Genomic DNA, 140881 nt, shown 5'->3' on the forward strand with positions numbered 1-140881 from the left:
AACCACTGTGTCTCTGCAAAGAAGCCTTTATCGGACAAACAACGACAAACAGACAGGGTCTCGTATACTAGAATGAAAATAAATTCCACTAATGGTTGGACAGTGAGGGGCTCAGCAACAGCACTGTTGTCCAACACACACTCAGACACATTGAAAGACAAACACATCCACACACGTACAGACACACTAACAACAGAGAGCATCGTTCAAGTAGTTGGGCTTTATCCTGACTCACAGTTATACACTGATGAGAAGAAAACAGTACTTTTGTCTTTTTGTGTTTTCTCATTGATACAATTCTAACACCAACCATAATTAACAGATCTCTGATCACAATGTTATGTTGTGAACCTAAGAGAAGACCTAAGTGAAAAAGTATCCACATTTTTTTTCCACTTTTTATAAATTAACTTTTCAAACTAGACCTCTCTCCTATGTGTTTTTTTCATAGTGGTTGCCATAACAATGGTTGACATGACAACGGCATAATATTAGTGCAGTTGAATTAAAAAAAAAGAAAGAAAAGAAAGGTCTACACAGTGGTGAAGATGGTGGCGAGATGGAGGGGGGAAAGAGAGGCGTCTGGCCGCCTTTGATTGGTGAACAGCTCTGACTTGCAGCTCCGACGCCACCAATCACTGCCTCTGAGACCTGGCGCCTCGTCGCCTCCTGCCGCGGACTGACCTCTCAGGCTTCAGCAGTGCTGTCTGGACCAAGACACACAGAGAGAAATTACAGTCACATTAGCTTCATCTCCGTCTTGTCCCCCGAGAGGTGGAATTACTTTATCACCGCAGTCAGAACTGCACAATCATTCCCAGCATGAAACAATAAGCTTTATCTTTGGCAATCCCTCCACATCTACTAATTGTTTTCCACCATTCACAGGGTCCTGAGAGTTCAGTGTAAGAGAGAGATAACTGCCCCCCAAACCTACACAGATGCAGTGTCTTTCTTTGCTGTTTTTTTTGCAAACACCCTGCTTTTTTTTTTTTTTTAACTGAATTAAATTTATTTCATTTTCTTGGATAGGGACGATGCAGTGTGACATAGTTTCAATACAGAGCATGACACCGATGTGCTGCCCAGACACTTAAGGGCTATTGCTAATTTTCAACACTTGTCCCTAGCTGGGCTTTTACATGTACTGTCTAATTTAAGGTCCAGTGTGCCAAGCGTGTAGGAAAACTACAACAGCCGATGCAAAAGGCCCTATTTAGAGCCAGTGTATGGTTTGTCAGTTCAAGGCTACTGTGGAACAACATGGCAGACTCCATGAAAGAGAACTCGCTACATATGTAGATATAAATGGCTCATTCTAAGTTTAACAAAAACAATTCTTAGTTTAAGGTGATTACAAACTAAAGCAGGACATTTCTCAGCCCAAGGACCTCCAAGCTCAAAGAGAGACTGAGCAGGGACCCCTTTCTACATATATTGTATAAAACTTGAGCTGCACTTGAGATGACTCTCTGAATATTCGTAGGTCCTCTCTCGTTTGTGCTTGCTGGTAGCTGCTAAGTCAGCAGCAGCTGTATCATGGCTAGGTGTATTAGCATCACCCTCTGCACTTTCATCAGTGGTTTCTGAGATGGATGGTATGTCTAAGTCTCTGTCTCGACTCACAGTGTGGCCAGGTGGGTCAATGACTCACACTGTGACCTTAATGACTCTGAAACTATGAGCTCACGTGACCCCTACGACTCTGCAAGGGTTCCCACCCACACAGGGTTTATAGCCTACAACTTCATACCAGTCATTTAGAACTACAGAAGCTTCTTGGATGAGAGGCGAGACGTCTTCAAGAAATGCAAGCAAGTCCAATTGCCTACGATTTTAGCACTTATGAGTCTAAGTCTCTTGCTCAAAAAGTTAAAAAGATCCATTTTGGCTCATATGAATGTCCTTACATTTGGAATAGTAATACAGCTAATTGGTAAATACATTTTAATAGTGCAAATGTTAGCTTACTAGTTCACCTAGTAAGCATATTTATGAACAACTGGGGGGAAAAGAGGCTATGCTTTAAAGTAAGACAGGTGGCTTAGAATTTGTTAATAGCCTGACCCAAGACTGTTCAATAATACCAGTGCGAGGTACTAAACATGTTTAAAATAGTTGATCTGTCACTCAGTAATGATGAGCTGGGTCTTACCGTAGCCTTGGTTTCCTCTAGTGCTGTAGCATCCACGTCTCTGAAGTCTTCCAACACATTCTGTAGCCTGATACACAAAGTAAGAAACACATTAATACTCACTAGATCTGAAAGGACTGTGGTTTAGGAACATCAGAAAAAGCATGTCTTGAGACTAGTGCTGATAGAGTACTCAGTTTATTTTCAAACAGCGTTACATACATTACATTTATTTTCCACTTGTACTATCGGAAGACTGCATAAAGCATTCCACCTGCCCAAACAGAAAGCTTACTTGCCAGGGCAACAGCAAGCCCTGCAAAGCGCTGCACACACACTGCGCCGCTGTCGCACATCAGTGCAACTCATAGGACTTAATAGGAAATACGGCTCTTCTCAAAACATTGTCATTCTTAAAGTACAGGTACTAATGTTTTTAATGGCAGGGCATTAAAATATGTCTTTAGTATCTGTGTATCCTGCAACACTACTGGAAAACGAGACCACTTTGATTTTCACTGGAAACTGATTTATCCAGGCGATTCCCTGTCTAGCACATGTCTGAGAAATCCACCATTAACAGGACAACTTACGTTTGTTTCCTTTTCCTTCCTCTTCTGGCTCCACCCGCTGCTCCCGCTTGATCCTTGGGATGTAAAATGAGAAATGAAATCATCTATGAGTATCAGTGGCATAGAAATGAAGCTATATAACTCAATCACAATGTTACTTTCCTCTTTTTTACAGTCTTTGGTCCATACGAAAAAAACTGAATTCTGGTGTCTCAGCAGGATGATTACACAACCCCACTTTATGATATCACATAAGCCTATAAGTTTAAAGCAAACATGAGACCCAGGCACTCACCCTTCCCTGTTCCGTGTGCAGCAATGTCCCAGCTGTCTCCTCACTGGGCCTCCCACTGCATCCATCCCTGGGACTGAGGTACCCTGTGTGGGAAAGATGCCCCTGCCTATCCACCCCTGCCTCCACATAGGGGCACACAGCCGTAGCCGGCCCAGTACAGTCTGTCTTAGCCTCCTCCAGGTATATGGGTGGCAGAGGAGGCTCTGGGTGGGTATGTCCCTCTACCATAACCGGTTTCCTTTGTAAGGGTGATGTAGACCCATCTTCGGTGGGTTTGGGTGTCCCCTGGGCTGGGGAATGGGCTGCTGCTTCCAGGCTGAGTCGGGATAAGTCTGGGTTGCGGAGGGAACACGCCCGACGTGGGCTGAGGGAAACTGGGGCACTTGCCTGGGGAAGAGTTGGGACAGGGGTGGATGGGGTATGGTGCTCCACAGGGAAAGAAACCGGCGGTAAGGCACAGAAGGGTGAAGTGGGATCAGATGGCCCCAAGTGGGCCCTATCTTCCTGTTCTTTAGCACTGACTTGAAGGAAGGAGGTATAAATCGTATCCATGAAAGAGGTGTAAGGATCGATAACAGACCTGCCCTCAGATACTCGCTGTGGGGGTGGGGTGTGTTCTTGGGCAGGGGGTGGAGCAGGAACAGGACTGGGAACCACTTCGGGAGCCATCTGACTGGCTGGAATGTCTTCCTGTGGGGCAGGACTTTGTGTTTCCTGCAATGACATTGGCTTCTCTCCTTCTGAGGGTGGTGCGAGGTTTAGCTAGAGGAGAAAAATTTAAAAAAAAAAACAGTTAATCCAATCAGTAACAGTCAAAGATCCCAAAAATGTTAGGGAACAAATAGTGACTATGTTTACATACACAAATATTACAGTTTTGTCCTTACTGTGAAGAAGACAATATTTCTACTAAGAAGTTTGCATTGTTAATGAGAAATGAATATTCCACAATATTCCTGCTTACGTGCAGCCTTGCTCTGATTAACGTGCCATAACATGTTGTTTATCATGTCAAAGTATGGAGAAGTTAAACAGCTGGAACCACTTGTGCCATTTTGCTTCTTTGTATCAAAACAGGATTTTTATAATGTGTTCGACCGTGTGAACGCAGCCTCTATCCTTCATTACTTCAACCAACTTCTTGAAAATGTCAGTATTGGAATATTTGCTCATATCCAAAAACCTGAATAGACAAGAAGCTGTGCTTTGCTGAAAAAAAACCCACAACTGAGACGCATATTCTGAGTGCGCTGTACACAAGTATAAAGAACGCTATTAAAACGTGAATAACATAATATCAGTAAATGCTTTTTTAAAACCTACATGTTGATTAAATACATGTCTGACACATTTAACTAACAGCTGAAGACTGCTCAATTGATCCATGTACTGAAGGTCCTGGTTAAAAATTATCGAGTTCATATGTTGGTATCATTTCACACAACAGTAATAAAAGTTTAACTGGGAGAATGTAACCAACTGTGACACTCTGTTAGAGCTGTTTGACCTATAAAACCACTCAATTCACTCGCGGTTACTGAGTGGACTTTGTTCCCTCACAAAAGATCATAGGCTGAGTTTAGACACCAGCTTGTAGAGAGCAGAAGTGTGATTTACACTTGTCTTCAAGTTTCTTACAGAATTAACATTCATAACTGACAGCTGATACGACCTGCTACTGGTGATGTTTGTAAGCTTAACCAGTGAAAGCACAGGTCAGTTCAGCCTAAATATGAGAAGCTGCTACCTGGATGTTTTGTCCACTGCTCTACACGCCAGTTACCTACCTGTATATTATTGAGCAAGTTGATAGCTCCATCAGGACCCTGCAGCAGAGGCATGCCCAAAGCAGAGGTCTGGACTGGGGGTAGGAGGATGGAACCTGCTCCAATCCCCAACATGTTATGGAGGCCTGCGATGCCAGAAAGATCTCCTACAAAGACAAATTCAGAGAGGAATTGATGAAATGGCTTACTGCTGTAGAATGCCTGCAATGTTTTAAGTTTTAAGACTAAAAGCAGTTAGTAAGCTTTGCTGGTTTATTTCATTTATTTATAATCTTTAGACAGAAGTGTTACACTGGGTGGACACCAACTCACCTAATACAGCAGAGTTAAGCAAAGTGGGCAGTAACTGTTGGAGGATGGGGTTGTCCTTGCCTTGGAGAGAAAGGGGGATGAGGGTGTCAACACCAGCATCAGTAGGTACCTGGAGAGGAAAGTACAGTAGAGGAAAGAGGAGTTTAGTTATTGTGTCAAGTAAACAAATTATAAAATAGAAAATCAAAGGGAAAAAAGGTAGCGATGGGGTCGCAGAAATACAGAGACAAGACCAAATTCTTCACATTTTCAAAATTAAAAATGTTTCCAAAAACATATACATCCATCCCTGACATACATTAAGATAGACATGTTGTAACCAACCCAAACAAACCATGTAGTTTAAGTAAAGCTTCGTTTGAAAATAATTTAGGGAAGAACATATTTTAGCGGTAAAGGAAAACAGTTGATGAGTTTGTGTGGAAAGTAAAAAACTAACGCGGGGGAAACAATGGAGCAGTTAAGGAAATGAGCTCACATATTTTTATAGGAAAACCAGAAGGAGCTCAGAGGAAACAGCTACAGGAGATAGGGGAGCCTACCTGAGGTTGGTTATGTTGGGTTTGCTGTGCAGGAGCTAATTGGGTGTGGGGAGGCGGGTGGAGCTCGGCAGAGCTCAGGGCAGCAGTGAGCAAGGCAGGGCTGAGGGGCAGGAAGGCTGCATGGGGAGGAGGAAGAGCGGCAGGAAAGAGCAGAGACTGCAGGGCTTGGAGAGAGCCCTCAGCTCCTGGAGGAACGGGGAGAAGGCTCTGGGCGACCTCCAGGAGCCCCGGGCCTGATAGAGTTGATGGATCCAGAAGGCCAGAGGTCTTATCCAAGGTGAGGCCCTCTAATGTGGTGGGGATCTGCTGTGGCTGCTGGAGAGGGACTTCCAAGCTGACCTGGCTCAACTGACCCAGCCCAGACAGAGGTAACAAAGGTGTCTGCTGTTGCCCGAGCAACAAGGAGGCCATAAGCAGAGCCTGGAGGCTAGGTTTTTCTGTTAGCCCTAAATCAGCTTCCTGTCCTGGGGTAGTGGTTGAGGCAGGGGGTGGAAGGGGGTTCAGCAGGCCCAAAAGGTTCAGAGGCAGCTCCCCTTGGGCACCACTCAACAAGGGCAACAAGGGAAACAAAGGATTGTTTATCTGTTGTTGTTTCTGTTGCTGATCCTGGTTTTGCTGCTGTGTCTCTTGTTGTTGTATCAGTAACTGCTGCTGCTGCTCCGATTGCTGCTGCTCTGCAACAGTCTGTGGTGGTTGTGGTGTAGCATTGGCGGGGGCAATCTGTGCATGTTGCCCTCCCAACCACAGCCCTCCTAAGGGCAATGACGCCAGGACTGTAGGGTCCAGGAGGGATGGTAGACCTCCTGTGGATGACAGCAGCTGAAGCAGCTGCTCTTGGTTCATGAAGGGGAAGGCCTCTGCCAGAGGTAAGGGAGAGGTTGAGTCGCCCAAAGCCGAAGGGGTGTGAGGACTGTGATTATCCCCGAGACGAGAGGAGATAGCCGGCCCAGGGCTGGTGGCTGCTGGAGGTTTAGTCACTATGGAGTCTTTTGGGTCCACACCTCTAGGCTCCTCTGGCCCTGTGGGGAAGACATGAATCATTCTCATCTGTTCAGGATGACTTATCAATCACTAAACACATTTTACAAAAGGGGGCTTGAGCTGAACAGCATGCAGTGTTTTACACAGGATTTAACTGTGGTGGTTGAATCTGGTACATCAATGAACATGTACACTCATATTCATCTAGGGCAAATCCTATAAAGGGTGCAGAAAACAACTGTGACCCTTCCCCTGGACCATCCTAACAGATGCAATCATTCATAAAGCCTGATTTAAAGGGAGAGCTCATGGCCACATGCAAAGTTCATATCATTGAGCAAAATTTGTGAGAGCATCTTTTTGATGTCTATATTGGTACATTTTAAATATACTGCAAAGCTCCACAAACCTCCTTACTTCAATACATTTTGGAAAGTTAAGGTTATATGTTCAAGATTAAAAACACACTTCAGACTGAAAAAGATCTTCACCTTCAGTGGGATTTTCTTGGGAAGACATTACGACATCAGTGGCATGGTCGGAGGTGCTGCCCTCCCCCTGGGGTGCGGTGGAAGATGCTGCGAGAAGGGCCAGGACATGGTTGCTAAGATCAAGAGGCTTCGGGGAGCCGGATATCGCCATAGAAACACTACCTTGAGAATGACTCAGGTCCACTGATGCAGATATGCTGTTACTACCAATGTCTGTTGCCACAGGGCTCTGTGGTGAGTCTTCCTGCAATGGTGCCTGGGAAACAGAGTCTATTGTAGGAATGTGATTCTCAGTTGGTTGATGCTTGTCTGAGGGAGTTGGGAACGTAAGCTGAGACGGGCTGCTGCTGTTGTGTAAAGCTAAATTTGAGTTGGGCAGCACTGTATTAGAGGGAGAGTGTCTCTGAGAATGCAAAGGACTTGATTTAGTAGACCTAGGATGCGTTGGAGACTGCACTGATCTGAACTGAGGGGATGTGGGGGGAGGAGAAAGCGGCTGTAGCACAGACGGTAGAGGATTAGTGTTACTGGTTCGGCATGGTGACCGAGTCTGTGGGTGCCTGACATTAGAATGAGGGGCAGGAGAAGAGGGTGAGCGTCTGGGGCTCTGTTTATTAGTGTGTCCACCTCCTTCAACAGACACAGATCCTGGCTGGTTAGATGCTGATGCTGAGGCTGTGGCCTGCGCATTCTGCACACTGAGCAGGTGTAACAGAGCAGACAGAGGCTGGGTTGGAGGATCTAAGCCAAGAGGTGTAGATGTCAGGCCTGTAGTGAAATCCAGAGTCTCGGTTTGTCTAGGAGGCCTGGTGAGTTGCGCCATCTGTCGGGGAGCAGGGAGCCTTGGCGTCTGCCCGGGGAGGAGATGATGGTGGTTTTCTAACATGACAGCATTCTGGTTCTGCACAGCTGAGGTAGAGGAGGAGTGCGAGGATGAGGGGAAGGAAGAGGAGGAGGAGGATAGGTTGATAACTGTAGCAGAACCAGTGTCTCCTGGTGGGGTCTTCTGCGGCCCATTAGCCAGCTGCTGGGTGTCTCTTAGCATGCTGAGCACTGTCGGAGATCGGCGTTGCCTCTTCCTGTGTGACGCATTGCGCTCTGCTGTGGAGGGCAGGTGGGGCAAAGAGGAAGCCAGGGACTGGGCCAGAGAGTGGGATGGAGGAAAAAGGACGGAGGAGGCTGCTGCAAGGGAGGGATGGGGAGGCCTAGTAGAAGCATTGGAGGAGGGAGGGTGGCTGTTATGTAAAGTGCTGTTTGTTACCTTTGATGACTGTTGGTGTTGTGCCTCTTTCAAGACCTCCAGAGAAGAGGGCAAGTTCACCGGGTTGCTAGCCCCCTTTGAGCTCTGGCCCTGGTTAGCCAGCTGAGCCTTGGCAGCCGCAGAGAGCAGGCTACTTGCAGGGAAAGAAGCTGGGTGTGGCAACTTGCCCTGATGACTGTGGTGGTGGTTCAGAAATGGCCCCAGAGGTAAACTAGAAGTCCCTGCGGAGTTCAACCCAAAACCTGGTGGTCCTGCGCTAGGAATCGGACTCATGGTGCTCTTTGAGGGCTTCGCGGAGAGGGCATTAGGGTTGCTACTGCTTTGGTTGGTCAGTAAGGAGGGGTTAGTAGGTATTAGGAGGTGGTGGTTATTAGTGCTGCTGTTGCCTGAGTTCTTAAACTGCTCCAAGATGTCTTCCAGCTTGTACTTGGGGAAGTGTGGGCTGGGGTTTGGGGAGCCACCAGGGAGAGGGGAGTGCGGAGAGGAAGAGGTGGATTTCCTCCTCTGAGGCAAGTTACTTCCCATCAGTCCTCCTCCTCCTGCTGCTGTTGAGCCTCCTCCCTGATCAGAGAGAGGGGAAGGAGAGGCTGAAGGGTGGCGGGACCGCTGGTGAGGAGACATACAGTTCATGTTATGGACAGAGGGAGAGCGGGAGGGAGACGGCGAGAGGGGGGAGCCTCCCACAATGACACCATGAGGATGATGAGCGTGAGTCTGTGCTCCTCTTCCTCCTCCACCCATGGTCATAGGGGAAGAGGGAGGAGGTGAAGAAAGGGGCCCTAGCCGAGGAGAACCCGGAGTCTCTGGGGTTTTGGGTGTTCTTCGACCTTGAGGTGTGGGGGTGTGGGGTGACCTCTGGGCAGTGCTGTAAGCTGGGAATGAGGAAGTGGAGGAAGAGCTGGAGGAGGCAGGAAGGGGAGGAGGATGGTGAAGCCTTCTCAAAGCATCTAGGGGATGGTGAGAGTTTGTGCCTGTGTGGAGTACAGGGGAGGAACCATTGTAAGGGTAAATAAAGTGGTGGGAGGACTTGGGGCTGGCACAGGGATTCATGTGCAGGTTGCTGTGGGCTCGAGCTGGGACCGGATGGAGTTTGGGATGGTAAATGCCATGGTCCTCCTCTTCCCGTTCCACAATTACTCGCTTTGGATCACGGCTGTCCACTCCACTGCTCATCTCTGAAAGTGGAGACACACACACACACACACACACACACACACACACACACACACACACACACACACAAAGCATGGAATAAAATGCTGCTAGTTCAATATGACAGCACTGAAATGTGGGTAATGGTGAAGGTACTTTCTCTGCTTTCATAAAAGGGTTTGCATACAGTCTACAAAATTAAAAAGCTGAGAATTAAAATTCTGCCCCAAGTGCTCAGTAGGAGCATTTTGATGTTTGATTTTAATGCCTGAGGTAATCTTGAGGCCACGCTCGGTCTTCTACCTTGGAAACACCACCAAACATGATGAGAAGAAGCTGCCACCTTCTATTAGCTATTACATTTCGAAAATCCAATGTGTCCTTGGATGTAGTGTTGTCAAAAATATCAATTTATCAATACATATTGATTCTGAATATCTGAAACGGTTTAAGTACTCATTTTCTGCAGTATCAATACACTGGTACCAGCTGTGCTTTCTCGTTCTCTCTTTTCGTTAATGTTTATTACCGTCAGTCTGCTGTTCTCTGCTACTAACTCAGAACAAAAGTCAGCATTGTCAGGTCATAGCAGTGTTTTATTTATCTAATTTTAAATGGTATGCCCTCAATGTCAATTTTCTTCCTGTGGCAACAAAAAACAATATTTTTTCAAGGTATTGTATCGAAGTTAGAAATTCCAGTATAGTGACAACACTGCTTGGAAGCAGAGTGTGTGTCAAAGAATGCAACACAAAAATATGACCCCTTCTACGGGAGCCCATGTATTTTGGATAATATATCATTGTGTGCCTTGTATGTTCATATAATCTTGTAAATGATTGTTTGACTCTTCTGTAATTGGGCATTTAACGCATGCCTGTGTGATGCAGAAATCTTGTACTACAGTGAGATTTAACCCATTCCAAGAACTCATGTCCAAAGGGATGATGCATTTGGTTTCACAACTCTGTATGTGCACTATCATGGATCCGAGGAAGAGAGCAGAGGGTAAAAGTACAAAACAACCAAATAATTAAAAGGGAGCTGACAATAGTTTTGTCAAAATATAAACAGACTTGCAAAGAATAAAAGAGATGAAGACTAATCCACATGATCATAATGATGGGATGATTTTTTCCACCAACCACACCTTATGATTTTTGCTCAGTGTCTTCTGTTTCCCATGTGGAAGTACATTACTGGTATTAAAATAACAGTGGTTTCAATTCCTTGTGGCTGACAGCTGCAGCACTGACTAGCGTTCGTTTTTCTTTCTTTCAATCCCACACCCACCTGCTCCCACAGGATTTCCGATCATCACTGACTGCTCTGACAGATACCCCAACCCTCTCCCGCCTCTCCTGTGGTGATTCTGATCACACACACACCATCAAAAGCGTTTTCTATTGAAAATCTGTCTATCCCTTCCCACAGGGAAACAAGACAATTTTAGCTTGTTCAGTTCGTACTGCTTCAAGATAAATCCATAAAAGTGTGACTAAACATGGATCATGTCACAGTTTCTCTGATAACTAATGTTGATTCACATATAAACAGGCACAAACCAGATGGTAAAGTATAAGCCTTCAGAGAGAATAAGAGAAAGGAAATGGGGGACAAGAGAGCGAGGGAGAAACTAAATGGAAACATCTGATTCTGTGTTTTGGAGGCGTGTCGTTTACTGGAGGAAAGTGTATTTACATGCGTGGTGAGGCTCAATAAAAATGGCCTCTCATACTTTCACTAATTAAATTTTATATCCAGTTCACACCACCACGGGGATGATACTGGCAAAGCACTCCCACACACGTTAGGGTAACATTAGGGTACATCTGCATTTGATCCTGTGGGACCTGTGAGATCATAGTCCCTTTACATGAGGTTAATACAGCATACAAAGGACACTCAACCCCAATATAAAAAGCTCTGGGGGAAATGTAGAGACACCTTACAGACAGACTACATCCACATCAAATTAAAATTAACATTTCAAAAAGCTATTTCAATAGATTTGTTTATGATTTGTTCACCATGTTTGATAATATATGTACAGCAGTAGTGTGTCTCACTGTTTCAAAATTTACCTGGATGATGAAGGTTGGCAAAGGGCAGCTGTGAGGCCTGCATACTCCGACACAGGGCAGCCATCGCTACCACTTTCCTGCGGTGGTTACAGAGTTTGGTCATGTCCTGCTCTGCTTTGCCTAATGGCTGGCTGTGCTGCTCCACCTTCACTCCCACAGTGAAGTTGAAAACCTGCAGAACACCATTAAGGACAGTTAAGGGCACCAGTGGGGGTATTTTACACTCATAATATGCAAAGTCACACAAGGATCATTGCTTATCGCAGGCTATGTGCACTCACATTTTAATAAGGAAAAGGTTAGCCATGATTACACACAGTTGGACGAACTTCAATTAAAAAGTGAGTCAAAGATATTTAATTCATGGGGGATGTCACATGCCTGCATGTCCTTCAAAACAAAACCCTTCCAGTGCAGGAAGGAAGTACTATGCCACTTAAAGTTCACAATGTTTGATTTGCTTTCTACATAATAGTAATATAAACATATATTGTTTAAAAGCAGCATGTATTGATATAAAATAACTAGTGAAACTAACCCACTGAGAAGGTCAGGTGAGTTTAAAGAGGTTAAAGGTCAGCACCATGCTGTTAAAATATGTGTATAAGTGCACATTCAAGTGTCACAGAGCTACTACATCTGAAAACTGAAGACCAGATAATATGGGGATATAATGTCAGGGCTTGACGCTAACTTTTTTCCCAAGGAGCACATGTGCTCCTAAGTTGAAAAAGTAAGGAGCGCACAAAGAACATTAGGGGCACAATGTAAATTGATCAAATAATGTGTTTCCGTAATAAACATGATGCAAATAGACATTCACAAGCAAAATTATTTAATGAATTTGTATACAAAATGTACAGAAAGGTAAAATCCATCAAGTTTTGAAAAAGTATTGCAATTTAATTTTGTCTTTAATGTTATTATCTTATATATATTATCTTTGCAATATGATTATCTTATATAATGTTATTACTATCCTAAAACATTCTCCAGGTCCTCTGAAACTCTGCAGGACTTATTTCCACCCTGCCCAGCAGCGGTACCATGGCGAACGGTCCCTAACTGCGGGGAGAATGGAGCAGGCTTCCTCGGAGGTCCGCCGCTTTTCCCGGTCCCTCTTCTCCGCCACACTTTGACTTATTCCCACCCAGACGACAGCCTGGCCGTGGAGAACGGTCCCTAACTGCAGGGAGAACGGAGCAGGCTTCCCCGGAGGTCCGCCGCTTAACCCGGTCCGTCTCCTCCACACTTTGACTTATTTCCACGCTGCCGATAGTGGGACTTATATTCATTGTGCCGACAGTGGCTTGGAAAACCGCCCATAACTGTGTCACACGGGGAAGAGAGAAGAGGGAAGGCTGCTGGAGTTCCTCCAACATTTGCGGTTAGATTATCATATTTTTTTTATTGACAAAAATATAGGCTGCTTCGGCTGATTTTTTTATGCGCACATGTGCCCCTAAATATTTTTTACAGTTTGCACACACCTATTTTTAGTCACAAATGCGAGTGAAACGCTCGCACTGTCGAGCACTGAATGTATACTGTATTTTGTCTGTATTGCCTACTCTTACTACACATACACATACACAGACAGACACTACACAAACAAATAGACCGGCTTTACCTTATGGATTATGAGTGGACACTCAAGACCACATTTGCAGGTGCCATCAGTCAACAGATAGGTCTTGACCTCGTCCAGAGAGGACAAGGCAGTGCCACTGGGACTACAGACAGAAGACAGACCCAAACTGTTACATCAGTAAACCCAAAGCAAACTAAAAAAATATGAAGAAAACATATGTTTAAAGTACGGCAGAGAGAAGAGACCTCAAGATCTCCATATTCATAATTTCATTGAGATTTGAGAATGTGAAGCACTTAAAGCCATCTGCTGTATTAGAGAAACTCTGAAATCATATTTTAGCCCAGGTAATTTAAACAATTTAAAAATTAAAAATGTAGATGAAAAAATAATCTAAAAAAGAAGTGTAAAAATCCCCTGAAATAAACAAGTAAACACTGAACGGATTCAGTACAGCCCACAGGATATTTGTGGTGATGAAAAAACAGCCTTATTATATCACCCTTCCTGTCTCCTTATCATCTGCCTTCATGTCTTGCAGTTACTTGCCTTGCTAGTCAACAGTGATTTAACTTATCGTAAATCCAGGTTATAGCCCACATAGGAATAAGGGGTTGTTTCATTATAGTATCAAGCTCATTATTGTTTATACGTTATTCAGCTTCTGTCTATTCTATTGTCTTGAAAATGACTCTTGCAGGGAACATTCCTCTGATACACAGGGATCCTAAGCAATTTCAGATTTTACACACTTTAATTTTGAGCAAGATCCAAACCACTGTTCAATGAAAAACGTGTATTCAAATCAAATAAAATGAACTCTTCTCACATGAGCTGGCCAAGGTTAATAAGGCAAATGAAAATCTTATCTGGGAAAAAAAACAAAAAAACAACACTGCATCTTTATGCAAATGTCAAAAACAAAACCACAGAAGCCGCAAGTCTCCTTTGCAGATAGTATCCCTCCAATAATGTTGGCAAATGCACTCTTATTTCTCCAGAGTAAATGACACACAAACATACAAACTCATGCATGTGCATAATTACATCCATACAAATTAAAATCCTCTGTCCAAATATTATAAACACCAGCAACACATCTGCATATGCTTCTGTTCAACTGAACCAACCCACCTGACATAGATCACCTGCCCGCCCTCCACTCTCCTCTGCCAGCCGATGGGGATGTGTATTGCAGTGTTGCGGACCCCATCCTTGTCCCCACTGACAGTCTCACTGCCTCCCATCATTTTGTAGCTGCGGCCTGCCAGCACCTTGGAAAAGCAGCAAAATGATTCTAAATCTTCTCTGTAATCTCATAAAATGAATTTAAAGATCCAAAGGGTTGTCTTTAATACATATTCTATTAGCCAGAATATCATTGTTCTGTATTTGAAAAGTCAGTGTCATCAACTAAAATGATTCATGTGTTCATTTTTCATGTCACAGGCTTAAGAAGTCTTACAACATGGGTAATATTCAAAACTAGGGACGGGCATTTTAAGTACTTTCCATATACAAGTACTTGCATTGAATTAGCAGAGCACTTGCAAAGAAAACATTTATCTAATGTAACACCCAGGTGAAAATGTGGGTTGGGGGTGAGGATAAGCCTTCTTTCTTCACACCACCAACTGTACAGATTAGCTATGATACACACGTTTAACATTACAAAGCTTGCACTGCATATTCATTTGGTCTATTTTGTCTGCATACTTCCAAACACTCCTATGCCTAGTCACCATTCTGCCTGTAAAGTTCGATCTACAAATGTCTGGCTGACAACACTGGCTGTTGTCTGCAGCTGCACAGATCTATTATTTTTTGCTAAATGGATCTGTGCAGATATCAATAGACAGCAGTTACGTCACTGTATATAGCTATGATATAAAACAGGGTCAATTTACATTCATAGGTATTATATATGTTTTCTTTTAGAAAGCAAAAAATAAAATAAAGCCATTACTCTCTATGTTGAACAAACACTAACATCCAAATTGAGTACTCGAGTACTCACACCCATCCCGATTCAAAACTGAATTTTACATTTATAATTTTTAATTTCATAGCCATCAGTCAATCTTAAAATGACACTTTACCAGAGCTTTAAAATGGTCAAAACTCATACATACTTTTATAGCCCAATATCAAAAAAGGCTCCCAACCCAGTTGAACTTCTTTTAAAACTGTATGTAGCTTGTTGTGTCTCACTGTCAGTCACTAAATAAGTTAACACATGCATACATAAAATGGATGAACAAACAACTCTGCAGTGAAGTCTAAGATATCAGTGTTCTAACCTGCATGCTAAATGTGTGAACCACATCATCTGATTACACAACTGCAAATTAGAAAATGTAACTCTGACAGGATGATGACATCAGCCTAGGTTTAACAAAACCATGAAGAGTGCATGCCAAAAAGGCTGCTAATTAAATATACTGCACTTTTTTAATGACAGTTACTGAGACTTGACTTTCCAGATGTCTTCTACGTCCCCAGAAAGGTCTGGCAAATTGCCCAACATTTGCTTTCCTTATGTCTGTGCTCCACAACTCAAGCCTCTGTAGAATTTTGTCTCTAACAATTAATACCCAAAATATAATGTAAATGCATCACCACTGGGTGTGGCCACGAGAAAAGACAATATGTTTATTGTCATTGCAAAGTAATGAGACAACAGAATAACTGAAGCACAGTCAGCTTACCTTGTCATCTTTGAGAAGCCAGGATCTGTTTTGGCTAGGGTATCCACTGTCCACTGTACATGCTGGTGGGTTAGAAGCACACAGACTGCCAGTAAAACCTGACCTGATGCCCCAAAACCTGGACTTTGCTCAGCTATGAGACAGATCCACAGTTTAGAGGATGACAGATTTATTTGTTCAGATCACATCAGAGTAGGGTCTTGGATGAAGATGGAGAGCCTGCAAAGAAAGGTGGAGGTGGATTATGTAATCTGACATGGAGAACCAGGCTAAATAGCTCATGTGCTAAATAATTTCCTGCAGCTGATATGACCCAAGCCTACTTCAAAAAACGATTACATCCGATGCATTGCTCTCTCAAAAAGAATACAACTAAAGAGCAAGCTGCGGCTACTTTGAAGTGGGAGGGTGTGTTTGGATAGGCCCGTGGTTTGCTGGATGTTTAGCTACAACATAAGCAGCTGACTTTCCAGCACGCAATACAGAAGCTAACAAGCTAGCAACATGAAGAGAACTTAAAATGAAATCGTCAGTGCATTCGTAGTTGAGCTTATGTCGACATCTTTGCAGCCTGCAGCCAGGGAACAATATCTCACTAACTACACGACTGATGCACGGCAGGCTAGCAGCTAAGCTAACAGCTAAGCTAGCTAGCTACCCTATTTTGTACTGTGTTGTCGTGACAGCTGTCAGGCGTACAAAACACTCCGATGCAAAACTCTTGCGTGTTAGCTACGGTTACAAGAAACGAGCCAGACACAATACTGCTTCCCAAAGACACTCTGTGAATTTAATCACCATATCGCACTTACTTATTGACGTCCGTTAGCTAACGTTAATGTTAGCAGGACCTATCAACCTTTCCCTGCGTCAGGCTCTCTGTGTTGGCGAAGTTTTGGAGTCTTCGCTTTTCTGGCTCGCGGGAGAATCAAGAGTTAGCTGGCTAGCTAACGGACTAGCCAGAGAATGTTTTGGAAACGGCCGATACTTTAGTAAATAACCGTAAAATAAACAATTCTATCATCCAGATCGCGTGTTCGCGCGATCAATCAGCTCTCAGCGTTTATGCAACGTCTGCCAGTCCGATTTAAAAACAAAGGGCAATAACGCTTCATTTTACTGCGCCTGGGATCTCGGGGCTAACGCTACCAGCTAGGCTAGCAGAGCTAACTGACTGAAATTTACTTGATTCTGGAGTGTCCCAACAAGACTGAAGGATGTCCCGCTCCCGGTGCACAGTTATCCAGCCGTCGCTTTGGTCTCTGCTCTGCTAAACCGTCTAGATTTCAGATGTATTCCGACAACCATAACGAGCCATGTAATCCAAAATTCACAGTTTCCCACTGTTTTTTTTTTCTTACAGATTCCGAGCAAAAAAAAAAATAATGGAGTTTTCTGTCGGGCATGCGCACTCAGCGCTCAGGGACTATTGTACCCGACATGCAACGGGACCTTTGTAGTGTTCCAGACAGACATCAGTGCGGGGCTCCTTGATAGAGGACATGATAATGACAGAATAATAACAGGCCTGGGATTCATGTCTGCAGTTCACAATAATGGACTCATGAGCACCTGCCTACACTGAATTAAAGCCCAGATAACACAGCGTCTATCCAGATACACTAATGATAAGTAAGACATACCAAATTACATAAGTATTTTATCTCAAGTGTGCAGTTTATAAATGCGTTTTACATTTTATTTTCATTCCCTGATTTCCCTCATATAATTCTCACATGCATTCTTCCATCCACCTCAATGTGGCATTAAAGGTTATAAAGAAATGTCTGTCAAGGTAGTAAAGTAATAGCCTTGTGTGTGTGTGTGTGTGTGTGTGTGTGTGTGTGTGTGTGTGTGTGTGGTGTTGTCTGTGATTACCATATTTCAGAGAGCATACCATACAGATTTTTGGTACAGACTGAATAAGACAGCCTATTAAAGCAGGTAAAAGCCCTGGGGCCACCACATGACAATAGTATGTGGTGTTTAGATTAATTACATTTTTTAATACTGTATGCACCATTACAGTACAACAAAAAAACTGAAATGATAAGAGCCTTAGGGTGACACCTGAACCCTTTTTCTTGTCGAGGGGCCCTCAAGATTATAAATTTAAAAAGTAGCCATTAATTCAGTTTATACTGGGTTTACATGTTGCAAATTCCTAAATATGGTCTATTTATTCCTTATTAATTTACTAACATGTAATTGCTAACAAATAAACACAAAATACAGCAGAAAGTGTGAAAAAGGGTTGGTCAGGCACACAGCACATGTGTACCCAGAGGCCCCTAGCACCACCACCAGGACAAACCTTCAACTTTCAGGTGAACTATTAGTTGTATGCACCAAACATCTCAGGGGGACTTTCATGCTTCGAACATAAGAAAAAATAAGTTTTTATTTCTAAGACCCTATATGTCCCACCTCCTGAAATCTCCAAAGACCACCATCAGAGTCACTGTGACTTAATCAACGTTTCTGTCATCTATCTTTAACAATTGCTGTGAAAACTGATGTGAATTATTATCAGACAAAATGTTTAATAAAAAGGTAATACCTGGGTTTGTGCATTGTTCTTGGACTCCAAGGGATAAAAGGACAAGGACAGTGAGCGTTATGAAGACAGAGAGAGAGAAGGTATCTGATTTCCCTTCGTCATCAGTGCTCACTCTGAGGTCCCCAGCTGTCGCAAACAGTCTGCTTGACACATGAGTGCCCAGCTTAGCACACACACAAACACACATACAAATACACACACAAAATCATATGTACGCAAATACAGACATATGCATAACACCCAAGCCTGAAATCACCTCGGAAATTACCTACAGAGGAAATAAAGACAGGGCCCAGACTGTGTGAGTGTTGACACAGAATCCTGAGGGCCTGAAGTGAGGAGGCAGGTTGGTCAACTGGTTTGTTAGACTCAGATCCACTAGCCGTGCAGCGCTCCAGTCATCATCAGCAGGTGAAGGACTCATTCACAGAGAGATTTACCCACACGCTGGATGTTGTCATTTCTTCTCTGAGCTGCGTGAATTTTACCAAGAGGTATGTTCCAGTTTGAAGTTTGAGTTATTCCATTAGAAAATGTGTTTGCATGACGAAAGCATGAAAGTTAATTTATTTAGTTACATTTCAGTACGGCCGCTACATATAGCTTACTAAATATACTCAATACTAGCTGTGTAACTGCCATAGTAAGTGTTATTACCAGTTCACAAAGCCTGATTTTTATTGCTGTCACACTTTCGAGAATTTTGCTCTCATTTTCCTGACTGGCAGAGGCACCCAAATTTAGCAGTGATGAGATTGAATTTCACAACCCTAGAATAGTTTGGGTCAAGCAGACAAGTGCACTCATACAGTATGTGTCTACAAGTGCAGAGCTACGTGTAACTTTTTGTTAATACAGACACAAAAACAGATCCTGTATATCAGTTTGTGTCACTGTTTCAAACAGCAGTGTTTGTACTAGTTTCTACATGACAAACAGCACATATAAGTCTACTGTGTCTATTGTTTTATATCATTATCATCTTGTATAAGATAGAAGATGATGAAATACGGAGCCAAAATGTATTTAATACATTTGGACTGGGTGCCACATGAAGGCCAACATTCACACATGACAAATAGCTGCTAAATACAATCTTATTTCATTCAACTGTGTCTCTATGAATATTTAGAAATATGCACATATGGCTTGTGGTACTTGTTAACTTTACCAACCATGCTATATAACAGTTGAAATAGTTAAACACAGACTTTTTGTGCAGTGTATTTGAGTTCTAAGAGATACAAGACAGACGTTTAGTACTTTAATAAAGTGCTTACTCTCCATGTTTTTCCACACAGGCAAATAAAGTATCCATGCATTTTCAAAAATACATAAGATAAAGTCCTTTGCCTGATAGCAGTCATCTGCATTACTTGCAGTTACAATTATTTGCTTCTGAAAAAACTGTAATAAATATATATATTTATCTCTGTAGGTGGGGCAGCACTGACATTATCCACCAAACACCATGGACCAGTGAGTATATTTCCTGAAAACAGTTCAATTACCTCTGCAATACGAACATACTGGTTGCCCTACTTTGCCTGCCTGGCTGCACCTCTTCACCATCTCCACAAGCCTCCATTTAAATTATAGTGAGCTACAAATGTAACAACAGCCCAAACTGGAAACCACAAAAACCTCCTAACCAATGTGCTTTCCATCCATGTCTTTCTAGAGTTTATTCGAGTATGATAATGATTAAGTAGCTCCATGTTCATTTGAGAAAATGTGTCACAGGAGTCTCCCCGAATAAATAATCAACACTCAACTATTTTGAGGTGGAATGGCAATTTGATATCGGCACAAAGCATTTCGGTTACGTCAGGTCACTCCATGAGGTTGTCCTGTGGCAACACTGTTACTCTGACTTTGGCAATTTCTACCTTCACATACTAGTTAATGCTAAGTGAAAGTACTGATACATAGCAGCATGGTTTGATCACACTCATGGCTTTGTGTTTTTCTTTGTGTGTGTGTCAGGGAGGATGACAAAAACTCTGTGGATATCCATGACAACCCTCCAGCTCCTGACAACGTAGTGAGGGAGGACGGAGACACTGTGAGTGACAGGACCATGTCAACCCCCCACTGTTAGTAGTGCCATTCCCGGGGTGGTTTAAAATAGCCACCAGCTGGGACAAGAACGCAGTGTCAACTGGAAAAATAAGAGCCTTGACTTAAGTGTTTCTGTCTTTTATCCGCTATGGGATAGAGTGACACTGCTGGCTGATCTGTGAGGGATGACCACTGACTGTAGGGTTGGAAAACACTAAAAAGTATTAGACGGAGCTTAGAATACTTCACTGCAGCTATGGTTAAAGGTCCAGTCAGTGTGTAGGATTTAGGAGGATATATTGGCAGAAATGGCATATCATGTAATAAGCATGTTTTCTTTCATGTATAATCACCTATAAATAAGAACCGTGTTTTCATTACCTTAGAATGAGCCATTTATATCTACATAGGGAGCGGGTCCACCATGTTGCACCACAATGCTTCTACAGTAGCCCAGAATGAATAAACCAAACACTGGCTCTAGACAGGGCCATTCACTCACTGTTTGATGGCACTAAATCTCCCTAAATCTTACATACTGCTCCTTTAAATTCAAGGTGAGCACACATTACCAGGTGCTGGGCTAGTGACCTGTCTCCAACCAGCAGCCGAACAGCTTCAGAGAAATACTACTGGTTTAAATCTCCAGGTCCCAGGATGAAACCTCTGCAGATAATTTGGCTGCCAGTAAAAACCACCTGAACTATGAACACTGAAGGAGTTATAACCGGGAGAAGCTGCAATCTGCAATCCTCACTGCTAGATGCCACTAAATCCCCTAAATCTTCCACACTGCTCCTTTAAATTCAAAGTGCATTTAACACTTCAGTGGCAGTCCTCACTCAGTATGACTTCCACTATGTTGTTCTTCTACCAAAAGAAAATGTGCACAGAAATTCTGCTGAATCTGGATTGGTTATTTGTTTTGTTACTTTTCAAACCAACAATTTTTAAACTACAAAACTCTACAAAATGCAAGATATGAATCATGATTTTACACAACTGGGACACCAAATGATGAAAAATGGGCAACACTAAAGAGCAAGACAACTTCTTTTCTCCCTGCAGGCAATGCTTCCCTTAAAACACCAACACATTGCCTTAATATTGTTTTTTAAAGCATTGAGATGCGCCCTTTGTGTGCCCAGGTCTATTTCATATATGAGGAGGAGGTGGAGGTAGAGGAGAAGGAGCCAGAACCTCCTCCTCCTGTTGTCCGGGTCAACGACAAACCCCACAAGTTCAAGGACCACTACTGCAAAAAACCCAAGTTCTGTGACGTCTGCGCTCGCATGATAGTCTGTACGTATTAGGAATTAAATCAACAAAACATCTAAACAAACTTTCTCATACATGTGATGCTTTCCATAGAGTGCTTAATCCCTTGACTGACCCAATTGCTGTTCCCATTTTTCAGTGAACAACAAGTTTGCTCTGAGGTGTAAAAACTGCAAGACCAACATCCACCATTCATGTCAGTCCTACGTCGAGTTCCAGAGGTGCTTCGGCAAAATTGTGAGTCCTATCCCCTCTTTATAAAACACAATCAAATATACACATATTCTCTTAACTGTACTCATGGTGAAATAGATATTCAAAGCTAAAATAGCTGGAAATAGTGAAACATGATGTGCTTTGTCTCCTGTAGCCACCTGGCTTCAGACGGGCCTATAGCTCCCCGCTGTACAGCAGTGACCAACCAGATCCAAGTGAGTCAGCTGACTGACAACATGTCTCATGTATATCTAGGATTTTTAATATTTTTATCTATCAATTTATTGTCTGTGAACAAGTACAGCCTATTTGTGATAGTGTTTAATCTAATTAGCTTCACTATAATTTAATTATCTGGCTACTGCTCTGTCCATAACCAGACAACCCAAACCGGAATGACCCCGTCTTTGACACCCTGCGGGTTGGTGTCATCATGGCAAATAAGGAGCGCAAAAAGAATGAGAATGACAAGAAAAATGTAAGTGTACAATATACTTTTAATAAAACAGCAACATTCTCAGATAGAACTGCTACATGTCTTCCAGTCAGTCATTGAATTTGCTGAACACCAAGAGACACTAAGGTAGCAGAAGACTTTGAAGAGGGTGCTCCTGAGGGCGGAGGAGATGTGGCGAGCTTACCTGCAGGCAAACGTCATAGGGATGCGTCAACAGTGTTTGTGTTATTACTCCAACTGCCAAAGGGGGGAGACAAAAGTTCCAAACTCCAGCTTTAAAGCAAATATATTTTAAAGGATATGAAATGTGACATTTGTGTACAGTTCTGATTAGCAGTGTTTTCCCCACTAGATGATGGCGATGATGGAGGAAGAAGAAGAGGAAAACCAACAGCCAAAAGAGAATGAGGAGGGAGGAGAAGGTAGACAAAGAAACTATGTGTTATATACTATGCTAGTTGTGGCAATAAAAATAACAATTTGTGTGTATTTCTATATCAAACATTGATTAGAAAAAAAATTATAACACTTTAGAAAATGCAGGGGGAAAAAAACATTCAACAAAGATGCTACATACCCAAAATAATGAAGACAATGTAAAATGATCCACTCCATTTAACTCTTAAATCACTGGGTTTAAAGCCTTCATCAAAAACAATGGATTTGTTGATGACTGTGATGTCCAATATTCACACAGGGAAGCCTGAGGATAAGAAAGAGAAAGGAGGAGACAAAGCAGATGACAAGGTAAGAAAAATGCATACATAAAACAAAACAGTTAAGTCTTACTCTCAAGCAGCTACTAAAATTACTGTCCTGTTCCATCAGCTGTAAAACTGTATTTACACATTTTTGTTATAACTTGGTGAATCTGCACTGTCAACAGGCAAAGGGTACATTCTCCCAGGGTCACTATTACCTGGCTCTCTACCGCTTCAAGGCCATAGAGAAAGACGATCTTGACTTCCAGTACGTTTGAAAGACACAAATTATTCCCAACAAGCAGAAATTACATACAGTAAAAAACATATTCTTCTATTCATTCAAATGAATTTAACTTAATTTTTTATTGGACTACGTGTTTTAGATATTGAAATGTAATGAGTAAACAAAGAGGCAGTGATGAAAGACATTTGTTGTGTGTTTGTGTATTAGCCCTGGTGATCGGATCACAGTACTGGATGACTCCAATGAAGAGTGGTGGAGAGTGAGTTTAACCAAATCTTTTCTTGAATTTGTTTCAGATTTCATCAGATACTTTCAATGTGCCACATTAGTTTGGGGTAAACCAGATGGTAAACAGGGTTTCTCTGGTGAATAAACTCAAAGTCTGTTTAATGTCTGTTTTCAGGGAAAGATGGGGGAGAAGTCAGGCTACTTCCCAACAAACTACCTCATAAAAGTGCGTGCATCAGAAAGAGTTTTCAAGGTGACACGCTCCTTTGTTGGAAACAGAGAAATGGGACAAATCACACTGAAGAAAGATCAGGTGAGTGACCTAATGCAGCCTTTAAAGGCAACACACATGTAACATCATTACATCAGCCAGCTGCCCAAATATTGCTAATATTATTGTTTTACTAACAAAATAAGTATCAGCACGTGCAGTGGTGCTTGGTGTACACGTCAGTCTGCTGAGGCCTTAGTGGCAATGTATCGAGTTGATATTGATGCTGAGATGTTCAGTTGTGCCGTTGTCGCTCTGTGTTTCAGATTGTGGTGAAGAAAGGAGAAGAGAAAGGCGGCTATTTGAAGGTCAGCACTGGACGCAAGCTGGGCTACTTCCCTGCTGATCTGTTGGAGGAGATCACTGTGACATAAAAACCACGACATGCAACCAAAGAGCCTGCAACACACTTTAAACATCAGCACAAATTGGAGATGTCATTGTAATAGAAAATGTGCTCTCTTTGTGTCTGACACAGCAGAAAGGTATTCGCTGTGATGTATTTGTGCCTTTGACATGAAGTGAAGCATGAGGAAGGAGATATTAATGATTTGATATTTTAAAAAAAAATGTTTTATTGATGCATACATTAATAAGTTGGTGAGAGACAACCAGCTTTATGTATTGTTTTTTTTTTTGTGAAAATTGTTAAACAAATAGTCAGATGCTTTACCTGCTGATTACATTAAGTGTTGAGGAGAGGAAGAGACAACCTAGAGAGCCTTGCAAAGGGCAATAAATCCATTTATATATTTTTAATTTACATTAAGATTGACATTTAACACATGCATCAGTATATTTATGAATCAATTTGACAATGAGAATCTGGGGTTATGGTACATAATGAATGTTTCTCTTGGTACATTACATTAGTTGTTAAAATCAACTGCTTGTTTAAGTATCATATATGTTTTAAAAATATACACATTTTAGTTATTTTCTAATAAAATATCTATCGACAGGTTTGTTACCATTTGCGAGGCTTGCTAGGTCCTTTATATTCATGTAAACAGAGGCTTCGAAGCCATTTCAGCATGTACATAGCTGTATATTAACAAAGACAGCAAAAACTGTAAGGACAATTTCCTAGATTGGGCTTGTACATAATTTCACACGGACCTGACAAACTATAAAAAAGCTGTATGAAAGAAACTGGGGGGGGGGGGGGGGGGGGGGGGGGGGGGACAGCAACACTGCTCAGAGTGGTCTCAAACATTTGCACTAATTGCTGCTGATAAAATTAGCTGAATGTTTGAAGTAAATGTTTCAAATATTAAACCTGAAGTGCACTTAAAGACTCCCTGTGATGCTTTCATTCTTTGTTTTCCAAAAATGTCAACGCTGTATTGAAAACAAAAGCAGAGACAGAGAGAGGTGCAGAGGGGCATGTCTTTAAGAGTTTAGTGCATTAAGCAGTCACGCAGTATGTGCAGTATTGTAGCACTTGGTACTGTTGCTGCTTATAAATTATCCATTATTCACTATGGAGTTTTAGCTCACTTCATATCCTGTGTTTTTGTTAGACTGGCACCTAAAATACAGTCAAATCGAGGTTGAAACTGGAGTGCCGTTATCAATTTTGGTCAGAAAAAAATGCTGTGACCCAGCAGCAAATTTCATTATAAAGAAGACACACAGATATACACAATCTTCTTTTTGTTTTTTATTTTTTATTACATCATATTTACCAATACAAATCTAAATATAAGATGCCACATGGTAGGGTGAGTGTAAAATACCACAGTGACAATAAAGTACTACCAACACTACACATCTAGCTTGACACATACATTTCTGACCCAGTTGTGTCAGTTTGTATCTTTTTGCCACCTTAAGTCAAGGTTTGAGCAACGACATGTCAAACAGAGAAGCATCTTTAAAAGAAAGAGCTACAAGAGAGCACACAACAAGAGTGTTACTGAAATTTCACTAAATTATACTTGGTGAAAACCAGCTGTGGAACACTGACAGGGAGAAGTCTGTAATCTGGACCAACAGCGTCTTCCCCTGTGCTTAAGAGCCTCTCAGAGGAGGCACTTGTCGGTGGGCAGGCCAAATATTTGATTGCCACTCGAGCCAGTGCAGGATATTGTGCCATTTTTGCTGACCAGTATGAGGTCACTGGGTCAGAGGCCAGTGACTGTGTGCTGCTCTCTGCTAGGTAAGTCTCCACTAAACCTGATGATGTCACTGTCTTTGATGCTGCATTATTAGCTGTAAGACTGTGCATCGCACCCCAAAACAGGCTTGTTGGCTTGCTCCTGGTGTCCTCTGATTCTTGCATCACAACTGATGAAGAGCCATTTCCACCTGCTGAAGGTGTGCTGTCCTGCTCCAACAACTCCTCAACCTCCACCGCCACAGCAGCTTTCAGCCTTCCGAAATCCAGCTTGCTAAGAAGTGCCATGGGCATTATCTTAAATCTGGGGTCCAGCAGCGTGGCTTTAAAGTAAGTGTTGGTGGGCGTTTCAAAGACATGTTGGAAATGTTCCTCGAGGTGGCTCTGCAGTAAGCCAACTAGCTGGCGCGTCTCTAACAGATCACTCACATCTTTATTTGCTATAAGTTTGTTCAGTGCAGCTCTGAGGGCCTGGATGCATGGAATCACAGAGGAAATAGAAGAATCATCTTGGCACACTGTGCAGGTTGCCTCCTCAAATGGCTCCAATACTTTGACAATGGCCTCCATTAAAGTCCACTGATGCTCTGACAGCGACCCACCGAGGTCCACCTCTGTGGACATGGCAACCAGTGCCTTCTTCTGCTCCAGCAGGCGTTGCAGCATGAACAACACAGTGTTCCACCTGGTCGGCACATCATGAACTAAGGCAGCCTCAGTAAGGCCAAGTTTATCCTGTATCTCATGCAGTTTAGCTACAGCTGTATTTGACATGTGGACAGTGTTGGTGATTTGTCTCGCAGTGTTGATGACACTAACCACACCGTGGCACTCTTCAATAGCTCCTGTTACAATCAAATGCAGGGAGTGAGCCATGCACCTAATGTGCTCAAAGCCACTGTCGGACATGGCTTTCACCATATTGCAGGTGTTGTTAGTTACAAAGAACTCAACAGTAAATCTGTGTGGAATCAGAGTCTGCCACTCTTCAACAAGGTCCTCGAGGTGTTGCAAGATTTCTGCTGGAGTGTAGTCCGTATCGATGACTTTCATACTGAGCAGTGCGTTGACACGTTTATGCATCACAACCCCACCACCTGATACATTCTGTGTAAACCAATGTCCTGTGAGTGACAGGTAGGAACTAACAGAGAACTTTCTGGTCCAAATATCAGCTGTGCAGTGCACAACGTTGCCCTCAATGTTCTTAAGGCTCTCCTTCACTTTAGATTTGACTCTTTGGTGAAGCTGTGGTACAACTGTGTTGCTGAAGTGGATGGCCGCTGGGAGTGTGTAATGAGGGGCCACCACATTCATGAGTTTAGAGAAGCCTTTGTTCTCCACAAATGAGTACGGCAAAAGATCTGTGCAGATCATTTCACCCACACTTTCAGTGATTGCCTGGGTCAGTGGCTGATTTGGTAGCTCGAGGGCTTCAGATTGGAAATCCGGGAAGACAAGTGGGGCAAAGGGCAGTATGTCAGGTGGGGTAGGGGCTGACTGGGATCTCCTGCTGCTCTGAGTGCTACGAATGCCTGCCACATTTCGATGTTTGTAGTGCATGTGGTTGTGCATGGTGCTGGTGGTGAGATGTCCTAGATCCTTGCCTCTGCTCACGACTCTCTTGCATATGTTGCACATCACCTTGGTCACATCGTCTTCACAAGTGGTGAAATATTTCCAGATTGCACTCTTATTTCTTCTTTTCTTTTTTGTTGGTGTGTCACCTACATCTTGTTGCTGATCACTAGCAGCAGCAGCAGCAGCAGCAGCATTTTCATAGTCTGTCAAGTCTTCAATCTTAACAATATCCACAGCATCCATGACTGACTGCTGACTACAATATTAATAATCACTCTACAAGATAATAAGACTTGATACGCGGACCTCTCTCAGCCGGTCGACATACATTAGATCTTCCTGTGATGCACTTGTCTCATTCACTTAATGAAAAAACACGTCCGTTAGTTGTTTTCACTCAGCATATGAGCCCTGCTCCTCCTCCTCCTCCTCCTCCTCCTCCTCTTTCAGCAGCCGGTGCACCGGGCGGACAGCAGCGGCGCCATTTTGAATGTACAGAATAAATCCTCGGATGACCCAAAATAAACTCTCTTGTAGCCTGACAGTGTCAGATATTCAGCAGTCTCGTGTTTTACTGGAGTTCGACATTTTGTTTTGCTTTCCTCTGTTTTCCCTCTTCTTCGTTTCTGTATTCTTCTTCTTCTTCGTTCATTTTCCTGTAGGTTTTTTGTGCCGCTGGTGCGTTGCTGCCCCCCACAGGCGACATGGAGAAATGACAAAGATGTGTTTCAGTATATGGAGTAAGTCTGTGGAATGGTTTAGGAATAGAAATTAAAGTGTGTAATACACACAATAGATTCAAAAGGTTATTTAAAATGCAACAAATACAACATATAATACAAAAATCCATAATAAAACAACTCATTCTCATTGATGGATATAAGTGTTTCTAATTTTAGATCTTTTGAAGATTGTTCATGTCCAAGGTGCAGAGTAGAAAAATGCAGTTTTTCCCGGAGTGCATTAAAAAGCAACCAGAGCCAACACACAGAAGGGAGCAGAGGTAGGCCGGAAGTTTGCTCAATATTTCTTAATAGATGAAAATATACCAGTGCTGTTGTCTGTGAGTGGTCTATGACGTCCAACCCTCCAAATCATAAAGAATGCAGTGATGAGTGAGTGACTTTGTGTTTGTAATAAAACATAGAGATGTGTGGTAAACTGAATCAAGGCTATGTAAAAAGAAGAAGGTTGCATGTATATACAATATGTCACCGTAATCAAAATATACTTAAAGTATTAAAAGTAAAAACTCTCATTATGTATAATGGCCCATTTCAGAATTATATACAGGCTATTATATTACTGAATATAATCACTGATGCAACTATGTGTTCATCATTTTAATGTTGCAGCTCTAAAGGTGGAGTTAATTTAAATTGTCCTGTACACTGCTGGTTGGTTTAATATATAAGAATATATGATAACCTATTTGCTATTTTAGATTACTGATACAAGATATAAATTAACTAAGTAACTAGGAACTAAAGCTTTAAACATGTATTGGATTAAAAAGTGCAATATTTACCTCTGAAGTGTAGCTGAGTGTAAGTAGAACGTAGCATAAGATGGAAATACTCAAGTAAGGACAAGTACCTCCAAAAAGTACCCAAGTACAATAGTTTAGTAAATGTAGGTAGTTACAGTATGTTCAGCCACTGCGTAAAAGCCATGAGTACTGGCTTGCAAACTACCCCAGTTTGAGTATTTTCTTTTCAGTTTAGTTTGGTTTATTTCAGTCATTTCTCAACAGGACCAAAAAGGTGTAGATTAAAGCCTCAGCTTATGACACCTACCCATTTATAATTATTTTTGTCAGAATTATTCAGAGCAACAAAAGAAAGTAACAGAAACTCAGTATATAAAGGCCTATTGTCATGGGTGCAGATCTAATGACAAGTTTGGGGGGGACACAATCAGTTGTGATTTTTTTTTAATTGCACGCGTGCAAATCATGCCCACAGAGCGCTTGAGATTGCCAGCATATTTCACGATTTCATAGAGGCTCATCACCATCACCAAGTCATTCAAAAAGCACTACAAAGAGAATCATATGCTTACCTTTACCTTTACTGTTTATTTCTCTTAAACAGCCAGTAGTACATGGAACCAGCCATCACCCTCCTTTTCACTGCTTCGCTGTTAGTTAATGCTACTTCTAGTTTCAGGGTCTCAGGCATGTTATGTCCACTCATGTTCTCATCTCTCGCCTCTCACTGATTCCCATTTCTCCTCATCATCTTCCCTTTCTCCCAGTATATAGGACTACTGTATACATTTGTTCAATTTGAATTATTTAAGCTATTTAGAATTAGGGGGGGGGGGGGGGGACGGACAATTTGTGTTTTTCAGAATTTGGGGGGGGACGACGACGACGACGACGACGACGACGACGACATGTCCCCCCCCCATCCCCCCCGGGATCTGCACCCATGCCTATTGTCTACCCCAAAAAATCCCAAACACATTTCATGTACACTCTGGTGTTCAAACTTCAGTGTTCTATTGTTAATCATCTTGTGTTTAAATGTGTTGTGATTGGCTGCTACCTTGCGCAGGTCTCTCTTGTAGAAGATTTTCAATCTCAATGGGACTTCCTGGTTAAATAAAGGTTAAATAAAAATAAATGTACAAAAAAAGATACTTTTGTACTTTTATTTAAGATGTTGAATGCAGGACTTTTACTTGTAACAGTGTATTTGTGTCTTGTAGTAATGGTACTTTAACTCAAGTCAAAGATCTGAACATTTCCTCCACCACTTCTTGTACATATATCTGTCCAGAATTCAGAACTAAAGTGTGAATTCATTTTTTAAATAGGATCTTAGTGGCAGACTGTACTGTGATTCATCATTGCAGTTTGGATTCATCTTGGAGTGGGCGCCCTCTACTGACCACAGGGACACTAAACACCTGATTCAGTTATTTGTTTCCTGTTAATTAGATGTGAATCTTTATTCTTTAATATTACTCGGAGATTTTGTGACCAAAAGCAGGACAAGAAAGGGATAAACGATGTAACTTTCAATCAACACCATGGGTTATCTATTCTGATTATTTATTATTTTCAACAGAGTGAAGGAAGCCCCGCATCAGCAAGGCATCAAAAAATTAATTAAAAACTCTTAGTGTTCCTCTCCACGGAAATCTTTAGTAAAAGGCGAAAGATTTATACGATCTGAAGAGAAACAAGAGTGTACTGATGATAATGTGAAACTCTGGACGACCCCATTCTCCGCCATGTCATCCTCACTCAGGTTTCACTGTACAGACGAGACATTATACACATTATTTATAGTCAATCATTTCATCCAGAAACATAAACAGTGTATGATGAAGACCTCCAATAATCACACATGCTGATGGGAAACAAATAAAAAAGTTTAGCCTGCAACGACCGCACGCGCGCAATGCATTGTGGGAATACGGCGGCCCTGACTACGTCTCTTTCTTAAAAAGTTAAACTTGTAGAATAAAAACTCTTCCTTCGCCTTTCGCAAGAACACGAAACATGAAACGTGTCACATGTGGGTCTGTGTCACTATAAACTGGAACAGTTTTACTCTCTGCTTACAAGCATTCACTCGCAAACCAATCAGAGATTACATATGTGTCAAGAGAGTAGCCTGTGGTGTCACAGGGTCGCCGATATTTGGCTGTCAGGCCTGATCGATTCATAGATAGGTGCACACATTACGACATGTTTTAACCACAATTTCTATGCGAACTCTTTTTGGACTTTGGACAAAATTAATATTGGTAAGCAGACAAACGAAGACATAATGGGCAGTTAGACCATCTAGACACAGCTTCTGCATGTACTTATGTGATATGGTCAAGCAATTACTCAGTGATGTTATGGCTGGGTTTGCTTTATGATGCCATGGAGCCAACTCACATACACATACACATATAACATATAAAATAACACACCAATTAAACTAATACCCTGGAGCAGAAACTATCCATATTCCCTGAGGAACCCACTGCCATGGGTATTATGAATTTAACAATTATATCCAAACTATTTTCTTTTGGCAAAATCAGAAAGTTCTCCCTTTGGCACTGCACCTATAAAATTAATTGAAATGTCATTGTATTCAGCTTTACAATAATCTTTAAGTTAGTGCGACATATATGAGATCTAAAATGAAAACAAGCCATAAGATGCATCAGAAGGTTTTTTTCAGTATCATTCTCACTCAGATTTTACTGTAAAAAAACAACCAAACAAACAAACAAAAAAAAACAACATTAATTAAAATACACGCTGTCTACAACAACAACCCCACTTAACTGCACCAAAAACCTGTCAATGATAGATAAATGTGAACAGGTTCTATGCATTGTGGGAATATGACACATTTTCAGCCTTGTATTTTTTATCCTCTATTTTTAATGCTAAAAAAAGCATTAACTTAATATTTATTTATTGTATCCACCAGTGTATTTGAGTTTTAGAAGTTGGGAAATGACCAAAATAAACCAAACAAAATTGAAAGAAAATACTCAAACCTAGTACTCATGACTTTACTAAAGTACTTAAGTACTATTTTAAGGTACTTGTGCTTAACTTGAGTATTTCCATCTTATGCTACGGTCTACTTACACTCAGCTACACTTCAGAGGTAAATATTGCACTTTTTAATCCAATACGTGTTTAAAGCTTTAGTTCCTAGTTACTGGGTTTTATATTTGCACCAATAATCTAAATTTGCAAATAGGTCATCACATATTCTTTTTACCAGCTGCAACAGTAAAGTGATGGATAGCTGTATCAATAATTACATTAAACAAAATAACATCAACCAGTCTGCATAAACAAAAATCACTGGCACTTCCAAACGGTGTTACAATAAGATAAAGAACCTTTGAGTTTCAAACGGTGTTACAATAACATAAAAAACCTTTGAGTTTCAATTTTCAACAAAGTGAGAGAAGCCCCGCGTTAGCAGGGCATCAAAAAATTAATTAAAACTCTTACTGTTCCTCTCCACGGAAATCTTTAGTAAAAGGCGAAAGATTTATACGATCTGAAGAGAAACAAGAGTGTACTGATGATAATGTGAAACTCTGGACGACCCCATTCTCCGCCATGTCATCCTCACTCAGGTTTCACTGTACAGACGAGACATTATACACATTATTTATAATCAGTCATTTCATCCAGACACATAAACCGTGTATGATGAAGACCTCCAATAATCACACATGCTGATAGGAAACACATAAAACAGTTTAGCTTGCAACGACCGCACGCGCGCAATGCATTGTGGGAATATGGCGGCCCTGACCACGCCCCCTCCTTTTTTTTAAAAAAGTTAAACTTGTAGAACAAAAACTCCTCCTCCTCCTTTCGCAAAAACATATCATGAAACGTGTCACATGTGGGTCTGTGTCACTATAAACTGGAACAGTTTTACTCTGCTTACAAGCATTCACTCGCAAACCAATCAGAGATTACATATGTGTCAAGAGAGTAGCCTGTGGTGTCACCCCCTAGCTGTCAGTTACGTGCACACATTATGACATGTTTTGACAACAATTTAACAGCGAACTCTTTTTGGACTTTGGACAGAATTAACATTGGTAACCAAAGAATCACAGACACAGAATAGGCAGCTAGTCCATCTAGACACAGCTTCTACATGTACTTATGTGATATGGTCAAGAGATTAATCAATCATGTTATGGCTGGGTTTGCTTTGTGATGCCATGGAGCCAACTCACATACACATGGTAAAAATGGAGCCAGGAGCAATGTAATGACAGGAGAGATGAAAAAACCTGCATTAAAAATAATAATACTAAAAACAAAGGCTAATCATTACCCTAAAACTTTTGACCCCACTGATCAGATGTAAAAAGATGCTGCAAACACTTGGCCAGGGGTTCCCATGTGATCATGTCCTCACTATCACTGCCAAAACTCAACACTGTGGATGTTCAAATTTAATAACACACCAATCAAACTAATACCCTGGAGCAGAGAGTACACATTTATTCCCTGAAGAACTAAAGAGACTTTTTATTCCTGAATGACATCAACTTCACACTCACTTTTCCAAGTAAACTTGGTCTACTGGTTCTGCAATTAATAACGTTACAGAGAGCTCATACACAACATACATTCAGAACAGCTCAGCCTGACTTCCAAGATGCTTTAACATTCATGATGTAGCTTCTACATTAAGAACTCTGCAATGTGTAATGCAGATTTACCAACTATATTCAAAAGTCCAGCCTTTGGCACTGCACCTATGAAATTAATTGAAGAGTCGTCTTATTCAACTTTACACTAATCTGTAAGAAAGTGTGACACATATATGAGATCTAAAATGAAAACGAGCCATAAGATGCATCAAGTTTTTGTAAGTATCATTCTCACTCAGGTTTAACTGTTAAAAATACCATTAATTAAAATACACGCTGTGTATAACAACGACCCCACTTAACTGCACCAAAAACCTGTGGATGATGGGTAAATGTGAACAGGTCCTTTATTTTTAATGCTAAAAAAAGCATTAACTTAATGTTTATTTATTGTATCTACCAGCATATTTGACTTTTAGAAGTTGGGAAATGACCGAAATAAACCAAACTAAATTGAAAGAAAATACTCAAACTGGTAAGTTTGCGAGCCAGTACTCATGACTTTTACACATACAAGTGCTGTACTTAAGTACTATTTTAAGGTACTCCTACTTAACTTGAGTATTTCCATTTTATGCTACGTTCTACTTACACTCAGCTACACTTCAGAGGTAAATATTGCACTTTTTACTCCAATACATGTTTAAAGGTTTAGTTCCTAGTTACTGGGTTTTATATTTTGCACCAACAATCTAAATTTGCAAATAGTTAATCACATACTTTTACTTAAAATGTTGAATGCAAGACCTTTGCTTGTAACAGTGCATTTCTGTTTAGTAGTAATGGTAATTTCACTCAAGTCGAAGATCTGAATACTTCCCCCACCACTTCTTGTACAAAGATCTGTCCAGAATTCAGAACTAAAGTGTCCAAACAAATGTTTTAAATAAGATCTCAGTGGCAGACTGTATGGTGGTCACTCATTGCAGTTTGGATTTATCTTGATGTGGGCGCCCCCTACTGACCACAGGGACACTAAACACTTGACTCAGGCATTTGTTTCCTGTAAATATGGTGTGAATCTTGTTCGTTCTGAAATCCTTCAGACTAAGTTTTGTGAAGAAAGAGTCGAACAGCAACAACACAGTTAGCTACAACAATAGATTATGGGTTCATAATCGATTACTGCAGTGGAATAATTAATTCAAAGCACCATTATTTACTTTTCTACAGAATAAGGGAAGCCCCGCGTTAGCAGGGCATCAAAAAATTAATTAAAACTCTTAGTGTTCCTCTCCACGGAAATCTTTAGTAAAAGGCGAAAGATTTATACGATCTGAAGAGAAACAAGAGTGTACTGATGATAATGTGAAACTCTGGACGACCCCATTCTCCGCCATGTCATCCTCACTCAGGTTTCACTGTACAGACGAGATATTATACACATTATTTATAATCAGTCATTTCATCCAGACACATAAACCGTGTATGATGAAGACCTCCAATAATCGCACATGCTGATAGAAAACACATAAAACAGTTTAGCTTGCAAAGACTGCACGCGCGCTGTGCATTGTGGGAATATGGGAAGCCTGACCACGCCCATTCTTTTAAAAAATTAAATATTCAGGAAAAAAACTCTTCCTTCTCCTTTCACAAGAACAGGAAACATGAAACGTGTCACATGTGGGTCTGTGTCACTATAAACTGGAACAGTTTTACTCTCTGCTTACAAGCATTCACTCGCAAACCAATCAGAGATTACATATGTGTCAAGAGAGTAGCCTGTGGTGTCACCCCCTAGCTGTCAGTTACGTGCACACATTATGACATGTTTTGACAAATTAACACCTACACAATGATTTCTAGGCGAAATCCTTTTGGACTTTGGACAAATTAACATTGGCAACCAAAGAAATAAAGACACAATGGGCAGTTAGACCATCTAGACACAGCTTCTCAATTTACTTATGTGATATGGTCAAGAGATTAATAAGTGATGTTATGGCTGGGTTTGCTTTATGATGCCACTGAGCCAACTCACATAAACATGGTAAACATGGAGCCAATGTAATGAAATAAGAGCTGACAACACTGCATTTCAAATATAAAAAACAAAAAAAAAACAGACTAACCATGCCCTAAAGCTTTTGACTGTATAACTGACATGATTGCGTAAACAATGACAGACTATTAAGTTTTGATTTTTAACAACGTAAGGAAGCCCCACGTTAGCAGGGCATCAAAAAATTAGTTGAAACTCTTAATGTTCCTCTCCACGGAAATCTTTAGTAAAAGGCGAAAGATTTATACGATCTGAAGAGAAACAAGAGTGTACTGATGATAATATGAAACTCTGGACGACTCCATTCTCCGCCATGTCATCCTCACTCAGGTTTCACTGTACAGACGAGACATTATACACATTATTTATAATCAGCCATGTAAGTCAGAAAGTTCTGCCTTAGGAGCTGCAGTTATAAAATTAATCGAAAAGTCGTCCTATTCCACTTTACAATAATCTTTCAGAAACAGTGAGACATATATGAGATGTATGAAAACGAGTCATGAAATGCATTAGGAAGTTCACCATCTAACAGAGGAGTAAAAAATGCAGTTAACTAAAATACACGCTGTCTACAACAACGACCCCACTAAATTGCACCAAAATCCTGCGGATGATAGATAAATAATGTGAACTGTAAACGCCACACACGCGCTATGCATTGTGGGACTATGACGACCCTGGCAGCGCCTCTGTTTTTTAAAGTCGCTTCTAGGATTAAAACTCTTCTTTTTACTTTCGCCAGAAGATTGTGTAACTCTTAAATTAAGAGAGGACGTGAAATGTTGTACATATAAAGTCGTTAAGTTTACTGTTATTGAGTTTGCAACGGTCTACTCGTGCGCATGCGCATACAAAACAGAGATTGGATTTCATTCAAGAGAGTAATCCTCAGTGTCAGGGGGTCCGTGTTGTGAGAATATCTAACTGTCCGGTAATTTATTTCTAGCAAGGTCGGTCTAGATGCTAATATGGCACTTAATGTAGCAGTTAACCATTTTCAACAATATGCTTACTGAATTATGTTCCGTTTTTAGACAACATAATTTGTGGAAAAGGGGGAAAAGAGAAAGAAAGTAAAGAAGCGAAGACATGAGGAGTTTTAAATGGTTATCTGATAGGGTAGCTAACGTTACCATCCAAAGACAGCCTCTGCAAAGTTTACTTATATGGTCCTAAACTGTTTTTTGGTTGGGTATGCCATATGAAGTCAACTCACATAAACATGGGCCTAAAAATGCGAAATAGCATACCTATAAATTCATTAAGTATGGGCTAACTATTTGTCTTCTATCAGATATTACAAGACGTTGCAAACACTTTCCCAGTTGTTCCCCCATGAAGGCTACAATGTCCTCATTATCACTGACAACACTGAACGCTGCAGCACTTCTAATTAACACCACTTGGAGTAGAGAGGGATATTTATCCCCTGGAGAACAGAGGCCTTATCACCTGTGCGACATTAACTTCACACTCACCACAATAGGCCTGACTGTACAAAGGTCGTTAACAAAGCCAACTAAAACAACATTTATTTAGGCTACTTCATGAATGCAGCCCACTGCTCCAGTGCCGTCCACAGTTTAAGGGTGTCACTGAACACAAAACTTCGTGATGTAACCTGCAAGTATGGCTTCCATTAGGTGGTGCTGCATCCCCGTCGAGACAACATCCGACTCTGGTCCTGTTTGTTTGGCTTGTCAGCTATAAATCCTACTCATTAGCCATAGTCTACAGGTATGACCGCAGGCCCATGTTGGAATCATACACTGTATTTAAACATGGACAACATCTCTCCACTTACCCACATTGTACAAATATGAAGTCAAAGTATCCCAAATATCCTATTTTGCGCTGGTGATGTAATTTACAACCGGAGTCTGCACCGTAAACTCGACTTCTCCGCGAACTCGAGTCCGGCCCATACATCCGTCCGACCAATCGCGAGCAGCGTCATTGACTGCAAGCACACCATAGCTAGCCCAACTAACACCAACCTTATCACAAAAACAAACACTTTAACATTCATAAGGATATTAACAACCACCTAACATGACAAAAAAAAAGATAGGTGATATCAGCTAAATTGGGCCACTTTTTGGTTAATCACTTGGGAAACTAAGACAAAACAATGTATGACATTTGATTGTGTTCCTATTATTAACAATGACTGTTTTTAATATTTTTGTTTTGAATTTATATAATAAAATATAATTGTTAAGACCCTACAGCTGTTGAAACATCAGCTGTCCCCCATTTTTGAGATGTGCAGTGTTCAGGTAAAATGGGCCACCTGATCAGCTAAAATGGGCCACTCAAACTGCAAAGTGAAACAGTCATTTTTCATAATACAATCAAATCATCTTTAATATCAACACACATAGCACAATAGAACATTACATTGAAATACATTAAACATCCTTTCTTTTTCCTCTCTCTTCCTTTCTCCTCCTCTCGTTTCCTGTCTTCCTTTCTCCTCATCTCCTTTCCTCTCTCTTCCTTTCTCCTCATCTCCTTTCCTCTCTCTTCCTTTCTCCTCATCTCTCTTCCTTCTTGTTTGCCATACTGTAATTATAGTTTCATGTTACTTTACTTAACCATCTTCCACTATCACTTCTAGGCTACAGTACATGCCTCTTTCACCTTTCCCTTTCTTGTGTGTGTGTGTGTGTGTCTGTGTGTGACTGAGCGCTAGCTAGTGAGAGCTAGCTCACGATGCGCCCTGGACCAGAGCTAACACACACATACATAATTACAAAGGAAAATGTGAAGAGGCCTGTAATATACAATAATATAATAATATAGTATTTATATATTAATACTTTTTAATAAGAAAAAACATCAAAATATTTGCTAAAACTCAACTCAGAACGTGGCTCATTTTAGCTGAAATGTGTGGCCCAATTTACCTGAACACATTAAGGTAAATTGGGCCACTAACAAAAAATGCTTTTTCAGAAAAAATAATTTTATTTAGCACAACATTAGCATTATATCTGATGGAGGCCATCAGGGCATGTATTATACATCATTATTTATATATGTACAGTTGTTTTTTATTGAATTATCAACCTTATCATTGACAGTTAAGATTTGGTATGTCAGGGCACTCACCATGCAGTTCTCTGGAGCAGTCTTGCTTTGCCCCACCCACCATAGCAACCATAGACCAATCAAATCAATTGTTACATGTCAAGTACTGTTGCGGCAACAGTTTGAAATCATTTGCATTCATTGGCTGTTAACTTTTAAAGAGCTGAGACGCTCAAACCTTAAATTTTTTTTTAAATTTTTTTAATTTTATATACTTTATTAATCCCCAAGGGGAAATTCAACTTTTCACTCTGTTGTCAATTACACACAGGTCCGAACACACACATGCACAAACTGGACCTATACATGCACTAAGTGGAGAGATGTCAGAGTGGGCTGCCCATGACAGGCGCTCTGAGCGGTTGGGGGGTTCGGTGCCTTGCTCAGGGGCACCTCGGCAGTGCCCAGGAGGTGAACTGGCACCTCTCCAGCTACCAGTCCACGCTCCATATTTAAATGGCCCATTTTACCTGATGGCCCAATTTAGCTGATGTCACCCTACTTGATGTTTAAGCCTGCTCTGAGTTTTTAGATTGGCCTGCGTCCCTTGGAGTGTATACTAAAGTGGGATGTAGACTATAGCCTACTTGTGTGTTGAATCTACGTTGTACTTACACCGTGGGCTCTGGCTTGATGTAGAGCCCACGGTGTACCCTATGCCCTAACTTGACGTGCACCTCCTCAGACATGTAACTGCACAATGCGGTGACGTGTTTTGTTTGTGAATCCTGTGAGTTACATTGAAGCCGATTTGTGTACTTGTGTTTGAAATTGTCGCTATTAAGTTTTGGAGGTGTAACTGCAGAGTGACACAGACACACTGCAGCACAAATATTAATGCTCATAATGGTGTAGGCTACGTGCTTAGGCTACAGCGTATACTCTGAGTCTGCACAGAGCTGACGCACAAATATAAATCTGCCTTAACATAGAGGGGCCAGGGATTGATGACCTGTACTGCAACCAGCCGCCAGGGGGCAATAGAGATATTTGGCTTCACTTTTAGTGGAGCGTCATGTTGTCTATCTTAATCATGCAGTCTATTTGAAGTCTATATGAATCAATGAATTTCGCAAAGTGACAAATCAGTAACTTTGAAAACACTAATAGAGAATATGGAAGATACATCAAGAAGCAGATTCCCTCTGCCCTCCCTCCACTTCAGAGAGTGTTCCAAGAATGAGTCTTAAAACTAAGGAAACTCTAATAATTTTTTCCTTAGTTAAAACCTGGAAATGAGGTAGCATTTTAATACTCCTGGTTTCCTCAGCTCAAAGTCAGTGGGTGTTTTTGAACGGGTGCTTGGTTAGAAGCCAAAAATGAGGTCTGGTTAACACAAACTTAAGAAATTTTCATGTTTTGTCCCACAAGATAAAATACTCCAGGAAATAGGACACCATTCGTGAATTTTGAAACTTTACTGTGTCTTGAAAAAGATGGTTGCTGAGTGGCTAAATGAGACTACAGAATGTCATCACGCCAAACATGGCTTCAGCCTCGTTGGTGGTGTCATGGGACCGCAGTGTAGTTCCCTTAGCTTCGTGTTAGCTTTTTACTTCTGGCGATTGCACTTAGGCTTCAAAAATCATAAAACTGGTGTTCATTTGTGAAGGATATCTCGTTGAACAAAACATGTCAGTAGGCTATCAGTAGCGTTTGTTTGCCAGAGTTTATTCTGCAATAAGTCAATGGAAAAATCCCACTGGCACCAGAGCAACTAACTTCCGCATCAGCCTGCAGAAAAATGTCATCCCTGGAGTGCTTCATTAACACAATCAAAGATGGTTTGTTGTCACACGTCTGTTTCCATTTACAATTGTCGTTCTGATTGTATGGTATTTATTAATACATTTTACCAGAACTGTCTTCATAGCAGTGCTACAATGCAAGCTACTCACAAACATTAATCTTTACACGAGTATGGTAATAAGCTACAAGCCAGCTTACAATGTTAAGGTAGCCTACTTTAATACGGGAGAGCACGAAATGTAATGTGTTTCTGTATGTACACAGGCTCTGTGTATTAAAGACAACTTGTCTGGTTGGTTAGTATTTGCAGTGATTTGTTGGCTTGAAATTCCACTGATAGGCTGAGGCAGTGGCAGAATCTCACCAGACTTGTCAGTGATTTTTACAGTTCCCGGAGAGAGCCCTTGTCATTTTGTCAGCCTCCCCGTGGCTACAGTGTGCGGGGACAGCGGGGAGGGCTGTCAAACTGTGCCCGCCTGAGAGCGCCTTTCCCCGGGTTGATGAGTCTTAATAAGGGCCGGCCAGGTGGTGAAATTGAGCAGTGTGTGTGTGTGTGTGTGTGTGTGTGTGTGTGTGTGTGTGTGTTTAAATATTTAGTGCGACATTGTTTCTATTACAATCATTACCAATTAGCCCTGTACAAATGCGGATTATTCTCCCTTGATTAATTCTCACTGCGCGCAATTTTCATCCTGAGGCAATTGCTTTGTTTTATTTTTTGCTCATGTTAAATGAAGTAGTGTGTGTGTGTGTGTGTGTGTGTGTGTGTGTGTGTGTGTGTGTGTGTAGGGGTAGAGAGAGGAAGGAAAGATGGAGGGAGGGAGTGAGCTGGGAGAGCTGGTGGGGGGGGGAGAGGAGGCGCACTGAGCCCAATATTCACTCCAGATCTTGGGGATTTTCGAGTCTCTCACTGCGGAGTGTCTTCTCTACTTTTGAAGTGAGTGTAAGCTTTAACTCAGTAAATCACCACTTATACAGCCGGGCACATTGCCTCCGAGACGCTCTGGCTCTCTGCATGGAGACACATTACTGCTGTTGCTGCAAAATGAGGGTGCTGTGTTTGAACTTTGCCATCACCTGTCTGTGGCTTCTCCCTTCAGCGGTGAGTGTGATCAGCGATCAGCCGCCTTTCCTTTGCTCTGCTCCCGATGTTGTGTTGCTCATTATTAACGCAAGGTGTTGTTGTAGTGGCACTTCTTTGTACTTCTAATTTGTGGTCCATTTCAAATTCCCTCATGTATTGTTCAGCCACTCTTCATCATATTGCAGCATTGCTGCACAGTCAAGCAGTGGTGTTTTTGGTGTTTCTTGATTTGAGAAAGGGAATCCATTAGGCCTAATAATCAATCAGCATCAGTGATTTCTGAAAGATTTTACACAGCTAAAAATAAAATCAGTTTTATGGCAGTTTGACAAACACTGTAGTGATTTTAAGGAGCAGAAGAACTCCAGTTAACTGACATGTGCTCAGCTGTGACTCTGGTGAGTTTCTTTTGTCTTTCTGACACTGGTTTGAGACTTGACTTTCTTCTGATTTGAGGTTCAGCTTGGACTTTCAAGTCTTAAAAATGTTCCTATGAAAAATTTGAGGCATGTTGTTTTATTCAAGAAATAAAATCTGCACTGATCTTTTCTTCTGATATGATTTATTTTGAATTGAAGATCTCGGGATGTGACACTGTCTCAGGACTTGATCAAAGTTGACTCCTGCGTTAGATGGTGAAGTTCAGCCAGAATGGGTCTGTTCCATCCTCGAAATTTTAATTAGTTCTGGTTTCGTGGTCTGTGATTCTCTTTCAGGCATATTTGTAATTTAATCATCTCTCCTGCCTTTAATTGAACTGAGCAGCCAACTGCAACATCTATATCTGTGGTACTGCAGTTGACAGGTTAAAAACCTCAAAGCAACCTAATTTTGTGCTTTATTAGTCGAACTAAATGATTGTGCAGGCTTTGTCAGTTTAAAAACGTTTATCCCCCTTGGGTTTCAGAAACATTGTCACTTTATTTTTTTGTTAAGTTGTGAAAAACCAAACTCTCACATTAAGGATCTTTTTCGCCAATGGCAAAACAGTTCTCACTGTCCTTAAAATGCAATTAGGCTCCTGCTCTTCGGTTTCTCAGTTTTTGTGCCTCTGTAGGTGCCTTTGCACAGGTGTTGTGCGTGCAGCCACTCCAGCATGCAGTCACTGTGCTGGCATCTTGACACAGAGCCAATGACACGGCTGTCACACAGTGGGCTCCAATTAGGGTAGGTGAGAACAGCACATAGCTGGAGATTTAGGCTTGTAACAATAGGCACAGCTGGAACTCACTTGGTTACAGGAAAAGACAGAGATTGGCACACAGGGCCGGGGTGCTCGGGGTGATGTGAATTCCACTTGTTGGTGAGAAATAATGATATCCTTGGAGCTGTTTATTCAGAAATCTGGGGGAGAATGACACTAAATCTCCAAGTGCCTTCGACACATTATGATGAAAATGGAAATCAGGTCTTAAACGAGGTGCACAGACCTTTTTGCCCAACTCATGTCTCAGTTCTCTAGAGTAGGGCTGGGCTATTTATCAGTATTATATAGATATTGGCTTAGATTTTGGATCTTACAATATCATAACTATTGTCTTTTCCTGGTTTTAAAGGCTGCATTACAGCAAAGTGACGTCATTTTCTGAACTTAACAGACTGTTCCAGCTGTTCTATCATTTGCCTTCACCCATGTAGTCATTAAATCCAAATTATTGATGACTATTTGTGGAAAATCTTATTGTGCAAATCGGTATTGTAGTGTTTGAGATCAGTCTTTGTTTCAAGACCATGTTTTAAAGTTTACTGTCTCGTCTCGTACTTGACCACATTTTTACTTGGTCTTATCTGTCTTAGGCAAAGAGGACTCAGGATTTTGTTTCACGTTTGGTCAAGACCACAACTTCAGAGATATCACTAAATTGCCTGTGCAAAAAAGGAGTGTTGACTAAAGACAAAAAGGATGATTTCATCTCTTTGTATTTGTTTGCCCAGAGAAAACAAAGGAAAATTCCCACATATAAAAGTCATCTCTTTCAACTGTTTCATTCAGTCATTTCTCATGGTGCACTTATATATATATACACACACACACACACACACACACATATTTACAGTATCAGGCAATAAAAGACATGACTGAAGAGCAATCGTCAGTTGTTTTCTGTGGGGTGTTTTTATGGGAATGTGGATCCTTCATATCAGTTTGAGGAGTGCCTATGGTTTGCATGTTCCTACTGAAAGTCTGTTATAAAGTGTGGGACTTGCACTGGTCTGGTCTTGTCTCGGTTTCGATACACTCTGGTCTTGGTCCTGACTTGGTCCCAGTTTAGGTGGTCTTCACATCACACCACCCTACAACATTGCTGCATAATGGATATCGTGGTATTTGGTCAAAAATATAGTGACATTTGATTTTCTCCATATCGTCCATCCCTACTCTAATGAGGCACAAAAAACTTTGAATTGTCTCTCACACTGCATCCACACATCCACTTAAAAATGGAAGTGTATAATGAGAAAAAATAAAGTCTTGACACTTGGATTCACCAGACTTGTCATTAGTTTTCACACTGAACGCAGTGATTTTTGTTAACATTGCTATGTTATGATTGTGTCTGCACGCTTGATATGTTTAAACATATCAGAGCTCTGCATGTCAGCTGTGCAATGAATCTCAGTGAAATCAGTTACATTAACAGCCTGGTTAATGACTGAATTTATTGGGATTTGAGTGTTTTAATCAACACAAGCGCAGCTGGCTGCCTGGCTGATAATAAGCTGCTTCATCAATCTGAATATGCACTTAATTTTCAAAGTCTCACTTCTTTTATGTTTTTTTTATGCAGTGCTATTGTTTAACTGAGAGGGAAAGTCAGGTGGAGTTAATCGTGTTTCTGTATTTTACTGACGTACTCCGCTCTGTGTAAGCCATGAAAACAAAAATATGTTTTTGTCATTGTGATTTAAGTAATATCACTATGAAAAAACCAAACAAATACTGCTTCATATCAAAATGTTTAGCTCTTTTAGCAATGAGCACTGTACTGTCTCATCTTGGGAAAGTGATCTTCCACATATTTTTGAGAAACCTTTATAAAGTGTTTCTACAAAAATACGAGGGAAAGGAAGAGGAAGAGGGAGAATGTGTGTGTGGATGGAGAATTGCAATGACAGATACAGTAAGTGAATAAAACATGAACTGCACTTCATATGAAATAATAACCTGACAAGGTGAATCCAGGTGAAAACTTAATCCCCTATTAATTTCAAGTAATCCAAATCAATGTAAGAATGGAAACTTGGGTATTTAAGGGGATTCTAAGCTCAGAGGAAGTATGGAAAAGATGCTGCTAACCCTTTGCAGATTTTTAGCCTTTTAATACATAATGTACATTTACATGTACTGTTGAATATATATATATTATTTTATTGATTCCCTGTAGTTTCTTCAGCAGTGACCTGTCTGTTGTCCCTCTCTCTTCCAAGCATATTGATTAATAAGCCCACAGACACGGTCCGTCATCAAGGTCGCATTGAAAAGAGGATTGGGAGTTTTAACAAGGGAGTGAGAGAGAGCGTGAGGGAGGACAGCCAAATTAAAATGTGTTAATGCCAACATGAATGTGTGCATGATCCTCGTCACTGTAGTCCTTGCCCGAAGAAGCTGACCTATTGATCACAGTCAATTTCAAGTTGTTCTCATTCAGAGGACATCAGAGCATAATTATTTTAATCGATTATCTGCTACCTTGTGATGTAGCTACAGTGAAACTGTCCTTCACTTGCGGTCATCCTGGTGGTCCAGAGCCCTCTTTCCTCTCTCTCATCTGGCACAAAACAAATTCCTGTGATACTGTATTTACTGTATTGAGAGTTGGCAGTCGTTTCTTCTTCCACAGAGCGTATATTTATTATGAATGAGCTCTTCAAACCATCTATCAGTAATAAAGTACCTCTGAAGACTGTGAAAATATATAAAGACAGCTATGGTGTTGCTCTCACAGTTAACCATATGGGCCAATTTCCCTCGGGATAAATAAAGTTCTATCATTACCCATCAGCACAGAAGCTGTATGAACTATCTGAGTGTGTCAAACTGACACAGACCTCATACTCTGTTTAAACCTTTAAAACTGTGAACTATTTCACTATATTATGTCAGTGACCTGCTTTTGTTGCACACTATTAAAAAGAAATGGAAGAAAGGCAAGATCATAAAAGATAAGATGAAGTGGACATTACTTTTTACCAAAACCTGAGGTACACTTTTTCTTTAATTCTGTGCTTTAAAGGTCCAGTGTGTAGGATTTTTATCAGCATAAATGGTACATAATATTCATTACTATATTTTCATTGGTTTATAATCTGCTGAAAATGAGATTTGTTGTGATTTTGTCACTTTAGAGTGAGCTTTTTATATCTACTCACTGAGTGGGCCCTCTTCTATGGAATCAGCCATGTTGTTTCTACAGTAGCCCAGAATGGACAAATCAAACACTTGCTCTAGATAGGGCCATTCACATATTTGTGTCGGACACTGTAGATCTCCCCACATGCTTGGCACACAGGAGAAGTTTCCATTCTGCAACCTCACTGCTCGAGGCCACTAAACCCAACACACTGGACCTCTAAAATGTTGGTTCACTCAAATATCAACAATGATTATCACTAAAATCTAGTAGAGCCTGGTCATGCAAAGACATGCAGTTTTATTTGCCCAGGTCTTGAGATATCTGTCCCTGAAATATCAGCATCCACCCCAAAACAATAGTAAAATTTTGTTCATGAAATTTTTTGGGTTTGTGTTTTAGCAGCACAGAAAATCAGCAGCAACATGTCTCATCAGAAACAGTGTCCCTGTTACTCTGGATCGTCCACAGAACACACTGTCCTTGTTTATTTTATAACAGGGACTGTTTCCTTGGCAGAGGGTGGTTCCACAAACTAGCTCCACAAACAAAATTCCTTTCACCTCCATTGCGTTGAGGGAGCAGCAGAAACTGATATCTATAAGATAAAACTGATCTCTATAAGATATAAGATAAAAACAAACTATCTGCAGAGCTATGGAAGGTAGCTGAGAAAATATGCTTTTGGGGGGGGTGAATTTCACCCTCTGATTAGGAAAAAAGGAGCACTCTGAATATTAAGGTTTCCTTAATTTACATTTTGCTCTCCACAGGTCCAAGAAACAGCCAAGCCCTTGGACTTTCAGAGCCAACAATGGAGAGAGGATGAAGGAGGGACAGGAGACACTGTCGGAGCTTTGAAAGTTAAACATATCTTCAAAGACTTACAGATCATCTCCACAAAACAGAAAACACCTGCTTATGGTTCTCTCGGCCCATATGGGTGGCCTCAGAACTTCTCCCAAGCTCTTGACCAGTATCTGTACCGCCCTCCTCCTAAATCCAAACCTCCTGCAAAAACATCCACAAAGGCGAAGAAGATCCTGGGCTGGGGAGATTTTTACTTCAATGTGAAAACATTAAAGTTCAGCCTCCTGGTGACAGGAAAAATCGTGGACCACATTAATGGCACGTTCAGTGTTTACTTCCGCCACAACTCGTCTCGTCTGGGGAACATATCCGTCAGCATCGTCCCACCCTCCAAAGCAGTAGGATGGGAGGTTTTGGATCCAGCAGCTCAGAGCGATCAAACCAAAAACTCAGTCCTGGTTCCAGATCTGACATCCCAGTTCCAGAGTCCACCTCAGTCCACCAGCTCCACTCCTCCAGACCAGCAGAAGCACCAGCAAGACATGATGATGGTGACCGAACTCAACTGCCGGATTGAATACCAGAGAACCAACCGCTCCAAGAAGACCAAGCCCTGCATGTACGACCCGGGGCAGACCTGCTACTCAGAAAACACCCAGTCCCAGGCAGCCTGGATCTGCGCCAAACCCTTTAAGGTTATATGCATCTTCATCGCCTTCACTGGCACCGATTACAGGCTGGTGCAGAAAGTCTGTCCGGACCACAACTTTCAGACAGAGCAGAACCAGCAGCACTTCGGATGACAGATTCTGGGATTTCATGCGTCTGTCAAAGTCATGTATTCATTTTGCATCGAGACTGACTGTTTTTTTATACGCTGTTGCAAACAACATGTCAATGAGTGCACTTGTGTTAATGTGTTCATGAGATTAATGAGGTTTATAATGTGAGCTTTGTGTTGTCTGAACTCATCTGCTGAAAGCTCTGCATTGTCTTAAAAAATTGCTTAATTAACCATATCAATTTTTGTAGTGTTTTCTGGTTTTCTTAATATGCGTTGATAGAAGGAAAGACTTGAAATCCATAATTTGATATTTACATTTTAAAAAAAAAATATGATTTGTTAGCTCACAAGTTATACAAAATCTGTAGAGACTGAATCACCACCATCACTTTTTGAAACTCAAACTTCAAGTGTTTTGCTTTTCCTATAAAATGAATTCTTTGCCTGTTCAATGTACAGTGACTGATTAGATGTTTCTTCTTCAAAGAACTGATACAGCGTGAGATGAAACAGATGATTTATTGTTGCCGTCACTTTTATCAGTGACACAAAGTACGCATGTCCCTGGCTTTCCTCCAGTACTGATTTTACTTTCACCCTTTGCACCTTGAAAAGTTTTCTGCTTTCCCAGCCCTCAGCTGTCACAGACATGCTTTCTCTGTCATTACGGCAAACATTACGGGTGAGTACATTTGCTTAATAATGTATTTATTTTAGAGCTTTTTGTAAATGTAGCACAGATACACTTGTCTGCATTAAAAGATCTCTCACCCCATCTCCTAAGACCACTTGTAACTAAATCACTTATTACTGCAAACTAGGTCAGCCTGTCACCCGATGTCACCTCAACCATGATAGAAATGTGTGGTCAGAGGATGCACATTGTGTACGACTTAATGTTTTCCAAATTTTCAGTCCAGTTGCATAAGTGTCACAGTGTTTGTGTGATAACTGTGATTATCTCAGGTCGTCAAAATTGAAAAGGGCGCTACTGTTCGTCCCAGAATAGTTGTATTTGAAGGGAAATTGCCTTTACAGTGCGTGCTTTATGCAAGACTTAATTTAGCAAAGGCTTAGAAAACATAACGAACACAAAAGATGAAAGGAGACTTGCTTCAACATATGTTTATGCTTGAGCGGTAATCTCTACATTAGGCCAAAGTAACACATGGTTACGCAACTATCATGCAGCTACAAGCTCCCTTCAACAAACAAGACCCTGATAAATAAGTCACTGCGCGTGTGGCCAGCCCACGTTACTGTTTTCATGTCCAAGGTTTTCTGTAACCGCTCCACTGAATAGCACGTTTGTTTTTTCACTGCCTTTCATTTAATGGATTGTTTAGAACATCAAAAGACACATTATTCTAACTCCCTTGTTTCCAAACCCCCGGTGCAAAGTATTATAATTTTAAGTGATGAAAGTGTTTTTGCACAGGCTCACTCTTCCTGAGGTTTTCAAAAGACACCAAAGGAACAATCTTGGAAAACAACAACAAAAAAGAACCCCTCAGAAACTTTTACTTTGCAACAGACAGTCTATAGCACAATGGAGAGTTGCATCAAATCCTGTGACGTGGTGTTTTTCTCCTCTTAAAGGTTTTATTTACTACACTGGGTTGTTAAATGGAACAGCAAGAAATACAGCACCAACCCTCCAGGGTCCTTCCCAAACACAGACAACTATTACAGCTATTATTAAAGAAGTGGACATGTAGTTGCTGACTGAAATGATAATGTTGTTTCTTCATCCACCACACCATGCAGCCCCTCTTCCTCAGGGTCTCAGGATGTGTGGGCCAAGAGGGGCAGGTCACAGCGGAGTCGAGCAGGCGAGGCCTCAGCAGCGCCAGCGGGTGGACGGGGCAGGAGAGCCTGGCGCAGGATGACCCAGAGATGTGGAGCCTCCTGCAGCAGGAGAAGGATAGGCAGTGTCGGGGACTGGAGCTCATTGCATCAGAGGTAAAGAGAGAGAGACAGGAGCAGTGGAGTGGAGATGTTTTGTATTTTAATATCTGCATGATTCACATTCACCCATAATAAAACTAATTATTTATTATTAACTATTGATAAGGTTAAGGCCACCTTAATTCATTTTACAATAATTAGTCTTGCCAATGAAGCTTATTCAAACTGAAACTGAAAATTGACAGAACGGTGGAAAGTAATGGGAGCATTTAGTCTAAAGTCTCCTCCACAGCCTTGAATACTAGACACACAGTCACAAGGACAACAGGAACCGCAGATTAATTTAAAAAGCACAATGCAACAAGATTTGTCACCCCTCTCTTTCCTTTGCTCACACTATTCTCTATGAACCTGTAGCTACGGTATTCTTACTATGGCAGCTTAACCTTGTATAACCCTCTCAGAAATTGCACGTAAACTGTGATGACCCATGAGTCCACCAATGAGAAGGATCAAAAGTGACTGTTTAAATGTTTGTTCAGTGTCTTGCGACACACCTCAGTCTGTGTGTGAAACTGGCGGAGGAAAGACAGGTGTGTTTGGAGTCATAAACCCGTAGAGGGATTGCTGTACAGCATTTCCAAAAGCCAAAATCAATTTTCTTTGTCTTAACTGCTTGTTCCATTCAGATGAGTTAGTAAATGAGGTTGTGCTAGAATATAATTTTAAACCAGACAGCAACTGATTGTCACTCTGCAAACGTACATTAAAGCAGTGGTTCTCTTTGTCTGTCAAGCCTCTCTTCAGAAGCTGAAAAAAGTTAATGCACCCTCAACCCACATTTTTTAATTATTAAAGATCCATGTAGTACTGTAGTATTTGAGATCAGTCTAAGTCTCATGACCACATATTGAAAGTTTCTGTCTCATCTCCCACTAGACTGCTTTTTTACCTTGTCTTGTCTCGGTCTCAGACAATGGGGATTGTGTTTCAATACCGGTCAAGAGCACAGTTGTGGGGATATCACGTAATTTCTATAGCTCATCTAAATAAATCTAAATAAATAAAGTTGATCTCAGCTCTGCTTGTTTGCTCATAGAAAACAAAGGAAAATTCCCACACCTAAAATTCACTTTCCCTTTGACTTGACTTTTTTATATTTATTTATTATATTTTTTAAGACATTTCTCATGATACACTTATACCTTCACACAAAAATTATCAACAGTATAATAAAAAAAAGAGGTGAATGAAGAAGAATCTTCATTTGTTTTCTGTGGGTATTTTTATGGGAATGTGGATCAATTTGAGGAGTGACAATGGTTTGCATGTTCCACATTTTATTCTAAGCGTGTTATGAATCTCGCCCTGCCTTGATCTTGGTTTTGACTCTGACTCAGGTTTAGATGGTCTTGACTACAGCAATAGATCCATGCTGAATTTTAGAACAATAAAGGTTAGCTTAATTGTATAAGCAAACTCTTGTTTGGTTATTTTTCCTATTGCTCTGATCATATTCATTCAAATTTGTTTCGTTTCATATTTTTCCCCAGGTCATCCACATCCCACCTGCAGTGGCTCTATGCTGCTCCACAGTTTGACAACCACTCATTAAACATTTAAATTTAACTTAATTGTCAACCATGGTGAATGTAAAATTCATGGAAGTACTTCTCAGCCACACAAACTAACATAGATATTTCACAGTTAACATAGTTACATGCGATTATCATCGCAGAACAGTATGTGCAAATTAAAAGGTAAACAGTGAGCCTACAAAGTGCACTTCATTATCTACATGGGGTTTGGTGCGAAGGATGTTTGGCTCAAAAACATGCTTTGTCTCTTCTGCAGGACAGCAGCTGTTCAAACTGTGAATAAAGGCGATGAGGAGATGTTGCTAATTATCCTTTGTGATTTCCTGTAGACAGAGGCGCTAATGACTGCAGCGAGTTAGACAGAAAGCAAGACGAGCAGCTTAAACTGCAGAGGAGTCTCCTTTGGCAGTGTAACCGCGAGTCACCAGGGATGTAGTTTCTAGAATTTAACTGTTTTCTTCAGAGTTTTCTTTCGCATTTTTCACCTCACAAGTCAGTGATTCCATCTAAGTGGAAGCTGTGGGAAAAGAAGGGAGCTTTCATTCTTCTATTCTCCAGCAATTATGAATCCACAGCACTATCAGTCACAATGACATCTGAAAGATTTTCATCTTCTTGTGCTGTCAGTCAGTCGCCGCTGCAGGCTGACTCCCAGTGGAGAGCTACCGTTTTTTTTTTTCTTCAAGAACACAGCCAAGTGATCCCATTAGGTTCCCTCACTGATTTCTCCCATTGATCTCCAGATTTTAAGCAGTGACAGAGGAGGAGGGGTGATCCTGCGTGTGCCTGTATGTGTATGTATGTGTTGGTGTGTGTGTGTGTCAAGATAGTCTTCTGAAATGTCATAGAGAGAGTTTTGTGTCACATAAGGGACCAGTTTTAAATCCCACAGGAATGATTGAGGGATCCCTGAACAGTGACAGGTTTAGTATAATAACAAGGCAGAGGGGGCGGCTGAGGAGGCCAGAGAGAGAGAGAGAGAGGGAGAGAGAGAAGATGAGCAGAAGTGAGACAGGGAGAAAAATTCATTTACATTCATTTCCTTTTCTGCAGCTCCATCTATCCTCTGACTCTCAAGTGTCTTTGGTAGATTTGACACTGTGCTGAACCCCACAGAGATTCAGTATTAGTTAGATTCCTCAATATCCATCTTTTAATTTGACTATAGCACCTCTAATACTCAATATTTTTAGATAAGTTAATTGAATTCAGTTCTGCAGCTTCTAGAAAAGGCTGTGATTAACTTTTTGTAAGATTTATGCAACAAATTAAACAGATTTAAATAGCCTTGAATATGCTTTTCTGACTCTGGGACCTGTCTTATTGTTTCTATAATTGGTATTTGCTAGACAAATGCTTGCAGTTGAACTACATGGCAGATTGGATTCATGTTTGGACTGTGGTTGTACTGTGTAGCTGGGCACTGCTGAAAAGGAGCAGGGGTGTTCAGTCACCCCTTTCCAGCTGAATAAAGGTTATATTTGGATGGTGACAGTGTTCTGAATATATAAACATGTTATAAAAAAAAGTACAGTATGTGGCTGTGGATCTTGACACTGTGCTTGTTTGTCCTGTCAGAACTTCTGCAGCCGTGCAGCACTTGAGGCCCAGGGCTCCTGTCTGAACAACAAATACTCTGAGGGTTACCCAGGACAAAGGTAACTATAGGGACAGCGTATTTTACAAAATATATTGTTACAGTCATTACAAAACTCTGAAATGTTTTCAGAAGGCCAGCTGTATTAATTTGTGAAATTTATTTTAATGACGATTCTTCTAGAATGTGTCTGATGCATTCCAACATAATACAATATAGGATATCACAACGTAATATACGAAATGACCTGATACAATATGAAATGAAACACTACAACATACAATATGTAATGATGCAATACAACCCAATACAATACAATATGTAGAAGAAAATCTGGAAGGCATAAAAAATCAAAGTCCAGGCGCTCAGGTTGGTTTGGAAAAATTAAAAAGCCTTTATTTAATGGGCAAGAGTCATTAAAAACACCAGCGTGTGTCGGCTTGTGCCTTCCTCAGTAACCGTACAATAAACACTGATACAATACATAATGATACAATACGAAACAATACGATATGTAACAATACAAAACCTAACAATACAATATGTAGCAAATATGATGAGATGCAATACATACACAACAAAACAATGTATAGCTGTTTATTAGTTACAAACAGATTATGATTTGTTGGCTCTGCAAATACAAATTCTACCACAACCGATGGGACTGAACTGTTGCCTAGAAACACATAAACTTTCCTGCACATTAGCATTAGCTAGCTACATTGTATAAGCTAGGTCTATCCGCATAAGTGTAGATTTTAGAGGGAATGCAGGGGACACATCCCACTCAATATTTTGAACATGTGCAGTTGTCCTCCCCAGCAAAAACATGAAAGCTGCAGAGGATTTTTATTTTGACAAAATTAAAGACATTCTCCATAAAATCACACAGAAGAGGCACAAATTGGTGCATAAAAATTCATCAGAAATGGAAAATGAAAAATAAAGAAGTAAGTACTCACGAATCTTCTCAGTGGTTATGCCATATGATGCAATGGGATATCATGAGATGCCATATGATGTGATGCAATGCAATATAATGGGATGGGATGGGATGGGATGTGTTATAATGCAACATGATATAAAACAATATGATACAAAATAATACAATACAATAAAATGTGACATTTTCAAATATTAATCAATGCATTTTGTCTTTCTCAGGTACTATGGAGGTGCAGAGATTGTAGACCAAATTGAGCTCCTGTGTCAGAAACGAGCACTCGATGCCTTCGGTTTGGACCCAAATCTGTGGGGCATAAACGTCCAGCCGTACTCTGGGTCCCCCGCTAACTTTGCAGCCTACACTTCTGTGCTGAAGCCTCATGACCGCATCATGGGCCTGGATCTGCCTGATGGAGGACAGTGAGTGGACATGTACTTAATGTACAGAGCTTTGGGTTCTCAGTGACAGAAACAACGCTCTGAATTAAACCATACAGTAACACTAATGATGTAATAACTCAAATTCTTATGATTTTTACAAAATGTTACATAAAATAGAATAAGTAATCACTGTCATAATGTGATGCTGTGCCATCACTGTCATTCAGTGTATTTAGGCAGACATGTTACTGACATTATCTGACAGTTATTATGTTATAAGTTGCTACAGTTTTGTTAAATGTGCCATGAAATGTTGTGAGATTTTGCCTGAGTGGTTTTGACATTTTTCTCCATGACACTGGATGTTTTTATGGGAATTAACTTCAAGGGGAATTAATGGAAATGACAAAATGTTAGTCACACAGTCTGGAGTTGTCACATTATACCACCCTCTTTGAAATGAATATATTTTTTAACTACAGCCACCGTAGTGTGGAAAATGTAAACAATAACTGACACTCAAATACACATCTGAGTCATATTAATGCCGCAGGCGATCGTTAGCCCAAAGATGAATGCAGACCTGCAACTTTTATACACCAGACACTATATAAAACTTAAATAATGGCTGGCTGGGAGTTGGTAGGTGTAGAGTAACTTTGAAGGACTGGATTTTGATATAAATGGATACAAACATTTCATATACATTGAGATGAATGATAAATAATACTGTTCATATGGAAGAGAAATAAAGATCTAGAGAGGTCAGAATAAGTTCATGATGCTGCTGAAGAACTCACTGAACTTCTGGGATGCATGCTTTTTTTTAACTCCGCTATATTTTAGTCTCACCCACGGCTACATGACAGACACCAAGAGAATCTCAGCCACCTCCATCTACTTTGAATCGATGCCTTACAAGCTGGATGTGAGTACTTTAGCTTTACTTTTTGTAAATAAAATATATATTTTCAACCAAAATTGTGAAGAAAACAGTTAACAAATTGCAAGGTACTCACTTTTTACTATAGTGTGTAACACTTTCCTCTCTCCTCCTGTATCAACTCAGCCCAAAACAGGTCTGATAGATTATGACCAGCTGGAGAAGACAGCCCGACTCTTCAGACCCAGACTAATCATAGCAGGAACCAGTGCCTACGCTCGCCTCATTGACTACCCTCGTATGAAGAAGGTATCTCATATCTCAAAATTATGTCTGCTTGGGGTGCCCTAGTAGATCACTTGGGAGACAGTGCACTCCACTATGTTGTATCCTAAAATAGTAGTGGTAAAAACATTTTCACAGCCGTCTCTCAAAAAGCTGTATTAATCCCTAAAGCAAGAAAATAGCCAAATATAAGGGCAATAAAATAGAAAACACAAATAAGAGAAAACAGGTTAAAGGAATGATGATGATGATGATGATGATGATGATAGTGATGATGATAATTAAACTTGTCTGACTGTGTGTGTCTTAGCTGTGTGTGGAGCTTAATGCCTACCTGCTGGCAGACATGGCTCATATCAGCGGCTTGGTGGCAGCAGGAGCTGTTCCCTCTCCTTTCCAGCACGCTGACCTGGTCACCTCCACTACCCATAAGTCTCTGCGTGGAGCAAGGTGAGGGACTGGACATTGTGTGTGAGTGATAGGTGCTAATGGTGGTCAGATCAAGGTGTTAAAGGTCAAGAGTGTCAGATTTAGGAGCATCTACTATACAGTATTCATGTTTTCAGTTTACAGTCACCTGAAGACTAAGAATCATTGTGTTTTCGTTACCTTACAATGAGCCGTTTATGTCTACAAATGGAGCAGGTCCTCTTCCAAGGTGTCCACCATGTTGTTCTACAGTAGCCCAGAATAGACAAACCAAACACCGGCTCAGGACAGAGCCATCCGCATTTTCGCATTGGCCACCTTGTCCTACACGCTTGGCATATGGGAGAAATTTCAGCTCTGTAACCTCACCACTAGATGTCACTAAATCCTACACACTGGACCTTTAAAATAACTGTGAAAATACTATTTCTTGCCTTCTTCAATGTCACAATGAGACCTGAAATCATGTGGTTGTGTGTGTGGTTAACATGCACATAATGAGTAGGATCATATTGTTTATTGTCAAGGGGAGATTCTTACAGCAACATTTCAGTGTGAGTTCAGTTTCCTCTCTCCACTCTGCAGGGCTGGACTGATCTTCTTCCGGAAAGGTGTGCGGTCTGTGGATAAGAAAGGACGGGAGGTGAACTATGACCTCCAGGACAGGGTGAACTTTGCCGTGTTCCCATCACTTCAGGGTGGACCTCACAACCACGCCATTGCAGGGGTGGCCGTCGCCCTCAGACAGGTCCAGATATCAGCATTAATCATTAGTATTCAACAATAGTCTACAAAAGCAAATGAGAGAGAAAATCCTTTGGGAGAGCACTCTGCAGAATGTTTTCAACACCAGCTTAATTTCAGCAGCTCATGTATAAACCATACAAGTCATCTGGAGTGTCCTGATATGGTCTTTCTTGTTACACAGCATCATTTCTGTCTCTGCAGGCTTCCACCCCCATGTTCAAACAGTACATCGCCCAAGTTCTGCTGAATGCCAAGTCCATGGCTAATGCTCTACTGAAGAAAGGCTACACCCTGGTGTCAGGTACTGAGAGAATAAAGATGCAGTTGGTATTGTAAAAAAAAGACACATATACATGGAAAGTTTGTTTACATTTTAAGGGGTTTTTCCCCCCCACTGAATATGGAATTAGATTTAGTATTCAAAGTAATATTGCATTTCCACCACCTGATGCAATTGCTTTTGGATTGCTTCTTTATTTGCTCCAGCCTAATTTGCATTCTGTTTCCATGACTTTGGAAAAGTTCACGTAACTTTGGCTTGACAGTTGAATAGAGGGAAAAAGCCAATATTAAGAGGAAAGTGATGATAACTTTATCATTGTCTGTATAAAGGTTTGAGAAGAGAGTGAAGGCAATTTATCATCCGTCAAACACTTTTTCCCCTGAGCTGAGTCAAATTTAAATTCAATTCAATCCCCCCCTGTCCCCTCTCCTCCTCCTCCTCCTCTTTCTGCTCCTCATCTCAGGTGGAACAGACAACCACTTGGTCTTGGTTGACCTTCGACCTCGCGAGATGGACGGGGCTCGAGCTGAGAGGGTCCTGGAGCTGGTGTCCATCACCGCCAACAAGAACACCTGCCCTGGAGACAAGAGCGCTCTCACTCCAGGAGGACTCAGGCTCGGTACTCAAATGAGCAGATTTAAAGTGTGTACAGGGTGTGTTAGCTGCAGGAGTGGAGGTTGTTTGGGCATGAATCTGTCAACCAGTCAGATGTCCTACCTATATGATACTGGATCCTTTCTTCTCCCTCTGTGTGTCTGTCTCTGTGATGTGTTTGCTTTTGTCTGTCTGCATACTTGTCTGTATGTCCATCGGCCTGTCAGTCAGCCTGTCAGTATGTGTCCCTCATCCCTAATATTTTATAATAATATTGTTTCTTACAGGAACTCCGGCTCTGACCTCCAGACAGTTCAAAGAAGCAGACTTTGAAAAGGTCGTGGACTTTATTGATGAGGGGATTCAGATTGCACTGGATGTGAAGAAGAAGACCGGTGAGAGGGGAGCAAGGGTTTGGGGTTTCAGCGTTAGACACACCGTGGTGACATGTTTGTTTAGAAGGCTTTCAGAGGTGTTCAAAAATGACACAATGATGTGCTCCAAGGGGTTGCAAATCTGTCATTTTTAAAGGTTTTCAGTGAGTGTTGTACAAATTCATATTCATACAAATATCACTCAGTTGCCAGTTTATTAGGTACACCTAGCTAAATCTAATGTCCTGCAGTAAAACCTTCTTTTTAGAGGGGGTTTGATTCAACTGCATGCTAATTTTGGAGGATGGAGTTGTGATGCTGTTGTATTGTATTGCATTACACCACCTGGTGAAGAAAATAGAAAATACAATGTTCAATGAAACCCTTACATTTTTTGTACAGTCTCTAATTAACAGGTTTTCAAGTACATTCAAAGAACAGATTCCCAAAACAATCAGCAGCACTAAAAGATGTTTTCTGGCAGGTTTAATACCTTGAGCTTGTTGTTTTTATTCTTCCGTCTCCCATCAGGAAATCTGGCAAGCTTCAAGTCCTTCCTGCTGGAGGACCCAGAGACAGTGTCGCGCATCGCAGAGCTCCGCCAGCGGGTGGAGCTATTCGCCAGACCCTTCCCCATGCCTGGATTCACCGACCACTGATTAACACCAAACACAGAAAGGCAGTTTCCCAACACATCACGGACATTAACTTTACTTTACTTTACTCCTCTGATGGAAAATGAGCAATGTTTCAGAACAGGTTCATGTGAGTTGAAACTTGTGCCAACATGCAGCCTTGCAGTCATCTCCACACACAGTCACATACATTTCCATAACAGCTAATGACTTCATATCTGCCAAATAATATGAAAAATACAGTATGATGTCTTAAAGCCTAATCAATAAAAAGTAATTGAATACAAATTGCCAGATAATGCAGATATACTTCAAGTGTTTACCAATGTATTTGTCAGCAACTATAACTCCTCTTGTGAGGCATCCATTAGTGGAGGCTGCTGTTAAAACAGATGATGAATGATGAGGTAGTAACACACAGATGTAATCATTTTAAATGTGTCTGCATGAGAAGCTATAATTGTTGACCAATACTGTACATTAATTAATACTTAAGAATGTCTGTTTACAGTATAGTCAACAGATTCTCATACAATGGTTCATATGATACCCTAAGAAAATGTACATGTAGTCTTCCAAAATACATGGGTTACAAACAGGGGCACAGCACCAAATTCTGGGCCCTCTGCAAAAGCAGTCTCTGTGGGCCCCTGCCCTTCCTCTCTTGATCCAATTTGATTTTTTTTTCTCACAAGTGCTTTCTCTATCTTTCCTCTCTTCCTTTCTTTTGGTTTTTGAAACCCCGGTTTCCCTTTCTTGGGAAAAGGCATTACAGTGTACATTGGTGCTTCAGCAGCATATGCTGTCTCACATAGCTCAGCTTTAGCTGCATTTAGAGACAAATCTTGCAGGGGTGGACTAGTTTGCACCTTTAAGGTGAGAGGGGCCACTATGTTTTTGTACAAAGTTCAGTCTCCCAACTGATTTATTCAGCCAATTTTAATGTAGTTATGGGACTAATTACTTAGAAATTAAAAATTTAAATAACAGAAACCTTTTAATTCCAGGCTTTTTGAGGGCCCCTCTCGCACTGGGACCCTGGGTACTCAGTCCCACTATTCCCCCACTATGACGCCCCTGGTTATGGACAAATTACTGGCTCACCATAATGTAAGATGTATGAATTTTGGTGCATTACTTTTTGTTGGGAGAGCTACAAACAGTGCATGAGAACAGCCTGCTATATTGCATTATAAACCATGAATTAAAGGTTTATATACAGCCTATAAATGCTAAATGTGGGTGACTTAAAGTGCTTTTCAGAAATGTATCACATCAGAAAGTTACATTGTATTAGCAACCCAAGTTATCACAATGTGACAACTTATTATGTGCAAAACATTTATGGGCCGTCATGTTTGAACCAACTAGATACGGAAAAATGATTTGAATGACTTTTTAATTCATTCAAAAAATAGAAATTTTAAGTCTCCTTTAAAAACAATTCAAGGCACAATGTGGGGTTTGTGCAAAAATGAAAATGCCTTTGCACAAACCCCACAGTGTGCTTTGGATTGTTTTTGAAGGGCACTTGGATTTTATATTTTTTGATGAAGAGCATACTTTACTCATACAATGAGCCCTTCACAAGATTAAATAAACACAGTGCACTTGAAGTATCCAAAGAGCACCTGTATGTGACTAATATTAAGACCCAGCAGCGCTTCTACTTCATTTGTTTTCTGCAGGCAAATGATTGACTTAAAATGTTGCAGAGTAATGTACATTATCCTGCAGTTAATACATCAACAGCTGCTGTACTCACTCTAGTACATTTTACTCTTCAGACTGTTGTTTGCTGCATTAAGTCAAAAAGGACTGTAATTGTCTGAGGTATTTGGCTTTTGTCACTAAGCTCTTTTTACAGCCCTTATCCACATCAGACTTTGTCCCAGGCTGGGATACTCACAGCAGCTGTGTTGGGAATTGAACCCACGCTCAGTTTACACCCACAAAACCACAAACCTAAAGGGGAAACAGATAAAAAAAAAAGCACAAACTATGTTTCTAGGCTTTTTTTGTTGCTATAATGTCACCTGTTTCTCTACTTTGATTTGTACTGTAAAGATTTCACAAAGATTGTACAATGTATATACAGTAGATCTTCACTGTAATAAAAACAGATACTCCATGTTTACAAGTTTGTTAAATTTTCTAATATTTCATAAGCTCTGTTGTCACTTGTGTTGGGTTTATGAATACCTGCCACCGTGTGACACACATTCATTTGTCAGAGAGGCAGAAGATTTATGTTTACAGTGGAAGGAGGGAGGAGACTGCAGCATTTATAAACATTGATCCATGTTTAAGCTGCTGGCATTTCCTCTGGTCATTTCCTCTCACTGTCAACTTGAGGGAACAGTCCAGAAAAAGAAAATAAAAGCTGATCCCTTGACAGTGACAGTGATCTGACAAGGGAGATAGCCTGAGTTTCACAACCTGAAAAAACATTGGACGTTACAGTGTGATATGTTTTCAGCGAGCTTCAGACGCCTGGTTTGTCCAATGTGGATGTCTTATCTCCACTGGCCAGCTGGTGTTGTTTTCTATGTGACAAAGTGTTTAATGTCTTCAGTTAAAACTAACTTCTTTGCATGAAGGCTAATAACCAGACTGTACGTGTTATAAACAAACACAAACAGGCAGGAGGTCGAGGTGAGACCATCTTTATTCAGCCATTTGCAGAAGTTCTTGTTTCCTTTAATACCATTATTATCTTTGTGACAGTGTCTTTATGTCACCCTGCTACCCCACATTACATAATGCTAATAGACACAGAGTTCATCATGTATACATGAGAAGATGAGAACGTTATGTAACACCAGAGTCCTTCACTGTCCTCACAAAACTTCACAACTTGCACGCCTATTTATTGAAACACTTCCTCTCCCACTGTTTCTCAGTTTGCTGCAGTCAGATCTTTCTTCTCCCCGACAGATGAAAAGAAGAGCCTTCCTCTCACTTTCACTGTGGGATGAAACTTTGTTGTTATTTTATTTTGATGTATTTATTTCTTATTCTGAAAGGAAAGTTTCCACTGAGACACAAAGTCTTTCATAAAGCGACACGAAACGATCTTTGCAAACATGAAGCACTGCTGCCGCCGCTGCCTATTGGAGAGCTTAATATTTATTTCACTGAAGAACAGAATGGACTTTTGTTTGGTGTCACACGTCTTTGAGTCCTGCTGGGCTCTTCAGTGTGTCTTCCAATTTTGTCGCTCGAAGGTTATTGCTGGTGTTTGTGCCAGAGGAATGTGTCCCCTCTGCAGAGAGCAGGCAGCTGAATCACAGGTCAAAGGTCAGAGAAGCTCTCACAACTCAGTCATCAGAAAACACACACAAGCAGCATCACAGCACCAGTAACGACTCCATCCACTTTATCTCTTTGTCTGTTTCTCATGACCTGACAACTCCTTTGACGCAGTATGCATGTGTGTGTTTTTTAAAGATCCTTTAGGGAAATCACATACTCCCTCATGCTCCATCGCTCTAGGTTTCTAGCCCTCTCCTCATTGCCACAACAATCCCTGTGGTGTTTAAAAGTCGGATGATTTTTTTGATGTCCGCTGTTCTTTCTTCTCTCTTCATTTACTCTTTTTGTTGTTTTACGGGGAGGAAATGAGATGAGCATGAGCCCAGAGAGCCAGAAGGGAGGTCTGAGGGTTTCTTAAGATGATGAAACATGAGTCTCACCTTCACCGAACAAAGACAAAAAAATCCTTTAAGAATTTAAGGGTTTTTAATCTAACCCCCAGAAGTAGCAACGGTGATTCTGAGGGAGTTAATAAACAGGAAAATAAGGGAGATATAAATACTGTATGTATATTCTCAAAAAGAAAGACAATAAATGCCTTCCAGTCACAAGTGATAGACTGACAAATCCTATGGTCTCCTGAGAGCTCCCATACATATATATTTATTTTACCTTCACTCCCCTCACATTACATTTGTGGTATTTTTAGTTTCTTTAAGATCTTTTTTGATTAACTGTTTATACTAGTTCAATGTTCAGGCTTAAAAAGAAAATTACCAACCACTTTCCTCCTCCTCCTAAGAGACAGATGTGGATTTAGATGTTAAGAGTCAAATATAGAAAGAGTTTTTACCTGATTCACCTCATCATCCGTACTGTAATCAGTGTTTGTGTCTGCAGCATGGACAGATACAAGTGTTACCTCGATGTGGACTGGTGTGTGTGTGTGTGTGTGCATTGTGTGTACACTTAGATCGCGCACACTGTGCTCTTCTGTCATACATCAACACCATGCTGGGGGACTGCTCAGCATCCTGCCACTGCTGTCGCTGATCAAAGGCACAGGGCTGCTGTCACACACACTGGTGCATACAGACACACACACACACACACACACACACAGACACACACACACACACACACTCACAAACATACACACACACACAAACACTGTAAATGTGGTCATAGAGGCACCAGTCAGGCTGCAAAGTGACAGCTGCACTGCCAACAGATGGATCTGTTCCATAAGAGTTGACTGATTGTGTATTTTTATCGTAGGATGTGGAAAAAGATCTGTATCTGACTCCGTTCCATGCAGGTGGTTGAGAAAAGTCACGACGCAGGTTGGCAACAAACACTCTCAGCCAAACATGAAACAGACAGTTTGTTGTTTATTGAAATAATTCAGCCCAGTTTATACATCTCTGCATTTTTATATCATAACTTACATAGTCATTGCTGAAGTTAGTGGCTGCTAAACCAACGACACGTGCCAGTTATGAAGAAACACATGCAGTCATGTCACATTAATTTGACCATCATGCACTGCAGCAGGCCAATTAGATTTTATCGAAAGTTAGCTTACTTAAAGCTTCATACTTGCAGAACACATGGGAAAACATACATTTTAATCTGCAGAAGAAGACAACATCCCTCAATAGAGAGTGTTTGTAGGTTTTAGCTCCTTAAAGGACCAATGTGTAGGATTCAGGGGGACATACTGGCAGAAATGGAATATAATATGATATGTGTTTTCCCTGCTTTATGTTGTGTTCATACCAAGTAATTTTCAAATTTTTGTGTCCTGTTACTCGCACGAGTTTGCACGCTAGAATATTTTGTGTTGACTTGCTTCATTCACGTGAATAACTCATGTCAAGCACGCATGAAATTGCTGAATCGATGAATGAACTTCCGCTGGTAAATCCTTGGCGTCATACATCCCTGAAGCACTAAAGTTCCGATTTTTCAACCCTCGGAAATAAGCATGTGACAATCGCGCTATTTGCTTTATTTGCACTGCTTAATTCTTGCATTTTGTGTCATTCCCATCGTGTCCATCATGTGCCAATCATGCTGCTCGGTGGGAATTCATGTCTAATCACGTCTTTACATTGACTTTATATGTAATTCACTCGTGCTGATTGCTTTATTCACGCTGGGTATGAACACAACATTAGAACAAGCTCTTTATAACTACAATAGGGGCGGGTCTTTGTCCACGGAGTGTGCCATGTTGCATGTTCCTTCATGCCACTACAGTAGCCCAGGACAGACAAAACAAACAAACACTGAGTATTTGTGTTTAAGAGAAGCTTCAACTGGTTGCAATTTGCAATCCTCACCAACAGATACCGCTAAATCCCACATGCTGCTCCTTTAACTACAATTATGATGACCATTTTTAGATGCATGCATTGCAGTTTTAAATTGTTTGATGTATTTTCCCCCTCAGCTCCAGGCAGCTACTTGTCTCCACTTATTTCTGTGCAGTCTCCAAACAGTTAGGAGACTCGTGTTATTTGCATAACACAGCAGATTTTAGGAGTCTGTCAATTGTTAATTGTCTGTTAAATTCACATCTTACAAAGGTGAACAGAAACCAATTAATGTCTTAAACATTTAAAAGAATGTACTGAAACTTCTAAAACGCAGCAGCATGGTTAACAAAACAGTTTTCTGTAATGTGTGGTGTCACATTATTTGCAATCTATTGGCTTAGAAATGCAATACCACTTGTCTGGTGCAGTGGAAATGTACATATTTGACAATCCTGGTCACATTTACCAGATCACAGGCTGCTTTGCAAACATCACACAGGCATAGAGACACTAAAGGGTTACAGATCTTGGATCCATTTCACTTTCCACATTCAGTGAGGACATAAAGGGGGAGGGGGGGGGGGGAGTGAATCTGACCCTAGATCAGGATTTGCTGTTACTTTTCCACTCTGGTTTACGAGACAAGGCCAGAGACATTCAGTACTCAGGTCCTTCCTTCTTCAGGTTTTCATAGTCAGTGTTGATGGCCACAAACTGGGGAAGAAGAAGATCATAAATAATCATTTCTGAATCCAATTTCACATTCAAACAGAGATGTAGAAATCAAATCCCAGTTTCCTAACAATGAATAATTGTAGCACGCTAAGTTACCTTGTACTGGTATGTGGGGTCAAGTTTATTCCAAGGCTCAGGGTTGTTGGTCTTGTTCCAGCTAAACACACAAACAAATACAGACAGAACTGAGATAATTGAGTCTCTTTGGGAACTGAATATACACGAAGAAAACTCTCATTTCAGACTTAGCACACAAATATTCATCCACACAAGTGATCTGATACCCCTGAGAGCTGCTTTGTTTCATCCTTGCTCTGATAGATTACATGCAATAAAAGATAATATAAACTAAAAGCAAAGGCGCCCAGAAGTTGAGGGTCAAATTCAAACTCAGCACACAGCGTGTGTTTTCAACCCGCTGTTCCACCACCACAAGACGCTTTCTAACAATTTCATCGAGCTTGTAAAGAACCATTGCTGCAAAGAAATGATGAAAGACCTGTGAGGAGACAAGACAGTGCACCATCCTGTGAGCTCTTCTTTAAAACACTTAGCTGTGTCTCATGTTTTTGGACTATCACTGAGGGTAAATCAACAGTTTGGAAAGCAGCAGGAGAGGAAGTCCGAGGAAGAGGCTGTTTGAGGGGGGAATAAAAGCGAGCAGGGATCCCTGTAGTTAGTAACGATACAAAAGTAAACCCTCTGCTTAGAGAGAGTGTAGAAATTATTCATCACCCCCCACATGCCTTGTTAAAATGTTAGCAAATCTGCATTTCAGGCAGAATTTCTAAGAGGAAGGAAGTCTAAAATCCAACATTTGCTTGTTTACACATCTTCATAATGATATCTATGATGGTGGTCTTCATCCTGTGAACATCCTGTAGGGGGTCATTGCTTCTTCTTTGGAAACTGTTGCATTCTTGTCCTTAAATAATGTGATCAAAGAACTAAACAGATGTCTAAACCAGGAAAAACACACCCTAATAACAAGCCAGTAAGCAGATTCCTGACAGTATTTTTAGGCCAATGCCAAATATCATAATGACCTATTACATATTATGTCTACTAGAGGTCCTTACGTGACATGGGGTCCTTTGGCCAACCGGATCAGATACAGACTTGCCCCGCCCATTCCCAAACAGATGAAGAAGAACTGCGGGATGAGCTGCAAACACAGAGAGAGATAATCAAATATGTATATACACATGTTTAAGATTCATAACTGAGGAGATTAAGTGGGTATTTTATGCCAAAACATGATGCTTTCCAACTGGGTTGAGCTCTCATCGTGATGGAAAACAGTAGCTCCTTTACTATGTTGCATCAGCCTCAGTGAGCTTCAGCCTCATGACACTGTGTCAGCTGAATGTCTCAGTGAATATGCAAATATAAAAGCACATTTCTTGAATTTAAAAAGGGCAGATGCAGCTTTCTTTCAAAGTCACCGCACTTATTCAACTGTGACAAGCTCACGTCAACCATCAACAATAACACCAGAGAAAATATGAACTCATCCCAAATTCACATTTAGTGATTTTGAAATTTACTCCACAAGGTTTTTATAAAGTAGGAAGTGTCTTTGCTGAAGTAGCTGAGATTTACTGCAGCCCACTGTTGGACCAGATGCTTTATACTTATTTGTCACTTCCTGTCTGCAGATTATACTTACTGTAACAGCTCCGAGGATTAACTACTGGCCTGCTTTTACTCAGTCACCCTGCGTCATCCTTATGAACCTACTGACACACACTACTGTGGTCTGTGTGTGTGTGTGTGTGTGTGTGTGAAAGGCAGTGGAGGAACCTAACCAAGTGCATTTATTAGAATATATTCACTTGAGGAGAGTGGTGTCTGTCACAGCTCCAGATTATGTGCAAGGCATTTTACAGTGGACTGCTTCAACAAGTACATGGACCATATGATAGGCTTTGTCTCTCTCCCCCTGACGACTGCTCAACAAGCAAACCTTTATTTTCATTTCCAAAACAATGTGGCTGTGGTCTAATTCCTTCATTCATCTCTCCCTCGTCCTGCTCCTGATCTAACAATGAGGGAGGTGTGTGTGAAGCCATTGGCTGGCTCATAGCCAGCAGTCAGCTGTAGCTGCTCTAAACTCTGAAACAGCCTTCTTGTTAGTGGTCCAATCAAATGTAAATAATTTGATTTAAATCCCTCTTTTAACTGCACATCAAATATTGCTTTTCACTGGGAAATATGTCACAGCACAGACGCTAAAGACACCCTAACTTCTCTTTCACTGGGGCTTTAAGATTTTAGCCAACATCAATAAAACACATGCTAAGCATGTAAAATACAATGCATTTAATGTTTCAGATGTCCATGAGTTCTTCACAGTTTAATCAAAGAGTGTTTCTTCCTCTCATATGGTTACATTTTAATAATTGTTTGAGGCCCAAAAAGGTAAAAACATCCAGTGCTTTCTAAAAAAGGCAAAGATGATTATAAATCTGTGCAGCGGGACTTGTTTTTCCTTCTTCCCTCCTCAATTAATCATCTCACGATCCCTGAGATTTAGCTTGTGACCCACTGGGGGGCCCAACCTCTAGGCTCAAGACCTCTGGACTAAAATACTAAACAGTAAAATTCATTCATCCATAGGCAGTGCAATATTTTCATAACATTTTGCTGATAACACTTTTACCAGTATGTAAAACTTTTACTTTTTAAAGTATCCTGACAGTTTTGTTGGTACTTTAACTAAAGTAAGAGATCACTGAGAGACAACCAGAGAAAGAAAACCAGCCATGGATATGATCATTGAATCAAACACTTTTTACTGTCAGCTCAAGATCTGCAGCAACACCCCTGAATGATCATCACGTCTGCCTTTAATTCTGTCTGCCTATCAATCTCTGTCCGTCTGTCTGACACGTTACTTGTCTGTCCGACTCTCTATCCATCTGTCTGACAGTCTCACTCCCATTCAGACTTTTTTTAATGACTTTAATAATTCTAAGAAATTCAGATAACACAAGTGCGGCTGTATTTTGAGGTGTGAGTAATTTTGGACACAGCGTCAGTGTGGCACCCACCTGTCTGTCTGACTCTGCCTAGCTCTCTGGCTTTATTAGACCCTCTCTCCATCTCGACCTGTCTGACTGACTGTCCATTCGTCTGGCTGAATATCTGTCTTTCTCTCTGACTGTCATACTGCCTGACTCTCTCTCTCTCTATCTGCCTGTCTGTCTGACTGCTGTGATCAAGGAGCTGTGGTACAGTCTCACAGGGACTTGCTCCCCGCTGCTTCTCTCACTGTCTGTCTGTCTGTCTCTCTCTCTCTCTCTCTCTCTGGTTGTCTGTCTCTCAGCCTGTCTGTCTGTGTGTCTGTCTGTCACGATGATAGACCATATCAAGGCGCTCTGGTAGAGTCTCATAGGGATTTTCTCCCTGCAGCTCCTCTCTCTTTCTCTCCCTCTCTCCTGGGAGGCCGATGACAAGAAGTTAAAACTCTGTCACTTCGCTCTGTGACAGCAGAGCCAGTTAAAAGCTGCTGAAATAATCCAATCCCCTGTAGGGACAACTCATATTTTTAAATGTATTTTATTCCAGCTTCTCATTTCCTAAATGCTCAGATTTTGTCAGTTTAGATTTTGGGTGTTTAGAAAGGTCATGGGTTTGTTTTTAAAGCCCAAAGCCTCTCTTGATTTGGCTTGATTTTAAATGTGCCGCTGAAGACACTTAGCCTACTGACTTACAGTTAGAGTAAGATTAGGTGAGACAAAATTAGACGTCTGATTGTGTCAGTTAACTTAGCAACACTCGACAAGCTCTGTAGGCAATCATCAAGTTTGTCTGCTACTAGGACTAAATCAATAGTTATGTGTAGCACTTTAATATACAGTATATTAGGCTAAATTCATGATGACACCATAGATATATATCAATACATTCATTTCAGGGGGATGTGATATAATTACTATAATGGTGACATCATAAAAGACAAATACAATGCCATTGGATTAGTAGTCCATTAGAAAACCTGAATTTTAACTGAATTAAAGCCCAGCCAGTGAAGGGGGCTGCAAATTAGCTTCAGCTAGACCAACAGCTGATACCTGACATTACATTTATTTATCCTTTATATACACTCAATGTGAACTCTTACAGGACAGACTGTGGGTGCAACTTAGTTTCTACAATTCACCCAAATGTGAATGCATGTGGCATTAATGTTAAATAATGTGCAGAGATAAAAATTAACATAATAGGTTTTCTTTAATAGTACATTATGTGACTCACTATTACCAACACTGGAGCTGTCCAAATGCTGATTCCATTCAGAAAATCATTTTCACATTTTAAGCAATTTCATGTTACTTTTTAAGTTTAAAATAACTATTTTACAAACAAAATTCAGGAAAATGAATCATGCAAAGAGTTTGCTTCTCATCTCAGCTCTCACTTAAACTTTGGCTACATGTTAAAACGTTTTTTGGATATAGCAGGTTGCTGTGACTGACAGTTAAGTACTACAAAGAAACAAAACAGGCGAGAAATAAAGATTACTTACACCAGGGTGCTTCTTAGCATGCGTTACGACTGTCCGAAATATCATTGCTCCAGAAATTTAGGAACAATGCATGAAATAAAAATGGCTCAAAGTCAGTGTTTCAGGCCCCTCGTTATCAACAAGCTTTGCAGAGCCGTACACAGACAGGATTTAAACCTGTTGCTCTCTGCATGTGGAGGGAGGAGGGGGGAGGAGGAGGAGGAGAAAGAGGTCATTTACATCTGATTACAGTTACTTCTGCTCCCTTGTTGGAGTGATTAAACTGTGTTGGACATTGTGCAACTGTGTTTATATTCAAACGATAAGGTTTCATCCTTGTAAATTCTCATTAAATACCCAGGCTAGAGACATTTGATGCTCATATCAGGGTGTTCAATCAGAAGAAGTTGTGTAAGCTGCTGCAGAGACCTCAGAGGGTTTTTCTCCCTCATTTCCCTCACTGCAGTTCGAAGACTTTTGGGCCCTTTGGGAGCTGAGAGGAGGAAATGGAAAAGCATACAAACACTGTGTCCTTTAAAAGGCCACGGGGGATATATAGAGTCTGTGGACCTCTGCAGTTGTCCAAATAATAATGGTAAAGATGTATAAAGCACAAGTCACAAAAAAACATAGTTGAAGTGAAAGCTGCTACAACAAAGAGTAAAGTAAGATCCACACAAAGGAATGAGGCTCCTTGAGCTTAAAATAGGGCTGCAACTAATGTCATTTTTGAGTGAGCATGTTGTCTCTCAGTAAAGACGTTAAATAAATGTTGAGAAAACAATTTTTACGAAGAAATATAAGGAATGATAACAAAGAAACATTTACACAGATTGCTCAATGATGCGTTCATATTGGATCCTTTTCAAAAGTACTGGGTCCATTTTTATCCCAGTTCTCCTGACTGATTATCTTGGCAGCAAAGGCAGGAACACTCCAAAACATAATTATGTACCACAATCACAATGTCTGTTCCTTTTAGGGACTTTTCAAGAGGCTAATCTACACAGTGACTGACCTAGATACAAACTGGCACACATAAATATTGAAAAATTAGAGACATGGTTACTCAGCTTATTGACCCTTAATTACAAAAGAAGTCTCTCATTTTGAGTTAACTGGGGCTGTCAGCAGGTGAAGATTTTATCTTGTTGCACAGTCTGTCTCCACCCCAAAAGTGATGATATAAACCAAACATTTAACTTCCAACCAACAGAGATCGGTGAAACTTTTATGTTATCATAAGAACACCTCCCAGTCTGTTTAATGGACCAGTGTCTCTATCATTGCACTCCAGTTTAAATGGAAAATGTAATTCAATTTGGCATATAAACACTTCACTTTCAACTTCACAGACATGCCATGACCTTCCACGTACCACACGTCTGTGCTCAGATAATTGAGCAGCACTTATGGAAAACATATGTCTTTATATGTCTTCTTCTAATTCAGCTTTTACTGTAAGGGGCTCTCTTATTGTCATCTATGCTTTAAAAAAAGACTCAGCTATGAAATGAGCATAAAATAATACTGAAAAACAATGATCATTTGCGAGCGAGGAGGTTTTTTTCTAACAGCAGATTCATTATAACAGCTTCATCAGCCTCAGACAAGGTGTCTCCAGACACTAATAAATCCCAGTGTGAGACAGGGTGATAGCTCTACTAACCTGTCAGAGCTGTGTGTGTGTGTGTGTGTGTGTGTGTGTGATCTGTGTGTAGTAATAGTAGTCAAATCTTTTGCAAATTAGCTCCTGGAACTGTCTTGCAAATCCCAAATCAGCCTCTGTGTGTGTGTGTGTGTGTGTGTGTGTGTGTGTGTGTGTGTGCACGCGCGTGCGTGTGGACAACTCATTGGACAAATAACAACAGTAATCAGAGCACATCGGGCACCACATAGGCCCAGTTCCCCTACAACTCCTTTTTAGTTTTTATTTTCCTATCTATTCCCATCCCTTCCCAAGGCTTAGTTAAGATAAGATAAGAAAAGATAAGATAAGATAAACTTTATTGTCCCAAATGGGAAATTTGTTTTGGGCACATAGTGCGACATAGCTGCATAGCAGTTGTGCCCATCCCTTCAGGATTTTCACGGGTTGTAGTTTTCTTTTACTTGTTAATCTTTCTATCATCCACTGTGTTTTAAGATAAGTTTTAAATTCTGAAATATTAAGCTGTGGGTATGTTCTCTTTTAATATTCAAGCTTTGCCAAACAATATCACAATGTTACTGATCTCTGATTTGCCCACCCTTCGTTCTTTGTGAAGAACGCTGCCATCTTTTCATAGCCTCTCAAGACTTCAGGGGGACAATGTTTTATTGGCAAGGTAAGTTTATTTATATAGCACCATTCACACACAAGGCAATCAAGGTGCTTTAGAAAAAGACTGTGAAGATCCCTGTGTCATCTAGGGGTGTGTCTGCTGTGAGAGTTTGTCAGGTCTGTCTCTCCCAAGCTGACTTGATTGCAACTCAGTGCACCTGGGCCCGGTGCACTGAAGGTGATAAAAGCTGTGTTTATTCATTCACTCACTCACTCACTCACTCTCTGCTTCTCCCTACAGGCAACCACTCTGGTCTGGTTTGGTGATGTTTTAGTTTCTTTGCTTTCATGCACTCTCAACACCTACACATACACACTGTCACACACCCATCATTCAGAACTCACACATAGTGCTGATATCACTGACATTCACACGCCATATGTTGCTCTTATTTAGTTATTTGCTAATTTGGTTTGATTTGGTTTGATTTGCTGCTAATAAAATATCTTTTGTTAACTGTTCATCATGGTGTGTCTCCCTTTTGTTATGGCAACAAAGACATTTAGAAAACATTAAAATTGCATTTAAAAGACATTACATTGAAAAAGGAGAGGGAAAAAACAAACTATACATGTTTATACACAATTTTAAGTGGAATATCTCTTTTAAAGGACTCACTGTAAACAATATGCAAAATAATACCAACAAAAAATTATTGGTCATTAATGATACAGAGAAAGCAGCATCTCATAAATTACCCATGTCCTCTGTCATGGCAGGATATATCAGGTCTGCTGGGGTCACTCAGCTCATTATGTTGAAGCCCTGACACTGGAGAGACACACAGCTGCCAAGAAGTACACTGAATTCATTGGTTGAGTTTGGAAATCAGTGCCACAAGGCAAACAGTAATCAAACATGAACATCTTTAATAGGACATTATGAATTTGGTTGTTTCTTGGATCTTAAGAAAAATCACTTTGGCAGAGGAAGTCAGATGTCACAGCCTCTCTCATGAATGCATCAACCTCAAATACCTTTCAAAACAACTTGTCTGTAAAAGTACTACACTTAAGTACAATTTTAAGGATGAGTATTTTCATTTCACTGTACTTTTTAACTCCACTACATTTATTTGAAAGTCAGTCATATTATACATTATTATAGATTAAAGGGCCAGTGTAAATATTTGGCATGGTTTATTGTCAAATCTGAATCTGAATCTGAATCTTCTACCCATTAATATGTTTATATAAGTGTATAATCGCTATAAAATAAAATTCGTTTGGTTTTCGTAGCCTTATAATTATGCTTTTATTTATATATATATATGGCAAGGGCCTTGCTTTAGAGAGGTCGCCATCTTGCGCCGCCATGTATGTAAGGCAGCCCTAGCGGACAATCCAGCCAGCCAGAGAACGCGTTTCACGTGTATAAATAAACCAACGAAGACAGCGGAAGGAAGGAAGAAGGAGGAAGAAACAGCAGAGAGTGTTAGTAGTTCGTTGATAGAGAGTAGTGAAAGGTTTTTTTAGTTATAAAGTTTGTGAATGGACCACACTTACCACGCAACAGGAGAGAATGAACCCGAACCGTCATCTGCGAGGAAAAGAAGACGCAACTTCACTCCTTGTGATGCACTCTCTGCGGCGCTTTTCCTCCTGATGATATATCTCCCCAACGATGGTAGCAGTAGCACCGAATCCCATTCTGTGCAGCAAAATGGGAACGGAGGATTCAGCCTCTCTTCTCGCCCGCTCAGCATCCAAGTTCCTCATCTGTATGCTCCAGCTCAAACAGGTATGGCTCTGGGTCTGTGTCCGCTACAAGAAACTCTTCAAAATCGCGTTCAAAGTCGTCCATTGCAGCTGCTATAGTCCGGAGTTATTGCTAGGCTAAATAAACAGCTGAGCTCTGTTTACAGGCTACGCTGTCAGTCAGTGTGCGGGCTGGAGATTGGTGGAGCAGAGAGGGGAGGGGGTGCCCGCTAGGTATTGTAAACCAGTATGTGTGTATGAACTGTGTGTGTTACGCTAGAAGAGTCAGAGATTGGGACGGAGTCTTTTACCCCCTGGAGTGTTACTGGAGTTTTTGGAGCGCTCAAATAAACTGGCCTTTTTTCCCGAACGCTACTCTGGTCTCTATTCATTACAATATCGTAACATGGTTTAGATTACTAAATAAACATTTACCTCGTTGCTAGATAGACCTACTCCTGAAAAACTTGTGTCTGCACAAGGCTTTTTGTCCCTATGAGGCCACCGTCATTTACCCGACGGGAGGGGTGAGCGAGTGAGCCCTGCAATCTAGAATTTGACCACTGATGTCACTGTTTTCAACCCATTTTACACACTGGCCCTTTAAACTCACTGCTGGTTTTAAGCTACATTAGAAAAAAAAAAAAACAGAATAAACCACCCCAAACCAAATGAGCTTCACCAGGAAGGGTTCTCCATTCTCAGCTGTGCAGGTGTTCCAGAAGTTGCCAGAAGTAATAATAGGCTTCCCACCAAACAAAAGCCATTTGTGTTGGCAATGGCATGCAAATGTTTTGTCCTTGTGCAACGCCTGAACAGAACCAGGAAGCATGGAGAGAGAAATAGCTCCAAGTCTTTGCAACAAAGGTTGCCTTGGATTTCAACTAGTCTTCACCTTATGTAACAGTGCCAACAGGACATTCTGCCAACAGGCTATTTTAAACTCTGTAATCATCAAGACAAGAACAAAATAAGTGGATCAGGTTGTTGCCGTCAGATGTATTTTGAATTTGTGACAAATTTTACACAAGGAAAATTAAATAAAATAAGATTGTCAAACCCTTAAAAAAACTCATTGTGTAGCTGTCACACCTCCAACTCTTTCTCCTCCCCTCCGACACAGGACTGTGTGACATGAGCTCAGCCCTGCCTGCTGCTCCTGCTGACCTGTAGCACAGAGCTCACAGATAAATCCTCCTAATTGGACTCTGGCCAACACTATGGCACAAACTGTGCCAATATAGGTCCAACACAGTGCAGACGTGCGTGGTGCACCTTCAGTATATCATGAGCTGTTCGGCAGAGAATTTATTTAGAAACCCCACCTAATGATGACGCATATTGGTCCTAGCAGTAAATTTGACTTGTTCATGGCTGACATCTGTCAAGGTGGTAGAGGTGAGCACGATGGAGGTAAAGGCAGGTATGAACATAGATAAAAGTGGGCGCCATGATCACCCATCACGTTTCAGTTGCTGAATTGGAGCCACAGTGTTTCCTGAAGGGCTTAGAAGAACCAGGCCACTATCAAAATGGATAACAGCCACTTAGTAAGTAAATAATAGTCTTTAAAGATTATCCACCTGCTTGTTTATGGTGTATAACAACCCAAAAGCCACACAATGGCATCCCCATTACACACACTATACACTGTCTTCTTTGAGTTGCACCTGCAGTTGAAGTTTTTTTCTCCACACATCATTAAGACACTCTTACTGAAATGTAGTGTCGCCATAGAAATAAATCCTGTTTACTTGCTTTTACACATAAAAGATTGCCTTGTTTTTCCTTTTTAATCCCTCTTGTTATATTTGAGCCAATCACCCTGCAGTCACAGGCCTGGTTTGGCTCTGATTAGCCTGCTCTGCCCTGCTGTGGAAACCAGGGGTGTGTGTGTGTGTGCGTGTGTGTGTGTGGTTGTTACTACTGCTTGAGGAGAAACAGAACAAGCGGACGGATGGTTTGAACCTTGAGCTGTGGCACAGTTTAAAACCACGTAATACTATTAGACCCCAGAGGTCTGCTGGTTTAATAATGTGGACCAACATGGAACAAACCAGTGCTGCAAACAGACCTGCAGGACACCTGACAGTTCTTCAGGGTCAGTTCTTAAGAGTCATAACCTTTAGATCAGATGAGAGAGAGAGAGAGAGGTGGACATATACCATGTCAAGAATCATTGGTTCCTATCACATGGCTATCACATGTACTTGTGAACATTAGGCTGATTAAAGTATGGGTATGTAGATTAGCAGCTGAACACAAAGTACATTTGTTCAACTGGCATTCATAGAAAAATACAACGTCGGTTTAAATATGAATAGAAACCAACAGTGACAATCAATTTCTTGTTAAAGCTGGCTGACACAGCAGACTTTGCTACTTTACGTGCATAAACCAACTTTTCAGAAGTTTGAAACTCTTGACTTTAAGAAAATCTATATTGCTGTTATAGAGGTTAGTCTAGTTATATTGTATAACAGATCTGCTACTGTAAATATGCTCAGTCATGCTGTAGAGGCTGAAGAGCTGTGGAGGATGCATACATTTTGTGTTAATCTGATCCATCTAGTGGTGTAAAACTATATTGCAACACCTAGTTATAAATGCTGCATTTAAAGGTGCAGTCTGTGATTTTAATCCAATAGGCTTTTGTCCAGTCCAGCAGATATCTCCACACGGTTGGCTAGCTGTCTATTCTGTGCTGGGGAAAAAATCCAGTTCTCATACACAGCCCTGGCTCTGTAAATAGGAAACAAACTAAGTGGCTCAGACCAAGCAACAGTATTGTGTTCTGTCCGTGCACAGGACTGGGAAAAGTTCACAAATGTTTAAAAAGAAAGGCATTAGAGGTGAGAGGGATGGTAAACTGACAGGAGAAGTGTATTTGTTTGGGTGTTGAGCTCAAATATCAACAAAATTTCTCCAAAATCGCAAACTCCACTAATTAAGGGGTCAATTTATCACCAAAAAAAAAAAGGAAATCAAAATATTTTCTCACTTAGACTACCTCTAGTGTTATCTTCTCTTGGAAAAATTTAAGGTTTTATTGGTCAAGTTTTGGAGGTATGTGCCTGAACTGAAAATAAATGACCAACAATTCTGATAATGGATATATCATTTCAGTCATTTATCAAGCAAAAACAAACTTTCTCTAGTTGCAGCTTCTCGATGTGATGATTTGTTTCTTGTATCCGTTTAACTGTAAATTCAATATCTGTAGAGGTTTAACTATTAGTCAAACAAATCAAGCATTTTCAGACGCTCTGGGAAACTGTGATGGGAGTTTTTCTGAGTAAATGTAATCGATGAATCCAAAACTTAAACAATACATTAACTGGTGCTGAAAATAATTGCTTGTTGGAGCCTCAATCGACAGTCATGTGGACATGTTTTCTGGGAAAAAAACATGTTGCAATTTAATTTTTCAATGCTGTGAGGCAACAAACAAAATTCTATTCCTCTCCATTGTATTGGAATGAACAGATAAAACCTGGCGAATAAAACCAGAACTAACTGCATTGTTACATACAACTAGAGGTGAGTTAGAAAATGTGTGTGTGTGTGTGTGTGTGTGTGTGTGTGTGAGTAAGTACTTGTACATGCTACACAGTGATGACCAAAAAACAAATTTCAGCAACAGAGCGAGGACATTTTTGCAAAGTGAGGACATTTTGGCCAGTCCTCATTTTTTCAAAGGCCTGTTTGAGGGTAAAGACTTGGTTTTAGGGTTCGGGTTGAAATTAGGTTTAGGTTAGGCATTTAGTTGTGATGGTTAAGATAAGGGTAAAAGGCTAGGTAATACCATATGTCAATGAGGGTCCTCACTAAGATAAAAGTACAAGAATGTGTGTGCCTGTGTCTATAATTTCAGTGAACTGAACCTTTAATTGTTTTTAAAGTGGGCTGTAGTGAAAGAAAAAAGACAGGACTGAAGACGGGGGACTGATATCAAAGACTGTTCTTCTGTAACCAGCTGCTTCAGACAGCTGCCAGACTTTCTTCTCACGCTGCCATTCAATCAAAAGCAAACAGCTGTTCACATCAGTGAAAATATATAATTTTAAAATATACAAACAACAAACTCTATTTACACAGTAATACAAAATAATCCCACTAGACCTTTTTAAGATCTTTCATTTGATGACCACTCAGTATGAATAGTCTCTTGCGGTTTTGACAAGCATTATGAAAATAAAACAAAATTGTATTTCCAAAACAGTTCCAGTCAGGAAGTTACAAAAGTCACAGGAGACCAGAAACAGATAGGTGCCAATAAAGAACAAACAGGAAGTGCATTACCATTCAACATTCCTGAATGGTGGCTGTTGGTACATAAAGGAAAATGATGTCTTAACACTGCAAAAACAGCTATTGCTAATGAACCTTGTATTTCTGAGCTTATATTGTTGTTTGATGCTGTTTTCTTAAACCTCCACAGAGAAATGTCGAATAGCAGACCACTCTAGGACATACACTATTATTTGCAGTTACAATCATGTTTGGGCAGGACCATCAATTTGAATCCTCAATGATTCACATACAGTTTTGTTTTCAGTCCCTCAGAACCAAAAAGCAAAGTCTTCGTCACCTGTGATTAAAGCATCAAGTTCATACCTGCTCTGTGGGTGATGTTGAAGCGCATGCTGGGAAACATTAGAGGTCAGAAACTGATGTTGAAGCGGGTCAAAGTCAAGTCAAGTCAAACTGAATGACAGTAAACACTTCTTTCAAAAATTATTTCCGGGATTCACTGAATATCGGAGACTCGTCATGATTGAGATCTCAGTTCAGGAGGTTACCATGGAAACATCAGCAGCAACAGTAGCACAGGCAGCAGATGTAACTGTGGTGACGGCAGCAGAAGCTCCGCTTGATGTCAGTGTGGTAAGAGATTGTTCTGTGGGGCGAGCAGGAACTGGTTTTGCGATTTTCATGGGAACAAAGACGTTAGAGGCACAGTGCTCACTCAGGTACTCGCCTCCTTTCTCCTCATACTCCTGTCTGCTGATCCATCCCTCTGCTGCTCCTCCCTCTCCACTAGGTAGATGCTCCAAGGCCCAGTCTCTCGCCCCGTACCAGGCGTCCAGGGCTGGCCGCGATGCCATTGTCACCTAGGAAGGAGTCCATCAGAGTTAAAATGTCATTGCAAGATTATGTCTGAAGTATTTGAGCAGTTACAACTGTGTCCAATCAGTCATAATATATGTTATGTGCAAACAAGCACAGTAATCATATCACAGTTCAAATTTTTTGTATTTGTATTATATGTACAAGACGTTGACAAACAATGAAAAGATGTGTCTTTCTTGGGTCAACATCTAAAACACGTGATGTGGGAAGAGATTCAGAGCAGCACGGCTTGGCTCTTCAGTTAGGAGTGGGTTGTGTGTGTGTGTGTGTGTGTGTGTGTGTGTATAGGGTTTTAAAAAGGATCTTGTACCTTGAAGTGTGACTGGAACGGCCTCATAGCCAACAGTTCTCTCTCCACTCTCTCCTTCATCCCAGGGTACTGCATGTTCCCTCCTGTCAGAAACACATTGCTCACCAGCGCCTCCTGCTGCTCTGGAGTGTATCTGTATGTGGTACAGAAGATGCAAGACAGACATGAACAGTGATGTATCAATGTTAAACGTGTCATTTTCTGAACAAAAAATGACTAAGGTTAATACAAGAAATAAAAGAGACAATGTGTGTGATGCTTGCGGACCTGTCCTGCTGCATTATTACCTGGCCAGGACGTACTGCAGCGTCTCCATCAGCCCCATCTGGTCTTCTCCGGTCGGCGAGGGCTGGAAAAGAATCTCTGGACACCGCAGACGCTCTGTCCCAACAAACAGCTGGTGGTACTCTGCCATGTTGAACACGGGCTGGAGACAAGATCAAACTAATTTTCACTGATGTCAATGTGCCATATACCAAGTGTTTCAGCTTATGAGAAAAGTTAGTTTGTTATAATGCAGGACAAAAAGTTTTCGAACACATCCTGCCACACAGTAAACTGGCAGATAATTGCCTGCGCAGCATTAATGAGGATCTAAATATCTGTCTGGGAAGCTCCAGTGTCTCTGTGCCACTACCTGAACCACATTAGCAGGTTTTTCTGGCAGCGTGTCCTCAGGGAAGTCAGGATCCATCAGCGCCACTCCGTCTCCCTCGTCCATCGGCTGCTCCAGCTCAGACACCTGGCAGAGAGCAAGAGAACAGCCTCAGGCTTCGTGTCAGCTGCGGCACATCCACTGCAGCAAACAAGGACGGACCCTGTAGAGCCCTGCAGCACATTTGTGGCGATGACATGTAGCCCTAATTAATTTTTGGCACATTCAAATGTGACCTCAGCTCAGTGGCTCCCGAGTTGATCAGCTGCTGTCATTACTTTTGAGGAGAATACAGAGAAGTTTGTCCACTTTGCTTCCTTGTTACTGTTGCCACTTTTCATGTAATAATGGTATTCACTCAAGTTGCAATAAGTCAGAAATCTTAATCATTGGCCCACACTCCTTTACTCACCCCACCCAGGATTTCGCTCTCAACATTGATGGCTCCATCATCACCACCTCCACCCAAGTCCGCAACCTCAGAGCTGTCTTTAACCCCACCCTCTCCTTCCTGCCTCATGTCAACCACATCACCAAAACAGCCTTCTTTCACCGCCATAACATTGCCCACCTCCAAACCTCTCTGTCTCCCTCTGCTGCTGAAACACTCATCCATGCACTTGTAACATCCAGACATGACTACTGCAACAGCATCCTCTACAGCATTACAAACAATGTCCTAAATAACCGTCAGTATGTACAAAACTCTGCCGCTTGCCTACTTATTAGATCCTGCTCACATGACTACATCACCCCAGTTCTCGATGACCTCCACTGGCTCCCATTTAAACACAGGATACACTTCAAGATTTCATAGGAAGCATTTTTTTAGCTACCCAAATGTTCTTCCAGACTCAGTGCCTCCAGATGTGCACAAAGCGCTCACAAGATAACAAAGAATCAAGATCTCCTGATTCATTTTCTCTCCGATTTGGTGCAGTAACACCCACCTCCGTCTTTCCCTCTGCCCCGTCACTGTGCAGCAGTTTCTGTCTGCCCTGCTCCACGGCCAGCTGCAGTTTGTTGATGTAAGACTGCAGCTCCTCTGCGGAGTCCATGTTGAGCTCCACCAAGCTCTTATGAAACTGATCCAACAGGCCGTCCTCCAGCAGCTCCTGCACACACACAAGCTCTATGATCAGTGTGCAGCACACACTAGCTGCATTTATGTGTAAGTTTCTCCATTACAAGTATTTCTTCCACAGTGAACACCCACTGCTCCTCGGTAGGGCTGCCACTAACGATTATTTTCATTGTCGACTAATCTGTCGATTATTTCTTCGATTAGTCGACTAATCATTTCATCGAAAAATGTGTTAAAATGTTGAAAAATGTCGTTCTGTCTTGCCCAAACCTCAAAATTACATCATCTAATGTCTTGTTTCATACTCATGCCAGGGTTTTAGTTCACTGTCACGGGAGAGTGTGTAAAGCTGCCAATATCTGAATGTGAGAAGCTGCAGTAAGAGTATTTTGGGGTACTTTTATAGTACTTTTCTATGAAAAATGACTCAAACCGATTAGTCGACTACTAAAATAGTCACCGATTATTTTAATAGTCGATTAGTCATCGATTAGTCAACTAATCGTGGCAGCCCTACTCCTCGGTCAGTGGTTCTACTTTATACCACAATCTCGTAATTGCTTTTTAACTTGCAGATAGCCGCACTTTAACAAGATACTCATCCTCTTTTTGTATTATGTCTTGTGTTAGATTCCCCAAGTAAAGTATCTTACATGTTTTTGCTATCTCATATCCTATTATGTTTTGTAAACCCCGCCATATTTTATCAGAATATCCCTTTATGCTTTGGCAAGACCAGAATATATGTGTATGGTCTGCATCCATGTGTCCACATGCCAACTGTTATTTTCAACATCGACCCTACTTTTCCATGTGTCTGTTTCTAAGTGACTAATAGAGACAACAATTATGCACCCTCAGTTCAAGAAGAAGAGAGAGGTGACGTGTTTCAGGAAAAATAATGATGGAAACGTTAGAGTTGGAGAGAGGAGTGCTGGGGAGAGTTTGTTGTGTTGGAATACAGGTGGACCTAGCTTAGTGCTATCAAACATATTTTTAATGTCATGACAATGTGGAAAAGTCCTAGATTTTAGAACGAGACTTGGGCAAGACTTGGATACACACACTGACAGACCAGATCAGCGAAAGGGTCTTTTCCGTGATGTTGTCAGACACTTAAAATAACACTCTGAGCCTGTCAGCGGCAAAAACAGGAACTTTTAATAGATGTAAATCGACATGCACAACCGGAGGAATTAAACTGCAGCCTGTTTCACTCCTGCAGCTACAGCAGTCTCTCTTAATACTGGACCAGTTCCAAAAATTGTTGCCTCCATTAGTCGATTCAAAACACAAAAACATGGAAGAAAAGGGTTCAGTTTCAAAAATAACTTAGTTTCCCTTTCAGAGATACTTTTTATTTTGGATGTTTTATAGTTACTGTTGTAGAGAACACACAAAATTCCTTAGAAAAACCATGAGACTTCTTATAGTTTGTCTATTTGTAATCATCAGATGTAAATGGTTCAAAAAGTCTGCAGATTAAATCTTAAGTCATCTAAAAAAAAAAAACTAAAAAAAAACCCTAAAGAATAAACCATAAATAATAAGATAGGCACCTTACCTGTACTGCCATAAGTCTGTCCAGCCTTTCTTGGTCCTGCAGCAGTTTCTCTTCCCGGCGGCGAGCATTGATCTCCTGAAGCCGTCGAAGCTGCTGAGCTCGTCTCTCCTGCCTCTCCTCCACGCTCACACAGCCGCCCGGCACCTTACCCGAGAAGGGAAGCTGCATACGGTGAACCTCCCGCTCATAAAACTCTGGGCTGCGCCACTTTTCCAGCTCTGTGGAGAAGGCAACAAAGAAATGGAAGGTACAAAAGAAGGGAAGAAAGGGTTGCATTTCCATGTTGTCTACAAGCTCCTTCAGTCTAGGACCACCCACATCCCCACCAGCCACAAGGAGAAAATTCATGTCTCTGTGGAGTTTATTAATGTTACTTAAGATAAATGTGGGGGACCTTTAGTTATTGAAAATTTTAACAGAGTTGTGAACTTGCCCAGAAGAGCTCTAAGTGCATCAAAATATATGTATGTTTACACCAACAGACTGTACCATCATGGTAATCTACAGCAATGTAGCTGTGTTCATGCAGCAGTTCCTCCACACGGCTGAGTGTGATGGCGGCGAGGTGACCTGGGTACTTCAGCTGGAGGAGACGCTGCAGGTAAGACGCTGCCTGACTCCCAGCCACGTTCACACGCTTACAGTTCACTGCATCAAACCTTGAAACAAAACCATATAAACAATGTGACTCTACAGAACAAACAGTGCAAAATATGTGTATGACAGAAAGTAAACAATTTTGAACTGCCAAACACATAAGCAATTGAATCCTCACCTGCCGTTAATAACCGGCAGGATGTGTGAACAGTGGTATCCTGAAGACAGGACAATGCCAGTGTGTGGTGGCTGGAGATTCCTTTGAGTGTTATTGTGGTAGAAACTGTACAAGCTGTCGACACCGTAGGAGACATGTGGGACGCGATAGCACTCAAACAGCAACTCTGACATCATCTGACGACAGTGCAGTGGGTTGCAGGGCGCCTCTGTCAGCACAATGGGGTGTTCCACACTGCCCTGCAAAAGCATACAGGAAGTAATGCTGATTGATCATCTGGTTGTGACGGTGAGTTAGTCTGACATTACATATAAAACGAAAATGGCAAAATATCACCAGCCTGAATTACTATAATTAAACAAACACCTTTTTTCTACAGCTTCCTTTATTCTTAAAATGAAATTTCTCTTCATGATCTGTTCTTTCCTCCTTAAATCTGCATCACTGATAATATTAGTTTGTGAGAGGAGAGTTTTTAACAATAAATATATTTTAGTTGTTTGTCATCATTTTCATTCAGTCACATGTGAGGCTGAAAATCTTTTTACATCATTTCCACTTTCCCTAAAACATTCAGGTTGCTAAAACAATTCTACAAACTATAGATCATTTTAATCATAACCTAGATTACTAAATGCTGATTTTCAAAAACAGAATATACACCAGTCACACTCTGTGGTTTAACTAATCTAGGCACATAAACCAAGGAAAAGACACAGTTGAGGGAAACATGGATGTGATTAAGGGAATTAGGATGTACCCAAAGTAGTTACAGACCTTTATGTCCACTAACATGTCTTCATTTTATTCTATTTTGCCATAGTAGAACTACATTATCAGGAGGGACAGGTTTGATGAATGATAAGAACACCTGACACTTTCCATGGAGTTAAAAGTACAGAAAAGTCTATGTGTAACATTAGAAATACAACATCTTACTGTACATATAGACTTCTCCTTTTTTGATGTTTGAAAACATTTTTTTTTTAAACTATCATGGTCTTCCTCTGGTATTTTGGCTGGTCAAATTGAAAATATCATGATGCCAAAAAATTAGGTACCTTTGCTTTTGGCATTAGTGTAGTCCTCTATATTGTACTAAATTAATATAGTCAACTAAATTAAGTAGGGTACTATACTTTTATGTTTTATGTATAGTTTAAAGATTGTATTTTTGCACTGTGCTCTAATTTGTGTGCCTTTTATACATTTCTGTATGCTTCCATTGAAACTATTGGTCAATTGATTAAAAAGTCATTCCACATGAACACTATTCAGCATTTCTTATTCTTTGTCCAGCATGAAAGTAAACCAGATATCTTCAGTTTTTGGACTGTTGAGCATGTTTCCTCAGGCTCTCGTAAAATTATGATGGCAAGAGCAAAGGTTTTGTTTCAAGATTGTAGTGGAAACATGAAAATGTATTAATTTCCTGCATTCTGATGTTTTTTGTGCACCAACTTGTGTCTTGTCTGCATTAATTTCTGGTGTAATTGTAATTGGTAATTTTGTCAAAAGTCTTCTGCTACTTTCATGTTTTTATCAGGGGGACAAATGCACATCGTGTAAATATTGACGGAGATGTGCCCCCTGTGCCAAAAGAGACCCTTGGATATTACTTAAGTGTAGAAACTTTTCATACTCATTTTGAAGAGGCACTAATAGGACAGGAAAGAAATTACATTGCATTAAAAATTAGCCTTAGCTCTCTAGTTTAAGTGTGATCTTATTGAAGAGGAGGAGACGTGGAAACATTATTTGCCGTGTATGTGATATAAATGTCGGCACCACGACACACCAGCCCCCGTCCACCACTGACCTCTGAGCTGATGCCCAGGTGTGTGAACACATAGTCGAAGATGAGCTCCTGGATCTCGAAGTTAACCACCACGTTCCGGTCGAACTGGCTCTTCAGCAGCCACCGCAGCGGCTCCAGGTTTGGGATATCGTTACCGATCTGGGTCTCGCTGCGGGCTGCCCCTCTGCTGCGCGCAGCCACCGACCTGAAGAGCAGCCGCGGGGAACCACAGTCCGCCTCCGGAGCAGCCCAGCCGGCCCGGGTCTGGAACGAGCCGTTATCTATCACTATAGGGACCTGTGTGGGAGTCAGACACTGTGCCGGGAGTTCAAAAACCGGGTCCGGAGAAAATTTACAGTCCTGAAATGAGAAAATTTGAAACACCGGCTCCTGATTAGCGGCCATTTTGGAAGTGTGTCACTGCAAAATACAGCCGAGTGGAGTATTGATGTCGTCGAAATGTAGTTCCTACTCTTTTAAATGGACTTTTTTTTTTTACATACAGACAGTGATTTCAGCAATATGTAGAAAAATATCCGAGTAAAAGTCGAGCAAAAATACGTAAAATGTATTTAATATAAACGAGTAAAATAAAATACATGTTTTGGTTTTACTGTTTCAAACACATTTTTATGGCTTAGCCTATTTTTGTAATTTTCAGCTCAAAGTTCCTTGTTTATCTGCTCTGCAACTGAGGGCTGTAACAGTAATGTATTGTGTATGTGGACCATATTTATGCGCATTTACAGTAAATGTGAATTTTAAAAATATGCCTATTTTCACCACCAGAGGTCGTACTACACTGTATGTAAGCATTAAGCCCTATGAGATGATCAACACTAGTTTAGCCTTGGTGAATAGACAAGGAAAGGGCCTGGTTACTATTTAAATCAGACTGTATATGAGCAAGAATTTGTATCTCCTATCAAAATATATTTTAGAATTAAAAAAAAAATGCAATTGCAAATATAACTTTACCTCTTACAGCTCACTGACTCATTATCCTGATTTCAAATATATCACCAAAAACCCCCAGATTTCAAGATGAGTCAACCGGGAGTGCTAAAACGCTAGCTCATTTCTGAGATTTAGGACTCATTCCTGAATCACTCTTTTAGCCTTAGCCTTTATACCTCAATCTTAACATTTGGGTGACAGTGTTAGCTGGTTAGTTGGGCATGCTAACATTTGCTGTCACATTATTATTAAAACTACATTTACAGTGAATGTGCTGTTTGCCATAACTGCTTTTGTTGAAAAAAAAATGAGAAGTTCTTTATAAATAACTAAGAATTAATGAAAAATTACTATTTTCTTAGCACCACCCTGAACTGGAGAAGCTCCTCCTTAACACAGGGAAAGAAAAAATCCTGGTGCCTGCCATGTTAAGAAGTCAGGGCTTGCCAGCATGAAACACAGATACACATCCATGTATGCACACACGCTGAAAAATTAGAATCCTTGTATTTTTAGAAATACCCTTCACACACACACACACACACACATTCATGAATGCATGAATAGTGACAGGTGCACAAACACATTAATCACTCTATGGCCCAAAAAGATCTGCTGGGCTTACAGGGCCAGAGACTGAAGAGAGTGGTAGTGACAGACTCTGTGTGTGTGTGTGTGTGTGTGTGTGTGTGTGTGTGTGTGTGATAGAGAGTGAGTGAAGGAATGACGGAGGGAGAAAGAGAGGCCAGTTTACGTAACGATCCTGACTCTGAGCACTTCTGATATATCAGAGCCACACTGAGGACAAAAACCCCTGCAACCTCCATGACTCTCCTCCGCACCCTGTCGCGCCTGCACACACACACACACACACACACACACACACACTCACCCCTCTTTGAGTAACGTACACTGTACACTTACACCCACTACTATCTCTCTCTGTCTCCCTCCTTTTTTTTCTTTCTCATTCTCTTTCTTTCTTTCTCTCTCTCTCTCTCTCTCTGTCTCTCTCTCTCTCTCTCTCTCTCTCTCACACACACACACACACACTAGGCTTTGTCTTCTTTTCTTTTCTGTGTCTTCAGCCAGTCACCCCCACATTTACAAATTAATTTGTGTTAATTCACAGGAGTTTTTGCTCCTGTGAATTAATGGGCAATACTGTAGCCTACTTAATTATAGTAATTTCTATTATATCAATTTGAATTGAAATTGATAATAATAATTATAATAACAATAATAATAATGATAATAATATCACACAGCCCTTACTGGCTTAAAGGGATGTTGAAAATGTACACGGATGTTTATAAAAGAAAATTCTGTGTTGTCAGGACAACAAAATGGAAATGACTCCAGAATGCTGGGATTCATAATCACATTCATAATCATCACTGGCAGATGTTTTCTGACAGAAGTCACAGTCTTTTCCTGCCTCCACAAAACAGTATTTGATGGAAAGGTTGGTGAAACCCCTCAATATGCTCTAGAAGTGAGCTTAGTTTAGTGGTTGCTGGTTCTAATCTCTGGAGTCAATGCTTAACTGTTAGGAAAACATATGACCATTCCTGCCAGTGTACCCTTGAGCAATGTGAAAAAGACACTAGTAGAAAATAGATCATTTATAAAGGTAAACAATGAATAAAGTTCAATCCTGTATTTAACATTGGATTTTCCACTCACTTCCAATCACATCACATTAAATGGGAACCACAAATGAAATTGATATAAAAACGTCAACGAATGATTAAAACTTAATATAATAATGGACATTATCAAATGATTGTGTTATTCATAAACACTAAACATGACTGACCCTATTGAACATGATACTTCCCCCTCCTTCCCCTCCCCATCAGTGGGAAATAGCAGTCTGTTCATTCCTCCACAAAATGGAGGCTGCTTGGCATCACGCGTGGCAGTCCCAGAGTGCTTGTAGCCTATTAGTTCCCCTGCGCCTCATCACCGCTGCCTGGATGACAAGCACAACAAGCAGAGAGCTGTGAGCATCGTCACGTCTTGCCTCCTGGGAGAAATGGATGTCAGTGTGTGTGTGTGTGTGTGTGTGAGAGGAGAGAATCTATGGGGGTGTATTTGTTTTAGTTTGTCACCGTATGTGCATGTTTGTGTGAGTGGGGATGTGTGGATAGATGTGATTGTGTGTGTCTTACCAGTGGGTATGTAACCATGTGTGTTTGTGTTTGAGAGGTTGAGCTGACCCAGATCTGCTTATTAGCATCAGGAGGAGGGGGACGGCAGTCACTTAGAGCTTTGTGCCTGAGCAGTGAACTGTGCTCGTGCTTCAGTGACACACCATCAAGTTTCATACAGTAACACCCCTCCCACACACACACACACACACACACACACACACACACACATACATACACTTTCCTTCCTTCATCCTTTTCATCCTCTGCTCCCATATCTGTGCTATCCAGGAAATAAACGCACCCAGAAAACACACTTTTCTCCACTGTTCAACATTCGTCTGGCCAAGAGAGTCTCAAGATAAAACAATGACAATACACATAAACACACAAGTAAAACAAATAAATAAACAGAACAGCTAAAAAGTACATATAGCCAAAAATATATAGGAACGTTTGTCACATTTTTTGCTACATTTTAATATAGAGATAGATTGAAATAAATATTCAAACATGTGAAGCCATCATAAAAGGCTACAAAATTAATAAAATGGAAGTACTGTGTGTTGTTTATCATAATTTAAAGTGGGGTGGGGTGGAATGCTGCTTCTGTAAAGATGGATTTGCAGATTAATCTTGCAGCATAACTAACAGTCAGCCTGAGCAAAATTGTATGAAATTTTTCTTTCGTTGTTGTATGTTATTTTTATTTTCAAGATCTGCACTGACTAGAATATATGTTTAAATATTCTAGTTAAAAAACTGCAAGAGCAAATGCAAGTGATTATCAATTCACCTAAATAGTTGCAAACAAAGGATTAAACTGCTCTAAGGGGACAACATTTAAAAGTATTTTTGTAAGAACCACATCCATACAAGCTGGTGCTTTCATTTTAGAACAACAAAAACAAAGGTTACATTTTAAATACAAAGGCCAAGTAACATCAGATTTATGTCTGCCTTTAATTTTCTGTCTCATCTCATCTTCGTATTTATGGAAATTGAGAAAAAAAGTACACTCCAATAAAAATAGAAATGTGAAGTCACATGGGCTGTAAGCAGCAGCTTTTTTTCCCCTGGTACATTTATTCATTAGCTGACTACACTGTACTACACATCAACGGCTACTCTTCATCCATTTTAACTGCATTAGATCATGTAGTTCAGGAAAATCAAAATCAGAATGTTGGATCTTCAACATGAACATGTGCATTGGCTGAATGGTCTGAGCTGAAGCGATGTACAGTAGCGTACATGTGCAGGTGTCCCACATCACCAGCTGAGGCTTCACTCGGTCAGCTGAAAGTAACAGGATGGCAGACAGAATGAAATCAGGGATCTCAGGGCCTGAGGGAAAATGTCTGTTCACATGGTTTGAAAGTAGCTTCAAAATGGACTCATGCGTTTCCAGCATATATGTTCAGCTGACCCCAAATTTGAGGTGATGGTAGGAAAATAGGAAAATAGCAGTGAGACTTTAAACATCTCTCTGCATACAGATTGGAAATTACTCTGAAAATAAATGTTCAGCCATTTTTGATTTTGGCTGCATAATTACATCAAATTGGCTCTTTGGGGTTCTCCACCAGAATTCAAAATGTGGCTGCACAACTTGAGCTTTCACTGGTTAATAATTAACACAAGCTGAAGAGACTTTTCCATTTTGTCCTATGACATTATGTCAGTTAAAACTTCACCCATGAACTTGGAAGTGTCTATGTGTCTTAAAAAAGGCAGTTCCTAACAAGTGGCTAAATGAGACTACAGAACATCATCATGCCAAACATGGATTTAAAGCCTCATTGTGGTAGGGATGTTAAGTCATGCAACCATAGTGTAGTTTGTTTATAGCCTAACATTAGCCTTTCACTTCCGGCAGTTGCCTTTTGGCTTCAATAATCATGAAACTGGTGCTCATTTGTGAAGATTATCTTGCTTTACAAAATGTGTACTAAGTATCATGCTTTTTGACGAGAGAACCAGGGCAACACTAACCTCCTATGTCAGCCTAAAGAAGAATGTCATCCCTGGAACACTCTATTACATTAGGACTGGAAAACAGGCAACAAAATGAGTTTCTTTCTTCAGAATGGTGGCTGGGGTCGGCCTTCGAGTTAGGGTGAGGAGCTCGGACATCCGGAGGGACCTCGGAGTGGAGCTGCTGCTCCTTCATGTTGAAAGGGGTCAGTTGAGGTGATCCGGACATCTGATCAGGATGCCTCCTGGGCGCCTCCCATTTGAGGTGTTCTGGTCACGTCCAACTGGAAGGAGGCCCAGGGGCAGACCCAGAACATACTGGGGGGATAACATATCTCGTCTGGCCTGGGAACGCCTTGGGGTCCCCCAGGAGGAGCTGGAAAGCATTGCCGGGGAGAGGGACGTCTGGAACACTTTGCTCAGCCTGCTGCCCCTGCAACCTGGCTTCAGGATGGATGGATGGATCTGCCAAACTTGTAAGATAGCATTATGTTTACCAAACTGATCCTCACATTCTTTTCTCAGTTAAATATTAAGTATACTGTTTGAAAATACAAACATTAAGGTTTATTCATTTAACCACTTGTCTTCTATATCTAAGCATCTAAACCCTCCACTTATCTTAAGGAATTTTAATTAGGCCAAATTGTCTTTTCAGCTGACAAAATCCACAGTCATTAGGTAGAAATGAGAAGCATGTTTTTGTTTACCTCTGTATGAAGTACTATGTAAGACCCTGTCTATAAACACAATGACTGGACAAACATTAGTATTTTCTCTGTGTGTAATTACAGAGAAATTGTGGGCTAACTGTTAGCTGTTAGCTGCCGTGTCTGTAATAACTCACTAAACTCACAAAGTGGCCCGTGAAAAATTTTTTTTTTCCAGCGGGTGTCTTAGTTACAACATGATTGAGCTAATTGGAGTAGTTTCATGTCATATCCGACAACGGGAGGCTTTTAACGGATGACGATCCTGATGTTAGCTTTGCTGCTAGTGTTAACGTTAGCTGTCCCTGTCAGCTGCAGCCACTGATGCTTTCTAGACATCGTGATTTCCCAAAACTAAATAAATACCACACATAGCAACACAAAACTGCTTTGCTAGCTCAATCATGTTGTAATGGCTGGATGGTTGATGCGTACATGCTGATTCAGGTGCTATCAGAGCCGATCCGCGCATCACTATGGCTTAACGATCAACTCAGTCAATTCAAACAACCCATCCTGTGTTAGGAGTGTATGCCGCTGACAGAAAGAAAGAAAGAAAGAAAGAAAGAAAAGGGAACAAAAGATAGAAAAGCAGCGTACACCTCACATATTTATTTCTCACAGTTGCACACACCTTTGGCTGGCAAGCAGAAGCACCGTCTGTGTGTCTGTGTGTCGAGGGTGCGAGCCGCAGCTTCAGCTGCTCAGGTAGAGAGGCTGTGTAGCCCCGGTGTGTTTTTTCCACTGATTCGGTTCTCCAGGTTCTCTGCTGGTACACTGGAGACGGGGATCAAGCAGTTTGTCTCACTCGGGATAGATTGTGCTTTTTTGGTTCATAGTTTATGACTGACGTGCGATTTATTCGCGTTTAGAGGGAAACGTGGGCACAGTTATCTAACATTATACAAAATACACAGACTAACTAACTAACTGATTGACTAACATAAACAACTAAAAATTGAAAAAAACATAGCTTGCACCGTTAGCTCCCGTAAGGGAAAGCATGAGGGAAAGCGGCTGACCGGAAGTCACGCACAAAAAAACGGAAGTTGATCACTATTTACTTCCGTGTTTGAAAATAAGGTGGATATGCTGGGAGAGACTGTAGCTGAACAAGCATAGCAACAGTCTCTAAGGAGGGCGGGGCTTATGATGTTACAACAGAAGGGTGAGGGAGACATAACTCAGATGCGGTTTGTACATGCTCACACATGTCCTGAGGAGGATAAACACCTGTGTGTGTGTGTGTGTGTGTGTGTGTGTGTGTGTGTGTGTGTGTGTGTGTGTGTGTGTGTGTGTGAACTATGTGTGTGAGTGCTTTACCAGCTGTGTGTTTAAAACCACTCCTATTTACTACACAGTGCACGGTATTTACTGTCTGCCACTGTATTTGATTGAATGTAATCAATGCAATATACACTACTTTGAGCTAACCATCCCACAATGCAATGCTCTGCATTTTATAAATGCAAAAATTACTGTGAGATAGAAAAAGATGATGTTATTACTTCTCCTCCTCCTCCTCCTCCTCCTCTTCCTCCTCCTGCTACTACTACTACTACTACTACTAATAATAATAATCATAATAATAATAATAATAATAATAATAATAATAATGATAATGATAGTAGTAATAATGCATTTTATTCATAAATGCCTTTCAGGGACACCTCACAAGACACAGTAAAGAAGCAAGCAGCAACTTATCCATGGATCCATAAAGTCAAACAAATATATACATCATATACAGTAAAAAGTTAATAAAATAACTAGACAAAAAATCCTAATAATAAAAACTAGATATAAAAATCATCATCAAAAAGTCAACATCAGTGCAAATCTGGATGTGTGTGTCACCATTGGATCAGACCAAATGTGCCAGCTTGACAGGGTGTGTTATCACACTGGATTTAAGGGTGGAAAAGGAATCAATATTGCAAATTTCTTGTGGAACAGAGTTCCAATGGTAGGCTAATGATGATAATGATGATGGTGATTAGTAAGTGTCTCTGAAGTCTTCATTGACTGTTCACTACTGAGTAAACTTTTGAGTGTCTGTAATATGGGGAGTAGTGAATGGGCCTAAATGAACATGAGAGTGATTTCAGACACAGTTCTTGTCTCATCTGTTGCTCTGATTCCCCCCAATAATAACAAGTCAACAGGCTTTTTCCAACAGTATTTTCATTACACCAAAGAATCCAGAGGATTTTATTGGAACTGGTGGAAACTGGAAAGAACTGTTTTGTGGATGGTGGGGAATATAGCCACCATATGGCCAGTTATAAATCCCATAAACAAGTAAAATCTTACTTATATGAATTGCTGTCCTATGTCTCTCTCTTCATGTAGGTCACACCCATTTTCACCTTTTATTTATTTTTGCAAATACTGATTTTCATCACAGATTTTATCAATTTACCTAACCATATGTGCTACATATCTGGAACATATTTGGATGAAATGTAAAAATGCTAATCATTTGTTTACTTACATGTATCACCTTGGCTTCTTGTAATCTGGCTTGTGACTTTTTCCATTATTATTATTTTTTTTTAAATCAAGAATATTTTAATTCAGTTTTAACAGGATTACACAAAACATGTTCACAACAGGTATTTAACTTAAAGCAAAAATATGATGGGGAACAAAGCTTGAAGTATAATCACAATCCTCCCCATTCCTTAACCCCTAATAACAGATAACAGAATATCGTCAGCAGGACAGTCCTCCATCTCCTGAATAGTGCAAAAAAATGACAGGAGCTGAAAGTCAGGCTCAATATTAAAAGAGAGGAGGAGGAGGGGACTTTTTCCTGTTTACATCAGTGATGACAAGTGTCCTAGCATGACAGTGTGACAGTGAACCATGAACAATAGGACTGGAAACTGAAGTAGCTCAAAGGAATTCAGCCATTGTTAATTTTATTATATATAGGCTACAAGTCAAAATATCTGCTGTGGCAAAAGGCCTTTTTTGTAGGAAGGTATTATGAAACCTGACATAACAGCAAGTGATCCTGCAAAATATTTAACCTATAGGTGGCGCGAACACTGGATCAGTGGTCAGGACTCACTTGGAAATTTCTACAATTAATTCAATAATCTCAGAATATTTTCAAACATTGTGGTTAATTGCCATAAACCAATCAGCATTATGTGATGCAATTGTATAGATTTTCTGTCATTAAAAAAAATCTTGTGATTGTCCACCAAGTACCACCTGACTGCTCTATGTGTATTTTGCCTTTTTTTGTCACTCTACAGTCACACAAAAGGTTTAGGATTGGCTTAAATGATTTAAATCTGCTTCCATCCAGGCAGTCAAAGCTTTCAAACACAAATAACAAATAACCTGTGCTATGAAAAAAATCTCTTTGCTCTAAAATCTCAACATACCCACACACACATGCACACACACCGCCCAATTACTGTGACCATGGCAACTATCAAAGATTATTGCTTCCAGTCAGCACTGCATGGCTGTTAGACAGGCTATAAGCCCCTCCATATCTCGGGCCTACACACACACACACACACACACACACACACACACACTGAAGCGGGCGTGCTTGCAAGCATACACTCCCCTCTCTGTGAGTGTCTCTTGCTGTCTCTCACTCATACACACACACACACACATAGCGCCTGAATTAATCCCTCTCTTTGTAGCCTTAGAAGCTAAATTGGTCGCCCCAGCAACCAATCTTACAGTCCTTTCAAAGAAAAAAAAGGCAGACTGAAAATCCATTTTGTCGCAAGGAAGTGGAAATACATCTATTCTGTTGGAGAGAATTTAATGTGGCCTGATATTTTCCAATATTGAGTTTATATATTTCAGATTTGCAAAATTATTGTTATATTTCTGCAGTATTGTTTTGTACATGTCTTTCTTTACATTTCTCGATAGATGCAGCCTTGAAGCAGTTTCTATTTTTCAGATTTAGGGTGAGGCAGCATGTATTTTGCGTGCTTGCGTTTTTGTGTGCGTGTCTGCGTGTGTGTGTGTGTGTGTGTGTGTGTGTGTGTGTGACATTTGCAGCCGATCCTCTGTCCCAGCGTTAGCCCGGGGATTGTGCATGTATGTGATGGGGGGAGGGAGAGATGCCTCAAGGACTCTCCCTATTTCCTCACTGTCCTACACATACACACGCACACACACATACACACACGCACATACCCCCAGACACGGATGACACACACTCACTAACAAACACTATGTTGGCCTGAGCACAAATGGCAGCTGGCAAAGCAGCCCAAGCCAAGCATGAAAATATGCGGCACTTTCTCTGTCCTCTGGCTGGTTTCTAAATTTAGACCTCTCGTCCATGTTGCGTTTTTGTCTTGCAATGCTGCTCGAGAAATATCGTCTTATATTTCTTCACATGCCTGTGTCTGCGATATTTTTTTATAACCTTGAAAAATATATTTACTCTATCTAAGTTTTTCTTAATTAACAGAAAATGTCAGTGTTTTTAAAACTCATAAATTGCGGATGATTTTTCAGCCTTCCTGCCACAGCGGGCTACATTTCTGCATGCAGGCTGCAAAAAACTGGTGACAGTTTTGCTCAGCCGTGTCACAGCAGATTATGGAGGCAAAGATGAGGTGCTTATTCCCGAGGAGCTGAGGTGAAGAAGAAATAACTCTCCCCCTGAGATTATTTCCACTGCGCAGATCTTTAATAAATGCAGCCCACTACAAAACAATAATAAATATGGCTATTAGATCCAGCGCATGGTGTTTTAAATGGGCTGACTCTCTTTTTTTCTATAATTCACTGTGAAATTTAAAAAAAAGGAGGAGTCTGACCTGTTTTTTCTATCTGTCTGTTTTAAGGAGCTGTCCGTGGTGCTGTCGGTGGTCTGCAGCAGGCCAGCCGCAGGATGATCATCATATCAGCAACGAGTTGCATCCCTTCACAGCCGGCTGAACATGGTCATCTGGTGTCAAATGAGCTGGAAACTTAAAATCTGTTTACATATGCATTCATGAGAAAATCAGACACGCAGATCTGAGTAAACCGCGCCATTAATTTAAATGTTTTAATACGAAGGTGGGCGTATATGGAAATGCTTGAACTGGGTTTTCGATGTCTGTTTATTGAATGAAAATGTGTAGGAACAAATGATAAAACGTGCAGTAAAATATTCTCTTTAGAAACAAATTTTCATCATTCTTTAAAAATATTAGTCATGCAATATTTAGGCTTTTTGTCTTAACGTGACAGAAAATACGCACGAGTTGTGTGTACGACTCTGGGCTGTGTGTGTGACTGCACTGTCTCAGAGTAGGACAGGCTGCTGGTGCGCGTGCTTCTTTTCGCAATTTTAAGATTGATTTCACATGTTAAAATGCAGCTGAGCAGGTCAGGCTGAACAGTTAAAATTCTGTCTAACGAAAAAACAACTGAGATCAATTATGCACAAATAGTCCAAAGCCTGTGGTTATTTTTTGGATGGCGTTGGTTGTGTTTGCGGCACTCTAAATGTCGCAGCCTAAATACACCTGCAGATTAGTAGCCTGTAAGAATTTAAAAATGTATTTCTAAATTAAATAGATGCAGGGGTTTTGTTAAATATCTACTCAGCATAGCCTACATGCACGACGCCCCTTGCATGTTCCCGTCGACCTGTTGACAGGCTTCATGAAAGCAGGTGAAATGTTTGATCTTTTCATTCATACATTATGTCACTAGCGATTCTGTAACACCGCTGCCTTCAAATGACCTGACCGTTTTATCCTCGTGACCACTGTGTCGGTGAATTAAAGTCTCTCCCTCCCTCTCTCTGCCATCGTGACAGTTCCGCTGTGCGCGAGCTGTTACACTGGCACTCTATGCGGACACGTGCACGCCCCTCGCGCTCTCCCTCCTCTCTCCGGGTGATGCAGTCAGAGATTCCAGCGCTCGCGCTGTCACCATCAGGACCCCCAACTGACAAAAAATGCTAAATTGTCTATTTTAAACGACAAATGAGGACATATTCTCGTTTCTGTCTCTGTTTTGGGGCGTTTTCTCGTTGAGGCGGACGCCAAGGAGTGTTTCTGAGGGAGTAATATGGATGAGCAAACCAAGAGAAGCGGCTGAGGAATTTTTAACGGTTTGGGTGAGACGGTGAGGCAGCCGTTAGAGGGCTGGATAGCTTAATTTGCGACGACATCAAAGAGGCAACAGGCATGACTTTACAGTCGCAGTTTAAAAAAAGCAAATAAATCACCCTGCATGCTCCTGCCTCTCTGCTTTTTGCTCGGTAATACCATTTTCATTTGAAGAACGCATTTTATTCGGGTAAAGATGGCTCATCTAATACGACACAAGCTCACCAACAAGCTGACCAACGCGGCCCACACGGTATCCAACAAATCTCAGGCCAAGGTCAGCGGGGTGTTTGCCCGGCTGGGCTTCCAGGCCGCCACGGACGAGGAAGGTTTGGGTTTCGCCGAATGCGACGACTTGGATTATGACTACAGGCAAGGGATGCAAATGGATGTCCTTCAGGGAGAGGAGGAGGAAGGGGGACACATGGAGGGTGAGGGGGAGCTGGAGGGAGACAGCCACTACCAGAGGGACGGCACCGGTCGGAGGCCCTCGTCCCTAAAGACAGGAGGCTCGCTGGATGAGGACAAGCCAAAAATCACGTCATGGGAAGCTGGCTGGAACGTCACCAATGCCATTCAGGTACACTGTGATTACTTTTACTTTGCATGAGTGCATGCAAACACACCAAGGGCTGCATGGATCAGGCCTGCAACTGGACCAAAAGTCACCTTGAGGATTATCAAATTATGAGATTTATATTTTAAGATTTAATTTGGAATACTCTTGAGTTGCGCATGTTTCTAAACAATCCAACATTTAAATAAAGCAATATGATCAATATTGACGAAAAATAAATTGAGCTTTAAATGTATTTCAAATTACTGTTATCATAATTTAATTCAGGCTCCAATTTAACGTTTAATCCATGGCGTGTGAGTGAATTCATCGCAGCAGAGGGATTTAGGATTTATTTATTCAAATCTTTTTATCAGTGGAGCTGCAGGCAGGGCCTGTGTGACTTTGATAGCCCTGAGGCTGAATGGCACCCACGTGCTTATCTGCGTCTCCATCAAATTGAAAGTGTGATCAACTGAAATTAGAAAATTCGTTTTTAAAGTTTCCTTTAATGCCTTAATTCGATGCAGCCTGTAGCCTACGCAAAAGAAAGGCCTGTTTTTCAAGGGCGCGGCGAATGAGAAAATAATTGTGTGACATTGGATTGAATCAGCTTTGATAAATAAAATGTTTCTACGTTGCACTGTTATGTGAATGCACAAAAATATCTTTTTATTGTTTTATTTTTTAATTATTTTAGATTTGTTTCAGTGTTATTATGTAAGATGTGAGCTGTGTGAGCCAGTTATTGCATGCCTGGGCTGGCTCGGCCTGTCACTGCGATGTGGGCCTCGTCCATTACCACTCAACTGCGCCTCTCTGTCCGCAGGGCATGTTCGTCCTCGGCCTGCCGTACGCCATCCTCCACGGTGGCTACCTCGGTCTCTTCCTCATTATCTTCGCGGCTGTGGTGTGCTGTTACACGGGAAAAATCCTCATCGCGTGTCTGTACGAGGACAACGAGGATGGCATAAAAGTGCGCGTGAGGGACTCCTACGTGGACATCGCCAATGCCTGCTGCGCGCCCCGCTTCCCAGCGCTGGGCGGGCACGTTGTGAACGTGGCTCAGATCATCGAGCTGGTCATGACCTGTATTCTTTACGTTGTGGTCAGCGGCAACCTGATGTACAACAGTTTCCCGGGGTTTCCCGTCTCCCAGAAAGCTTGGTCAGTGGTGGCCACGGTGGCGCTGCTGCCTTGCGCGTTCCTGAAGAACCTCAAGGCCGTGTCCAAGTTCAGCTTGCTCTGCACTCTGGCGCACTTCGTCATCAACGTCCTCGTGATTGCCTACTGCCTCTCCAGGGCACGCGACTGGGCCTGGGACAAGGTCAAGTTTTATATCGACGTGAAGAAATTCCCCATTTCAATTGGCATCATCGTGTTCAGCTACACCTCCCAGATCTTCCTCCCCTCCCTGGAGGGAAACATGCAGAAGCCCAGTGAGTTCCACTGCATGATGGAGTGGACTCACATCGCAGCCTGCGTCCTCAAGGGCCTCTTTGCCCTGGTGGCCTACTTGACTTGGGCAGATGCCACTAAAGAGGTCATTACAGATAACCTGCCTTCAACCATCCGGGCTGTGGTGAACATCTTCCTCGTCGCCAAGGCGCTGTTATCTTACCCACTGCCATTCTTTGCTGCAGTCGAGGTTCTGGAGAAATCCTTGTTCCAGGATGGTGGGAGAGCCCTCTTCCCTGACTGCTACGGCCCTGGTGGGCAGTTGAAATCATGGGGTCTGGGCCTCCGAATTGCCCTGGTAGTCTTCACCCTGCTTATGGCCGTCTTTGTCCCCCATTTCGCCCTCCTTATGGGTTTAACTGGGAGTCTCACTGGCGCTGGCCTGTGCTTCCTCCTGCCAAGCCTCTTCCACCTGAAGCTGCAGTGGAGGAATCTCCTGTGGCACCACGTCTTCTTCGACGTTGCCATTTTTGTTATTGGCGGCATATGCGCCATATCTGGCTTCATTCACTCAATCGAGGGGCTCATAGAGGCGTTCAAGTACAATATCCATGACTGAGAGCTTCAGAGATGACCTTTATCGAATGGAGATGTCCTAAAATGCCGCACTCCGGCAGGTTGTCATAACGCAGACCTTATCAAAACATCACGTTAACCACTTGACAAAGAAGCTCATGAGGAGGATAATTTGTGTGAAATGTACATCTTTTTATTTTGCCTTCGTGATAATGTGCAATAATAAACTCTTCAATCATAGTGTAAAGTAGTCTACTCATTCCAGAAAACATGTTTGATCATTAACTGGACAGAGGAACAAAACCTCCGCATGACAGGAGGTGATTAAATGTGCGGGCATTAAGAAGCCTGTCCAGGTTATCAATCTTCATGCAAAGAGTTGTCAAAGATCCAGTGAAAATGTCCGCCATGGATCTTAACTGTGAGTGTGTACGTGTTTATATCTGGGGAATGAAATATGTGGAAAAACAATGGAGTGAATATGTTATTATTGGTTTTTGAGCTGCTAGATATATCATAAATCCCACATCGGAGAAAATGTAAGACAAAGGCACCCATCAGATCAGATGGTGCTCTGTGGATTATAATAAACCATGAATAACTTATGTGTAGTTGTTTAAACAAAATTATTTATTTATTTATTTCAGTTTCAGTGTGATTTATTTTCCATCTTATGCCTATAGTAGTCCTCGTTGGCTCGTTTGTTTTCTTGGTGTTTCAAGTGTCATACTGGATGAAGTGAATTCAAAGTGCAAGCAAGTGGGTCCTAATTGTGTTATATGAAAAAAACAATGTCTGTCTGATAATATTCTCTTCTCCTATTGAAATTGTTAATTGTGATTTAATGGAACTAATCATGGTGTGTGAGACAAAGAGTATTTGTTGAATTAAGAGACAAATAAATCAAATATTTTATGGCTGGTGATTCTAATGTTTTCTTGAAATGTAGCCAGGGTCGGCTCAGAAGTCTTGCTGATTTTGCTTTCTGTTATCTTTTCACTCTCCTGGCCTCTGTCGAACTTCCTCTTTAAAATGTTAATTATTAAGCTTCTCCTTTCTTAAAACAGCAATGTGATCTTTCGAAGACAAGACTGTAGGTTGCAGCCTACAATGCTGCCTGTCAAATGGCACGCAGCTACATTTGCTTATTTAAATAGTTGTGGACACAGTGCAGAGCCTCCAAAAAAGCACATAGCCGACAGAGAGAAAACCTGACACTGTTGATATTAATGATACAATTGCTGTCAGCTTGGCATCTCCAAATACACCTGCAAAGAGTGAGAGACCAGAATGTAGAAGTCAACAGAACAGAAGCTTTAATTTTCACTTCATTGTACATGCCATGGCAGGCCTTTCTTCTGAGCTTGAGGATGTTGTTCAAAATACTGGTAGCCTATCGGATGAAGTGGATTTACGTCAACCTGCCTTCAGAAACAGGGCTATTGTATTTAAATATGTATTAATATTTTAACTTTTAACTCCTATAACAAGGATTCTAGTTACAATGTAGAAGTGTTTCACACAGAGCAGAATCAAACAATAGAGTAGTTTCCTGTTCTTCACACACCCAAGCCCACACCACATCTGCCTGAGGCTATAGTCAGATGTCACTTAGTTTCACTTCTCAGTAAAAGAAAGCAATGCTACAGTAGGGGGATCAATGGCAGAGAGAGTTTGAAGACGCTTGTTCAGAAACTACACAAACAAACTTCATCCTGCAGTAATTCAGGTATGCTACACACAACACTACAGCAACTTTATTGAGAATAATATGTTTGATTTTATGTTTCACAGTAAAATGTAAAAGTCTCAGTAGTCTTTGCCTGTGCAGTTTCATGGCTACACTCATGCTCAGATTTTGTACTTAGTACATTGCTTGCACCACAGGGGACCCAGGAAAATGCTTCCACCCGTGTTAGTCGTGCTCACGCTCATCTCTTTAACCTGTGCACAAAATCCTGCAATACAAGTCATCCTGACTAACAAAGGACTCCAGTACGGTAAGGCAGTGTGTGATGGTGTTATTCACTCAGTTGTTAAGTTTATTGGCACAAAAAATAATTGCTTCATATGGTTTTAGACCATAAAGAACCCAACAAAGTTACACATGAGACTTTAAAGCTTTATACATGTGTGCTGTTCATCCCAGGAAAACATGTAGGTGCAGGATGGATTCAGGAGAAGTTGGACGTTGTCAGTCTCCCTGACATCAGCGGGGAATTCGGCATTGGCATCCTTGGCAGCGTAGACTACACGCTGACAGGGTAGGATTATATTTGACAGTCCTGGATATAGATGTCTATTAACCTTTTTTACATCACTCAGATCATCCTCACACCTATCTACATCTGTCTTTGCTCTCCCCATGTGCTCTAGCACCACCATAACAAAGTGTGACTTTCCGGAGCCATCTGTTCAGTTCTATCAGAACACCACAGGATTCAAGACGTCCATCCCAGGCCTCAGTATTGCACTTAGTGGCAGTTGGATGACACACTATGGCATAATGTGAGTGATCTCTGATCTCTGCCCGACACGTAAGCTCCTTGTCCATCAAGTCAGTAACCCCCCAGCTGTTCAGTCAGGGTTTGGAGTGACATTTCTCAGGTTTTCCTTTTGAGCAATAACCAAATCTTTGGAGCAGCAGAGGTAATCTGATTATCTTTAAAAGTGATTAAATATAACATTACATAATATTTAATAAAATTATTAAATATTACATTAAATATAAATGTAATCATCTCAATGCATGTTACATATTTCAGCTTGAAATGTTAGCAGAGAAATTTACATATAGAGGCTAAATGAGGAAGTGATATTAAGATTCAGCACAGCCTTATGTGTTCTCAGTTCATCTCAGGTTGATTAGAAAAGGAAGTGTCTGTTTTAAAATGTCATGCTGTGTTGTTTCCCCTGAACTCTGGAACTGGAACTGTGGAACTCTGGTCTTGCACAGCCAAGAAACCCACTTGTTCACTTATGCTACACTTTCCTCACTGTCGCAAAAATTATAATAATACTTTTACTGTATTTAAACCAGAACTTGACATGTTATCCTGAAATAAACTGTGTCAGTTAGATCAGTTAAGTGTAGTTAACAATGTAGACAGTGGTAAGTGGTGTGATAAGAATACATGCATCTTAGAAAGTGGCATAAAGTTAGTAAAAAACAGTGATTTTGGTGACTTCCAGTTCTTTCACCCAGTGCCATCAGGCCACTAAAACTGTTGTCCACCCAGTAACCATGGTGAATGTCAAAGTAACAGCCAACTGAGGATATTATTAGCTCAGGCAGAGGACTTTAGTCTGCACTCCAACTGAATTGTTTTAACATAAAGTTTACATGAAATCATACAAAGTGACAAAGTCTATGGACTACAGAGTTATGCATGCTCTTCAATTGGCATTTTAGTCTGACTTTTATCTTATCTCTTATTATGTAGTCAATAATTCTTGAGTTGTTTGCAGGCTGATATGCCAGCACTGACTTTGTTTGTACTGTGTGTTTTCAGACATGACGGAGGATCATTCGACATGGCTATATTTAATATGGATGTGACCTCTGTGGTGGAGCTGGGCAAAGACCCTGACGGCCATCTGTCTGTCACCAGTGTTAGCTGTGATGCTCAGGTTGGAGATGTGAACATACAGTTTCACGGTGGAGCCAGGTACAGTAGAACAGAGGGATGTAGAGAGACCAGGAGAGGGTGATACTGATGTCAGCATATCAACACTGTATTTTCATTTGTCATTTCACAGTTGGCTCTTCCAGCCTTTAGTGGAGCATTTCAAGGGGCGTATCAAGGATAAAATACAGGGCAATGTGAGTGGTTCTCTATGTTTCTGTCACATATATCAGTGGAGGCTCTGTCTATGCTCAGATGAAGCTCAGGTGAAACCTAATGTACAGACCAGACAAGACATTTGCCTTGTTATGTCCTCCACAGATCTGCCCTTGGGTGGAGGAATATATTTCAAGCTTGGAGTACCATCTACAGGCCATGACAGGTATTGCATCAGGCTACATCCTCATTTAGACCCTAATATATTTTGTAAAATGTACAGGCCCTAGCAGTTATATAGTCCAGATGTTACTTTACTTTAAGACAAAAGTAAAATAACAGTAAGAAATTCTAACCTATAACTATACAATTCAATCTATAAATGATTCCTACTCTTATCAGTTTCCTTTGATGTGGATGACATCTTTGCTTTTGACCTTCCTCTCACTGGCACACCCATCATTGATGCTTCAAGTATGAATCTGGGTCTTAAGGTGAATACACACAATCTCTTTTCATATTTTGGAAGTCCCCTGACTTTTGGCCACATCATATATAAACATAATAACGTTTGACCTAAAGATGACCAAAACATGCTGACTTAGTGAGAATGACAAATTGTTCAGAGCTGTAACAGCTAATTGCTAGACTAGGAGAAGAAGAGGTGTTTAGGGGAGCTACAGCACATTGGCTGCATCCCAGCAAGTTTGAAAAGCACTGTGTTGCTCTTGCATGCATGGCGCTGAAGACCACTGTCTCACTTATTGCTCCGAAATCTCTCATAGGTGTACAGCTGGGTTGATGATGGCCAAAGCATGTAATATGCATCATTTTTGTACTATTAACAGTTTATCATTCAGTCAGCCCTGTTGTCCCTTGTGGAAGTAAATACTTCTTCACCGATCGCTTTCAGGTTCCTTTAATTTGTCACCCATCTGAATATGTCCAACACACTCTGGCAAAAGACATTTTTAAAAGCGTGATCACTGGATCATTTCCGTGTCTTTATTTAAAGGGAGAGTTCTACAACATCAGAACTCATGCAGAGCCTCCATTTAAGGCCCAGCCTTTCACTGTGCCTCAGCCACCAGGCTACATGTTGTCAGTGGGCCTGTCTGACTTCACTCTGAACTCTGCCTCATATGGACTCTACTCAGCTGGACTGCTTCAGGCCCTCATCAATGACAGCATGGTAAGTGCCCCCTAAACTAATGCATTCATCACTTTCTGCCCTAAACTATGTGTGTGGTTAAGAGATATTGTTTTATCATCTCAGATACCTCCATACATCCCCTTGCACCTAAATACCAGCGCAATGGGGCCTTTCATTCCTGAGGTAAGTGTATCTGTATCAGGTTTACACTTGGCATCGCTAAAGAGTTTTATTAACTCACTGTATGAATAGCTTCATGTCAGACTGCACCCAGTGACACAGATCTGACATCCACAGAAATCAGCATTGAATAGGAGCTCTTGTCTAAAATTGCTTGGGAGGAACAGGGCTACATGATGGTACTGTGGTTCAACAATTGGTGCAAAGGCACAGCTTGTAATTTACACTTAGTCACCAAGCACCTAGAACAGGAGATATAATACAGTAACTTCATCAACTCAGTTTTCTTTCTGTCACTGGCTGTTTGCTTGAATCTGCATTGCATTATATTTATGATATCAACATTCAATCAGATTACTGATGCCAAAGCCATCAAGAACATCCTACTCATTAAAACAGCATTTATAGACCATTAATACTCAAGTAGCCAGCGTTGGTCAAAGAGCTGTCAGCAGGAGGATGCATGGGAATGTTCCAAACCTTGAAGACAATATAGGTTGCATATCACTTCAAATAGCTGCAGCAAACTTACAGTATCTAATCATAAAACATAGTTATGATACATTTTCAATCCTGACCTTGGAATTGACTTTCTCCTGTTTCTTAGGACTGAATATTATATCTTGACTTTTTATTGTTAAAAAGAGAAAAAAGACATTACAAAAAATTTACATATTAAAGTAATTAAAAAACACTATAAACATTATGAAGCCTATATCTGAACATCTCAACTGGGTTTTATTAGTTATATTTTTGAATGCTATTTTGAGAAGCAACGCGTAGACAAGTTTGTTAACCCATTTCTACCTTAAACTTCTTCAAAAATAGCTGTAGTTTGGCTTCCATGAGCAGTCAAAAATTTGTTGAGCTGTTTTTGTTCTCACCTGAGCTGCATCTTTATCATCCTGCTGCCCGAAGCAACCTCGGCCAAAACACAACAGTTTCATATTCAAGATTAATACAAAGGGGCTCGTGTGAACTCATTGAATGATATAAACAGAAAGTCTTTGGAAATTCCCCCAACTCACCCATACCCCACCTACCGTCTTATTAACTCAGCAGAGGCACAGATAAGTTATGGGATCCATATAGTGTAAATCCTCACATTTAAAAAGCTGAAAGCAGTTTAATATTTGGCATTTTTGACAAATAAATTACTCAAACAATGAATCGATTATGAAAAGTGCTGCTGATTTATATTATATCAGCTGATTAATTGGTTAATTGACTAATTGTTTCACTGAATAAAGAGGACAAGTAGCTGTGAGATTACTGTAAACCGCACTCACCAGGCTTCATATACTCACACTAACAGGAGTTGAGCCAAGTAAACAAACAGCTCTGACACAAATGTGACATTATAGCCATGTAGAAAGTTAAAATACAGTAGGCTATGTGTCCATTTTAAACCTTCTAAAGTAGAATCTCAACTGTTCACACATTTGCTCTGTTCTGTTCATGAAAATGTGTTGTTAAAGTTGTGAAAATATTATAGAATTAAGTTTTTTTTCTCTGCAGCTTCCCAAAATGTTTCCAGGTCTGCTGATGAATCTGCAGATTTATGCCAGAGAGGTGCCGATGTTTTCCTTCCAGCCTGGTGTTGTTAAACTGGGCTTTCAGGCTGCTCTTAAGGCTTCCGCCATCCAGCCAAATGGTACCCAGATCCCACTGTTCAAACTCAATGCTGTGAGTACTGTTGTTTTCTGGCCCATTGATATACAAGTGCATGTAGCTTTTTGTTCTCCACTTTTTCTTTTTTGTGCTTTATTTCAACAGTGGTTGTACAGTGGATATTATGTGTACATTCACACCTTGCAGCTGCCCAGTTTGGCCTTACATTTGTGCCTAAATTTCTTATTTTTTGCTCTGTCTTTCAGGACTTTAAATTCAGTGGTAAAGTGTTGATTGCTGATGGAACACTAAAGGGCTCCATGGCACAGGACAAGTGAGCATCACCATGTTTTAAAACAAACACCTGAGTTCACAATATCAAACTTAAAGTAATGATATCTCTTTCTCTCAAACAGTTTCACACTGACGCTGGTGTCGAGTGAAGTGGGAACCGTTAAGGTACATGACACATAACAACATTACATGATGTTGTAGTCACAGGCAGCCTCATGTATGCAAAATAGCGAGAGTAACGAATCATACTGTATGTTTCTCTTTGCAGATCGATTCCTTGGAAGAGGTGACGATGATGGGAATGAAGATAGTCTTGGCAAAAGTGAACGGTGAGTCAGAATCACGTGTTTCTGGGTTCAGTTCTCTGAGTATGTGAGATTAAAGATTGTAGCATAGCACATTTTTGTCTGTCTGCTTTGCTCGAAGACATTTGGACACAGATTGGCAGTGTATAGGCTTGTTTAATTTTTCCACTGTTTGGAAGTTTAACGTGGACATTTTGTTTGTAATAAATAGCAACTAAATGTTTATAATGTTCAGTATTACCTTTTTTATTATCTCCATCAATGTACTCTAGAGAAACACAGAGGGATACAATGCATTTTTCTTTTATTATAAAATACAGTACTGATCCAATGCATTTAAAATAATGTATAACGCACTGTCTGTTTCAGTGGAACTTGGCAAAGGTGTTGTTTTACCCAGAACGAGACACGCAGAGCTGGTCAACACAGTTCTGGAGGTGGAAGAGGTCAGTGTTAATAAAAGATTTCTCATTAATGTTAGGTTCATGTTTGACTTTGGAGGACATTTTACATGATTTTTTTCTGATTGCTAAGTGACTATCTTTCAAACTATAGGCTACTTTTGCAAAACACACTAACCACAAATCCACCACAAAACATTATACATCTTTTGCAAAAGCACACAACTCTTGCAAACTCTTCAAACCCATCATTTGAATAAGCACAAGAAGCACCAACCAGTGTTTTCAAATGTGTAAATGAGGAAAAATAGAGTGTAGCAATGCACAGGCCACACAGGCTGTTGTCAATTATTGAAAAAACACCCACAGCTGGTTAATTTCCTCACACCTGTGCACACCTGGGAAATAGGTGAGGCAGTTTCTGTTTAAGCTCAATGTTGGAAATAATGGTGTTGAACACTCTTGGCAAAGGTCCAGAAGGACCGAAACATTAGTGGTACTAATAAATTGTGAAGCTAAGTAAGAGCAGCGTGCGGGATTTTCTGTTCAAAAACTCAAGTGACATTTTCCAATGCATCTGCATCTGAGATAGATGTGCGAATACCTTTCTTCAAGCAAAAGTGCGTTATAAAATTAGACACTGAGTGAAATGCAGAGAAAGTCATTCAGTTTGGCACACTTTGTAAATGCAGTGGCTACGAGGATTAATGATTTCAGAGACAGTGCTTCAAGAATTATTGTTAGTGTGTAAGCATTCAGAAAAAAACTATAATTAGGAGCAGAAATTCTTGTCAGACTGACCATTGTCTTTATTTCTAACAGGGCTTTATAGCCGTCTCCTCAGATGCTCAGGTGTTGCTAACAGACAGAGGCTTCAACTGACAGACAAACATGGACGCTCTTCATCTCAGTTCAGATTCTTCAGCTTTAAACCAGTAAACAAACTGGATTTGTCTACATCTGACACCACATGACAAAGGCACTACTGTGTTTAAGAGGTACAACTACATCTGTCTGGACTCTGGACTGTAAATGATTAACATGCCTTGCTACAGTACACAATCAAAATGTACACATATACAGCCTTCATTTCAAATCAATGTTAAGCCTTCGGTTTATCTTTGTAAATGCTTATAAAGTGGTGCTCAGCCTGAAATTGGATCTTTTTTACACAATAACTTTGTTACTCATTTTTGATACCGCACTCTGACTGATTCATTGATAGAAAAATAAGGCGTAGCTGATTAAAGGGGTTGAAAATCATATTGTCATGAGAACTTTTTTTGTTTTTTACATTTTATATACATATTTTTCCACTAATAAAGAAAAAAGGGAGTGATTTGATTTCAAAGTCACTATGTTATATGATTTTTGTGTTATTATTTCATCTGTAAAATTTTTCTGATGACAATTTATTTTTGTATGAATGGTCAATTCTGATTTTTTTTTACAGCATGCCGTGTGCCACTGTGCCATTGCTTGTACTACCACCAGAGGGCACTAAATTAAAAATATATATGTCCATAACATCATCTCTAGAAATGTGCTTAATAATGGAGGGTGCAAGGATTTAACATTTTCCTGAAGAACCAATGTACAGTTTTTCTCCACTGCATATTCACAAAAAATGAAACTATGCACATAATTCTGGGAACTTGAAGATCTTGTATCAACAACAGGACTTCAGACTGCTAAACTCTAAGCACTATTCTATTGTTTTTCACTCCAGAAGATATTGTATGTCACGCTTCTGCAAAAACTCTAACACATACAGCATAATTCAGCACGCCTTGTTCGGCCGGAGAACGCTGGCCTTAAAATGCCACGTCCTAATTACCAATAGGTCTCACTCACATCTCACCTGTTCAAAGTCAACTGGCGAAACAATCCTTTGAGAGAGAACAAGAAGAAGGCGGCCTTGTTACTTTTAATTTGTGCCCTGATTTCGCCCTTACAGCTCCAGGGGACAGTCTTACAGTCGTATTCTGTCACTGTAATGTTTCTCATTTTACTTATTATTGCAGTTCTTTTAAGTTTTGCCAAAGTAGGTAACATTTGCGTAATCTCAGAACCTAACAATGTTGCATTGTCAACTTTTATAGTGTGAATCTGTGAAGCTGGGTTATATGTTTATATGGCAACAGTCTTTGTACTGCATGTGCCATAAATTTGCAGCCTTTTTTGGGACCAATAAACCCTAAACTTTGAAAAAAGGAAACAGTTACTACACTGGTTTATAAATCTGAATATGTAGTTTGGCCTCATGACGCCAAAACATATCTAAACAGTATTTTGATGGCAGTGTCTTCTGTTTATCACACCAGTGTTTAACTGATGGTCTGTTAGGGATATTTATATGATAGCTGTGTGTTTCCATTTTGGTGGAAAGAATCAGTTTTGAGAAGAGAAAACATGGTTTTCAGTGCAGTGAGACTTTAAGAGTTTAGACAAAATGTTAACCCTTTCTAGTTCTGCAAAGTTGAACTTTAGTTTCAGGAAATGTGTCGAAAGGATTAGGAAAAATTGTAAATACGTATCTAATACATTTGTCAAATATTTGCCCTGGTGGAGTCAAGGCAAAAACACTCATTAAACATCAGAGGCAACAATAAATAAATGCCTCAGACTGGACATACCGCCTTTTTGTACACTGGACAGGTTGATTGTGTCTTTTTGGTCTGGGAGAATACACCTGCAGAGTTTAGGTGAAAGTTGCGACATTTTACAACAAAAAATGACGGCCACATTCATGAAACAATGCCATCTCTTTATTTTGAAACATTTCAGTGTGCACTCTTCAGATTCTGTTACAGGTTCACATTCTTGGAATGTAACACCAAAATATAAATATAAGCCTATTTACAGCCGCTGCTCCTAAAATGTTCCCCGTAGAAAAACATCACACTTCAGTTGTTAAACGAGACACTGGGAGGATACCGACTATCAGTTAGGCAGCAGACCAGACTTCAAACAGTCTGATCCTGAGCTGGACGCGATGAGGAGTTAGTTAACTATGAACAAGCTTTAAAAACAAAAGCTCAGCTGAAGTGGAAGCAGGTGTGGAAGAGACTGACCCACTGTGGTTACATAAGAGATCCACTGAAATAATTGAGACCATGACAGTCGAGCAAGATACTCTCTGTGGAGCATCTTGGAAGACTTGTGATGCTGAGCTCCATACAGATATTGGAAAAAAGCTTGCGTTGTACCACAAACCCTTCTGATGTAAACTTTAACTTGTAGAACTGTCCTTAATAAAACTGCTAGATAGAAGAAGAGAAGAAAAGGGAAGAACAAGAGTTACAAAGTTATGTCGCCTTCATCTCAAGCTAGTCTTTACAAAGGAAGCAATCACCGAAACTGAACCACAGTCAACTATGTAGCACCTGAGAGTCCGCTATGGGATAAGGAAGGAAGTATAAAAACGCCACGAGCAAACAGCTTTTTAAACGGATCAATTTAACAGCCTTCGTCAATGTTCACTAATACATCTATACTATAAATAACACCATCTACAGACAGTATGAACAAACGCACTGGGTTTGTTCATGATCGTACACAAAGTGTTTTGGGATATTAAATCTATAAAGTTATTTTAATCTTCACATTTTGTCTTGGCACACCCAGTGATCCTGAACGTAACCCTTCAGAGCTCCTCTGACAACAATGGTGAATGTTCACAACACATCCAAACACTGTGGTCAATGCCTACATGTTGCTCAGTGCTCATACACTCACTTTGCAGCCTTTTTGGGTGTATTTAAGCACATATGCTGTAAATAAGTTAGACATTCAAGTATGCACATTCTTATACTGTAACACTTAACTGTACAGCACATCATCAGTGTAAAAGGAAAGACTAACAAAAGGCAAGACTTAAGAAATGAAGTCATTTGTACCCAGAACAAGACCAGAACATCTGAAGACCAGTCATCCATGCTGACATCTTCAGCAGACAGACCCGCATCTGCATCAATTGGTAAATTAAACAGAAACTCACTCCCCCACTTCTTTTAAATACTTTTGAGACGTTCACAACAACAAACGTTGGCTGGCTTTTCTGGTTCCAAATGATGGCACAAGAGTTTCAAATTTTTAAAATTGGTTGTACCAGACCAAGTAAGTACACCCACAAACTGGCTTTCCCGTCCAGCCACTTAACCTGAACTCAGATCTGGCTTTCAGATGAGAGCTCTGCTTCCTTTGAGCCGCACCAGTTTTTACCAAAAACTGTTCAGACTCCAGCACGCCACAAATAAATCTTTGAGAAAATACATCTAAACCCAGGTGAGAAAAACAAAACAGTAATCTGGATTATAAGATTGCTCAGTATTTCACAGGACGGTGGAGAATTAAAGCCTGGAGCTTTGATATCACAAGACAAAAGCTGAAGCAGTGTCTGTACTGTGTTGCAGCCTGTTTGCAATGGTGATTTTGGTTTTGAGATATTTTTGGTCTGTTCCGCTGTACAAAGCAAGGTCAGCCAATCCAGTGAAAGTCAGTGAAAGTCCTTAACTTGCTTACGAGGGTTTGGAAACAATAAAAAGAGAATGTTGAGAGATGAAAAGTTCAAGACAAAGGGGAGAAAGACAGAAAAGACTAAACGGATGAGATGATGTGGAGGCACAGTGTGATTTTCTTTTTTAAAAAAAGAGCTTTAACATCACAAGACTACGTCCTATGAGCTTCAAGTGCAGTCCAATTCAACCCTGTTTGTTTTCTGTACTGTCATCAGCTCAACACTCTTGGTCACTGCCCGCAGCGGCGAGTATCAAACTCATCTGCGCAGACTGCTGAGGAGGGACGACCAGCAAGTACTCGTGACATGCACACACAAACAAACGTACGCAGGGCTGAAGGATGGGGCTGTGGTTATTAGGCTGTGTTGGCAGGTTAGGTGGGAGGAAATGTCTAAGAGGACCATCGGTTCATGATGGTGGAGAATACAGTGGAGAAGGCCGGGATCATTTGTCCGCGACGGCTGCTGCCATCGGAGCGCGTATCGTACCACGAGCAGTCGCTGCCAACTCCTCGATTTCTGTGTTTAATCGTCTGATGACCCACTCCATTGCCTCCCGGCCCTGAGACAGAAAGAGGGAGGGTGTTAACAAAACGTCATGTGTAGTGACAGGCATATTGCTATGAAAAGACACCCTATTGTCATGATGAGTTATCGGGAGATTTTAAGGGCGACATCACCTTGCCGGCGTTGACAGAGATGGTGTTGGCCATGAGACCCTCAAGGTAGCTGCTCAGACTGACACCTTTCACACTGATCAGAGCCTCCTGTGTCAACACCGTCCTGAACACACAATCATACAAATAAAGGTCACCAACAGTCAACACAATGTTAAATCTGTTTTAGTATCCATTTAATAATCTTTCAATTAAAACTCCAAAACAGTTTGTCAACAAAAACTTTAAATCATTTTAAGCAATTATAGCTTTTGTTCAAAATACTCAGGCCCAATGAGACATATATAAGACAAAGAAAAATTGAGTCATTTACTTTTCAGGATCCTGCGGATGTGGCTTGTATGTTAACTTCTCGTCCACAGATACCAGGTTAGTGAAGGAGATCTGGATGGACAAAATAAAACACACATTAGTCTTTCTCACACAAAATATTTACACTGTCTACGGACATTTTAGAAAATTTAACAGTAAGCACAGTGAAAACAGAGCCATACATTTCTAAATAAGAAATTCAACAAGTCAAAACAACATTAATAACTTGCACAATCGAGATGCCAAAAAAGCTGGTACCATGTGTGAATGGCTACTAAATGAGAAATCAGACGCAGACACTGACTGAGGGAACAACTACGGCTTAGGGTATCACTCTATATCACTGTCAAGCAACATCGGTTACTACTGAAAGTGTACATATCAGTATTACTGTATTATATAAGCGTTACTTACATTTGTAGATTTCAGCTCAAAGCGCTTCTCCTTGGGGTCCACCACTGAGTGTTCCTGAACATAAGTGCACGTTCTTGTTGCCCCGATTATCTGGAGGAAAAGGACACAACTCAGGATTGATTCAAAAATTACAAAACATAAAAAACACACCTCACATTAGATTGTTCAAGCCAGGCCTGTGAATAATTGACTGCTGCACAATGCAATCTGGTTAGATTTCTGTCTGACTTTACCTTGACTTGCTCCGACTTCACATTAAATTCAATTTCTGCAAATAGATACCACTAAATCTTCCAAACTGGACATTTAAAGCATCACTGCAGCTCAAGCGTTTCTCTCATCATCAAACTTACAGACTTGGCTATTGCAGGGAGCCCCCACTCTGTGCTGAGTAGTCTGGTGCTGTGTAACCGTCCCTGTGTGTCCACGCTTCTGTCCAGGACATCAACACCAAACACACCGGGGTTCATGGGGTTGGGGTACTTCTGCATTGCTGCCTTGGTCACCGTCTCCCATGGATGGCTGTTGAAACCAATGTTAACATTAGAAACAGTTTCTACGGTTCCTAAAGGCCAGGGTACAAAATTAGCACCATCCCCTACCCAAACGGTTATAAAATATGCAAGCGGCTGGTAGATTTCCTTCACTTACTAGCCAAAAAAATAAGATCTGCTAAGTATCTCGTAAAATTTGACCGGTGAACAAGTAAGTTAATTCTGTGTGGAGGAGAAATGAGGAGAAATTCTGTTAATTCTGTTTTGGAGTTTTTTGGAGAAACTTCTGAAGGCCATTTTAGATATACTTATTAATCCCTGAGGAGAAATTCAACTGTTTCACTGTGTTGTCCTTTACAAACAGGCCCGAAATACACACACATGCACAAATGGGACCTATACATGCATTAAATGAGGAAATGTCAGAGTGAGGGGGCTACCCATGGACAGGTTTGGTGTCAGAAGGGGACCTGAACTGGTGACCCTCCCAACCCAAGTCCCTATGGACTGATGCCCCTCTGGCACTCTAAACACTCTGGCTAGGAACTTAAGATTGTTAGTCTTAGCCAACGCTTGTATATTTACATTATAATACATGTGGTAATGTCTAAATCCACCAATGACACAAAATGCACTGCTATGGTATGAGACAACATGCTGCAAATCAGGCAGTGAAAATCAGATTCAGGCCATTTTCACCATTTTGTATGTTTGACAAAAGCTAACAAAAGATAACAATGAAGATTATTCTCAAGCTTAATGCATCTGTCATTTATCAATTTGCCACATGCAAACCCCACCTCAAAATAACCCTGTGTGTGTTGCACTAATACATAGAAACAGCAGTAACACGAATAGGTGCAGATTCATGAGAAAAAAAATCTTAAAATGATCGGACTTGCCCTGCCTTACAAAGTAAGAGAATAATTTTCTAAAAAGTTCAAATGTCATACTATAAATAATAAAGACAGGCGCAGAATCAAAATGGAGGACTCATCAAAATACTCGGACAGACTGACAGCAGGAGGAACGCCCCCTCCGCACAGCGTGGACCATCATCATCGTGAATTTCACTAGAAACTTCTAGAAATGGACAAAAATGGTCCCACCATTGTTACAGACTAAACGCTAACACTTCTGAAGAGCAAACACACACAGACAATAGACGGATCATTGTGTTTTAATCGCAGGGTCTCTCCTCTGACAGCCACACAGACCGTTATGTAACGTAACGATTATGATCTCGGCAACGTCAGGTAACGTCCATTATGCCAAACATTTAGTCCCGTGGTTCAGGAAAGACACGTGAAAACCACAAGATTCATTTTCCATTCGTAGTAAACTCGTGGTTGAAACGTTTCAGTAAGCTTTAAGTTTAAAGTAACACACACGGCTTAGCACCTAACGTTGCGGCATCTGATAGCCAAAGTTAGCTTTACGGCTAACGGCACAAAGCTAACCATTAAGTTAATTCAGCTAGCTAAAGCGGGTAACTTCTAATGCACAAAGACCAACAAGTGTGGCTATTTGTTGAAAAAATGTCAAAACATAATGACGAACGGAGGTCACATTTACTAAAATGGTCATTAACATTCACGACAGACAGTTGGGTAACTTTGCCGTAGGCTCTTTACGTTAAGTTACCTAACTTCTGTGCAACCTTAGCAGCTAAGGCGGCTAGCAGCTGCGCCCGGAGACTGCTCCCCCGGAGGGGAGCCCACAATAACTATTCATACGAAAAGAAACCAGTTACTAAACAGACAGACTTATTTAAGGCATCATCACAGAGAGAGAAACACTCACTTGAAAATGTGCTCTGACGCCCAGATCTTCATTTTTTAGGCTTTTCTGTCAGGGCTCGGGAGCCGGTGCCTAATGACAGCGTGACCGCGGTGAGGAAGGAAGAAGGGGCTGAAGGAGAAAGGCTTTAATGGACGACACGCCCCCCGGTGGCAGACACAGGAGCTGCACCCTGACGTCCAGAACAATCCATGAGGCTTATTTATTTATTAGTTAACACAGTCAAGTATTGTTTTTACATTTCTGAGGGATTTGTATGTTAAATCACATCCATTTTATTTCTACCCCTGTTCATTTGAGTGGCAAGTAAAGGGGCTTTTACTCCACTACATTTATTTAACATCTATAGTTAAAAAATATATTTCAAGTTCAACTTTGTTTTGCAAACAAACCGTACATTTAGTTTTGAATAAATGTGTATTCATTGAGCTGGACTTATTCAGTGTTTGCTTAATCACATTTGTGGTTACATTCAAGCTTATAATGATATTCCTTTATCACATTAAATCACACTATAAAAATATTGTGTGTGATCCTTATTATCACCATGCAGTAATATGACTACTGTCTGTGACATTAGTATCATGCAGTAATGATAATAATACAAAGGCCTAATTATATACCTGTCATAGCATACCACTGAGAAGACTATATAATCATAATATCTCATAATATTCCCCTAAAAATCCTGCTGGTGGAGTTAAATTTCTCCTACGGTATAAACATTTGAATAATTTGATATTTCACGATGTATTTCCTTATCAGATCTATACACTATAACTGCACATCCTGCCATTTCTGCTGGTGGATCCTTTTTCACCATTAAAAATTGTATATACTTTTTATAAGAGTTTTCTTGATACTCACACAATAAATCAGCATTCTTATTTCATAACTGAATTCAAAGTAATTTCCTACCAAAGGAGGGCCCTTTAAAATGACATACTGCCAATAATTCCATCCAGATAAATATCTACGGAACAACATTTTGATGAGAACCCAATATAAAAAAATCACTCTGCGCAAAACATCCGAAAAAGAAATTACATGAAAATATGTAAAATTAGAACGATATTGTTACATTTTTAATTAGCTCATAACTTATTGACCCCTTTAACTAATTAAATGTGGTGATTACTTATTAATATAATGTGTAATGTGAACCTAAAAGAACATTATTACAACTAACCGACTGCTTGAGGTGTCACCAAGATCATAAAAGAAATATTATGCTGTTTTTGGTCAGGTGGTTAAGGTGTTGTCTGGGAGGCGGGACAACTACTGTCATAGTTGTCAATCATGATCAAGCCCTCTTTTTATTGGCTAGAAGAAAGACCAGCGTCTCTCTGATGACGTAATTACGCAAATATCATATATCCGACCTGTCCTTGAAGCCGAAACACCACACAGGCAAGATGGTCGCATACTGGAGACAGGCAGGCCTCAGGTATAAAACATGTACATGTATATCAACAAAGTTAGCTCTGTGGTCAGCGTCGACCGCGATATTGTAAATAAGTATTTGTAGATTTGGCCGAATACTTTAGCAAAGTCTTTGTTAGCATTTCGTCGTAATGCCTCAGAGAGCGATAGCTACTGTTTTAGCTTTATGCTACTATATTAGCTTTTCCACACATGCGTTTAATTTAGGGCGCTAACTGATAACCTGCCAACGTGTGTTTCTGTCGGATAAGACATGCAATATATTATTAGTTATGTAAGGAGCGGTAGTGTTTTTTCTCTGTGAGAACTGTTTGTCCTTTAGCATGTGGCTAACAACTGTGTCCTCTCTGTAGCTACATCCGCTTCTCCGCTATCTGCGCTAACGCGGTGCGCGCTGCAATGAAGCCGCAGTTCCAAGCCGAGGCACTGAAGGCCGCAGAGGCAAGCGTCAAAGTCAACAAACCCAAACCGGCATCATGTAAGTTCATCAGATTTTTTTAAAGTTGGAAATCAACTCTAACCACATGGGCACACAACACCATCATGGTCCCCAGAGTGTGTGTGTTTCAAGCAGAGGCAGCTGTGACATTGAGTGGTGACGGAGAGCAGGTGCTCAGTGGTGGAAGATGTGCTCAGAGCATTTAAATTGCAATCTTACAGTGTCAGAAAGATCTCTTTGTATGTGAAAGTGGAGCATCCTAAGTATTACAAAAGCAATAGAGGAGAAGCTACGTTAATATACAGCACCACATCAACAGTGACCTTGCTTTTGTTGCTGTTGGAATATTATTTTTGATTATTATTCCTGATGCACTAACATGTACACATAATTTTGCACATTTGGTTACTCCTTATTTGGATAGTCCGCCTACAGATAGCAGAGAGTATTTGTAACATTTCACCAGTTTATTAGTCGAAATTTAACTGTTGTGCTCTATTCTGTAGATGCAAAACATAGTAACCTGTGGTAACTCATGAACATACATTATCAGAATAATTCAGATTAACTAGTATTCACTCAACCTTTGCAGCATAGTTTGAGTGACAGTTCAAATTCAACTAAATTATTCTGAGAATATGTAGTTAGGTGTCACATATACTCCATAAACATCTACAGAGAAAGCGAAACTTTCACTCACTGATATGGTGTTGAAATGTTACAGATACTTTACAAACTATTTGCAGGTAGACGATTCAAAAAGTGTTACCTATCATATGTATTTTATATACTGCTGATTAGTTAGATATCTAATAATGCATTTTTTTCTAGATGAGTTTTCTGTGAAAATGTGCATGTTTTGTATGCAAAATCTTTATCTCCAAAGTAACTAATAATTAGCCAATGGGGGTTTTGGTTTGAATGAAACCTTGCACACACAGCAGTGTTTGGTACATGGTTACCTGTCTACCAAGACAAGGCCGTTCATTCAGTGTGCTTGGTTGAAATTGTACTTGTACCTTTTCATATCTTCTAAACTGATTCACAATAATCAGCTGACCCTATTTATGGTGTATCAAGGTAATGTTTTATGATGTTGCAGCCCTGGAAGTGTCTGCACATTACGGCTCATATCCCATTTTTGCACCCCTCCTGTACAAATTTAAACTTTGAGTAATTATAGAGGTTGAAATTGTACTGTTAAAGCAGACTAACCCTAAATCTGCAGTCATTGATATAAATAATTCAATTTTATTTGGATCCAAAATAATCTTCATGAGAATGTTTTGAGTAATGTTTCTATCCTCTCTGTTTTTCTCCAGGATTTGAGACCGTGATGTAGATATTTTCCCCTGAGCTGTGAGGTCCTGTCACTGTCTTGTCCTGCACATCGTGGAGAAGAAGAAAAAGATTGATGGCATCAAGATGACCCGAATGAAATTGATGTATTTTCCCTTTCATTTGTAATTAAAATTGTATTAAAGATGGATATCGGAAATACACTTTGTCTCCTTGTATTCTTGCCTTGTTGGCGAATGTATTATTTACATGTACACTGCAGACTGAGACACTGAAACACTTTTTGTCTGTAACAACATTTTTTTATTTTGGTATAAATAAATCGGTGCAGTAGTCTATGTAGTCATATACAGAAACATGGTATTTACAGAGGTATGTGTGCTTTGATCCATGAGTAAATCAATGGTTTGTTGAAATTTCATTGATCCTGTAAGAGCCTCAGTTAGGGAATAGGGTGTTGTGTGCACTGTACACCAGTAAAAACCTGAATCTAAAATCATTAGAAATGCATGTATTGCCCAGTGGACTGAAAATCAAATATAGCAAATAATAACTAATGGGCACTTTTATTTGTCAAACTGCAGATCATATTATTAGTGTAAACAAACTACCATAAATGACAGAAAAATCAACCCCACACTGATGACCTCAGTGAAAATTATAAAACCAGAGAAAGCTCTTGTCAGTATGAAAGCTTGCAATGGAATTGTGAAAACCATTGAATCCATTTTTATATAAGCGCTGAACCGCTTGGGAATAATTATTTTCTTGTTCGGCCAGAAATCTTGCACAGGGGAACCTCAGTAGGGTAGATAGGTACTCCTGCTGCTCCATTTGCCACAAACCTCATTTTAACTGCACTAATGTTGAAATAGAACTAAAAACTAAATGTTATTTGCTCCAATACATCATTCTGACTGATGGGAGTTCATTGTGGACACATCCACAGGTGGTGTTTCTCCCTCCATATCCCATACCAGCAGATCTACACTGAGCTACTAAACCCTAGCTGTCTTTCTTCTCTCTGGTCATCTTGATCATGGTCTCTGGTGATCGGTAGAGGAAGATGAGTTTCTCAAACAGTGTCTCCTCTAGCTCCATCTCTCCCGTCTCTCGGACCACGAAAATGTCCGTGCAGAGCTTCAGGACCCGGTCCACGCACGGCAGCTCCTCAAACATGATGGACCTGGAGATCCCGTTGAAGAATTCCCTGACAAACTTCCCGATGACCAGCACCACTGACATGTACAGGCCTACGATGCTGTGGTTAGGAGGAGAGGAGCAAAGAGAGTGCTCAAATATGTGTGTGTGAGAAACAACTACACGCACAACAGCCAGTGGAGTGTGTTAATGTTATCATGCAGCTGAGATGTCTTGTTACCTACCCGTGTCCAGCCAGGAAGCCCAGACTGGAGGGGCTGACTTTATCACTGAACACCACTATCTCTATGCTGTGACACTTGTGACTGGAGAAGGTGAGAACTGGGGAGCACTCCTCCACAACCCACCACTGGTCTTTCTCTTTCTCTGATCCTCCTTTGACCTGCTGTAGTTTGACTGACATGGGCCTGAAGAAAGCTAGTGCCTGGAGGTCTGGGCGGTCTGAGTGCTCTGAGGGAGGACATGCAGGGGTTAAAATAAACTTTATATTATGAACAAGGGATCAGCACAGGACAGATTAGTCTGATCAGCCGGCGGATCGTCAGCTGATCCTGTTCCAAGATGGATTCCTTTGGATATTTTGAGTACAGTTATAATTTATAGAAGGAAAATCTGTAATATGGTCAATGTAAAATAAACAGCAACTAACCTACTTTCATCCTGGTTGCCATTTTGGACTCTGGTCCTTTGGGACCCCTGAGGAACTTTGGCAGCAGAGAATGAATGATCCTACAGGACAGAATGACGTAGTTTATCACCTTTTGTGCTCAAGTGGAGAAAACTATTCAGTGATGCACATGAATGTCTAGGTTGTAAAAGTGATGAGAAACCGTCTATGACATACAATGTCATCTCATATTTTTTTTCCATTCATGAGCGTTAATTGTAATGTTTTCGTTGCTTAAAAAAGTCTTGTTCAGTGTTTATTTGTAGTAAAAGACCCTCTAAGGAGTCTAATGTTCAATTTTCCCAGTAAGTAAATTTTGTTTCAATGGTTTTAGTCTGTTTTTTTACTAGCATGAATTAGCATTAGTATGATCACAGCAGACCACAGGCTATAAATGCACTGTGCTAACAAAGCTAGCACCTAGCATTAGAGTTAGTTCCACCCTCTCATTCAAATACAGTCACTTCTAGCTCCAGAAGTCCAAGATGGTGATGGCTAAAATGGCAAAGTTGATGCTTTAAAACGGGAGCCACAAACCAATGGGTGACGTCATGGTTGCTACATTTAATATTATATATAGTTTATGGTTGCACTGGCATTATTCTATAGTATAGACAAACCAGACACTGTCTGAAGAGGGGGCCTTTCACATTTTTTTACATTGCCTGAATGCCACCGTAGGTTCTCATACACACTTTGAAAGGGACAGGTGAAGACAGGTTTATTCAGTTGGTTGTGATCTGCAATGATACCACTAGATGCCACTACATCCTACACACTGCTCCTTTAATTCTCTAACATTAACATCTTTTAGTAAGTTAAGTTCTGTGTGTTATCTGCAACTCACACAGGTTTGCTGCTGTTGCCTTTCAGCATTTGGACTATTCCTTCCCTCAAGGCCTTGTCCTCAAACTTCACAGTGTGTTCTCCCACTGTCTCTACGACCATTGATATGGATGCATTCCTGAGGAGGGAAGGAGAGGAGCGTTTAGCAGCAGGAATACCACAGTTTGTTCATGTGCGCTTGTGCAAAATGCAGCCAAATGATCTTATAATGTCAATGAACAGTTTAATTAAGAGATCTGCATGAAGAATTGTTAAATTGTAAAGAAACATCTCTCTTTTAGTCAAATTAAACTTTCTGAATCCCAAAGAAATAAATAAGACATTATATAAATGGACATGCATGTAATGCACACACATATGTTCCATGTACAACTGTTCATATCCATTCACACATTAAAATAATACTTCACACCCCAGATGATCATTTGTATATTCTCACATGCCAACAACATATACAAGCCCACTGGATCTGCACTGCACAATGAAACACACTAACAGAGCACACACACACACACACACACACACACACACTGACCTGAGCAACGTCCAGCGTAAGGTCATGTATATATGGGAGGAGTTGCTGAGTTCCTGTATCATGGCTGCTCGACTGGCAGGGCTGATGCTCCACAGCAGACTGGCATCACTCTTGATCTTAGCGACAATGATGTCGTCCGCCACATAGTTCATTATGAACTGCATAGCAGACTGGTAGAGAGAGAGAGAGAGAGAGAGAGAGAGAGAGAGAGAGAGAGAGAGAGAGAGGGATCAGATTTATGCAGTTAATTCAATAAATGCCGAAAGAAGAGGAAAATCTGCTTGGAGAAAAACAACACCAAATACCAGTTCCTGTTTAAAACTGTATTCTTTTTTAAAACTGCAATCCCACGTTTGTTTGTTTTGTTTCTTTCTACAAAATTATAAAAAATCTTAAAATATTTACTGAAATATTCTAAAAAGTTTCTTGTCTAATAGTAAAGTTGTCTCTTTTGTTTTATGTGTTCCCCAATAACAATTTGTTTATTTTGTATATCTGTATTCTTTGCACTTATTGATATGCAAATCCTTTGTGCATACTAAGTAGCCATCATATGCCTATATATGGCTTACTTGAACGACTGTCTGATTGTTGGATTGACAGATGATGTGGGTGGGATGACACCTGGCTCTTAGCCTATATGTATACCTGCCACCTGCCATTTCATTCTTTTGAAGTTGCCTGAGGAAGACCATTTGGGTCGAAACGTTGCTTTTTTAGTCATTAAAACCTACTAGGAGCTCTAATTCAGTGTGCGGATTTTCCTCTTCTTTCTGCATGGACCCCTATTATCCAGCACCTGACCTAAAGCAGGATTGGATGTGCGCACAACTACTCTGTCTTCTGGCAATTCAATAAATGCCACCATCGTGTTCTGAAATGAATTCAATCCTCATCTCTTTATTTATATGTCCTTCATATTACCCTTTGTTTCTTTTCTCACTGACTCTTACATTTTATGTAAAACACTTTGAACTGCCTTGTTGTTGAAAGGTGCTTCACATACTCGCCTCGACTATGCATTTTAACCATTTGTCCACAAGGAGGCCCCAAAACAATCACCTCTATATGTATCATTTTACGTTAAGCCCTTCTCCTGACATTTACATTAAAGTACAGAATACCTATATTGGGAAAACACTTGAACTTCCTGGTGTCCAAACACAATTAATAGATACGCTACCCTGTTATTAAAAGCAAACAAAATACAAATATTCTCATAAAAACCAATAAAACCCATATACAGATAAAAGAAAGAAAAAAACTACCCACAGCAGTGTATATACATCTATAGGAGGACACAGAGAATAAGAAGTGCAATTTCATTAATTATTGTCCCACTGCTGGTGGTCTCAGTTTAGTGTTTACAGTAACATCTTACAGGATGGGTTGCATAGATTTTGGTGAGTCGGTTGAATCCAGCTTCTGTGTACGGAACCAAATTCTGCTCCTGGGCGCTCATGGTGAACAGAGGCTGTAGAGACACAATCAAACACGCTTATGAGTAAAACATACACACACTAGAGGTGACCAATGACTAGCGCCTGAATGACACAGTTAGGCGAGTAAAATCTTAATCACTGATGTAAACTGTGACTGTGCTGCAGGGGAGTGGTTGCCGAGGCTCTAGGGACGTTATGTTGGCCTGCTCCTTTGGTCTTGACTGAAACATCTTGAAAACCGCGAGATGGATTGTGATGCAATTTTGTACACACTGTCATGGTCCCCAGAGGATAAAGCCCTCTAACTCTGGTAAACCTCTGACTCTATCTAGTACCACCATGAAGATCATATTTGCTGTTTTGAGTGAAATGTTGGATGGATTATCATGAAACTAGCACCATCATACAGCCAAAAGTAGTGCTTAGAATATGAGCACACAAACATTAAAAGTTGAAAGTCAGCACACAGTTTAATGTACTCATTTACATCCTGACCTCATATCCTGCGATACTGAGCTGGATGGAGACTTCCACCGGCTGATTGGTCACTCCGGCTGCTGACTGGACCAGTGACATGAAGAGGAGCGGGAACCAGATGATGCTGATGAGAGCGAAGATGATGAATCCTCCCATCCCGTATTTCACCACCTTTTTCTTCTTCTGCCCTGGAGGGTGGGGGTATTTCTGAAAGAGTTACAATTACGTTACTGTAGTTCTCAGTCTACGATATTTAAATGTTTAAAAGACAAAATGTTCTGCACAACTTGTCAGACTGATGCCTTCAAATTGCAGTCATAAATTAAAATGTATTTAATTGATACCTCCTCTAATTTTAGAAGCTCTGACCAAAATACATTTATTTTTACATGATACATAAGCAGAAATATGCTTCTGAAAATGAGAAATGGGCAATGCAGTACACAGAGACACAGAGACAGAGAGGGGCAGGTCTCTCTATTTGCTTCTATACTCTTTGTGTCCGTGGTGGCAGGCATACAAAAATGCTGAAGTACAATCTATAGTTCCAGCTACAGCCTGAGAGCCAGCAAAAATCCACTGGGTATTTAAATGTAACTTTGAGTGAGTGGTCCTATAGTAATAGTGCAGCGAGCATTATGTGTACTACACTCGCTTTAAATTACTTTCTCGGACTCCCTCCAGCACTTGAGGATGAAAATGTTTGCATAGATGTCTTCAACACAAATCCAGCTGGAGAGAGACAGAGTGGTGTCAGTCCAAACCCAATCCATCACCGCCCTCAACTCTGTCAGGAAGGGAACCAAACGAAACCTGGAGGAGGAGACCAGAGGAGAATGTTTTTTAGGAAAACTCTAATTCAATGAAGTTACAATCACTAACTGTTGTTAATGGAGATATTTTTATTTATTAGAGTCAGTGACTGCTTTTCTTACCCTTGAAAAAGGAAAAGGTTCACATAGTTGTAGTTCTTAGTGAGGAAGTTGCCCAGGATGCGGTTTGGGTAGCCACATTTGATCTGGTAGGCAGACAGACCGAAGTAGATACACTTTACAAAGTACCAGAGCTGAGCAACAGGGTTCCTGTTAAACCTCCTGTGGAGCAAAAAACACATGATGAGCAAGCACTCTCAACGTGCGCTTTGTTAATGTTTCATCGGTTTTTGCCCAGAGTGTTCTTTCTTTTTTATGTTACTCTTGGAAATAATTTTCTACAGTCACTTTTCTATCATTGGTTTTATAAAGCCTGTCTCAGAAGGGAGCAGTGAAGTCTGAGTGCCATTGTATTTTATACACTATTTGTAAATGAATAATTTCATTCATAGTTTCATGACACTGCAAACTTGTAAATAAGAGCTCCATCTTAGTGACAAGCACAAAATATTCTGGATTTTGCTGTCATTCCAAAAAAGACAATATTAATAATAATAATTTAATTCAACTATTGGATGAAGAAATAAGGAGAGTAATAAACTCATTTGATGACCTCTCTGTGACCCCAGGGAGGATGAAGAACATCCAGAAGTGTATGCCGAACACCAGCACCACCTGGAAAACACACTTTCCCAGCAGGGACTTCTTCAGGTAGAGGGCCCGGTCCACTATCATGGTGCCGAACTGCATGAGCAGCATGACCAGGAAGGCCTCTGGAACCTGGTCCTCCGACAGAGACTCTGTGATGTCTACTGCTGCGGAATATTTCTACAGAGAGACAGAGATTAGCTCGATTGTGTCGTACTGTAAATAAAATGCATTTTAAGTGTGTATATTAATGTTTTGTCGAGAGACAAGGCAGACGTTTACCCCAAAAGCCCAGTATCCATATATGGTGACGATGAAGTTGACTACGTCGATGAGAAACATAAGGGCGTAGACATCACACACAGGACTGTAGTCTGGGTGGATGATGTCATAGAAAAACTGTCTGATGGGTAAGTAAATGTGAAGGGCGCTGTAGGAAAAAGAGAATTTACAGCGTCAGAACACACGTCAGAATTAGCAATATAGTGTTAATGTCATGTAATTTGTCTGCAACAACGCACACTTCTATGACGGCAGCTTTAGCCTGTAGCATCCTCTCTTTGATCTGCTGTCTGATCCTCTGCTTCCTGGTCAGTGGAACCTTGTTTCGTTGCCGTCTCTTCCTCTTGCTGCTCTGCTTTTTCGGCTTCCCCTCTCCAGTAAAATAAAACAAACGTGAAATATTAGTCACATGTGGGTATTAATGCCATACAACAACTATTAGTGACCAAAAAGACAACAGAAAAAAAGGAAAAGTAGAAATGTCACAGTGGATTTACCTAAACTGGTAAGATATGGATCAAAATATCTAAAGGTTTTCTGAATATTCACCAATAGAGTCTGCTGAGTCGCTTTTTTTTTGTCTACAGAATATGGAGGTGGTGGAGGCCTGGAGAGGAAGGAACTTCAACCGGCGCTGAGTTTTGTCTTTGCTGCCTGTCTTATCTCCTCCTGTCATCTTCTTCTTGTCCACCTTCTTCTTCATCTTCTTGAAAAAATCAGGCATCTCAACCTCTTTGTTGTCCCACAGCCCGTGGCACTGCGCATTGTAGACACAAACAGAATTTTAAACATGCAAAACTGGCTGCATGGCAACAACAGTGGTCTCATACAAGACATACAGCGGCAGGAGGGTATATTTGAATAGGTATTTGACTTTAAAGGTAATTTTTCATGGTTACCTTGAGAATAGACCTGTGGAAGAACAGAGCGAGAAGCTGAATGAGGTCAAAAAGGACGTAGCCATCTTTCTTCTCCACCCCGATGATGTTGGGCAGGGCAAAGGGCCGGTCTGCGTTGATGCCTCGGTAGGCAGAGGTGGTCCAGGGGAAGAAACCAAACTGGAAGAAGTACTTCACCACAACTGTCAGCTGAGAGAAAAAGAGAAAAGTTATGGATCATGCACCAGTAGAAACAATAGATAAAACACCACATTAGTCAGCAAATGATAAACACTGGATAATGTTCTCCAAAACTAGAGTTACTGCTCCATGTTTATATGTCTTTGCGCACCAACCATTCACATTTACATCTGTGAAAACATGGATGCTTCACACACATTGTCAACAAGGCAGCACAGAAGATCTAAACAATCAGCACAGTTTAAAGGTGGACACCCAAGATTAGTGTCACCAATTCAGTATCTGACCAAATGTCTCCCCTTCTGTTCCTGAGTTAGGACGCTGAATAATGGCCAGAAAAGTGTTTTTGCAAAACATTACAATGTCACAGTGAAGCTGACCTTTGACCTTTTTAATATATAATGTCAGCACTTCATCATCTTATCCTACTAGACATTTGTGTGAAATTTTGTCATAATAAGCACATGATTTCTTGAGTTATGGCCAAAAACATGTTTTGTAAGGTTACAGCGACATTTGACCACCAAAATCATATCAATTCATTCTTCAGTCCAAGTGGACGTTTGTGCCAAATTAAGGAAACTCCCTCAAGGCGTTCTTGAGGTATCATGTTCACAAAAATGGCACGAATGGACAACTCAAAAACATAATGCCTTGGGCCACAGCTATCACAGATGCAGAGGCATAAAAACCTGGCGCCAACAGTTTGTCTGAATTTTTGGGTGTGTTATGCTAGTTGCAGCTAATGTAGAGCTGCTAGCCTCAAGAAAAAATGGAGAGGGAGCTACAAAGATCTGGTTAATTCTTTCTAACTTCACATCATCAGATTTTTTTCAATTTTTCTAACTTGTAGTAGACACAACTGGTGCTGACCCAAGTGACATCACTTGAAGCAGTTTATCAGACTTAACTCAGCTCCCTCTGAAGCCACAAAAAGCTTTATACTACACATATCTAGCAGCACTCCAACAAACCTGTAAACAGACTTCAGTCTGTTTAAATCTCTATGGAGCACCATCCATCACTATTATATGAACATATTAGACTCAAATACAATCCATCAGTGTCAGAATTTCTGAGAAAACCCTTGGCATCAGTGCCTACTGCCTGATTTTAAGAGGTCATACATTTTTTATCATCATATCTGTTTTTATCTGAAGAGTAATAAACACTTTGGTTTAGTTTGCAAACAAAATAACATCAGATGTCACCTCATAATGCCTCAAAAACACCACACATTTACACTGTCTCAATAATTACATTAAAATCAATAAAGAGCCACTGTATCTTACTGAGTTGACCACATTTGAGTGGTGCGTCATTATGAAAAATATGAGCACAAAAACAACATTAGCTGTCAAAAAATATATATAAGATCCACAGAATTGCCAGTACCTTTGAAATACAGCGTAAAATAAATGACCTATTGTTTAATTTTGAATTTGTCTGCCATTTTTAATCTGAGCATTTTAAGTATTCTACTACAACAATCAATGAATTATTTATTAAACATAAAACTGATTGCAGCCCTAGTGGCTTTTTATTCTAAAATTAATATTAATACTGCAATGAAAACCCCTAACATTCGAAGATTACCTCTGTGTAGATTATGGCGGTCATCCAGAAGCGTTTGGTCGGCCGGGGCACAGACAGCATGGCCCAGAGGAAGATGAGGATAGGCAGGATGAGGGAGAGGAGTGAAGCCGTCACGATGTGGTTGAGGATGATGACAAAGTAGCACAGCATCTCTGATTTGGACACCATGGTGTTATAGAGGGCAAACAGCAGCTTCAGTGGCCTCGGTATCGTCAAGAAAAACTTATCAGACTCTGAGATCTCCACGTTTTCAAACATACTATGAAGAAGATGGAGGGAGGGGAAGAAAAGACAAATATAATAATAAGAATGTCACACACAACAGCTTGTGTCTCTCTTTCATAAGATAAAAAATGTTCTAATTCACGTGTTTCTTGTGTGTACTGACTTGTTAAGCAGCAGCTCACTGGCTGTGAGGGCCCTCGTTTCCTGACTCAGAGGTCTGGGAGATACTGCAAGGTCATGGCTTTTCTCTTCATCACTCTCCCTGAAGCCCAACGAGGTGCATTCTGGGTAATCAGCACATTCATCTTCATCTCTGTGCTGCTCTTCCTCATTCAACTCTTCTATCTCCACCCCACGATCCTCCTTTTGTTGTTCCTCTTCCTCCTTTTCCTCTGTCTCTTCCTGTTCTTGCTCATGTTTCATCTCACCCTCCATGTCCTCCTCCTCATCCTCTTTTTGTTCATAGTCTTCCTTTTGAAGGGCACCATCTTCACCACTTTTAAGGCAAGGATTGAGACAGGGACATTTCAACTTTAAGAATCAAAGGAAATCTTTGGGGCAGATGATTATGCAAAGTTATTAAGAGTTGATGGAATTCTAGATTTACCATTGATGAATATTTACATCTAATTTACATACGTGCACAAATATTTCTCCGTCCTCACCTCGGTGAAAGGTCAACAGTCTCAAAGGAGGTCAGGTCGATGTTGGCTGTTTTGAGGAGCCTCCGTCTGAGCTGGTCAGCGACAGGCGACACAGCGGGAGGCTCGTCCAGCTCTTCCTGGGTCGGCTGCCGGGAGACGAGCATCGTTTCATCTGTCATACAGCTGAAGGTGAGGAGGAGGAGAGAGAGAGCAGATGAGTGTGCAGGGTCTTAAAGAGGGTCAATGTATTGCTATAATGTTATTCACACCTTTAATATGCCAACAGTACATGTATGCACACATTACAGAGGATATACAGTAGAAGCAGGAAAGAGAATAAAACACAAAAGGGGTAAGTATGTGACAGACTCCAGTAACCTGCCTGGAAAAGCTGCTGCCCCAGGACACTTTGGAGGCTTGGTTCTTCAGCTTGGAATAGGCGTGGGGCGAGGAGGGGACATCGGGCGGGGAAGAGGGTGGAGGCAGGGAGTCATTTAGGTCATCTTGAGATGAAAGCGTGTTCTGGCGGGATATCCAGTTTTCATAAAACTGCTTCACGCTCTCCTGGCTCACCTCTTTACCCTGTAGAATGAGGAAGTGAAAAAGTGTAGTCGACCCAAAATATAATGTGTGTGGGAAGTATATGCTGTACTAACTGTTGGTTTTTTGTTTACACTATATTGTTTACTGTGATATAAGTAGTAGGACTTGACTGATAGTGGCTTTGGGAAGTTTAACTGAACCTACTGGCAGCGTGTATTGTTCTAAGTAGATAATAAGAATCTTAGACTTACTACAGAAGAGCATTCAAGGTAAGGGCGCTCCCTTTAGATATACAAAAGTATTTTGTAAATAGAGCACATTTTAATGTAAATGTTAATGTAAGATATGAAAAGACAGATCAAGAAAGTATAGTAAATAGTATCGATAGTACATGCCTAAATGTGATCTTTTCTTTAATTAAATAATATTTGTTATTTAATCTTTTTGCATGACAGATAACAGGCGAAAAATTCAAAGTTAAAAAAGTTTCAAAGAAAAAAGTACTGGTGTTCAAAGAAAAATGTGTAAATGGCTAGATATTTAGAGTTCACCAGGATGAAACAAGAAAACACACTGTGACTTTTGCCACTAAGGAAAATAGTACTGTAACTTCTAGCAATTTCTACAAATTAGCTGATATCAGTTTATCACTTAAATTACATAAAGTCTTAATCATATAAAAATGTTAGTTGGGGTTGAATTATTTTTTTCCACATTGGAGGATTAAATTTTTATTTGTGCCTCACCTTGAGGCTAAAATCCAGACATGTCTTAAATTCTCAGTTTCACATCCTTTCCTCTCACCTTCTTCTGCTGTTGGCTGAGTAAGGCACGTTCGAAGCGCAGCACCTTGGAAATGTCCAGACTGTCTTTACAGAATGAGTTCAGACCCTCTGTCAGGTCATCAAGAAGAGACTGAACAAACACCCAGCTGAACTTTAATGTGCTTATGACGCGCTGCAAAATGTTTTCTGCAAGGAGACAAGTGCATGAGTATGAATACTTCGATATATTAAAGGTTTTCCGCAGTAATCGCAAATAAAAAGTCACTTAGTAAAATATTTCTTTCACTCACACAAAGTTGTTTGCTCTGAGTGTAATGCATTGACTCATGTACCTTACCTTTTTCCTCCTCTACCTCTTCCTCCACAGTGCTTTCCTCCAGTTCATCCTCACTAGAGTCTGCTCTGTCGATGCCTGGAAGAAAGAAAATTTTATTGTTAAGTAATTGATATTTTGTCCTCAAGCTCCGTGAACAGGACAAAATATCCCTTTAAAGGTTTGGTGAACAGCAAGTTGCCAAACAGAAAATCTGGCCAGACTTTTCCTTGGGCGCCAACATGTCCTCCTTTACACAGTGAGAAATATCCTAAGTCCTAATTAATGGCCCTTTCTATTTTGGGACACTTAGACCAGGAGAAACTTTTAAAAACAAGATATTCTATCTTATAGAATTCTATCTGCTCCGCAGAAGGAATTTAATGATCCTCTATCAAACCCGGGACCTTTCAGTCTCAGAATAGTCCCTAAGTGTTCAAATTAGTCAGTCAAATCAGTTGTAGCCACTCCATCCGCTCTCTCACCCTCCTGTCTCTGCAGCTCTTTCTTTGCTTTCTTCTTCTCTTCTTTCTTTCTTTTTGTCTTCTCCTTCTTCAGGTCCTTTAGAGCTGACCTAGAGCTGGTGACCCAGGCGTCATATGCCAACTGGGATACCAGAGACACAGATACACGTCGTAAGCGATGATGCATGCAACAGTAAAGCGACATCTGATGTACGAATATTAATCTGTCAGTGTTCACTTTAAGTATGATCCTCGAGCATAATAACAGAATCATTAAATGTATTCTTCCCATTTGTCATCAGTTTTTTGATCCAAGTGTTTGTCTGGCTCTCACCTGGAAAGCAGATTTCTTCTTCGGTGGCGGTTCCTCTTCTTTCTTCTCTGTCACTTCCTCCTCTTCCTCCTCGCTGTCGCTCTCAAACAGGTGGTAGCCACAGTTGTTTTCCACTGCGTAAAAGAGCAGTGTCAAAACTACATCACCACACATACAAACTCTTGAGCTTTAGAACGAGACATCTCATCTAAACATGCTCCAGTACAGCTGCTCAGTGGCTGTATTTACTGTTTTAACGTCTCTCTGACAGGAAGGACTAAAGTGAGGAAATGAAATGAGACAGCAGAGTATTCTCCAGTCTTTCCCGTCACCATGCTTTCTTTGTTTAACCATTTGTGCATCGCTCTGAGAACACTGAGCAATGTTTAGGCTGTGTGATGCTGCTGCTCACCTCCAGGCTGAGACACCCAAGGCTTCCACCACTTTCCAGCATCTCTCTTTGCCTCCTCATCGTCATCTGGAAAACACAGATCAAGTGGTTTAGTTATTGCAGATATTTGCTGAAAAGAGTTTGATAAAGTTCACGTTTATAAGTATATTATAAAACATGCCATGCTGACACAAAATTATCTGTCATCATACAGACAAGCGCTTCAGTTTTGTCTCAAATATACAGAGAGCTAAAAACAAGCACTGGAGCTTTGAAAACAGATAATATATATATATATATATGTGTGTGTGTTATAATATTTTTTCATGGACGGTGCCTATAAAATTGTGAATGTCTTCTCGTGCTTTGCTGGTTTATTAACAGTAGGAACAGAAAATAAATTCACTTATGTTACCCAGTGTCACCTGCTCCTGATCAGCAGGAAGAGCTTGTTTCGCTGCTGCAGGTCCACCCTTCTGTTTCGACTTGATCTTCTCCATCCTACAGGAAGAGAGTGGAAAGACAAGTTAGCTGCTCACAGTTAACTTGTGTCCAGAGGTGATAAAATTGGAGATTGAGAGGGGGAAGTCTGCTCGTCATCTTTGAATTTGGGTCATTCATTCACTCATTTATTCACAGTCAGAACAGCTGAGTTGTAAATGTAATTTACACTGACTCTACACAGTTTCATGTGTCTTACTGTTTCTTCAGTGTCTCCACAGATTTCTGCTCCATCTCCAGCCTGGCTGCTATCTGCTTCTTCACTTTGGCTTCAAACAGCTCAGCGCCCCTTAGAGGTGGAGAGAGGTAGAGGAAAGAGCATTGTTGTGGGTACCATCTGTTTATTTCATCACTGCTGTTTGTGTTTTTTTTCTTCCTGTCTGATGCCCTGTAAAAATTAATAGTTATTTCCAACTAATTGCCAGCATAACCTAGAGAGTCTTTTCTTTAGTTCACAGCAGGTCAGGTAAACATGCCAAAATCTGTAACAATTAATAATGCATGGAGTGTAGTTTCAAATAGTAAACTGATAATGAATACTTAGGTTTAAATGGTGCTTCTTTGTCCAGGGAATCACTGTTTTCCTTATGACCTTATAACTAGGAATACATTTTTCTGGAAGCTTTTCATAATGAGTGGGACATTTTAACTAATTACCAATAAAATTACATTACAGACACTTCCTCTCAACAGCTGTGAGTGCTGCTTCATCCAAAGTAAGTTGACTCTTTTGCATTCCATGTCCCTTTGGTTCCCCTTCATAAAATTAAGTTAGGTTGGCTTTAATTCTTCAAACAAAATTCAAGTTTCAATTTTCCCCTTCATTTGTGCCTCCTCACCCTCACTGTAAAGTTCACTTGCTGCTGTTTTAAATATGTGAAGGAACCTAAACAGGAGGTTTGTGTGGAGGACAGACCTGGAGGCCAGTATCTTAGAAGACTTCAGTTCAGACACCACGTAGAGGAAATAGTAGCTGAGGAAGACCCTCCTCTGTGCCAGGAGGACGGTGAAACAGATCGCATCCCAGACGATGCCGGCCTCACCCTCCGGCAGCTCGCACTCATCGTCAGGAGCAGCTGACAGGATGGGGAAAATATATGTAATTTTAATAATTCAATGGTAACTTTGACAAAACTAGAGGGTCTCAGTCCCTCTTTCTGCATCTCCTCAAGATTTCTAACTTAGACTTAACTCTAACACTAAGCTTTGTGTTAGTATCAGTATCAACCAAATGTGATTTTAGGATGTCCTTTATCATCATCTGTTACACTTACGAACGTCATAGCCTTTGATGGTGCAGAACATGCTGAAGGCCTGAATTAACCAGCAGCCGTTCTTCAACAAACTGTCCAGGTAGGCACAGGAACCGAGCTGATCACAAAAAACACATGTAAGGAAGACAGAGGCTGTAACTGACAGTATAGAGCCTGATAAAAAAAAGACATTAAGTGATGGGTGCCTTAACTACTGAGTGTGTTCAATGTGAGGTAACTCACAGACAGCAGGTTCTTCATGGCGATCACAAAGCAGGTGTATCCAATCAGCCAGTCCCACAGCCGCAGGATGTACCTGACAGGCTGCATCAACACGCTGCCTCCAAACAACATGAAGTAGAAACAGGCCACCAGGTAGCCCAGACAGAAGATGTTGATCCGCGTGGTGCCCGTGATGAAGATGAGGCACAGCACAAGCCAGAAGAAATAGCTGAAAACAAACACCTTCACCATGTCGAGGTAGCACCTGAAGACCAGACGGAGAGAGAGAGAGACAGATGCTGAGAATAAGCAGTTTAAAAAAGCCCAGAGATTAAGGTATCTACCTATTCTCTAACAAAGATACTCTAAAAAGACACATAATACTGCCTAAAATCGCAGAATTTGTTTTTAAGGAATAGTTTGACATTTTGGGAAATTAGTTTATTTGCTTTTCTTGCCAACAGTTCAGTGAGAGGATCTGTTTGTCTGTTCAGCCAACAACTGTACCATCAGCCACCAATTAGCTTAGCTTAGCATAGAAACAGAACATACAGGAAACAGCAAATTTTGTTTACAATTTTGGCTGTTTTCATGTTCTCCCCATTTCAACCTGGGTTTTTTCAGGGTTCCTCCTACAAACCTGGTTTTACAAGTTACTGTAATTATTTCTTATCAAACACCAACCTGTCATGCTAGCTGTTTCCTTCTGTTTCCAGTCTTTATGCTAAGCCAAGCTAAGCTAGGCTGAGCTAAGCTAAGCATCTCCTGGCTGTTGCTTATTATATTTAGCATACAGACATGACAGTGGTATCAAACTTATCATCTAAATCTTGGGACAGAAGCCAAGAAGGGTATTTCCAAAAATATCAAACTGTTCTTTCCACACTTGTATTGTATATATTTATATTGTATTGTATATACTGTATATACTGTATATTTTGTTGTCAATCAGTCTCTAGGTTTCTTTCAATTAATTGTTTATTTGGTAACTCAATAGAACATAAAAACATACAAAAAATTGACACAGCAAGTTTTAAACCAAGAGGCATTCAAGTTACAAAACAAAACAAAAAATGGTCATTTTTAAATAATATTGAACATTTGAAAAATAGAAAAAAATACCTGATTAATAAAATATATACATATTATCAAACTGCTTATTAATGTCCAGTCAGTTGACTCACCCATTGACTAATTGTTTCAGCATTAGTTATGATTGTTATTAGATTGTTCATTCATTATTTCAATAAGAAAAATTGCAAAATACCATATCACATTTATCAACAAGACTTTAAAATGAGACATTAATTCGCAGATGAAATACAATCAACTGTCCACTTCTAATATCAACTTCATGAGCCAATAAACTAGTTTCTCTTTTACAACAACACAGCATCTTCACATTGTCCATGCGTTTAACTGACGCCAAGTTATGGCTTTGATTGAGGTTTTCCAGTAAAATATATTCTGTCAACAGCAAGATGGAAAATGTGATGATGGCACGCAGCAGAAATAAAACAAAGTCCATAAATGAAGGCACTAGTCTATCATGGAAATGGGAGACGTTCATGAGTGCTTATCCAGCAGTTTCAGTTTACCATAACAGCTTTCATGACTTTGACAAGACACATAAATTAATGATCTAACTGAACCCCTTAATGCTTTTAAAACGACCACAAACCAGCGTGATGGACTCAAAATATTCTCCACCTGCAGTTTAACCTACAGAGCAGGAAGCAGCTTGAAGAGATTATGTAAGTGCCTGATTATATGGAGTTCAGGTTATTTCCTGTTCTTATCTCGGGTCTATAAATTTAGACCTGAGTTAGTCAAATAAATCAAACATCAATTAAATGACTCATATTTCGGACAGTATAGATAATGGAAGCAGAACCAAGACTCTGAGAACACAATAAAAAAAGACCTGGTTGATGTTTCTGACCTGCAGTGGAGGAAGTTATCGACAGGTATGAACTGGTTGAAGGAACAAGGATCCAGACTACGGCTGATCTCAACATTGTCTCCAGCCAGCAGTCGCACCGCTGCTCGGTTCTCCTCCTCAAACACCTGCCACTGAAGAGACGAGCAGAGCAACAGGAGGTGGTCATCTGCAGAGAGCAGCAGAGAGAGGAGAAGGTCAAATTCTGACATGAGGAATCATAAATGAGGAATAGATTCTAAGTCAGGAGAGAGACTTAAAATAAACTCACAGAATATAAAAGATGGATTGGGGCTCATGGCGAAGTCAGGCAGGTAAAACCACTTAATAACATTAGAGGTCAAAGGTTGAGCTGCGGTTCTCCAGGGGTAATCTGATAAGAAAACAGAATAAAGTAGAATAGAATCAAAATTACATGCAGAACTTTTGCAAACAGTAACAATTTTAATATTGATGTTGTGTGAAATTAGTTGACAATTAACTAGTTTGATATTATTTTACTGACTAAACCATTGATTGATTTTGAAAAACAAATGATTGACAAATGAATCAATGATATTTCAAGCTAGGTGTTCTTTGCTTTGATGTTCTGCATTGTTTTTGCATTGAAATTCTTTATCACTCATAGAACGTAGCATTAATCGACAGTGTACATGGTGCTATTGCCTCTTCTTCCTTTGATATTCTGTTTGAGTTGAAACTTTCTGTAAGTGTCACTCTTCTATGGTTGTTTGCCAGTTTCACTGATTGTGTTAATACAGTATTTCTGCTGGCTCCAAGGCGTTCTGTAAAATGTCAATCAAAGGCAAATTTATAAACATCCTTTTAAAGGGCACACATTTTTATTTTTCCATATTTTCTGTCATATATATATATGTATATATAATGTGGCAATGGCAGATGTTCATATTAAACCTGGTCAAAATTTCAAAATGATGAGGTAAATGTATGTCAAGCAAAAGCCTATGACCAACTTTTCCAACTTATTTTATATGTTCGGGACAAGTTGACATCAGCTCATGATCTTTATATGGTCATCTGTTCCAGGCATGTTATAGCAGGTGTTTACATTACATACACTGCTACATGTAGCTACATGCTAATGTCAAGGAAACATGTAATCTTGGTTGCCAGTGTTGTTAAATTTCCCCTGATTTCTGATCATGTTCCTGCTATAACATATGGGGTTGTATTAAGAAGCTTTCATTGAAATTTTTTCACCATGTAAAGTACTGTTATGCTGCAATAACGGTGCAGAGATGCAGAGATGTGAAAGGCCCGGAAACGCTGACCAATCAGAGCAGACTAGGCTTTTTATGGAGAAAGGGGTTCAAAGACACAGGCGTTAAAGTCTGAGCATCTGAGACAGAGGGTGAGTACAGGTGTTCCAGCACAGACAGTATTTTAAAGCATGTGAACATGTTCTCGCAGAAACCCAAAATACAGGTATGGGATTGAAAATGACAGAATAGGTCCTCTTTAAGTTATTTATGAGTGATGGATTTCATCTTTCTTTTCATTTATTTACAGTTGAGTTATTATCTCCCCGTGTTAATGTCTTCATTTAGTCCTAAATTATGAAGCACTTGTAGAGTCACTTTTAGCATGACCACTTTGAATGATATTGATCATCCTTCTGACATTTAATAATAAAGACGACTGAGGTCTAACTGCAATTATGGTCTGCAGAAACATGTAATGAGTTAGTGGTGTGGATGTTACAAATAGCCAAAGTCATGCGTAATGACAGCTGCTCAGGCACCTGTCAAATCAGCAAGGTGCTGGAGCCAAAGCTGAATTGTAATTTCTTCGCCATATTTCTCATTGACTAACACTCAAGGAGAGGTGGAGGAGGCACAACTATCAATATCCAAACAGGTGTTTCCAGGCGTTTCTATATCCATTCATAGCTATCTGTGGGAGTGGAAATGAGGCTTGTGCATGTGCTTTACAATGATTGGGATTTAGAAAACAGAATCAGGCGTAGATGTGTTTTTATAAATTTGATGAAAGAGTGTGCATGCAAATGTCTGTCTTTGTGCATACACACAGTTTTATTGTGAAAAGAGTTTTATGCATTTGGTCCCAAGTGTTAAAAACAGCAAATGTTATAGTTTTCAGGAGCTGAATTTAAACAATGCATATTTATATCAAAAGTTTACTTCTACAAAAGTCACATAATTATTAGAATGTCCATACCAACACAGATGGCAGGGGGGATGCCAATGCAGAGCAGGTACTGCAGCACCATGAGCCCTGCAGTGAAGCAGCAGTATTTAGGCCACACCTCCCCAATGGCCTTCCTGCGTCGCCGTGACAGAACAGCCAATAAGGCGCAGGAATGTAGCAGAGCATAGAAATCCATCCTCTGACCAATCACGTTGACTGCCACGATTAAACTGATCTAAGCAGAAGTGTTGTATGTTAAGAAGTCATATCAAATACTTTAAACAGTTCAGGCACAAAGACAAACACACTTCAGCCCCTAAGAAGTACCTCCAGTCCAAACTTGTAGAAGCAGAAGTTGATGAAGTACTTGATGCAGGGCAGGACCCCATGGTCCAGGTGCTGTCTCGTGATGCCCTGGAAGATAATACTGAAGGGCGGGGTTTTCAGGTCGTTATGGAGACGGAAGTAGAGCTGGTGCCGATGGACGGTAGCCTCAAACACCAGCAGTCCGAGCACCATCAGATGGTTCTACACCATAGAACAACACTTTTTAGAGAACAACTGACCTGGGACACAATCCATTGGTCCAACTGTGGGATGATTTTCAACCAATTCAAACTCGATCTGTGTCTCTTAAATTAAAACTAGAGTTCAGTTTAATAACTTAGACATTTTTCAACCTGAACCCTATTTTCCCATGTTTTTTGTGTTTAAGTGACTGACATGAACAACGGTTTTTGAAACTTGTCCAATGCCAATAGAGAGGGCAGCTGGTGTCAACCCCATAACGCCCACAATGCAACCAAATCTATGTGAATGGGGCAAATGTGCACCATCACTGTATCTCCATTAAGAGGGATTATTTTGGCCACAGGCTCAAATTGTTATTTAAAGTGTCTCTTTACATTTTGCTTGATCTGGTCTGTTTGTTATCTTGTCTAAGTGTCACTCAAAAACGTCACTCGTTCTGAAATCTCACAAGGCATGACTTGGCCCTGGACACATCAAGACAACCAGAGTTACCCTTTTATTGTTTTGTCCTGGTCCTCTGTCTTCATCTCATTAAGATTCATAACAAAGAGCTTACTTTGCCTTCTTACAAAAAACTAATCAAAGGATTTACAGTTTTACCTACAGTAAATGCATGGCAGAGTGCGTTAGAGCAGTGGTTCCCAACTGGTCCAGCCACGGGGTCCAGATTTTTCCTTAGTTATTAGTTCAAGGTCCACACAGTTTAATACATTCAGCCTCATACTTTCGTTTGGCCATGTCATCGAGCAAATTTGCTGTCTCTGTCGAGTAGCTGTCTGATAGTCACTCAATCTAAAGCAGGAAATGGCACATCAAAATGAAAGCTCTGTGCCAGAAATTCATTGTACTTCAAAATAAAGTGTGTTTTTTACAAACTTGACAAGTTTTGAGTCACTTGCGGTCCATTCAGAATGGACCCAAGACCCACCAGTAGGGAACCACTGCGCTAGAGCATAAACCTGGTTGGGTGTATCTTATATAAGGGAATGTAAAAGCAGCTTTGTGTCATGGTTTTGATTTAAAAGAAATGTCACAGATATAAAGTTTTAAGACTTTGGCAGCTGTGTCACCATACCCTGAGACAGGGGAGGATCCTGCCCTCACATTTACGCAGTGCTCCACACCAGTAGATGGGGTCTACAGGCTCGATGTAGAGAATAGACCTCTTGAGCAGCTCCATCAGGTTCCCCCTCAGCTCTGTTCCATCATCCAAGCCCGAGCTGTTGGATGGCACCAGACCCTGAGAGACAAACAACGTCAAAGCCCACTGACAGGTGATCCAGCTGCACAGCCTGCTGACAGAGCATTATGTACATTTTAGATAACTGTTACAAACACACAGTTATGGACACTCACAGCTGTGCAGTTGGAGGAGTAATCGAGCGGTTTGATGACTTTGAGCTGGTAAAACATCTTGCACACCACCATGACGCAGGCCCACACAGCAGAGATGCTGGATGCCGCTGGTCGTAACCGTGGGAACGGGAGTGCAAACACCCACAGAACCAGGAAGAGCAAGTTCATCAGAGACACCTGTGAAAAATCACAACCTTTCACTTTTTTCTGAATTACACGGATGAGCATATGATACCTCATTTGATCTGAGCAAAGCAACAAAGGTACTGAAGGCTAAAATTTCTACATTTTGTTGGTTAATTTTACCTCCACTTCTGGCACGAAGGAAAGGTGTAGATGAAGTTAAATAAACCATTTTTATAACCTTAAAACCAGCACAGAGTAAATCAACATCGGATTGTTCTTTGTGTTTTCTGCAATTTGTATAAAGACACATACCTACACCTTTTCACACACACACACACACACACACACACAAGAACAGTGCAATCATCCCACCTCTTGCAGTGACACCCAGATGATGCCGGAGGACACGATTTTGAGGCTGTGGAGCTCCAGCAGCCTCCAGCTAAGCTCCTGCAGCCTGTGGAGTCCTGACAGAAACTGAACGAGCAGCAGGCTTGCCCTGTCCACTATCACAACCCACTTGTCCTCAGGAGGGCTGGGGACAGTTTCTGGGAGGGAGAGAAGGTAGCAGGATATCAGACATAAGCTCTGCCAGCAACTAATGCCAAGACAAATATGATACATTGCGATATCTGCATAACCCAAGAGGGAAAACTAACAGTGTAGGAAATATATGTTCTGATAAGAAGGCACATTGTCATATCATGCCATGTCAATAATTTGTCCCACTCCTAACTGACCCAACAAAAGAAGGCTGAAGAGCCATTTTCTGGTCTTGAGCTGTAGTTACCCTCCTCTGCTGTCTCCTCCTGCTCATCAGCTCCTCTCTCGGAGGAGGTTTGTAGTCCGACGCTGTCCAGAGTCTCCTGACTTTTCGCATTTCCCATTTGCTCCTTCACAAGCCTGGAGAACGACAGGAATATATCTTAAATATTTACACAATTATTGGAAAACCACACTCACTACTAACACACACAGTATGTATGAATATGAATTATATGCTAAATAAGTATAACATAGTATGTTTCTGTAGACATAAATGCTGATCTGCAATCAACAAAATCAAGAGCTGAACAACAGCCTTACCTTTTCTGGAACTTTTCAATGTTTTCTTTAATGCTGGGAATTAAATGAAAGAGAGACACGTAAACATCATAGTGAGTATTACTGACATTGCAAATCAATAATCATTTCTGCGTCACATCTCTAATTAAGATAATGTTTAATTACGTGTCTCTTACGTGTCAGATATCACATTGACTGAACTCTTGAGCTCTGCTTCTCTGGGTGGAGAGAAGGGTGAAACAGACAAATGAGACAGATAAACAAAATGTTCAGCAGTCAACTGCAACTTACATAAAATACATACAGAAACAATGAGTGCTTGTTTTAACATCAAAGAAAGAATGACACTTCTGTTCAGCAATGGTACTGATTTATACAGAATGAAGTAGGATCTGTAATTAATCTT

At 40.7% G+C, this 140881-nt stretch overlaps 12 protein-coding genes and 4 non-coding genes across 17 annotated transcripts in view; 6 read left to right on the plus strand and 10 right to left on the minus strand.

The window, feature by feature from the left end:
- Positions 1 to 486: 486 nt before the first annotated feature.
- mbd6 (methyl-CpG binding domain protein 6) lies at positions 487 to 17298 on the minus strand. Its single transcript, XM_033629903.2, has 13 exons — positions 17096 to 17298; positions 15911 to 16129; positions 14337 to 14476; positions 13242 to 13344; positions 11612 to 11783; positions 7115 to 9550; positions 5643 to 6661; positions 5101 to 5209; positions 4789 to 4934; positions 3002 to 3763; positions 2728 to 2780; positions 2156 to 2222; positions 487 to 707 (listed from the first exon to the last, which is right to left on the minus strand). Exons 3-13 carry the CDS (start codon positions 14450 to 14452, stop codon positions 636 to 638), a joined length of 5055 nt encoding a protein of 1684 aa, XP_033485794.2. The 5' UTR covers positions 14453 to 14476; positions 15911 to 16129; positions 17096 to 17298; the 3' UTR covers positions 487 to 635.
- Positions 17299 to 18613: 1315 nt separating this feature from the next.
- On the plus strand, positions 18614 to 25096 carry stac3 (SH3 and cysteine rich domain 3). The gene is made up of 13 exons (XM_033628205.2): positions 18614 to 18964; positions 19909 to 19949; positions 20457 to 20535; positions 21680 to 21833; positions 21949 to 22046; positions 22180 to 22240; positions 22406 to 22503; positions 22835 to 22904; positions 23180 to 23229; positions 23369 to 23451; positions 23638 to 23689; positions 23834 to 23971; positions 24196 to 25096. Exons 2-13 carry the CDS (start codon positions 19942 to 19944, stop codon positions 24301 to 24303), a joined length of 999 nt encoding a protein of 332 aa, XP_033484096.1. The 5' UTR covers positions 18614 to 18964; positions 19909 to 19941; the 3' UTR covers positions 24304 to 25096.
- Positions 25097 to 25844: 748 nt separating this feature from the next.
- LOC144464197 (zinc finger BED domain-containing protein 4-like) lies at positions 25845 to 27872 on the minus strand. The gene has a single exon (XM_078170418.1). It carries the CDS (start codon positions 27870 to 27872, stop codon positions 25845 to 25847), a length of 2028 nt encoding a protein of 675 aa, XP_078026544.1.
- Positions 27873 to 30712: 2840 nt separating this feature from the next.
- Positions 30713 to 30827, minus strand: LOC117259008 (U5 spliceosomal RNA). Its single transcript, XR_004501810.1, has one exon. It is a non-coding gene; the product is annotated as a U5 spliceosomal RNA (small nuclear RNA).
- A 1741-nt stretch (positions 30828 to 32568) lies between these two features.
- LOC117259010 (U5 spliceosomal RNA) lies at positions 32569 to 32682 on the minus strand. The gene has a single exon (XR_004501812.2). It is a non-coding gene; the product is annotated as a U5 spliceosomal RNA (small nuclear RNA).
- Positions 32683 to 34964: 2282 nt separating this feature from the next.
- LOC117258996 (U5 spliceosomal RNA) lies at positions 34965 to 35078 on the minus strand. Its single transcript, XR_004501798.2, has one exon. It is a non-coding gene; the product is annotated as a U5 spliceosomal RNA (small nuclear RNA).
- Positions 35079 to 35944: 866 nt separating this feature from the next.
- Positions 35945 to 36058, minus strand: LOC117258998 (U5 spliceosomal RNA). Its single transcript, XR_004501800.1, has one exon. It is a non-coding gene; the product is annotated as a U5 spliceosomal RNA (small nuclear RNA).
- Positions 36059 to 41525: 5467 nt separating this feature from the next.
- LOC117258582 (neurexophilin-2-like) lies at positions 41526 to 48185 on the plus strand. Its single transcript, XM_033629606.2, has 2 exons — positions 41526 to 41734; positions 46842 to 48185. Exons 1-2 carry the CDS (start codon positions 41648 to 41650, stop codon positions 47679 to 47681), a joined length of 927 nt encoding a protein of 308 aa, XP_033485497.1. The 5' UTR covers positions 41526 to 41647; the 3' UTR covers positions 47682 to 48185.
- A 21-nt stretch (positions 48186 to 48206) lies between these two features.
- On the plus strand, positions 48207 to 60461 carry LOC117258581 (serine hydroxymethyltransferase, mitochondrial-like). Its single transcript, XM_033629604.2, has 12 exons — positions 48207 to 48344; positions 49430 to 49624; positions 52747 to 52826; positions 53930 to 54130; positions 54938 to 55019; positions 55161 to 55283; positions 55570 to 55709; positions 56274 to 56436; positions 56637 to 56736; positions 57182 to 57337; positions 57600 to 57707; positions 58218 to 60461. Exons 1-12 carry the CDS (start codon positions 48312 to 48314, stop codon positions 58343 to 58345), a joined length of 1509 nt encoding a protein of 502 aa, XP_033485495.2. The 5' UTR covers positions 48207 to 48311; the 3' UTR covers positions 58346 to 60461.
- A 2486-nt stretch (positions 60462 to 62947) lies between these two features.
- Positions 62948 to 69324, minus strand: ndufa4l2a (NDUFA4 mitochondrial complex associated like 2a). Its single transcript, XM_033628415.2, has 4 exons — positions 69164 to 69324; positions 65712 to 65797; positions 64729 to 64789; positions 62948 to 64611 (listed from the first exon to the last, which is right to left on the minus strand). Exons 1-4 carry the CDS (start codon positions 69206 to 69208, stop codon positions 64555 to 64557), a joined length of 249 nt encoding a protein of 82 aa, XP_033484306.1. The 5' UTR covers positions 69209 to 69324; the 3' UTR covers positions 62948 to 64554.
- A 7880-nt stretch (positions 69325 to 77204) lies between these two features.
- actr5 (actin related protein 5) lies at positions 77205 to 84911 on the minus strand. The gene is made up of 9 exons (XM_033628189.2): positions 84504 to 84911; positions 82685 to 82923; positions 82399 to 82568; positions 81910 to 82127; positions 80212 to 80376; positions 79244 to 79348; positions 78894 to 79033; positions 78607 to 78739; positions 77205 to 78277 (listed from the first exon to the last, which is right to left on the minus strand). The coding sequence occupies exons 1-9, from the start codon at positions 84885 to 84887 to the stop codon at positions 77954 to 77956; spliced, it is 1878 nt and encodes a 625-aa protein (XP_033484080.2). The 5' UTR covers positions 84888 to 84911; the 3' UTR covers positions 77205 to 77953.
- An 11175-nt stretch (positions 84912 to 96086) lies between these two features.
- Positions 96087 to 99829, plus strand: LOC117258616 (vesicular inhibitory amino acid transporter-like). The gene is made up of 2 exons (XM_033629660.2): positions 96087 to 96957; positions 97763 to 99829. Exons 1-2 carry the CDS (start codon positions 96574 to 96576, stop codon positions 98948 to 98950), a joined length of 1572 nt encoding a protein of 523 aa, XP_033485551.1. The 5' UTR covers positions 96087 to 96573; the 3' UTR covers positions 98951 to 99829.
- A 651-nt stretch (positions 99830 to 100480) lies between these two features.
- On the plus strand, positions 100481 to 108000 carry bpifcl (BPI fold containing family C, like). Of its 2 annotated transcripts, none has more exons than XM_033629661.2 (16): positions 100481 to 100636; positions 100795 to 100907; positions 101057 to 101171; positions 101284 to 101415; positions 102420 to 102575; positions 102667 to 102730; positions 102855 to 102915; positions 103092 to 103183; positions 103705 to 103881; positions 103966 to 104025; positions 105541 to 105708; positions 105900 to 105967; positions 106050 to 106092; positions 106196 to 106256; positions 106602 to 106678; positions 107456 to 108000. In XM_033629661.2, the coding sequence occupies exons 2-16, from the start codon at positions 100808 to 100810 to the stop codon at positions 107513 to 107515; spliced, it is 1434 nt and encodes a 477-aa protein (XP_033485552.2). In that variant the 5' UTR covers positions 100481 to 100636; positions 100795 to 100807; the 3' UTR covers positions 107516 to 108000. The 2 variants fall into 2 exon arrangements, with proteins under 2 accessions (XP_033485552.2, XP_078026291.1); XM_078170165.1 differs by having other exon boundaries at positions 100504 to 100636; positions 100776 to 100907.
- A 1379-nt stretch (positions 108001 to 109379) lies between these two features.
- LOC117258842 (PRELI domain containing protein 3B-like) lies at positions 109380 to 114991 on the minus strand. The gene is made up of 6 exons (XM_033630036.2): positions 114853 to 114991; positions 112909 to 113077; positions 112556 to 112645; positions 112143 to 112213; positions 111833 to 111935; positions 109380 to 111714 (listed from the first exon to the last, which is right to left on the minus strand). The coding sequence occupies exons 1-6, from the start codon at positions 114882 to 114884 to the stop codon at positions 111598 to 111600; spliced, it is 582 nt and encodes a 193-aa protein (XP_033485927.1). The 5' UTR covers positions 114885 to 114991; the 3' UTR covers positions 109380 to 111597.
- A 1209-nt stretch (positions 114992 to 116200) lies between these two features.
- On the plus strand, positions 116201 to 118233 carry atp5f1e (ATP synthase F1 subunit epsilon). The gene is made up of 3 exons (XM_033628470.2): positions 116201 to 116296; positions 116646 to 116770; positions 118054 to 118233. Coding segments are annotated over exons 1-3 (159 nt in total). The 5' UTR covers positions 116201 to 116264; the 3' UTR covers positions 118056 to 118233.
- An 89-nt stretch (positions 118234 to 118322) lies between these two features.
- The window catches only part of LOC117258698 (piezo-type mechanosensitive ion channel component 2), a 37969-nt gene continuing 15410 nt past the window's right edge, over positions 118323 to 140881 (minus strand). The window contains exons 19-56 of the mRNA XM_033629795.2: positions 140652 to 140693; positions 140497 to 140529; positions 140201 to 140313; positions 139783 to 139958; positions 139285 to 139461; positions 139004 to 139168; positions 137725 to 137925; positions 137428 to 137632; positions 135500 to 135601; positions 135232 to 135397; positions 133311 to 133554; positions 133089 to 133185; positions 132731 to 132890; positions 132014 to 132103; positions 131729 to 131814; positions 131335 to 131400; positions 130944 to 131056; positions 130631 to 130751; positions 130170 to 130244; positions 129852 to 130018; positions 128887 to 129086; positions 128526 to 128687; positions 128024 to 128356; positions 127636 to 127894; positions 125860 to 126048; positions 125510 to 125717; positions 125200 to 125332; positions 124961 to 125108; positions 124644 to 124858; positions 124094 to 124252; positions 123824 to 123971; positions 123177 to 123365; positions 122621 to 122713; positions 121240 to 121409; positions 120706 to 120822; positions 119841 to 119920; positions 119416 to 119641; positions 118323 to 119291 (exon numbers count right to left, since the gene is read on the minus strand). Coding sequence (XP_033485686.2) covers positions 119036 to 119291; positions 119416 to 119641; positions 119841 to 119920; positions 120706 to 120822; positions 121240 to 121409; positions 122621 to 122713; positions 123177 to 123365; positions 123824 to 123971; positions 124094 to 124252; positions 124644 to 124858; positions 124961 to 125108; positions 125200 to 125332; positions 125510 to 125717; positions 125860 to 126048; positions 127636 to 127894; positions 128024 to 128356; positions 128526 to 128687; positions 128887 to 129086; positions 129852 to 130018; positions 130170 to 130244; positions 130631 to 130751; positions 130944 to 131056; positions 131335 to 131400; positions 131729 to 131814; positions 132014 to 132103; positions 132731 to 132890; positions 133089 to 133185; positions 133311 to 133554; positions 135232 to 135397; positions 135500 to 135601; positions 137428 to 137632; positions 137725 to 137925; positions 139004 to 139168; positions 139285 to 139461; positions 139783 to 139958; positions 140201 to 140313; positions 140497 to 140529; positions 140652 to 140693 — 5884 coding nt within the window. The 3' untranslated portion in view covers positions 118323 to 119035. The remainder of the gene's footprint in view (positions 119292 to 119415; positions 119642 to 119840; positions 119921 to 120705; positions 120823 to 121239; positions 121410 to 122620; positions 122714 to 123176; positions 123366 to 123823; positions 123972 to 124093; positions 124253 to 124643; positions 124859 to 124960; positions 125109 to 125199; positions 125333 to 125509; positions 125718 to 125859; positions 126049 to 127635; positions 127895 to 128023; positions 128357 to 128525; positions 128688 to 128886; positions 129087 to 129851; positions 130019 to 130169; positions 130245 to 130630; positions 130752 to 130943; positions 131057 to 131334; positions 131401 to 131728; positions 131815 to 132013; positions 132104 to 132730; positions 132891 to 133088; positions 133186 to 133310; positions 133555 to 135231; positions 135398 to 135499; positions 135602 to 137427; positions 137633 to 137724; positions 137926 to 139003; positions 139169 to 139284; positions 139462 to 139782; positions 139959 to 140200; positions 140314 to 140496; positions 140530 to 140651; positions 140694 to 140881) is intronic.

This window comes from Epinephelus lanceolatus, chromosome 8, assembly GCF_041903045.1.
Source record: "Epinephelus lanceolatus isolate andai-2023 chromosome 8, ASM4190304v1, whole genome shotgun sequence".
NCBI lineage: Eukaryota > Metazoa > Chordata > Actinopteri > Perciformes > Serranidae > Epinephelus > Epinephelus lanceolatus.

Coding starts and splice junctions, on each gene's coding strand:
- mbd6 (XM_033629903.2), bottom strand. CDS start 14,452: ATGATGGGAGGCAGTGAGACTGTCAGTGGGGACAAGGATGGGGTCCGC. Junction 6,662..7,114: donor CCAAGAAAATCCCACTGAAG/GTGAAGATCTTT, acceptor TCTTCCCCACAG/GGCCAGAGGAGCCTAGAGGT. Junction 5,210..5,642: donor CCCAACATAACCAACCTCAG/GTAGGCTCCCCT, acceptor TTTCCTCTCCAG/GTACCTACTGATGCTGGTGT.
- stac3 (XM_033628205.2), top strand. Junction 20,536..21,679: donor TGAGGGAGGACGGAGACACT/GTGAGTGACAGG, acceptor TTGTGTGCCCAG/GTCTATTTCATATATGAGGA. Junction 23,452..23,637: donor AAAGACGATCTTGACTTCCA/GTACGTTTGAAA, acceptor TTTGTGTATTAG/CCCTGGTGATCGGATCACAG.
- LOC144464197 (XM_078170418.1), bottom strand. CDS start 27,872: ATGGATGCTGTGGATATTGTTAAGATTGAAGACTTGACAGACTATGAA.
- LOC117258582 (XM_033629606.2), top strand. CDS start 41,648: ATGGAGACACATTACTGCTGTTGCTGCAAAATGAGGGTGCTGTGTTTG. Junction 41,735..46,841: donor TGTGGCTTCTCCCTTCAGCG/GTGAGTGTGATC, acceptor TGCTCTCCACAG/GTCCAAGAAACAGCCAAGCC.
- LOC117258581 (XM_033629604.2), top strand. CDS start 48,312: ATGCTTTCTCTGTCATTACGGCAAACATTACGG. Junction 55,020..55,160: donor CGATGCCTTACAAGCTGGAT/GTGAGTACTTTA, acceptor GTATCAACTCAG/CCCAAAACAGGTCTGATAGA. Junction 57,338..57,599: donor TCCAGGAGGACTCAGGCTCG/GTACTCAAATGA, acceptor TGTTTCTTACAG/GAACTCCGGCTCTGACCTCC.
- ndufa4l2a (XM_033628415.2), bottom strand. CDS start 69,208: ATGATATTTCGGACAGTCGTAACGCATGCTAAGAAGCACCCTGGT. Junction 64,790..65,711: donor GCCAAAGGACCCCATGTCAC/GTAAGGACCTCT, acceptor TTGTGTGTTTAG/CTGGAACAAGACCAACAACC. Junction 64,612..64,728: donor ACCCCACATACCAGTACAAG/GTAACTTAGCGT, acceptor CTTCTTCCCCAG/TTTGTGGCCATCAACACTGA.
- actr5 (XM_033628189.2), bottom strand. CDS start 84,887: ATGGCCGCTAATCAGGAGCCGGTGTTTCAAATTTTCTCATTTCAGGAC. Junction 80,377..81,909: donor ACAGACTTATGGCAGTACAG/GTAAGGTGCCTA, acceptor GTGTGTGTGCAG/GAGCTGCTGGAGGACGGCCT. Junction 78,740..78,893: donor CTGCAGTACGTCCTGGCCAG/GTAATAATGCAG, acceptor TACCACATACAG/ATACACTCCAGAGCAGCAGG.
- LOC117258616 (XM_033629660.2), top strand. CDS start 96,574: ATGGCTCATCTAATACGACACAAGCTCACCAACAAGCTGACCAACGCG. Junction 96,958..97,762: donor ACGTCACCAATGCCATTCAG/GTACACTGTGAT, acceptor CTCTGTCCGCAG/GGCATGTTCGTCCTCGGCCT.
- bpifcl (XM_033629661.2), top strand. CDS start 100,808: ATGCTTCCACCCGTGTTAGTCGTGCTCACGCTCATCTCTTTAACCTGT. Junction 103,882..103,965: donor CCCTCATCAATGACAGCATG/GTAAGTGCCCCC, acceptor TTATCATCTCAG/ATACCTCCATACATCCCCTT. Junction 106,679..107,455: donor CAGTTCTGGAGGTGGAAGAG/GTCAGTGTTAAT, acceptor TATTTCTAACAG/GGCTTTATAGCCGTCTCCTC.
- LOC117258842 (XM_033630036.2), bottom strand. CDS start 114,884: ATGAAGATCTGGGCGTCAGAGCACATTTTCAA. Junction 112,646..112,908: donor TCCCTGCAATAGCCAAGTCT/GTAAGTTTGATG, acceptor CTTTTCCTCCAG/ATAATCGGGGCAACAAGAAC. Junction 111,715..111,832: donor TCTCTGTCAACGCCGGCAAG/GTGATGTCGCCC, acceptor TTTCTGTCTCAG/GGCCGGGAGGCAATGGAGTG.
- atp5f1e (XM_033628470.2), top strand. CDS start 116,265: ATGGTCGCATACTGGAGACAGGCAGGCCTCAG. Junction 116,297..116,645: donor TGGAGACAGGCAGGCCTCAG/GTATAAAACATG, acceptor TCCTCTCTGTAG/CTACATCCGCTTCTCCGCTA.